This window comes from Malania oleifera, chromosome 6 (assembly GCF_029873635.1).
Source record: "Malania oleifera isolate guangnan ecotype guangnan chromosome 6, ASM2987363v1, whole genome shotgun sequence".
Lineage (NCBI taxonomy): Eukaryota > Viridiplantae > Streptophyta > Magnoliopsida > Santalales > Ximeniaceae > Malania > Malania oleifera.
The window spans coordinates 26,981,267-27,125,445 of NC_080422.1; the positions used below are offsets into that span (position 1 = coordinate 26,981,267).

General features: G+C 36.3%; 3 protein-coding genes across 3 annotated transcripts; 2 read left to right on the forward strand and 1 right to left on the reverse strand.

Annotated features, from left to right (window-relative positions):
- Positions 1 to 2,884: 2,884 nt before the first annotated feature.
- On the reverse strand, positions 2,885 to 32,072 carry LOC131157558 (WD-40 repeat-containing protein MSI1). Its single transcript, XM_058111803.1, has 6 exons — positions 31,503 to 32,072; positions 25,186 to 25,512; positions 24,591 to 24,743; positions 15,063 to 15,187; positions 14,862 to 14,957; positions 2,885 to 3,225 (listed from the first exon to the last, which is right to left on the reverse strand). Exons 1-6 carry the CDS (start codon positions 31,845 to 31,847, stop codon positions 2,997 to 2,999), a joined length of 1,275 nt encoding a protein of 424 aa, XP_057967786.1. The 5' UTR covers positions 31,848 to 32,072; the 3' UTR covers positions 2,885 to 2,996.
- Positions 32,073 to 36,005: 3,933 nt separating this feature from the next.
- Positions 36,006 to 37,160, forward strand: LOC131158518 (uncharacterized). Its single transcript, XM_058113388.1, has 2 exons — positions 36,006 to 36,690; positions 36,802 to 37,160. The coding sequence occupies exons 1-2, from the start codon at positions 36,006 to 36,008 to the stop codon at positions 37,158 to 37,160; spliced, it is 1,044 nt and encodes a 347-aa protein (XP_057969371.1).
- A 16,920-nt stretch (positions 37,161 to 54,080) lies between these two features.
- On the forward strand, positions 54,081 to 96,912 carry LOC131157559 (protein REDUCED CHLOROPLAST COVERAGE 3). Its single transcript, XM_058111804.1, has 23 exons — positions 54,081 to 54,526; positions 54,608 to 54,669; positions 54,763 to 54,855; positions 55,107 to 55,179; positions 56,343 to 56,684; positions 57,105 to 57,166; positions 62,724 to 62,855; positions 64,696 to 64,737; positions 64,839 to 65,354; positions 66,510 to 66,664; positions 72,029 to 72,536; positions 72,735 to 72,797; positions 72,904 to 73,005; positions 73,196 to 73,513; positions 73,584 to 73,676; positions 73,787 to 73,888; positions 73,967 to 74,071; positions 78,291 to 78,424; positions 78,666 to 78,849; positions 79,002 to 79,133; positions 79,976 to 80,088; positions 80,172 to 80,253; positions 95,035 to 96,912. Exons 1-23 carry the CDS (start codon positions 54,457 to 54,459, stop codon positions 96,661 to 96,663), a joined length of 5,112 nt encoding a protein of 1,703 aa, XP_057967787.1. The 5' UTR covers positions 54,081 to 54,456; the 3' UTR covers positions 96,664 to 96,912.
- Positions 96,913 to 144,179: the final 47,267 nt, after the last annotated feature.

Here is a 144,179-nt window from a genome sequence, read left to right on the forward strand (position 1 = left end):
AGTTTTATGCATTTTAGTTTTTGGTTTTATATCATTTTTGTTATTTTCAATTATGATTATGATGAATGAATTCTCTATTTTTCAGTACTTTGGAAGCAAAATATTAAAAGAGGGCTAAATTTATTTATTACAAATAAAGAATTCATATTTCTCAAGAAAGTCACTAAGTCCATTTATTATCATATCAAAGTTTTACTAGGTGGTTTGTACGCTAATTGCTTTTAATGAGGATATGTTTCAAATCTAAATCTAATCCTAAAACTTAAGATGTTTAATGTCTACTATAAAGTAGGGTTGAATACTATTTAGTATATACCAAGTTAACCTATCGAATCAATTGAATTTGGCTAAATGATTCAGTTAATTTTACATTTTTGGTCAGTTCAGGATGAATTTTCTAAAATTTTTGGTTTTAGGCTCTCAATTTGGTAGAGCCCTTAAGAAATTTGGTTAGTTGAATTAACCCAACAACCATGGCTCCTTTACTCATAATTCAATTTGGAATGAAGTACATTCAATTCAACTCAATTAATCGATTTAACCAAATTATGTTTCGATAGGTATCTAATTCGATATTTGGAAGAGTTCACTTCAACTTGGTTTTATAGAAGAACATTTTAGGTTAAAATTTTCATTTAATTTGATTAATTAAATTAAGCAAATTAGCCATATCAATGAGTGTTTTCCCCTACTATAAGGTTGCATATAGATGAGCTCGATACACACAATTTTCAATGAGATGTAGTGCTTCAAGAAAACTATATTCAAGAACAACTTGATAAAATCCTTTTCTCCAAGCCAAGTTTATTGTTTTTTTTTAAGGAATAGTAGATGCAATGGGGATGATGGGAGTTCTTTGAGATTTAAAATTAAAAATTATTTTCTTGAATTAATCATATACTTTTGGTTTCTAATATTATGATTAAATGACAACTTGTCATGTTGAGGGCATTTTAGAATAATGAATGTAATTAAAAATTATCTCATGTTCTCTTAACTTTAAATGTAAATATTTTTTCATAATATAAATTAAAAATAATTTAAGAATCATGAGAATAGAAAAGTATTTACATAGTTGACTAAATTTTAAAATAGTTTGGGTATTTTATGCAAGAGCAATAGTATTGGCATGCACTAGATGATTTTGAAAGTATATTAATTCTAAAACATTTAATTTTAAGTGATTGTTTTGTTCTAAAAAAATTATTTTTTTATTTTTAGTTTTCAAATAATTACAAAAATGCTATTCTATTTTTCTACTTTTAACATTTGAATAGGAAATTCAAAAAATATCGTATTATTTTTAAGTTCAAAAAATAGAAAAAGGTGTAAATTTTAAAAATATTTTAAAATTCAAAAAAGGAAAAATATAAATAATTTTCCACAACCAAACAATCCCAAATATTTAAATTAACATTTCAATCAAGCATCCTTAAATTTAATGGCAAGGCCAAAATGGATCAATACATTGTGTTTGTATATATATATATATATTAATTTATTTATTTATGTTCAATTGGAGGAGATCAGGTTAGAATTGAAGCTTGTGGAAGTTGATTTGTAACTTGGTTGTGTTGGTTGTAAATGTCAGGGCACCCACGTGTGCCCTAGATGACAATCAAAATATATTAATTTTAAATGTACGTCAAATTGAGCAAGATACTACTCTTGATTTACTTATCAATTTATTGGGCCAAGTGAATACATGAAATCCAACTAGTGGTCAATTTCTTGGACAAAGAGAAGTACTTAGAGCCCTTAAGATAAAGGGCGAGGGACAATATATTGCCTCATCCTACTTCTTAAAGAGTCGCTCAAGTAACAAATTCAAGATTTCTAATTAAATTTTAACGGTTCAAATTTTTTAAATACACTTTACGTTTGAGATAATATATTATTATTTAAGCGGAGAAGGGTAGAGGGGCAAATTTATTATTTCAGTGATTTAGTTGTGTGCTTGAAGAGTCTCTCAACCACTATCATTCCAAAAGAGAAAAAAAAAAAAAAAACCATATTGCATTACCCTAACTGATGACTTCAATATAGTAAAGGAGAAAGCTAGGTAAAGTTTGATCATGAAACAGATTTAGCCATGATATCAAAATATACAAGACCTAGACAAGAGTAATCTTAAGAGCATTGAGCATTTAACTTGCAATAAGCAGAAATAAGATTGGTCATAAACTCTAAAGCTCTAGTGTGACAGTGCAGTTCTATTAGGAGCATTGCAAGGATGATCTTGATTGCCTATAAATATGTTCCAAGCAAATTTGTTAAAGCTGAATCCCACCTCAAAATTTTCCCCGTGTTTTTCCCTCTCCTTGTATTCACTTGCACTTTCTCAGGGTTTCTAACTAGCCAAACAAACTAAAATTCGTCTTCTTTTTACTTTTTCTGTCATGTTCAGCAGGCAAGCCATCTCTTCCATGCCTTCAAACATCCTCCTTCAATCCCTTCTCCGAGCATATCAATCTAAAATTTCTATGATGATGTTGATGACTATGTAACTCGATAGAAATTCTCAGTTATTCCTCTCTTTTTATCTCTTTTAAATGTCAACTCTTGGATCTATTGAATAAATCATAATATCCACGTACTGCATGGTTTCTCAAATCTAGTCATGATAGACCCAAGTTTGCACTCGCCCTGTATTTTAGTAGGGATAAAAGTGCCACAGCACTCGATCTCAAGTCAGATTTGTAAGGGAGGAACTTGGCTTAAACCCAAATAATTTGATCTACACAAATTATAACACAAATTATAAGGCTAATAAGCTCTCGAGCGTTCGCTATGTTAAGATTAGATGCTAAAGAAACTAGTTACCAAAATTACGCAAGGTTCAGTTAACACTCTGCAGCCACTAAACATAGAAGCCAAAAGCAAATAAGCAATGCAGATAAAAATGATTTATAACCCATTAAAATACAGCAGTTCAGCTCAAACACAGCCATATAGATTACAGAGTGTCACATGGAAGGTATGAAGGGGAACTACGACTAAGAAGCTTTTGTGGATTCATCTCCAGGTAAATCATCTTCATCGTGGTAGATGTTCTCTGCCATCTGCCAGATTTGAAGTATGTTGTCTTCAGCTACACTAGCAATGACCCAATCTTCACAAGGGTTCCATGAAAAATCTGAAATTTTACTTGTGTGGCCACCGTGAATGAAAAGCAGCTCTGGAGGTCCATCTTCTCCGTCCTCTGGGGTCTGTTCTTCGTCAATCCTGAAAATGAAAAACAACCCAAATCAAGTCAACCAGACACTGTTCTCACCCACACATTATTGTGTATGTTGGCGAGGCCTGAACACATATATAGCACTAAATGCATGTCAAAAATTCTCATTGATGAATATTATGGAGTCATGTTTACCGTGGCCTTTTCAAAAACTTTCTTAAGAACAGCTCAGGATAAAGTTTTACTAAAAAATAATAATAAAATGATATGAAAATTATGGATACCATTTGGACACACCTAATATCTCCCTCACACTTGTCACCCATTAAAATAAAAGATGCAAGGAATCAACATAATGAGCAAGTTTCTGCCCTCAATATCAAATAGTGAACAACTCGAATGGCGTACACCATAGATGACTTTGGCATCAACTGAAGTCAACACCAAATTGAAGAACCTTCTCAACTTCAGTCCTTGGGTCTTACTTGCAAAATAAAAGGACAAGAAACAGTTCTTTTCCATTTTCAATTTTCCAAAAAGAACTACGAAAGTGCCACCTTAAGTAAAGAAAAGTTGGTTAACATCTTCTTTATTACCAAGCCCTCCATATAAATGTTGGAAAACAAAGCGACATCATTGTAATTTTTTTGGAAAATTAAAAAATGAAAAACCATCCAGTCACTTGAGGCATAAATCATACTATAACTGACACCAAAAGTTAAGCCATTAATTTCTGATTCGGCTAGACTAAGATTTGTGCAACTATCATCTTCATCTTAAGATACCTCACCCTAAAAGATAAGCTGTGCTGTCACTCAGATACAGCAATATCATTCTTTTGAGTTAACACTGTTAGGTAGGAGAATAAGAGGAAGGAAAGTTGAGCACGAAGTCCATTTTCCTTTTTTCAGTATCATGGAATGATAGACAATTTAGGAAAATGGATCCAAAGAGACTTGTCCATTAAATTGAATGGTAACTATTCCATTTTCTTTTGTTTCAAACAGATGATTCAAAGGAAATGAAAGTGCACTGTTCTTTCTTCCCCTTTCCCTTCTTTCTCCCTTCCCCTTTCCCTTATCTTCCTCCCTACCAACTACGAAGCATCAACACAAAAATAGGGCAAAGACAAGATATAATACAGAAACGGAAATACAACTCTAAAATAGGGCACGCATGGCAGAAACATGTCAATTAGTTAATGTAAAAATTGATATTGAGGCATACAAAATTACTATTTTCTTCTTTTTGATGTAATTATGTAATCAGCATGCACACATGAAAATTTATAGACATGATCTGATGCATATCCTACAAACAGATTTTCTATGGGCAAGCATTCATAATTTGATATGACATATTCACAGTTTAATTGAGTGATGCTACAGTAATATAGAGTCATGTAGATATTCAGGCTTTTTGGAGCTCTATTCGTATGCACGGACAATGAGGGAGAATAGAGAGGCATGGTATTGGGATGTCATGATTGAAGGCGTAATAGTAGTTTATGAAACACTTCCTCTCCACCTCCAAAAAAATGATGGCCAAAGGAAGGAACCCAAAATGCATCATCTTACAGGAATACACATCCCAATGTGTCTCAGGCTTGTCCTCAAGGTGGCTGACAGTGTTTAAGATGAGCAAGAAAAATGACAACTACTTTTTAAAAAAAATTTCAACATGTGCAGGCTACCAAACAAAGTGAGATTATTCTAGGCAACATTTTGTTTAGCAATTTAGAAATCAAGGATTTTATTTTAAATTTGTAATTAGATATTTTCTTTCTGTCTCTTTTGCCTGTCTGTTTCTATGGATGTCTTCCCCCCCCCCCCCCCCCCGGCGGAAGAAGAAGAAATGACAAATTCCACTGATGTTTTATCTTGTTCCAGCACTCAACATCCATCATTAAATCAGATATTAGAACTCACAATGGATTTGCAATGAAATCTGAAAATGGGTCATGCAGTAAGCCTAGTGTGCAAAAGGTAAGCATTCCAGCTCTTCCCCAATTTTGTGAACCTGACATAGAAAAAATGACAAATTCCACAATCCGCTGATGCTTTATCTTGTTCCAGCACTCAACATCCATCATTAAATCAGATCTTAGAACTCACAATGGATGTGTAATGGAATCCGTAAATGGGTCATGCAGTAAGCCTAGTGCACAAATGGTGAGCATTCCAGCTCTTCCCCAATTTTGTAGGTACATGCAAGTAAAAATTTCACACACAAGGCAAAGAAATGCCTCCCTATGCCCCTAAAAAAAAAGGAAAAGAAAAGAAAAGACAAGAAAATACCAACGGTCACAGTTTTCTCCCAAACTGCATTTGAATTTAAAAAAAGTAACTCCAGATGAGATCTGGCAGAGAACCTATAGCCTTATCTCTTCCCATCAAAGAAACCGGAATGAAGATGAAGCAAAAGACCTTTGACAACATCAAATCAAATCATTTACGAGTAAAAGCCATAGGCTCTCAGGCTCTCAGCCAACCAAAATAGCCAAACCTTTAGAACAATTCATTGCAAATTACATACTTCCACAGCAAAACATGAGAGAATCCTAAATACATAGAAAAGAAGCACTTCATATCTCCCTTGTAAGCAAGCTAAGGAAAATTAGAGAGCATCTAAGATCACAACAAAACCAGCAGAGTAGCCTACTTTACTCTTTCTTACGAAAAAGACCACTTACAAGTACAATGGTGTTGTGTGGGAATAAACCTAGTTCAGACAAATACTTATCAAACCTTGCTACTCATTCTGAAGCTACTAACTACATTTCCAATTTGTATTTAATATACCACAAATTTTGTTCAAATACCCAAATCGTTGCAGCCAACTGTGAACATACCTTCTTGGTACCAACCTAGGTAGAATGTGAAAAGGCAAAATCAAAAGGATTGACAGAAATCAGGAAAGTTGTTGGATAAAAAAACCTTTTCAACCTACATTTGTTACCTATGATGTTTAACTATAAAATTGCAACAGAACTTTTGGTAAAATAATGCACTTACCAAAAAGTCAACTAATCTCATAAATCAAAAATAGGGACAAATAAATGACAAAAGTCAGCTTAGTTTACTAATTATGGAGATGCATGTCATATTACAAGTTTCCTTAATGAAAATTGATGGTCAAGGGACGCTTTGAAACAATTTAAAAAGTTCAAGTGGGGTGCTGGAATAAATTTTAAAAATCCAAGGAGGCAATTGAAACAATTGAAAGTTAACGGACATTGAAAACTACTTAAATTTTAGGGGCAGAAAATGCATGTTGCCCCATATATTGGGTCATTGATCCCATTACACAAGTAAACCATTCATGCGAACCAAGAACTTGCCGTTACCACCCGCCAAAAAACCACACAGATTGTTCACTTCACTGTTAAAATATTATCCTGCCAAATGTGAACCATTTTTATTTATAAACAAAAGAATTTTATTAGAAGGGAGAAGAAATTATGACAAAAAAATGAAAAAAATAAAGAAAGAAAGAACGAGGACGATAAGAAATCCTCCCTTCACATCAATAGCAACTAGCCAACTAGTTGCTAAGAAACACAACATAAACCCAAAATCAACTCAATGAAACAGAGCCAAACAATCCTGCTGCAGGTCTTCCAAAGACATGTGATGAAAAAAGCCATTAGCCGACATCTACAGCAACACAAGATAAACCACTCTACTCCAAAGCAAGTTTTCAGCAGTAGCCACACCTTCAAAAATTCAAGCACTCCTGTCCAACAAAACGCACCAAATACTAGCTACAACAGTGAAACAATACAAGGCTTTCCTATCCTTTCCCTCACCAAAACCCCTAAAAGTGATAGTACAGAAGGCCTTCAGAGTAGAGGAAAACCCAGTTTTTGGCAAATATACCAAATAATTTATTCCAAACAACCAAAGTGAAAGAGCAGCGAAGAAACAGATGTAAGCAAGTCTCTCCACTCCGCAAAGGACACAAACATCAAGTGACAGGACTTGTTAAAGCTTGATATGCATTGTGGGCCAACAACCTAACAGTTTAAGCTTTTAGGTAAAGTGGTGATCTAACAGGACCTTATTAGGCTTTCTCTTCTAAAGCAAATCATTGAGGTTGATTCTTTCAAGTTTCGAAGTCTAAATAAAAGCTTTGGTTTTTGAAGGAGCTTTAGCTCTGTAGATTAAAGAGCACAAGCAAAAGGACTGCATGGATCCGCATTAAAGTCATAAGCCAAGTAGGAGAAAAAGGATTTACTAGAGAATTCCACAGAAGGATGTAACCACCAAACCCTTTTATCACTCCCCAAATGAACATGAATGAGTTGAGCAAACTGATTAAGAAGGCAACCTCATTGATCTCTCTCATATTAATATTCCTCCCAAAATGGAAGTTCCAAGAAAGACCATCCACTTGCAAACAAAGAAAAGCATAGGTTTGCCGCCCCCCCCCCCCCACCCCCACCCCCCAAATGAAGATTCGATAACTGAAAAAAGACGAGGAAAAGTAATAGCTCAAAGGCATCTCCCCCATGGTCCTCCCAAAAGCAAATTCACTCTCTGTTACCCACAAATATATTGGATTTTTGTAAGGAAAAAGTCATAAATCTGAGAAACAAACTTCCAAGGACTCTCATAAGTAATATTAACCCCCACTTTTGCATCCCATCATTTTGTAGTAGACCAAACTTACAGTGAATTACCTTATGCCAAAGAGGATGAGGTTCAACAGGAACCATTTCCCCACCAAAGAAAGGTTTTTGGACACCAAATTACAAGACCCAAGCCTCCCTCCCTTTTAGACCTACATGCAGTCTCCCAACCTATAAGATGATCTCAACTACCCCCACTCAACCACAAGAAATCCCTCATTAGTTTCTCAAGGCTCAGCCCCAATTCTAAAAAGAGAAAGATAATACAAAGAGATGGAGGACAGACACGCGTGAATAAGAGTAATATAACACCCTCAGATGAACGCTCCTTTCCACCCATCCAATCTCCTAGACACACTCAAAAACAGGATCCTAAAGAGTAAACCTTAGGATTACCACCTAGGGGGGCACCTAAATATGTAATAAGCCAAGTCAAAACAGCACAACCAGCTATCCTAACAAAAGCGTCCACATTAGTGCTCAGACCCACCAAACAACTCTTAGAGAAATTAATCTTCAACCAGGATGCTTTAAACACCTACTGGATGGTCAAAAAATTCCAACCAGGATGTTTTAAACACCTACTGGATGGTTAAAAAATTAGATTAGCAACCCATGTTTGCTGGGAGGAAGAGAATAGTATCATCTATGACCTAATAAAGATGCAATATGATACAATCCTCATACCCTACCTTGATCCCTCCACTAATCCTCTATCAACTCCTAGTCTGAATTTTTCATGGAAGCCGGCTCGAAATATTTGATCTTAGGTACATTTCCCTCTGTAATATTATTGTTAATCTCTCAATCATCCAACCAGATTAGAAGCTGCATCTAAATTAATTCCATCATCAATAAAAACAGGAACCCTTTCAAATCCACTATAGGAGCCTCAGACACATAAGAGACATCATCACTAGAAGAATTCAAATCACACCCATACTACTCTCGAATTTCATCCAATAATAATCCACCACAATACTCTAAAGTACTATCACATTCATTACCCACCTAAGATTCCTATTCCCATTTTTCATCTTTAATTACTTTAACTGAAGTACTGAACACCTGCCTTTACAGTTCTTTTCCCAGATCCACTTGTTGAATATAATTTGCACCCGATGAACAAGTGTTTTAAAAGGCTCAATTGAGGCTTGCCTCAAGGCAAGGCATGCCTAAAATGCCTTGAGGCTCAATCTAAAATACCAAATTCCAAAAAGGATAACCCATTACATGCTGAGGCTTACACATTTTTACAAAAGGCATGCCTTTGGCGCCTTTTAGTTGAGGCTTTCGCATTTTGGGTGTGTGATTTTCAAGTTAAAATTGGTTAAAAAATTTTAACATGTTTGTATAAAAGGAATGTCATAATATGAGTTGATTTCTAAAACTCTTGAATCTCAATCTTTCCAAAATAACTGAGAGATGTATCTTAGATCATGAAAATAGTTTGAACTTTGTCATGTTATAGCCATCTCTTGTCATGATTCATGTCATGTATTCAAGTAAGCAATTTTTGAATGGCCAACAAGTAGTTTGCAAAATATATCTATTTTTTCTTTTTTACATTATATTTTTAATTTTCTTAGTTTTTTTATATTTATTTTAAATATATATAATTTACTTAACATATTTTTATCTTGAAAACAAATTCTCAAAAGGCTTATGCCCCAATGCCTTAAGGCGTACGCCTCGCCTCTAAAGGGTTAAAATGCTTCACCTTTTAAAACATTGCGATGAACAAAAAACTCCCACCACTATTCCTCTTAAGAAAACTTTCTTAGCATATCATTCCCAATCAAGATCCTAATCAACCAAGTAGACAATTGTTAGTGATATGAGTCTGATATCAACATTCCATCCCAAGGCCAGGTCTCAAAATATTTCGGTCCAAGAACACTATAAGATGATATTATCAATTGTCTCAGCATCACAACAAAAAAAAAAAAAAAAGAAGTGTAAAGCTGCTGTCATTGTCCAAGGTCTACTTTGGTTCGTTAGGGATGTTTCAAAAGGGAACTTTGTAGAAGTTACCAAAGAATCCATGAGTTCTTTTTTTCACTTTTCAGCTTTTAATCTCCCAATCACCAGCATTCCTCAATAGGGGAATGTCCCAGGTAATCCCATTTGCTGAAAGTTGGAGGTGACTTCTAATTAAAGCAACTTTGGCACGGCCAAGCTGAAAATGGATGGAAAACCTTGTCACAGGAGAGAAGGGCTGCAACCAAATGTCACACCAAAAGAACACATTATTCCCATTTCTCAGGTCAAATTTAATGAAGGAGAAAAAATGTTCCGAACTCCAATGCCATGGTATTCTCTAACTTCTTTAGGAGTTCAACTGCTGTGATCAAGAGTCAAGACAATACTTAAAACAATGATTTTTCTCCAAAAAAGGTCTTTCTCCTTCATGAACCTCCAAAGCCATTTCCAATGGAGAAAATTTGTTGAAAATCAATAGGAACTTTAGCCCTAAACATTTGCTATGAACAGGTTGCTAAATAATCCCCCATTTGACAAGATCATATTGAAACCTTTTCCATCTTCCTCAAAGTTCCTTTTTTCATCCTCTAATCTTTTGGCAACTGAGCAGAATGGGGAAGAGGGACGTATAATAGACTGGAAGGTTTGAGAGAGTGCTCTTGATGAGAGTAAGTCTTCCACTTTATAAAATATAATTTCTCTTACATATAGCAAGTCTCTTCATGAATCTTGTGATATAGGATCCAAATCCTTTTATCTTTAAAGTTAGCTTTAAGAGGGACAGCAAGGTAAGTTAAAGGAAAAGCCCCAATTTGTGCACCAAAATTCTCATAAGTCATAAGGAGAGCCCCATCAGAGAGTGCTCTTGATGAGAGTAAGTCTTCCACTTTATAAAATATAATTTCTCTTACATATAGCAAGTCTCTTCATGAATCTTGTGATATAGGATCCAAATCCTTTTATCTTTAAAGTTAGCTTTAAGAGGGACAGCAAGGTAGGTTAAAGGAAAAGCCCCAATTTGTGCACCAAAATTCTCATAAGTCATAAGGAGAGCCCCATCAGTGCGGTTCCCCAGTTGGCAAAGGAAGCTAATTTGGTCTTAAAAGTAAAATGCTTTTTTGTTGTGCTTTGAGACCCAAATATTGAGACTTTGTCCCAATTCTAGAACAATATTAAAAGCGTCCATCCATTCGAACATCAACACAAAGGTCCACAATTACCTTCACTATCACTTCTTCCTAAGATCGATGCACAGCACAAAACCCTCTAGCTGCCACTCAATTCTTGCTCCTTCACCACCTATGCAACCACCACAACTTTTCAAAAGAAATTTATCATCCACTCAATTTACCCATTTCAACACAATCTTACAATTTCCACCTCGTCTCCTGATCGCCCACTTTTTGCCACCAATTTGCCTTTGCATCCCCAGGGATAAAAATTGAAAACCCCCTCCCAATAAAAAGCAATCCAACATCATCAAATTTACTGCAATAGAATGTCCTAAATCTTCTTCTATGCACCAGTCGCAGCCACCAAACAAGGATAGAGTATAGACAGCCACGTATCCATAATGTTGGAGTGGAAAAAATCTTAATCCATCTATTCAGATAAACAAAGCTTATTTGTCCTACATTTTCAGATCAAAGGATTTGCCTTCAATCTAGACAGTAGTCTTTTGAAGATTCATCTCAATCATGCAAGCCCATAGTTGTTAAAATCTTATGATTCACAATTCGATTCATACAATTCATAGTACTTCTACACCAAATCGATTCGAATCTTACTACCGAATCTAGAAACAACTGAATCATTGTGAATCTATCGATTAACTGTTGTGAATCTAACGATTAGATCTGAATCTATCGATTCACACGACTCTGAACCTATCATATTCTGACAAACCCAACTAGTTTGAAACCTCAAAAACAACATTTGTTTATTTTTTTATTGCTTTTATTTTTACACAATTACCTTCCATTCCTTGTCTAAGTCAGTTTTGTACTAAAAAAGAGGAGAAAATAAAAATTTAGGTCTAATGTCGTCTTCACAAAATCTTCTTCACTCTAGGAGCAGTATAGTGTCCTGCCATTGAGAAGAAGCAACGGCACATTGACCAGCTAAGGTGGTACTATTGTTTCGTTGTGTTGTTAAGGTTTAGAAGTTGATTTTTTCAGTAGTTTGTTCAATTATTATCATTTTTTAGGTTAATTTTTTTTTTAATTTTCAATTCGAGAAAGAATATGCATGAATTTTTTTTTTTAAACTATTCATAAACACCAAAGTCCAACTTTGTATTCTTTTTTCTTGATTCCCTCCTTTAAACAACATAAAGTTCATTTTTTTTAATACTCCCGACTTTTATCTTACTTTTCATTTGTTTAGGGAAAGAATACATATGAGATATGATATTTTATTATCAAAATTAAAATATATTTTACTATTTTGCTTGTTATTGTATATCAATATATGCATGTCATTTAGAATTGATTTTGGAAATTTATACCGACTCTTACGATTCGATTTGATTCTCAATTCTCAATTCCCAAAAGTAGAATTTCGATTCACAATTTGAATCTTGATTTGACAACTATGCACAAGCCAATAAACAATAGCTTCATAAATGAGAGAGCAACCTGTGAAAATCAGAAACAAGAGAGGGAGAGAGAAAAAGAAGCAAGAGAACCATCACAAGTATCTCGGTGTTGTCATAAGAATAAATCAAACAATAAGTGGCTTGGATGAGCAGGATCAGATATTGGTTCCACCCTAAAAAATGAGAAACAAGAAAGAGAGAGAGAGAGAGATAAGCAAGAGAATCATCATGAGTATCTCACTGTTGTCATAAGAATAAATCAAACAATAAGTGGTTTGGATGAGCAGGATTAGAGATTAATTCCACCCTCGCACACAAACTTACACTCATCAACTCATCTTTCCACCCAATCCTACCCCATGAATTATAAGTTCACAACACGATACAACTAATCTATTGAAAGACCCCATTATTAATTACAATTACCTGCCTTAATAAGATTTTCTTCCACACGGATGGATTCTCTCAAAAATGTCTTTTTTTTTTATTAGAATAAAAAAATTAAACACTATTTTTGTTGTCAAGGTATGTCTTCATTTGTATCATTTTAGGTGTTGGGCAACAAAGATGTAGGCACAATCATTCTACATATACTACGAATGATTCTCTTCGAAATAGTAACAGAGTTTTAAGTGCATCAAAAGGAAGAGGTACAATCATAAAGAGAGTTGGTGATTAGAGGAGGGCGTCCAATAAGAGTAGTAAAAAATATAACGAAAAAGACATTAGCAGTGCAGAAGTAGGGAAAAGTTTGAAAATTATGGAGATGCAAGAAAAGGGGGGAAAAAAAAAACCTATTAGTGATGCTAAACTTACCGCATACTAGACTAAGCACTTAAGATGCAGAGGAATACAAACTAGCTAGGACTCCAAGAAGAAGGAACAGAGATCTTCGTAATATCAAATGTATAAAAAAGATGATGACAACATGTTAGCTAAAGAAGAAGATATTTAAAAAAAAAACTTTAAAAATTCCTGCTTTGTGAGGTGGAGAAAGACAGCCTTTTTAGATCGGCCCTTGACTACTTTTCCTGGAAAAAAAAAACTTATTTGTCCGGCAAACAATTCTTTCAAAATAAAAGGTTGAACAGGGTTTGCCTGTCACCCTTCAAAAATGGAAGGGTGAACTTGTTTTTATTCCAGGCTGGTTCATTTGAAGAAAATGGGAAGCAATGACAAAACCCAAATATTTTAAGTCTGGGAGTATCTAGTTCAATCGTAAGGGGATCTTCTACAACTGAAACTGAACTTTCTTTGTTTCATTTGACCTTTATTGATAAGGTCAAATGCTTAACACCCTCCTTACACAAATTAGATAAGGTTTCAAGAGTCCATTGTGTTGATGAATCCTTTCTTGACAGCACAAACAACTTAATGATAACCACAGAGAAGACCTAAAATAAGAATTGATAGATGAGGAAAAGCCTCACACGTTGACATATCTAAATATAAAAACACAGAAAAATTAGAGACGATATTACCCCAAGGAAAATTTCTAGGTTAAGATGGGTAAAAGAAGAGAAATGGTAATACCTGATACGAGGTAAGAGGAATGAGTGCTCTATTAAGGAGCTAGAGCCAGGGTTGAGGAAAGTAGTTAGGGATCCTATCTTGATTGCAGATAAAATCCTCCACTTTAATAAGAGCCTCAACTCGGAAGAGGATGTTAGTTGAGTTATGCTGTTTTTGCCAGGTGCAGAGAGATGGGGGAGTGTGCTGAATGGTGTTCTATTCCTATTCCTCCTGATAGTGATGAATAAGTAAGACAGATTCTTTAGAGAGATGAGGTACAGAGCAATTTTTGAGATAGAGAAGGAAAAGGCACCTAGCTCAGATGGTTTTCTATGACCTTCTCTCAGATTTGCTGGGATATTGCAAAGGGAGATTTGGTGAAAGTGTTGAGGGATTTCTTCGCTAATATGGTGGGCAAGAGTATAAACTCAACCCTTTTTTAATCACAAAATAAATTATAGTAAGAAAGAGAATAGAGAGAATTACAAACTAGGAGAGGATAAGAAATCGTCAAGAAAAGGGCAGCCCAGTGCACACAGCTCTCACATACATGGGGTCCAGGGAAGGGGCAGACCACGATGGGTCTATAGTCCACAGCTTTACCTTGCATTTTTGCAAGAGGAAAAGATATCATCATAGCATAAAATTCAAAAGAAAACAAGAGAAAAAATATAAAAAGAAATAAAAAAACAACAGTCGTATCAGAATCACTCTGGGATGGCATCCCCTTGATGCCCCATTAATAAATTTCTTTTTACCAATAAAAAATAATAAATAAAAAAAATCTGAGATTCCTCAAATAAAACTTTTCAGCTGCATCTTTTTTTTTTTTTTTTTAAAGTTTCGTAGCCTCATATTTGAGTTCATATAATTGTTAGCAAGAAATGGGTTAGCACAATTGATTAAAAATAGTCACTTTCAAATCTCAACAAAATCAATTGAAAGTTGGTCCAAGGAAAAACCTGCTAAGATCCCACACCATCAGCCTCCTGCCAAGGCAACACGAAGCTAAGATAGTCTCATTCTTTGGATTCCATCCAACCTGGAAAACCTCCTCCCTGCCAAATGTCACAGCAGAAAATTGAGAAGAGGTATGCATACATTAATTTTCTCCTCAATATGTGTGTGTGTGTAAAATAGCACATGCAAGGATGAATTCTTACTTGTGGCAATCAAATGTGTGGAGAGCAGTGTTAATCTTGCGTAGGTCAAACAACTTAACGGTTTTATCAGTAGATCCTGTTGCTACAACCCACTCATTAAAGGGATTGAAAGCTAAGCAGTTAACCTAACAGGAAAGCACGAAAAAGGAAACATGTTATTATATTACACATATTCTAAACGTAATAATACCTCAAAAATAGAAAATGAAACATTGTACAATGTATCACTGGCATTCAAACGTAGCAAATATATTGGTAAGATTCCATGCTGAACAAATGGCATGTAAAATGAATAGAGGCATTCAAAGCCAGGCACATGGCATTAAAAATTGATGGCAGTCAGTTCAACTGTAACCATCGCTAACAGACACTGCAACCATGGATTCATTTTTGAATTATAAAATTTTTCAAAAGCATATTTATTCACATGTTTTGATCCCAGAGTCCTATATTCAATCTAAATACAACACACACACACACACACACACATATATACATATGTATGTGTGTGTATAAGTATTAGATATTATCCAGGTTTGTTCAGTTGCTGTTTCTCACTACTTTATTGATTATAAGTGATATTTAAACTAAGAAATCATTAATCAAACAATATTAAGTACAGAATGTTCATATTTCAAGCAAGAAATAAATGCATAGCAATAGAACATGTTTTTGTCCACAAATTAGGTGCAAGAAAAATACAAAAGATAAAATTGAAGAAACTTACAATATGCAAATATGAACGTTATTTTAATGAGAGAGAGATTTAAGTTTATTTGAATGCTCAAAGTAAATGAATTTTAAAATGATAAAAAAAAATAAAAAACTACAAACTAAATAAACCAACTGAAATTTGAGTTTCTAAGCTTTCGTATGGGAGCAAGAGTGGGGCAAAAAAGGGATTTAAAAAATATTTTAGTCATTCACAGCCTGTCTGATAATGTAGCAGCCTGTACTGGTCAATAGTGACCCATAACAGCTTTTAGGTACCGTAAAAAATGATAATGGCCAATACAGTTGTGAATCACAAGACCTCCAAGATAACACCTTCTGAAGCTCTTGGAAGCAACTGATGCCATTACACAATGGCCAATACAACTGTTACACAGGCAATTAACCTACCATTAAATCAGGGAAGCAAAACTACTTTATTAAGGGATCATTTGGAACCACTTATGTAGAAAAGCTTTGAAGAAAAAGTGCTTAATTTAATAAGTGCTGAAAGTTGTAAGTGGTGTTTGGTTGTGATTAAAATAAGTGGTATTTGGATACTTACTTTTATTATAGGACACTATATGATTATTTTTAAACATATTTTACATTAAAAATATTAATATTTTTTAATTAATAATTTCATTAATAATTATTGTAATTATTTATAGTTTAAATTTAAACATTTTCTATTGAAAAAATAATATAAGATTATTATTTTTAATTAACACTATCTTGTTATTAATATATATTTATAACATACTACTATCATATTAAATTATGATGAAAATAATATTACTAATTAAATTCAAAATTTTAATTTATTTAATGTTAATTTAAATTAATAAATAGTTCTTATTCAATCTAGAATTAAATTATAATAACTAATATGTCATAATACATAGCAAAATAATTTATAGAGTTACTGTTAATTATATTTTGAATAAAAATATTAATATTTTTATAATTAGAAATTTAAATGATAATCATATTAATTTTCTAATTAAAATAACAATAATAATGTAATATTATATATTAATTAACAATAATCTTGTTAATAATGTATATTTATAACATATCATTATTACATTAATTTATGTTAAAAATATAATTAATAACTAAATTAAAAATTTTACTTCATTTAATGTTAATTTAAATTTATAGATGGTTCTTTTTATTTATTCCAAAATTTTAATTATATTTCATTGATAAATTAATAGGTTATAATGCATAATAAAATAATATATGGTTAATTTTTATTAAAAATTTAATTAATAATTAGGTTAACTGTTTTTTTAATTAATATTTAAATTTTTTTATTAGTAAAAATTAATTAATATTTAAATATTTTTATTAAGTAAAAATAATATAATATTATTTTTTAATTAACAATAATCTTGTTCTTAATTCATATTTATATCATATGATTATCATATTAATTTATTTTAAAATAACATTATAAACTCAATTAATATTTTTAATTTTTAATATTATTTTAAATTAATAGATGGTTCTTCATTCCAAAATTGAATTATGTTTCATTAATAATTAATATATTATAATACATAATAAAATAGCATATGCTTATCTTCTAATGTATTTTTTTTAAATTATAAAATAGCCACTAAATATTCTTATATTTATAAAATTGACCCCGTCTATGAACAATGCCATTAATGAGTAGCCAAAAAGCTATCTTAGATTGCTTCTCAATGTTCACTTAAATACTTCTCAAATAAGTGATTTTGAAAAAGCACTTTTTGCAATAAGTGTTTGTTATAGTACAAGTCAAACACCATTTTTTTTGTAAAAGTACTTATTTTAAGTGATAAATACTATAAGCGCTTATTTTTTAAGTACTCCCAAACGGGGGCTAAGTATAACTTAGAAAACATCATTGCTTCTGGAAGCCTGAAGGGTTGGTATTGACGAATACCTGTCCCAACACGTGTCCAAAACATTTTGGAAATTAGTTATTAATTTTTACTTTTGGACATGGCTGAGACACTTCCTAACACTGTGAGGACACGTCCGGGACACTTCTTCCCCTCCTATTGCATCCAAAAAAAAACAAAGGGCGGCCTGGTGCATGAAGCTCCTGTGTGTGCAGGGCTGGGGAAGGGATGGACCACAATAGGTCTATGGTACACAGCTTTTTCCTACATTTTTGCAAGAGGCTGTTTCCATGCCTTGAACCAAATTTTCAATTTCAATGGAAATTAAAATTTTATTTTTTAATAAACCAAATACCCCTAGATTATCATTTATGACTATGGAATGAATTTCATTGAAGGCAAAATGATAAGCAAATTCATATCTAAGCTACCTAACAAAATACTCATTTACCAAATCCACTCCATTGCTCCCAACAACCCCAATTACCTGCAGATTCACTGAGCTAACACACTCAACCCAAACAAACACCTCTCTCAAGGTTTAGGACCTTGCGTCAGCAATATATACCACCTCATCTGCTCTCTAAAAGTTTTAAAGAATAAAATAATCTTAAAGAATTATTGGCAGCATTATATTTCACATTTTACCACATGCATTGAGTTTGCCCTCTTAAAAGTACATATTTTGGAAAATCATACACTATTTTGTAAAAATTATAATTACTTCCTAAATGAATGAGATCCTAATTCCTTCAAAGAAAGTAAAATCACATTTTCATAGTAGTTTTCACCCATATCAAAAAATGGGTCAGTTGGTTAATAAGAATTGACAAAAGAGACAGAAAACCATGGATGAACCTTCGCTCTCAGCCATGTGACGCAATAGGAGGAAAACGATCTTCACCAAAAGAAAATCATTCAACTTCGGGAGTTGCTGTGAGGACAGGCTGCTATTCCCTCCAGGTTGCACCATACAAAATCAAAGGAGAAAACATCGATACTTCAAATCAGGTAGAAAAATGGTCAGCAAGTTCCTAGTCCTAATGGATATCAATGCTGGTGGATGAGGGTTCTTTGCCTCCCCAGAGAGGCTCAACTTGAAGGGATGGAGCAAAATCATCAGCGCCATGGCTGATCCCTAGCAAGCCATCAAGCTCCATGATCTTGCTGAGGGTGAGGGCACCTTCAATTGAGCCGTATCAGTTGAAAAACCAAGTCAACCCCAACTGTTGCGTATTTGGGAGGACTGCCTTTGTCCTCACTGCAGCAGCTATATCAATCTCACCATCAAGTTGTGGAGGAAGGAATTGGATGAGGCAAGTGAAGACACATAATCCTTCATTAGTGTCATTCGGGAAGTACACAGAGTCTCCAAGGCTCCAATCGACTGTCATTTTGAATTTTATGGGCCTAGCTCACCTTGCCCCATATGCTTTGCCACTTTTAAAGATTTAGGGGCAGGTCTCTCTTTGAGCCCCTTCAGTTAGCAGCCCAAGCTATTTGACTTTCAGGCTCTCATCTTCTTGGGCCTTTTCTCTTCCACCACCTGAAAATCCGCTGGTTCACTCCCATCTCATCTAGCACTGGCCCATCCAGTATCATGGTCACTCAGGTCTGCTTTGGAGCTCCTGCAATACAGCAGATGTAGCTCAAACAGGTTACTATGGTTGATGGGCAACCTAATGGAGAGTCCTCGAAGCCCTCGAATGTGGAGGAGAATTCAGTGATTATTCCTGCATCAATTCCAGACCTGTTGGGCGTAGAGCACAGCACCCCCTCATATTTGAAAAATTCAATGGGCTGGATTTTGACAGCACCAGATTCAAAGTCTAGGTGTCGGATTGGGTTCTTCGCAAAATGAACTTGATCTGTAAGACCACTGGAGTTTCTTTTGAAGGCTTTGAGGACAGAGCAATATGTTTATTTGAAAAAATCAAAAAGAAGAGAAGAAAGGGAGGAGGAAGCATTGGTAAAAAAAACCTCTAGGCAGCAATTGAGAGAAAGGTACGAGTAGGTAACTAAAGAGATTGGAATGCTCTGTAAATTATGATAATTCGGGAGGGATTTCAGACAAGGGAGAAGCTGGAAGCAGTTGGGTAGGTGTACTGAACCTATGTTGAGGAAATTGATTTGATGGAATGTGAGAGGACTTAATGACAAAATCAAAAGGCCTGTAATGAAGTCATTCTTAATGATTGGAAGGGAGATGTCATCTGTTCTCACTTTTCAGGACACCAAGGCTGATTCTCTAAATAGCTGGATGGTTAGCAGTTTATCAGGAATTAAGAACTGCAAATGGATTGCTTAATTTGCTTTGGGTGTGACAGGCAATGCAGGAAGATTCTCATAATGTGGAATGATTTGTGGTGGAAATGTTGGATCATTCCATCAATGCCTTCTCGGCTTCTTACTGATTCAAGAGTTTTGAAGGCAACTTCTTATGTATTTTCACTAGGGTTTATGGTCCAAGTGAAGGCACTTCCAGGCATCTCTAGTGGAATGAGCTCATGAGGTTAGAGGCAAATGGGATGCCTCTTAGGTCATTGAGGAAGATTTTAACTTTATTTTGTACCATCATGAAAGGAGCAGGAGATCCTCAGAGTCAACTAGCATGCAAGAGTTTCATGAATTTGTGAATGGTTATGTCCTCATTGACTTTCCCCTCATTGGCAGCCCTTTCATGTGGTCAAACTCTAGGGAGATTCCCTCACGCTCGAGGATTGACAGATTCTTCATTTCTCTTCCTGGGAAGAATACTTCCCTGAAGTTACCAATCTTTGCTCCCTCAACCCATCTCAGACCATTTTCCCATCCTTGACATGGGAGGAATCAAGTTGGGGCCAACACCTTTCCACTTCAATAAAATGTCACCTAAGCACAAAAGGTTTGGTGATCAGATCAAGAAATGGAGACTCGAAATGCAGTTCGAAAGGAACGCCAGTTTTGTGATTGCCTCATACCTGAAAAAGCTTAAAGAGAAACTGAAATGGTGGAACAAAAAAAAAAAAATTGGCAACATCAACTTGAGGAAGAATGTGATTTAAATGACAATAAGGAGCTGGATGAAGAGGAGCTTAGAGAGGGCCTTAATGCCAAGAATAGGTCTAGAAGAATTGCTCTCCAAAAAGATCTTGCTGATGTCATCATTAAGGAGGAAATTGCTAGGAGGTGAAAATCCAAGGCTCTTTAGTTGAAGGAGGAGGACAGGAATACTAGTTGTTTTCCACCAAACTGCTAACACACACCATAGATTAATACGTTAACAAGAATTGAAGTGGACGGGGAGATTCTAGCCGATGCAAAAGGGGCATTTGCAATTTTTACAAAAACCTCTATACTAAGTCCTAGAGACCGACAATTTTCCTTCTTTTTTTTAAATAGCAGTACTAGAGACCAACAGTTGACAGCATTATTTCAGAAACCAGCACTTTTCCACTGCTCAGCAGCTTAAGAGGCCTTTTGAGGAAGAGGAAACTGTTCAAGCCCTCAAGAGTTGCAATAGGTACAAAGCTTCTGGCCCTAGTGGCTTCACTATTGCTTTCTTCCAAAGGAACTGGAACCTTCTCAGACTGGACATTATCCATGGTTTCGAAGTTTTCTATAGAACAAGCAAAATGTGACTAGTATAAACTCAACCTGCGTATCCTTGATCCCCAAAAAGTAAGGGGGGCTTGGAACATCAAAGATTTCAACACTATTAGCCTAGTCAGCAGCTTGTATAATCTCCTTTCCAAAGTCCTTGCAGCTTGGCTTAAATTTGCAATTTCGAAAGTTATTGGGAAACATCAGCATGCCTTCGTAATGGGTAGGCAGATCATGGATGCTGTCCTGAGTGCAAATGAAGTTATGGGTGCCTACATTAAGAAAAGGAAAAAAGGAATGGTATGCAAGCTGGACATGTATAAGGCGATTTCCAATTTGACCATGTGAACTGGAATTTTCTACAGTATATTTCAAAAGAATTGGTATGGGGGAAATTTGCTGTAGCTGGATCCATCATCCATCAATGAATCTCTAGCCCTCACTCTCAGCACTTGTTAATGGCTGCCCTACAGAAATTTTCCAATCATCTCATGTTTTGAGACAAGGAGACCCCTCTTGCCCCTTCTATTTATCATGATTATGGAAGTGTTGAGCCCTGTGATAATCAAAGCAAATGTAGGTGGCTTGCTCAAGGAGCTTAGCATCAGAAGGAACAATGAAAATATACTAATCTCCTATCTCCTTTTTGCAGATGACACTATCCTTTTTTGTGAGGATGATCCGGAGCAAATCCTTAACCTAAGTTGCATACTCCTCAGGTTCAAAGCAATCTCAGGCTTAAAAGTGAACTTGGGGAAAAGGTGATATCATTCTGATGAGGACTTGTGATTGCGGGCCTTTACTAGCAGGTATGTTGGGCTGTACACCTGGAGCTTTTCCTATTACGTATCTTAGTCTCCTTCTGGGAGCCAAGCACAAAGGCACAGGAGTTAAGGAGTTTGGGACCCATAGCAAATCTGAAAGAAACTGCTTGAATAAGGAATTACCTATCAAAAGGTGGAAGACAAGCTTATTAAAAGCACCTTATTAAATCTCTACTATATCTTATGTCTCTTTTCCCTATCCCTGGTGCCGTTGCCAAGAGATTAGAAGGTATTTTAAGAAGATTCGTTGGGGTAACACAGGCAAGGAATTTAAATATCATTTGGTTAGATGTGGGGTGGGTTAGAAGCACAGATACTAACATGAAACACAGATACGACCCAGTACTGACATGGCAGATACAATAATTTTGGAAAAAAAAAAGAGGATATGACACAGCAGGTATATACATTAGTTAATTAATAAAAATACATTGGTCCAACAACAAGAAAACAAATCAAGGGCACGGATGATGGTGCGAAATAGGCATGGATCATCAAGAAATTTATTATTGAAAAAAAGAAGGATTAATAGAGAGTCGCAAACTGCCAAACACTTTAGAGAAGAGGAATATTGGGGGTTGGAGGTCCAACAATGCTCCACAAGACTGAGATGGTGGCAACGGCACTAGGACTCCAAAGTCCAATCACTCCAATGTCAAAGAACCTCGACTCTTAGTCTCTGGACTTCTCAATTTTTCTTTTTTGTTGATAGAATTAAAAGGAGCAACAGAACTCTGCGTTTCAATGCAAGAAGCGTCTTGGAGGTGTCCTCACCATGTCAAGGTGTTGGGAAGTGCCTCAGCTATGTCCAAAAATTTCCATCATGTGTTGAATGTGAAGGGGAGTGTTCGGCAGGAGTCAATATCTAACATGTGTCAGGCTTCCAGAAGTATCAATTTTCCCTTGGGGAGGGCGCTAAACAACCCATGCAAAATGGAGGTTTAGGCCTTAAATCTCTTCCCATTTTCAATAAGGCCCTTTAAGGAAAATGGATGTGGAATTCCATGAAAGATAAGGATTATTTTGGGGGGGGAATCATTGCTGCCAAATACAGTCTACATCATAATGGTTAGGCCTTGAAAGAGTTTAATGGAGCCCATGATACATGTGTTTGGAGATCCACCAGGTGAGAATGGGATAAATTCTTCTATCTCATTTATTTCCAAGTGGGGGATGGAGAGGATGCGTTCTTTTGGCATGATATCTTTCGTGGCAAGTCCCAGCTCAGCACTAAATATCCTTCTACCTTCATTCTTCAAGCTAGAATGTGACAGAGATGCCCTTATTAGCCAGCATCTTAAGCTCACTAATCAGGGGATGTTCCGGAATATTCCCTTGACTGGGAGATTGATAATGTGAGAGATTTCTACAAGTTTTTACAAAATCCAGTGCCAGGCCACAGTCAATGAGCTGAAGTGGACCTAGGACATAGATGCAAAATTTACAGTCAAATCATACTGTAAACATCTTATAGCCCCAACAGAGAGCAGCAGCAATTTCCCTTGGCAACTCATTTGGAAAAGTGCAGCCGCCTCAAAGGTTGCTTTTTCACGTGGGAAGCAACTCTCAGGAAGATTCTTACCATTGACAACCTCTAGAAAAGGGCTTACCTCTCATTAATAAAGCTTCTTAGCTTGGAGCAGGCTGAAACTGTAAAGCAGACTCTTTTGCGCTGCTCTTAGACAAAAATCTCTAAAACTTGGCCATTTTCATGGCCAAACAGAAGTGGCTCAGGACAGGAACTGTGGAGGGCAAGCTATGGGCATGGAAAGGGATCCACTCCAACAAAGATAGACGAAAGGCTCTTTCCCTCATCCCCTTCGCTATTTTTTGGCGGTGTAGAGGGCAAGAAACAAGAGAATTTCTGAAGGACTGATTTTGCCCCTTCATGTCGTCAAGGACCACCAAGTAATTTTAATTTCTAACTGGCAAAGGGGGATGGTTGGGAGGGACATTTTGTAATCCTTGATTTCCTTGACACCTTACAGTGAGGGTTGTTTTGTTTTTTGTTGTTTCCATTGTACTTGGTTGGCATCCCCTTGATGCCCTTCCCTGGACCCCGCATAAGCGGGAGCTTTGTGCACTGGGCTGCCCTTTTATTTTTTTATTTGCTCATTAAAAAAAAAATAATTGACAAAGAAGACTTTTACAAGCACTAATTACATTTTCCCAATGACGTTCACCCGCATAAAGAAATGATCTAAGTTGGTTCACTAAAAAATTGATAAAATAAACAGTATTAAGGGTACATGCACACACCACATAATCATACAAGCATTATCAGAGAGAAAGATACATGGGTTGGTTCTCAACACCCCTAACTTCTGAAAATCTACTTAGTTCTGTAGTTTTTTGGCACTTATAAAATTAATCACTTTTTGTACCTCAATATTTCAATATTCTACCTTGGCCTTTTAGAAATTATGCTGCAGCCAATAATTTTTTCGGTGTTTATGTTACTAGTCACTCCCAGATGCCAATCACTATTGTGCATTGGTTCATGAGTTAGTACCAACCTCACTTTGGTGAGCCATAACAGACTGGACAGGCTTGCTAACTGAAGGAGTCCGGAGGTCCCATATAAGCAGGTACCGATCATCCCCCACAGAACCAAATAAGTATTCATGCCTCAAATGCCACGCTACATCTTCTACAACACCTTCATGAACCTATTTTGAGCAAATATTTTCAAATTAAAGTTAAAATATACAAAGGACAAAGCATGATAACCATAATTTATTAACTGAACTAACATATTTTTTACAGAAAGAACATTATATGCCCACAAATCAGGAGCTTTCAGCTAGCAAAATGACAAAATAGGATACGTGCAGCCAATAATTTTTTACCATTAGCATGCTTAAGTCAAATTCTTAGAATGCTTCAAGTTTGTATCACTACTGTGCATTAAACTCTGGATGAAAGTTGGTTTTCTATGTACAAGTAACAGATTAAATATTGAGATAAGATATGCACAAGTAATGATGCTGAGTCACAACTATGCCTCAACTACTTGACTACTTTAGTTTCTTAATTTGTAGCAATGTTAACTGTAACAGCAGATTCACCTCAGCCAGACTTTAACAAGTCCAACAGATATAGAAATGATACCTTAAAAATTTGCATAGCCTCAAGTGCTTTGTTTTTAGGAGTGCCGTTTATGTCCCACAAGCAGATCTGGGCATCATCAGAACCACTCAGTAGATGACCCTGCTTGAACTGACTCCATGATAGACCATAACCTTCAGTGCTGTGGCCTCTCAACCGCAAATCAGGACTGCATGCACCATCTAGAGGAGGCTTAGAGGGGTGTTTGCTGTAATCAAATACATAGACTTCTGCACTAACTGTTTTGGTGGCAATAATAAATGAATTTTGAGGCATGTATCGAGCTCGGTTAACCTCGCCATCATGATTTATTTGCTGGATTATTTGTACCTTAACAAAAAAAATTTAATAGTAAGGTACTGAAGGGAAAATGTGTAAACAACATCAAAAGACACAAGTAATAGTTTGCTTGGAACCTATCCAGGATGAAAAACCACAATAATGCACACAAGCTTCATGCAGGTCTAACCTAGTTTTAGAATCTTAAACCATAGTTACTTGACCACAAATGCTTAAGTTAACTTCATACGAGAAAAATTATTAGTTCATTACATTAAGCAAGTTTTAGAATTAAGAATAAAAAGGGGAAAAAAGGCAGGTTTTTGAGTTTAAACTGATGCAAGGCATAGAGGCCATTGCCCAGCGCAATGGTGAAAGTCCAGGACCATCAATTACAAGTGAAAAGGTAAAGTCTTTAAGAGTGGATAAGCAAAAACGTAGTCAGGGTCCTATCCAACCCCACTCCTACAGCCCTTCTTCAGAGGACCATAGCTCAGTAACGAACCAGTGGCAAGTCAGGTCACATCGCCAAATGGCTGCTATAGCATCCATTAAATAAAATCATGTGTAGCAACCGCTGCGACATGCTATGATTCTATTAAGAGTTTGTGAGAATATGTTTTCACCCAGTTTAAAGTTTTTTTCTTATTTGACCCCATTTTCCTCACAAACTATGTTCGAAACTGGATATATTGATTTCAAATTTTGAGAATTTAGATTTAAGGGCGAGCATTGACCAAACAGTAAGGGTGATTCACTGGAGCCTGAAGCTCACAATTTAAGTTACGGTAAGGTTATGTACGCCGTGCATCATGCGGTCGTGCCTCCCCATACCCCCACATGCATGGGAGCTTGAGTACTAAGTGTTGCAGATTTGAACTGATATTGGTATATCTTTTGTTATTCATTCAGGTTTGACCTTGATTTCTCATCTAGCTGTACTTATATTAAATCTGAGAAACTGGTTATTTTGAATTTTTCACGCTAAGAATGTAACAATGTGTAGGCCACAGCAGTAATTTGGTTATAATTAAATTTCTATTATTTCTCCACGTTTAAAAAATCCTTCATTTAATTTGAATTTGATTTATGAATTAATTTGAAGTTAAATATTATGCTCGGAATTAATTTGATGGTAAATGCTTGGAGTTAATTTGATGGTAAAGCCTAAAACATGAAATAGGTATGATTATGAAATTATGAATGCAATGGCAAATATGCTAATATAAGATTTTTTTTATTTAGAAAGAAAGAGAAAAAAAATACAAACTAAAGAGGACTAGAAGTCCTAAAAAATAAGACCAGAAAAAAAAAATCAAAACAACTTGTTGGGGATAATTATGGCCCCTCTTGGATATATGGATGTTGGTAAAACAACATTCCCCTCAAAATTATAATCTTTGATCCCTTTGAACCTGACCAAAATCCTCACCATAAGGTCCAGGAGTGCCTCCATCAATATTTAAAAATGAGAACCCCTTCCAAACCTACAGCAGGAGCTCTCAATACAAGAGAAGCACCCCTCCAGAGGCCAATCCAAATTATATCCATACTGAGCTTGAATTTCATCTAAGAGCAGGCCATTATACCACACCAATCACCATCAAACTCACTTTCCTCCTCTAATTCATCTCCCAAACTTTTGCTAACAGCTCCATCAGTACCTTTATTCTTTGTATCCCCGAAGCACTGGCTAAATCTGGCTCACACTCCACAAGAGAAAAACTGTCATTGTCAATTACCTTAATAATGTTTTTCTGCAATGCTCCCAATCAATACTTTCTCTGAAAAATTTGACATACCCAATTGGACGTCCCTCATTCAAGTGGCTTTCAAACCCAAACCCTCAACTTTTGAACAACCACCATTCTGCTTAATAATGCCCTAAAGAGGCATTTATCTTGAAGAATCAATAATATTCCTATAGAAATGCATTCCCGACAATATGATACCTGCCTCAAGGGAATATTTTTGTTTGATTTACATACTAAGATTCCCAAGGATGTACATATGATGCTCAGGTCAGTGTTCAGTTGAACATGAAAATCCTAACATGTATTTCAAGACCATTATACCCTTCATGTGTGCATAAAGAACATATGAAAAATAATCATATTTTCAACACAAAAACCTACTAAAAATATGTACCTAATAAATCCATGTCCTAAAAATTTTAACCATCATAATAAAAAAATTTCAACAATTAATAATCCAATTAACAAAAATAATTTGAGGCAACATGGTCTCAAATTCTCAATTATAATATTATTTTTCCTAACATAATAATATCACTTTAATTTTTTTATTGATTTCTATTTTGGTTATTATAATAGTTTTTTATTATTTTAAATATAATAATAGCATGTAATATACTATACTATGGGGGCATAAATGTCCAAGCCAAAATAGTTGGGGCAATTTGGTCCTAGAAATAGGATACCATGAAATTTACCCATGCTTCTTTCTTTCTTCCTTTTTTCTTTTTTCTTTTTCTGGTCAGCATGAAACTTACCCATGTTGGAGGGGGGGAAAGGGATTCCCATGTTTTGTGGGAATCCTTCATTCCAAAGGAATGTGAGATTATCGCCATGTCAATATCAGCCCCACCCCCAACAAAAAAAGAGCATACGATACCATGGACACAACATTAGTAGGAATGTTGAAAGATGCCATGAATCAAACGCACCCCCAGCGTTTTTTTGAATGTACCCAACAAGACCATCCAATACAACGCGATTTTCTTTATACTTCGTGAAATCACTGCAATCAAAGTCTCCCCTTGGGTGAACACGAATATCCTTTTCCCTCAAAGAAACCACTTGTTCAGATGAAGATTGTTGCCAAAACTCAAAAGCTTTTGATTCTTGTCCTCGAAGAACCCATTGCCACCATCGAACTAGCCATTGACTCTGGCCTAAGAAACTCCCCAGCACATCTTCACTCATTCTGCCACCAGCTTCAGTGTTTCTAGCAATACTCCTCGTCGTGTCTTGGTTTGTTCCACCCTCATAGATTGAACTTCATCTTCCCTTAATATAGGACAGCAGCATAGTGGCCCTTAGGCTCTTTCAACCAAACTGGATTGGCTCAAATGCTCAGGATCATGGGCTTTATTAATGACCTGGAATTTAGCAGCTTCATAGGTTGGAAAGTAACAAAAATGTAACATTAATAACCCAATGTTGAGCCCCACCACATTTAAAACAAACTGCCCAAAGAAGATCCACTCCAGAGACCACTTGTGATGCAACTAAGGGCCCAAAGCCACAATATTCCCAAATTTCTTGCCTTGATCAGGAAACTGTAGTAGCCTCACCAGACACTGTAACTTTACCACTTGCTGCTGCATGGCCTGCACCACCACACTCTTTCGATAACAACCACACTTGAATCCTTCAACCCACTCACTACATCACTCCATCCTTTACTCCCAATCAAATCCCACTCAGTCCAACTTGGAAATCAAATCTGTATGGCTCCACAAACTGCCTCCAAGAATTCCCCTTTGGACCCCTAAGAACAAAATTGAAAGACTTGTCCCATTCATATCCAACCCACGTAAACAAACTTGCCCTTACCAATAGTTCTAATTGCCAGCCAATAAGAAAATTTTGCCAAATCTAGAATTTCCCTACTGTCATCTAAGGCTCTAACAAACAGACGAACACATCCCCCCCCCCCCCCTCAAAAAAAAACCAAAGATCTTCCCTTCAAGGCTTCGATATGGACAATTTTGGGGCGATTGCTCTTTAAGGAGAGGAAGGGAGAGCAATAGAAAATGCATCTTCATTATGAAATTATTTAATTTACTTATTTAGTTTCCAAATTAGTCTTTTCCAATGATAGCTATGATCATTAAAATATTACATAGTTTCCAATTATATCTATAATCATAAAAGTCATTAAATAAATAAATTTAAAAAAAAACACACGCACACATGCATGTGTGCGTGTGCGCATTTTTTTTTTTTTCAACAAAGATAAGAGGAGTGCGAAGAAAGAGAACAAAATGCCTCCTAGAAACACACAAACAAAGAACACTAAAACAAACTACTAATGCAGCAAAAGACTTCAATCCATTTGGGCATCAATTAGCCACGAAAACAATCTAAAGATAGAGCATCAAACTCAAGCCAAAGAAGTAACTCTAGTCTATAGTAGCCAAAGTAGCACGTCTACAAAAATCTTTTCCCCCAATACCAAAATCATAATAATCCTTTCAAAGAAAAAGGGTTTCCCAAATATGAAGAACATACCCAATTTTCCCTGAATACCGCAATGAGGTTGTTCCAAATGTGCCTAGAGAAAGAAAATGCAAAAAAAATGTGGGAAAAAAAATATATCACACACATATAACATCTAGAGACAAAGCTTTATACGCTCTTATCATCTGAATCAGATCATTGGCATTAAACCTAAATTGTAAACCAAGTAGAAGTGCTGATTTTGGAAGGAGACTTATCATTCTAAATAAGAGAACGCAAAAGGGAACCAAACACCAACTGAAACACAAGTTAGATCAAAGAAATATTTGAACAAAAATGCAAAAATTTCCATGAGGCCTCCAAAATCCAAGTATCACATCATAAATAATGCACATCTACAAACCAAACAAGATTCGACACTTATTCCCCATTTGAATTCCTTTTCAAAAATAATTGAAGAGATAATACCCCTTCAAAAATAAAAATTTTAAAAATGAAAGAGTTATGACAATCCCTTTTTTCTCTTTATTGTAATTGCTATTTTTTACCACACATGGGTGGCACTCCCTTCACGGCCTCTAGTAATTTTTCTCTTTTATTGATAAAAAAAACTCACTCTCAAGACTCAAACTTCAAAATCAAACCTAGTTTCACTTTGGAAAACAAACGTAATCGTGATGAATAAATGCATACGAAATTCTTATGATAGCAAATAGAAAGCAAGATTAAGGCTTAAAAAACTAAAAACAAATGCCAATTTCAGTTTTAAAAGCAAAAAATGCATCAAAAAATTGCTAACTTAAAATGCTCTATGGTATGGCTTAGCTAGAAATTTAGAAGTACTTTCTTCCTTTGAAGATTACAAATTGATACAGTTTTCGCATTCCAAAGAAAGAAAGAATCACTCTTTCCAATGAAACAATGTCTAATAATACACTTTCTTACCTTTCTGACCCTGGGCTTTTTGGTTAGTACATCAAAAGCACATTTTTTTTTTCATTCTTTCAATAACCAAAATTCATTTAATTGCTTCTTTCAAAAGCAGCAGAGACACTTCAAGAATGCTATCCAAACAATGCCAACAAGGAAAGAACAAATCTCCTTCTATAGGGAGCTGATCATCAAACTATGATGCTGTAGCTCATATACTCAGGAATCATGATTCATATACAATTCTTGATTTTTGTGATATTGTTAAATAAATGACACTCAACTTGTCCTTTTCTTTCTCTGTAATAATTGCTGGTCCTTCTTGCCCGTACTTGGGGGGCACTCCCTTCATGCCCTCTAATGGATTTCTCTCCTTTATTGATAAAAGAAACTCACTTTCAAGACCCAAAAATCAAAGCAAGTTTCACTTAGGGAAGCAAACATATTCCAGATGAAGAAATGCCTACCAAATTCTTATGATAGCAACTAGAATGCAAGCTTAAAAAACTTAAAATGAATGCAGTTATCAATTTTCAAAAAAAAAAAAAATTCTTCAAATATTGCTAGCAAAACAATGCTTTAAGGCATTTTTCAGTTAGCAATTTAAAAGTACTTTCTTACTTTCACTCTTTCCAATGATACAATATCTAATAATGTACTTCTTTACCTTTCTGACCCTAGTACATTAGAAGCACATTTTTTTTCACTTCTTCCAAATTCACTTAATTACTTCTTTCAGAAGTAGCAGAGACACTTCCAGAATGCTATCCAAACAACGCCAACAATAAAAAGAACAAATTTCCGCTTACAGCATGAAAAAACAAAACTAAATCACTGAGCGATAAGCCAATAAAGTTTTCACTTTCAGAAACCAAGAAATGCATCCAACAGAGAACTCAAAGCTACCTTCCCATTGGCGCAGCCGAAGCCACCGACCTCGGACCGCTCATCGTCGTACTGTCGCGCATCGTTCTCGGCATCCTCCAAGGGCAGCTGTACCTGGGCAAGCATCAAGTAATTGGGCTCGTTCTCGGAGGTGTGCGTGCCGAGAATCATCTTCTGCACGGAGTAGTCCTTCCCCGGCGGCTCCTCCCGGACAGGAAGCCACTCGACGGTGAGCGAAGGCCACTCGAGGGCATGCGTGATAACCAAATCGTACAGGAACGGCGTGTTCTTCTTCCAGATTTTGTACTCCTCGTTGATCAGCCGTTCCTCGATCTCCCCTCTCATCTCCTCCTCGTCCTTCCCCATTCTTTACCGCACACTTTCAGCCGCTTGTGTAGTGGTATTTTCTCGCACTCTCTATGAACTTGTTGCTGGAGATTTGGAGGGAATGGAAGGAGGGAAAGTGGGAGCTTGACGCCTGACGGGGAGAATTGCGTGCAGGGTTTTAATCGCGGTTGGGGCTGTGAAGAAATGGACTGGGCCGCGGCCCGCAGGCTATGGGCCGGGAAGTAACACAATCCTGGCCTGGGCATAGGTCACGATAACTAAATTACAAGTTCTTAGGAGTTACAAGTAGTCACCTATGCGATATAGATCTAGTCATCGGGTGATAAAGGTTGTCAGTCATCTAAAAAGTTACATAGTCATCGCCCAAGGCGAACAAAGGAGCTACAAGTGGTCATTCTGATGATAGAGGTTGCCCAATCATTCGAAGATAGAAGATAACTCAGTCATTTAGGACGAAGATCGCCTAGTCATTGGGCAACAAGGCAGACAATCATTAAGCATGACATAAGAGGCAACTATAATTGAATCTTTAATATTTATAAATGGTTTCAATTTATGATTAGGCATTTATCGTTTAGAAATTGACCAAATTTATAATTAGCGTTAATGACCTATATTTATAATTTGTAACCATAGAAATGATGTAGGTTTGACCTCAAACGGAGCATAAATAGGTTTCATAATGCGTCATTTGTGAAATAGGATAACTATCCCTACACCTCTCATGAGGTTGGCATGATGAGTCTATGATTACACGTCAAAGTTGCGTAATTAGGTGTTTAAAAACATTAATTAATTATTACAATTTTACTTAAATGCCTAATTATGTCAAATATTTTAATATTGAGCTCAATTTATAATATTTAAATTTTTATTCTATTTTCATTCATAAATTTACGAGCAATTGTGTTTAATTTTTGTAAGGTATTTTCGAGAATTAAAAAAGAAATAAAAAATGCACATGCAAAGAGTGGAGTGGGTCATGCAAAATGATGCAAATGGAGGCGTTAAGTGCAAAACGAAGCTAATTGGGCGATTATGAACAGTTTCAACATTGATTTGTAATATGAGCATAACGCTCTCATCCAAGCTTTGATTGAAATGATTCAAAAGCTATGGAACGTCAAGAAAAAGCTATACAACTTTCGTGTTTTAAGTTTTGAAAAATACTGACTACATCAAGATCGAAATCGGGTTTGAAGTTACTGCACCTGCTACCGCAACCGTGCATTGATAAAGAAGAAAAGAAGCTGGGCTTTACAAGCATAGGTGGCCATCACGTGAGACCCATGCATAAATGAAATGGAAGGGGTCCGTGTGCATAAGAGCGAGTGTGTGCGCTAGAATAAAAAGGAACATGAGTGGGCTGTAAGCAGCTCCATACAAGAGTGAGGCTCGTGCAAATGCATGGGCCATGCATGCATTAGAAGGAGATGCAGGAGCTGCTATGTGCAAGGCTCATTCGGCAAGCTTTTGGAGGGCACCCCATGCGCTGGAAGATTGGAGGGTCGTGTCATGCATGTATTTAATGGGTTGTAGGGTTTTAATACAATAAAGGGAGCAGCAACCTTTAGAAAAGGGAAAAAATAGGGTTTTGTTTGGGGTTCTTTTTGGGGAGTATCAGTTGTGCAGAGGAAATTGAAGCAGGGAGCAGCTGAGGCCTCCTCACATTCGGCCATCTCTCTCTCTCTCTCTCTCCCTTGTATCTTTATTTAATTATTTTTTTAAAATTCAATGTCATTTTAGTGTTTGTTGGAACCTATTATTGTTGGATTGATTTTCATTTTAGCTTAAGTTAATGTGGATTTATTTTGTTTAAGCATTTGTTTGAGTTTATTTTTATTTTAGTCATTGTTGAAGTTTAGTTTATTTTTGTTTAAGCATTTGTTTGAGTTTATTTTTAATTAAGTCATTGTTAAGTTTAGTTATTTTTGTTGAAACTATTGTTGGGATCTATTTTTACTTAAGTTATTATTGTGTTAAGTTTATTTTTGGTTAAACTATTGTTGGATTTATTTTTGTTAAGTCATTGTTGAAGTTTAGTTTATTTTTGTTTAACCTTCTGTTTGATTTTTTTTGTTTAAGTTATAATTATGTTGAGAGTATTTTATCGTTGAAGGATTTTCATTAGATTAATAAAGTTCTCATTTTGGTTCACTATTTGAATATTTTAAAACTTTGGTTATTTTGTTCATTTACTTTAGTCATAGTTTATTTGATCGTTTGAATGAGTTATTGAATTGATTATATTGGGTAGGCATAGTTGTTTGGTTTGTTTAATTTCATGATAGTTATTTTACTATTTAAGCATGTTATGTTTTTAGTTTAGGTTTCGTTTTGTTTTAATTTCATTACAAACTCTCAAAAAACCCAGAAATACGAATTTAAAATGTGTTCATTAAATGTTTTTTTTCCTCCTTTTTGTTTTAACGCGAGTTTGAAGTTAATCTACGTTCCCTGAGGAGACAATCTGGCATTTAGGCTAATTGTTACGTGACAGAACTCCTATACTTGAGATAGTCTCTGCGCTGCTCATTTTAGAGTGAGTCAAGTTTTTGGCGCCGTTGCTAGGGACTTATCAGATTTAGTTTCAAACTAGCGTTTTCCCTTTATTTTGATTTTTCTTATAATCTAAACAACCACAAAATCATAAGTAGCTTTATCTCTGTTGCATTTTCGCGTGCTTTCTACTGTATTGGTGAGTGTCTGTTATTTGGATTGATGTTTAATGTCTTGGGTTAGAGACATTTCAAATAGATTATACAAAATTTCTTTCAATACTAGTAGTGACACACACAGCACAGAGTTAGGTAGTTCTTCTGTCTCCTTTACAAGTGAGGACACTGAACTTGATTTATACAATCCTTTTGTGGAAGAGAGTTTTGAAAAAATTATGGCTGCTCCTGCACCATACACTTTTAAAGATTTTTTGCAGCTTACACGAACCACTACACCATCATGCATTGTTTTACTTAATGATGCACCGAATTTTATGATTAAGCATGAGATGTTGTCAGTGATACCTCAATTCCATGAGATGGATTCTAAGAGTCCTTACCAGCACTTGACAGACTTTGAGTTGCCCTACACTACTTTTATTACTAGAGTTGGCACTAATGAGTTTATTAAACTTCGTTTATTTCATTTCTCTTTAAAGGATGAAGCAAAGATTTGGTTTAATTATTTGAGGCCTAATTCTATCTTTAGTTGGACTAATATGCAGCGTGAATTCTTACATAATTTTTTTTCCTTTTCAGAGAACCTAGTTTCTGCATGAGCATATCAGTCAATTTATGCAGAAAGGTGATGAAACTTTTCGAGCTTGTTGGGAAATGTTTAAGGATCTGATAAACATTTGTCCATAATATGGGTTTGAGTATTGGAGGCTAGTCAACTATTTTTACACAGCTCTCACTCCTGAATGCAAACAGTTTGTTCAAACCATGTGTAATAGGGAATTCTTTAACAAGGAACCGGATCAAGCAGTCTCATTTTTTTTATTACCTAGATGAAAGTGCCCAACAATGGAATACACGATTTGATCGAGCACCATTGGCAGTACAACCTCTTAGAGCAATTGGTGGTGGAGGTAAATATGAAATCAAAACGGAAATTGATGTCCTAGCTCGTATTGCTACTTTGACTATGAGGGTAGAAGTTATGGAATTAGAAAAGGCGAAAGCTACGAAACCAGTGGAGGTGTGTTCTCTATGCGTCGATTCTAGCCTTAAGACTCGGGATTGTCCGATTATACTAGTATTACAGGAGAGTGGGTCTAATAAGATGCAATCAGCGAATTGGGTTTACAAAGCACCAAATTAGCCTTTCTCTAACACTTATAGTTCGGGACGGATGAGTCATTCGAATTTTTCATAGAGGAATGATCAGTCTGGTCAATCTTCTTTGCATTTTCAGCAACCTCCTTAGTCTTATACACCACATTCTCAGCCGACATATCATCAAGCTACTCCTCAGTATCAGTATCAGCCACATCAAATTTCTTGTAACTATTTACCCCTAAGATTCCAATCTAATGCACCCGCTTCACCAAAGAAGCCTCTTTATGATAGCATGACACGAATGGCTAATACACTTCAACAATTTATGTAGATTCAGGTCACAACTAATAGTTAGAACACTCAGGCCATAAATGAATTGCGGGGCACTATTAACAAGATGAGCATGACATTGAGTACACTAGAGAAAGGAAAATTTATGGCACGACCTCAGCCTAATCCTCAAGTATACCAACAACAACAGCAACAACTACAAAATGTCTCAAGAGATTCTATTGAGATAGCAAAGGCAGTTATTACTTTGAGAAGTGGAAAAGAAGTTTCCCGACTTGAGATATCAAGTGATAGACAAACAGCTGTCCCAACACCTAAAGTTACGACTAAAACATATGAAACCAAGGAAAAATCAAATGAAGCTAGCCTAGAATTGAAGAAGTCAGTCAATATGGAGGCCGAGATGAGTAAGGAGTATCGACCTGTGGTTCCCTATCCTCAGAGGTTGACAGCTGGCCAAAAGAACAAATATCACACTAAAATTCAAGAAATCTTCAATCAAGTAAAAATTAATATTCTGCTTCTAGATGCCATACAACAAGTTCCTTCGTATGCTAAATTTTTAAAGGATTTGTGCACAGTGAAGAGGAAATTGAATGTAAAGAATAAGACTTTCTTGACAAAGCAAGTCAACGCATTGATATTGAGAGAAACTCACCAAAAGTTCAGGGATCTTGGTTCTCCTACCATTTCCATTATGATAGGTGAATGCGGCATTGGGAGAGCTCTACTTGATTTGGGGAGTAGTGTAAACTTGCTACCATTCTCAGTATATGGGCAGTTGAGGTTGGGTGAGTTGGAGAAGACCTCCATGATGCTATAGTTGGCTGACAGATCAGTCAAGGTACCACAAGGTGTTATTGAAGATGTGTTGGTTCGGGTGGACAAATTTTATTATCTAGTGGACTTTGTAGTTTGGGATATGCAACAGCCAGTCTCCACCATTTACCAGACACTTGTCATTCTTGGACGTCCATTCCTTGCTACCTCCAATGCATTGATCAATTGTCAAAGTGGAGTACTAAAGCTCACATTCAGGATTATGACATTAGAGATGAACATGTTCAATGCCTGCAATATGCCAAGTGGTTGTGATGACTCAAAGGTACATACAATTGATTTGACAGATGACTTTGACATTTTAGAGTTGTTATCGATACTTGATTCTGATAGTACATTTGAGAATGAATCTTCCGAGCAGCGTAATATTTTTTATAAGACAGTTCGTTTGTCTAGAGAGTTGACAGAATCAAAGGGGTAGTTGGTAGGCTCGCTAAGGCTTGGGTCCTTAACTACCAAAAATAATATTTATAAACCTAACTTCAACCTAAGTTTAGTAGAAAGTGGGGAAGTCAGGTATCGATCCACATGTACTAAACCGTGCAGTTATAAACTCTTTTCTCAACTAGTCTATTATCGCCTCGTGTAAAAGAAAGTGAAAAAGATTGTATTTTGCAATGAGTATGCTAACAACTACTGGAAAGCAGATAAAATCTAAGTTAACCTTACTCCTACAAAGTGATGTTTGGATATGAATCAGACTCAGGACGTCATGCCTCTAACTACGCTCGACCAGCTATACGCAGAAGTACTGACCCAAGAATCTTAGGCTAAGTGGGAGAGGGTCATTCGAGGGAATAGGGTAGCAAAGGTGCACTAACCGTCCAAAGCACGGTCAAGAACAAGAGTATGCCCCATCTCAACGATCACACGAGCACCTCTGCGATATCCGAAGCCAACGACTTCTATTTGGTGGAGACTGTATTAATTATTGACTTTTTGAGTCTAATCCCTGTTTTGATGCTGACAAAGTGTCTGTATCTCATGTGTACATTAGTGTGTGAACAGGTCTATATTTTAACATGCACATGAGGTAAAAGGAAAATGAAAGCTAGAAGGACCTCAAGATCATACATCCTTGCGTATTTCATAAGGCTTGAAGAGCAAGATAGAAGAAGAAGACATCTACTTTCAATTGTATTGCATTTTGTTTTAATTTGATTTGTAATAATTGCCTGACATGCTTGATGTGGATGTAAGCTCAAAATGACCATAGACTGGCCCTAGGGAGTAGCACTTTTCACAAAAACTCTTTTCTTAAATAACTAATTGGTTAGTGTCAAAGATTAGGGCTAAAACAAAGTTTACAAAAACTTCGGTCGACCTTTGGTTGACCCAAGCCAGATTTTTTAGTTTAATTCAAAAGCTTCAATCATAGGGAACCAAATAAGAACCATAGTTGACCTTAGAAGCAAAATTGGAATTTCACGTGCCTTGGCCGACCGACCATTGCAGGGTTATTTGACCTCTGTCGACCGAACTGAGAAAGTTGACCAAAATTAAAGCTTCGGTCGACCGAACCCTAAGCAGTACGAAAGTATCGGTCGACCAAACTGACCAGAAGTCAACATGTTGATTTCGCTCAATCGTCCGTTCTAAAATGAACGTGTCTTCCACTGTTGATCGAACTCACACGTGTCTAACCCCCAACAACTTGGTCGACTGAACTTATAGTTCAAGTGGCCACGGTCGATCGAAGCTCATGAATGGTCAACCAAACCTTAGCCTTGGTCGACCAAACCTCGAAGGGTTCGAAATTGCCCTGAGACGGTCGACCAAACCTACAGTTCAAAATTGTCACGGTCGACCGAACACAGTAATATAGTCGATCGAACCTATAATACAGTCGACCGAACCTCTCGGGTTGGTTAGATTTTTACCACAATTAAATAGGGTTATTTTTCATTAAACATGATTAAATATTTTTTAAAATACCCAGTGTGTCCCCAACGGTTATATTTTCACCTATCTCTATATATACCCCTTCATAAGTCATAATTAGTAAGATGATTAGTTAAAAAACTTTCTCAAATTGTTATATCATATTTTCATCTTCCCAAGCCTATTTTTTCATTCTCTCTTATTATTACTTTGAAAAATCAATTTCCAAAGATAGTGCTTTACATATATTAGGCATTTGTTTTTCAAATCAAAATCGTTTTTACTCTCATAGTTTATTCACATTTCACATCTTAGTCTTAAGAGTAAATCAAAGTTTTCTCCATATATATTCATTGATATATATATCCTTGGAGAAAATCTAATTCTTTGCTTGTGAATCTTACACACTCATTGCAAGATTCAATGGCTCATTTGCTTGTACTTGCAAAATATTTTTTAACCATAAACCCTAGGTTCTCCAGCACTTTATTTAGAAAAATATTTTTTTTTTTGTAGAAATTTCTTATTTGGACACAAAATCTTTGAGCACACATCATACACATATTTATTCAAAGATTACTTTTGTACACATCTGCTTGTATTAGAAACATATTTCGTTGTACAAAAAATATTCATTTGTTGTATTCCCGACCGGTTGTCGGAAGAGGGAGACTAGCCCTGTGATTAGTCTCGGACTGGTTCAGACTCGGTTAAGAAAACTAGGTGCACTATCCTAGTAAGGTGTTGTTTAGGTGTCGCTCCACCCATTAAATGAGCCATAGTGGAATCCTCTTTCTTGTGAGCTTAAGGCGGGGACGTAGGCAATATTGGCCGAACCCCAATAACATATCGTGTGTCCATTTCATTTCCGCACTTTCAATTTCTGCACATGTATGTTTTATATTTGATTTATTATATGCAGTACATGTATTTAATTGTTTGAACAATTGATTGGGTTTATGATTATGTAGAAAGACCCTAGGTTTGCGAAATACTGTTGATATCTAGTTTGACCTAGGAGAAAAGTTTTAAATACCCAATTCACCCCCTTTTGAGAATACATCAATTCCAACAGTAGTGCTTATCTTATAATGCAAAACTTCATCATAATCAAACCAGTAAATCAAAGCATGTAAATCAAAAGCATGTAAATGAAAGCAGGAAAAATGGTTTCTTATTGCAAACGGATTCGTCTGTAACTAACGATCAAAAATACAAAAGAGAACCACAACAGAAATGTAAATGAAAGCAATTAAATCTATCATAGGGTTGGTTCTCAATAGCATTTTAGGTTTGTCACTAACCTAAAATTAGCCAAAGCGGAACTCAGAGCTCATGTTTGTAGCAAATATTTATAGGCTCGAGGGTTTACAAGGTTTGATTTTCAATTTATGAAAGTTTGTAGCAAATCTCGCGCAGAAGATCATCGCTGTCGATCAAGTCGCTCCTATGCTTCCCTTGATCGCGTCCTAGTCGAGACTCGCTATTTGAATCTTCAGAATCTTCGACTAAGTCGCTCCATAGGGTCTTGCTAGTCGAGTTGATGGTTGAGACTTGTAGTATCTCGACCTTTGGGAAATCTTAGGAACTCGACATAGTTGCCCCTCATGGCATCTCTAGTCGAACACTTCGTCGATACTCTTGGTAGTTTTGGCTTCAGTATGCTTCAGTATCTCAATGTGGTCACCCTTGAGAATCACTTGGTTGAAGACTTGGTTGAACCTTGCAGCAAATCGTCTTCAGTATGAACCTTGGAATTTGCAGATGACTTGGTCGCCCCTTATGTTGTTAGTAGCACCACTTGGTCGAGCATAGCCTTCTTTCCTTTGATGATCCAAAGCTTTAGGAGCTTGATTGAACACCTGATTTGACCTTTGTGGACTTCAAATTCTCCTTTAACTTCTCATATGCCTAACTCTTTGATTTTAACCTATTTTTCCTAAAAAGACCAACAAACCTTACATAACTCCAAACAATGATAACAATGGGTAAATACATAATAAAGTAAGGATAAATAAAGGTAGATGAGAGTCTAAAATCATGCATTTTAGGGACTCATCACAACCCCCAACTTACACTTTACTAGTCCTCGAGCAAAGAAAAATCTACGAAAATTCTAAAATTCTATCTACCTTCTCATTTGTGGGAAACACAGTTACAATTACCATATGCAACAAGGCTTTAAACCCCTAAGTTGATCTTAGTGGACAAGTTTTAGTCTCGTGAGGGTTTCCAGAGCGATACCCACAAACACCAATTTCAATGAACATCAAATAAAAACACATGCAACACAGATGTACCATTTTACATACAAGAATATCACCTAATTAAGTATAAGCTCTTTCATACATAACTTTGCTATTCACGTAACTCCGAAGCAAATCACTTATGCAAGTCTCAAAATTATACAACCATCAAGAACAACATATTCACAGAGAGACAACCAGCAGTTACACTTAAGAGTTAATGTAGTCATATAAATTCGAGTATAAATAGGTGAAATCATAAGGCATGTGTAAAGTGCATGACTCGTTACACTCAGGGTATCCATGGACACCTACAGAATGGTCGTCTTGACTCAGCCTCACTGATATATTCTCAAAAACACTCAAGAAGATGGGTTTACTCGTCATATGTGAGAAGGAGTGTCATAATCAAACATCCCACATATTTTAAAGAACAAACGCTAAAGATATGGAGTGGACTACTCTGAAGACAATCTAGCCTACGTGTGAGGCGTCGGGTCCTTCACCCTAATATCTTCTCATTTACTCGTCATATCCAACCAAGACCACCCTAAATCAACTTAGTCATGGACTAGGGATAAATACATCTTAGGCATTGGACAACTGAAGAATCTTCATACTTGTAGAACATGTGTTGTGTCCTTAGCTCGACCTTTGTTGTATTCATGGAGCAGGTGTTCTATTTTTATTATTTTTTTCTTTTTTCTCATTTTCTGCTCATTTTCTTCATTGTGCATAATTACTTTTTATGGCCAGTTAGAACAATCATTACAACTTTTTCGTGTCTTCATACTACCAATTGGAATTAAACTCGAACAGGAGTCCATAAACTAAATATATCTCTAGGGGTGGCTCAGTCTTCACATCTTGAGTAGGCTACAAGACTTAGGTTTCTATCTCACCACTAGATGTCACCTCTAAGCTAGCAAGTCAAAAATAAAGGTCAGTATACAAAGAATATCTAGAAAAAAGGAAGTTGAGTCCTGTGAACTCAGAGTTTGACGTTAACCACTCAAAAAGAATGACAGGATCAACAGTACCTTACAAGGTGTCATAGTCGCCACGGGTGTTCCTTCAGTGCTCTCAAGGAACTCTAAGTGCTACGAATCATGTAGAAGTGCGTTATAGCCTTAAGAGGTACCATGTAAATACAAGAGTATATATAGCCAGCTTAATACAAATGAACCACTAGCCAACCTACATAGAGTTACAAATCCTTGATTAGCCATATAATGAGAAACTAAACATAAGTAAGCCACTACATTGTCGGTGATCATAATAGGGCCATGTTAGCGATGGGCCTAAACATGTAACTTATAGGTTATATACAAGTATGTAAAAGGTGTAAATCATTCTTAATCATGGTACAAAGAATGAATAGTGTCACTGAAAATTTTTGTTTTATTGGATTTGTTATTTTTGTGCTAAAAAGTGCCATATAGTGTCCACTACCATGCAGTGTCCTCTACCCTTCTACCCCTAACTTAAAACTTCAGTGTTTGCACTAAAGTGTGGGAAGAGAAGGACCTAGTATGAAAGGGAGGGAAACACGGCATGGTTCAAATAATATCAATCAGTGTACCTACATCAAATATATATAATCCTAAAATAGCATGCATGCAATAATACACCGTAACACAAAAGACATGTAGAGCATCCAAAAGCACCATGTATATTGCCTTGATTTAAGCATTACAAGTAGATGGACTACCAACAAAAACATGGTGACTGATTCATGGTTGGATAACATTGAGACTTATTGTAGCAATATGAGAGCCACTATGAAGAATCTTGAAATGCAAATTGGGCAACTGGCCATGAATGCCCAACAAAGAGGAACTTTTCCTAGCAACACAGAAGTGAATCCAAAGGAACAATGCAAGGTCATCACACTTAGGAGTGGAAGAGAAATTGAGAGATCACCATAAAAGGAAACCATGTCCACACCTATAGTTGAAAATAATGGCCAAAGCAAGAATAAAGTGGAAGAAGAGGAGATTGTGGATGATACACCAAGGGAGACGGACACGCCTCCAACAATTTCATTTCCTGATGAGCTAGGGTTAGATTTATTTTTGGGAAGTGACCCTAGGCTACTTTTGGTCTTTTTGTGGATGATTGTATATATATAACAGTTTTAGTAGGACTCTGGTATTGTGGTTGGTTGTATGATATGTTGTAATTTACGTTTCGTGTTGCTTAGGTATCGGAATGGTATTTTTGGTATATCCCTGGTACCCATGTGTCCAAGTTGATTACGTTATTCAGTTGTACAGGATTATTATATTGAATGTTATTATGAAAAGAAAAAAACTTAAATTGGTAAACTAGGCAGGTAGTTACAGAATATACCCCTTGTCTAGTAGCTTTTGTTGTCTTCCAACACTGCCCATAGTGCCCCTTACCACACGTAGGGCAACCACGATAGGATGTGGTGCTTTACCACTACTGTTCTTCTTCCAGTTGCCCTGCCTTGCACCAGAAGAAGAATTGGGAGGCGCTGGCCTCTTTTTCGGTACCTGAACCTCTACGCCCTCCAGCAGACTCTCCTCTGCTACAGTGGCTTTGTCTACCAGTGTAGCAAAATCCTGCAACTGCAAGATCGCTGTCTGCCTCCGGATCTCCTTCTTTAGATCCCTCAGAAACTTCCAGGTATTCATTGCCTCATCCAGTATCATGAATTGAGCAAATCGGGATAGCTCATAGAATCTAGCAGTGTACTGCTACACTGTTAGCGACTTCTGCGTCAGGCTCATGAATTCCTCCATCTTTGCATTTCTGATCGCAGCTTGAAAGTACCGTTCAAAGAATAATTCCTTGAAACGGGCCCACGTCATCATTACTGGTATCGGCCGGTGCTCCTCCATCTTCTTTACCGACGACACCTACCATTTCTCTACCTCCCCTGACAACTTGAACATTGCAAAGGTTACCTTCTGCTTCTCTATGCTGTTCATAATATCTAGGATGTTCTCGATCTCTTGGATCCAATTCTTAACTCAAATCAAATCTGCACTTCCTAGGAAATTGAAGGCTTCAGTCTAGTGAACTAATCAATGGAGTATCCTATCTCAACTGTGGGACGGTCCTGCCCCCTATTCGTTCGCAGCACCTCAGCCATAAGCTGCTATGTGAAATCTCGCAGTACACTGGTGGAGTCACTACCAACCTCATGGCCGGCTTCCTCGCTACAACTACCTCCCACATTGACAGTATTATCCTTGTACTTCATCCTAAAGAAGCAGTTTAAGAAAATCAATTAGAAGCATGACAACCTAAGTATCAGCTAGTACTACAATACTATAGAATCATTTCCTTAAATCTACATTCTTAATATTAATGTACTCCAATAATTTAACATTCTCATTCTAACTCAAGTTCCTCCCTTCCACTCGGAAACAAAATCGTTAATGGATTGCCGTGATTTTCTGAACCTTTCGATTGTTCCAAAAAAATACAGAAGTATGTCAATGGATTTTTGTCTCTAGGTACACAAAGCTATACTCAAGATCTTATTTCCATCCTCAGCTCTGGTATAGTCTAGTCTATAGAACCTAGCAACCAAAGTTCCGAGCATTTCCATAACCAAGCAGTGTGAATCATATCACACTTCCGGTTGGCTAAGGCTCTAATACCAACTGTAACGCCCCTACCTTTTATATGGCTCCGGAGTGCTACTACGCCTATATAATACACCTGTCTCTGATAAACATACATAAACCACCTGCCCTGAATAGGGATATATGAGTGTTTCATACTGATATGAAATCTCATGCACAGCGGAAAACATAAACATTCATATGGAATCTAATAGACAAAACCATAATTTTCTAACTGTATCCTCAAATACATACATCCATACTTAAACATAACCTATTCTTACAATCCCAAAAATGTTATGAACTAAGTCTGTTACATATACAAACACTTACGTAAGCTAAAAACAAAACGACCCTTCAAGTCCCTCTAGCAACTAGGACAGACGTCCTGTAGGACCTGAAACAAAGGTTATATGTTGAGATGAGACACTTCTCAGTAAGGTGGAAGATATTACATCAATGTGTGACCACATGCGTTTATTTCAATTGAAAGTAGTTACATATAAGGCATATTTTCAATACTGTAATATAGAAGATATATAGACATAATTCCTACGATAAATGGTTTAGCATCATAACAAATTAGAGTTCCTGAGGTTAGAGTAGGGTACAGGCCCATACACTGTACGATCCCTCCTCCCGATACTCAAACTTGTGACTTTACCCATTTTAGTTTTCACATAATAAATATGCATATTTAGAACACTGTCCAACTTAGATACAATAATAACAAATGCCAACACTACCCCTTGGCTTCGGGTTATGCGATTACTATAGTCTGACTGGTACTACCTGGTCCATTAATCCACCAGTGATGCACTCCAAATCCAACCAACTATCTCAATACCCACACTGAAAATCAGATGTGTTGTTGCATTATATCCATAATATAAAGCAACGGAACCGTGCTTAAGCTTTTTAAGGCTTTATATAACATTGAGTTTTTTAAGGCTCTCTTATAATGGTAAGCATTTTAGAGTTCTCATATAACGGTGAGATTTTTAAGGTTCTAATATAACGGTGAGCTTTTTAAGGCTCTGAGAGTAACAAGCTGCTGTTTCAAATATCATATATACAATTTATGCTAAAACAAATTAACTTGTTTCACATTCACAAATCACCTGTACAGTTTTAGTATTTTCACAAACTCATTCAATTGTACTGTGGTATAAACCGGCACACACCCTCCTTTTTACATACAAAGCTTGATATACAATCAACACTTGTTTTCCACATTTTCAAATAGCAAAATGGAACTCCAGTTCCCATAGTTCATGTAATAACCCTAAAAATGGTTACACAAGATAGTGGAGTGATTTCAAAAAAATAAAAATAAAAATAAAAATAAATAAATAAATTATAAAATAATAATAATAATAATAATAATAATAATAATAAAATTTAAAAATAATAATTATTTTTTATTAATTAAATATTATATTATTATTATTTTATAATTATATATATATATATAATCACTTCCTGAAGCTTCAAAAGAAGCTTCAGGCTTGGAATTGTAGAGAGGAGCTGCGCAGAGCCCCCTTCCCCTAGTCTCTCATCTCTCCTCGTTCTCTCTCCCTCTCTCCTCATTTCCTCGATGAATACTCGGCCGATCGAAAATCAGGAAATACCGCTAGACTCCATTTTTTGCTACCATCATTTTACCGGAGCGGATTGGTTGTAGGAGCGGCATAGACGTATCTCTTGTGGTAAGCTAAATTTCCACTTTTACCTCAATTTATTGTGAATTTTAAGCCCAATTGACGATCAGACACCACCACGAGAATCTAAGAATAATTCTCTATAAGTATAGCGAAGCGGATTTCTCGTGGGGTCGTCATAGGCAAAACCCCAAATTTGGGATAAGGGGGTTATTAAGGGGCTAACTGTTATTTAATTAATGTTGATTTAAAAATGCTAGAAAACCAAGTGAGGGTGTTAAATATTAGTTTAAATGTTAATTTGTGATATATGAAACCTAGGGAAGGTTATATGGGTATTATTTTGAAAAATAAGTTAATTAATCTGGAGAAAATGCGAATTGCAAGATTTGAGTTTCGGGTGTCAAGGGCGTAGGGTCTGGGTGTTAGCGAGACTCCCAGTAAGTCAGGTAAAGGGAATAAATTATAGCAGTATTTTTAGAACTATTGTTTGAATTGATACGTGAAAATGAACATATGATATTTTGTTTAGAAATTATTATGATATAAATATCAGATAAATTGTGTGGCATTTAAGTAGTATTAAATTGTGATATTTTGGAATATGAAATATGATTATAGAAATATTGTCTATAATAAATGGGGAAATATGAGAATATGATTTGTATTATTGAAAAGTGTGGAAATTCACAAAATGGGTTATATATATATATTATTATGAGAATGAAATGTGTATATTGAGATGGGGGATTATGAAATTATGAATATTGGAAATGTGAAAATTGTATTGAGAATTCTGCCAGGTAAATACTGAAATGTGAAAATGGAAAATATGAATATTGTAATGTAAATGCTGCAATATGAATAGTTGAAATATGAATATTGAAATAAGTATATTGAAATGTAAATATGGCATTGTGAGTATTGAGTTGAGAATGAGAAAATGAGAATATTGCAACGTGAATATTGTAATATGGAAATTGAAATGTGATAATTGAATTGAGTATACTGACTGTGAATACTGGGGAAATGTGAACATTGCAAAATGCGAGAGCAGCAATGGGATCATTGAAATGTGATTGATGAAATGCCAATACCGTATAATGATTGTGGGTATGTGGTAATGATAACCCTGATGGATGGTAATGGAAACCCTAATGATGGGTTGTGATATTGGGCACGGTACCATTGCTAGTGGTGTAGTGCAACCACACGGACTCTTGGAGCGTGTGGCGTGACAGACGACTGAACTGTTTAGTAGAGTTGTTGTGCCTCCTAAGTCCGAATCAAGGCTATAGGCCGACTAGTCGTACTACAAACGTGAGATATGTGATATGATATTTTGATCTAACCGGGTCGGCCAACCGTGGTTAGATCTAACCTTCAGGCCGCACAACCTTGACCATGGGGGGAAGCATGGCGTGAAAAGAAAGATCCTCAGGGTAGCCATGAGTTACAAACGCGATGTTGATACTAGATACCAAGGATACTCATGAGCCAGTTAGTGAAATAGAAACGTAAAGTGAAAGACTGATAAAATGGGCTAAAATGAGAAATAAAATAAATAATGAAAATTGAGAAATAAGAATGATAGAATTGAAAAATGGATCCGTGTGAGTTAATGACATAAATAATTGAGGCGAAGTGAAACTCTCCGCCTGAGGGCTTACTGAGTGAGGTGAATGCCCTGATAGGTATCAAATGTGGTCATACATAACTGCATAAAGTGTTAGGGTAGAGGGAAACTACCTGTATGGGCGGGTAATCTTCCCTATTCTTAGGAACTTCGCAGGTAAATATGTGTTGGAAACGATTGAATTTGAGAAATGATTTTAAAGCTTATAAAATCTTGTGTTGTATATCAATATGATTATGAGAATATGTTTATCAGTGTATTTTTCTCAGATGAAATGATGACCTGAAGTAAAGTGGGCTATAACTGAACTCATATTGCCACACATTGTAAATAATTTATTCCTTCTTACTGAAATGTGTCTCACCTAAATTATCTAAATTTTTCAGGGAAAAGGGATAGGCCAGATGATAGAGCTCCATGACCATAGGGAGCCGAGACCCTGACACACAGGGTGAGTTCTTGGACTAGGGGGGTGTAATTCCCCTAGAGTTGGGTTGTTTTTAGGTATGTGATGGTATTGTATATAGATATATGTACGTTGATACTCTGGGTATTATATTCTGGTTGTTAAATATATACTATCTTCCACTGTTAAGTTGTATAAATGAAATGATTTTTTACTCGGTACCCAATGCGGGTCGGGTCATATGAGTGGTAACAGGGTTGTTGACGTGGACGATTTGCGAATATTATTAATGATGAGTGAATATTTATTATTGTGCAAAAAAATTTGTATGAAAATCGGGGTGTCATAGTTCATATTCGTATTTAAACAGATTTACATATTCTATTTCATATCATATGTCACCGGTTCTAGAGAGAGAGACAGAGCTTTTGTGATTTCTTAACCGTTAAACAATCAAAAATGATATTTAAAGACCCCTTGAACTGGTCAAACTCATTGACGAATGGTGCCTTCGTCGATGAGCCACGGAAGGCTCTTCGTTGATGAACCTCTTCCCTTCGTCGACGAACCCTTGTCCGATATTTTTCCTATCGGCTAGGATCTCTTCATCACTGAGGCTCTGAATTTTGGCGACGAATTGCAGAAGGGCCTTCATTGACGAGAACCTTGGCTTCGTCGACGAAGCCTACTAAAATTACTTTTTTATCCTTTTTCTCATTTTACTGGTTCGGGTCTCTACACCTTCCCCTCGCGTAACCATACTCTCGGATCCGATTCTGATAATGCAGACCGATTCTACCCTCAATTGGGTAGTAATCAAGTGTTTTAACCACACTTCAAAAGGTTAGTAGCAACTTCATACACTTTGTTTTCCACGAAAATCACATTTTCAAAATCCACTTCACTTTATCATCATTTTCGTGTCATCCCAAGTTCGTGTCCGGGAACGTTGCGACATCTCGTAATCACAATTAATACAAGAGTATTGAACAAAGTTGAAATGGATTACAACAATCTTGAAGACTAATTTTCAAACTTATTGATGACAAGTGTATTGATAACAAATGAATGACATTATTGGTCGCAACCCAAAAAGGTTGGATTGTACAAGGCTTAACTTAGAAAGCATTGAATTCAAAGAGTCCTATGCATCAATAACTAATTTGGAAAGTAATTTTAAATTTGGTAATTCATATGCAAAAAGGATAATTTTAAATTAAAAGAATGAGAATATAAAGTAAACTAAGCTTATTGAATATTAAAGAAGTGATTTGAGGGATAAATTCATTAAAATGAGTGTTTGAGTCAAAATAGCAAGTTAGTCCAAATTTCAAGGTCAGGCAACTGCCCTTCACTATATAATCAGTCGACTGAACAACTATTGACTTGCGTATTTTTCAAAAATCCAAGCACTTTAGGCGACTGAACAATCAAGGTCAATTGACTTAGTGTTCTTCCACTCAGGTTTGAGCCACAAAACTTCCATTAAACCCTCATATCTTGCCTATTTTTCTCGGTTTAAGCAGATTTAATTGAACATTTTTCTTCCAAACCATGTCTAGAACAAAGCAATGGGCAAAATGAAGTAGCACCTTAGGGAATGACAATACTGAAGCAATTCAAAATTGGTTTATCTCTCCCACGGCAAAAAAATATACAGAGAGCATATTAGATCCACGAAACCTATCCTTGGTAAGGTTTTGGATATTTCATTTATGCAAGAAAACTTTCCCAACATCCTACATATGTTTAATGTCTTAGGATGGGAAAGATTCATTACATATCAACCTAGGGGTGTTTATCCAAATTTAGTTAGGATGTTTTATGTTAATATGGAAAAGGGTGAAACCATGTATATGACCACTGTTATGAATAAGGCTTTTGCACTCACTCAACAAACTATTGCCACTCGATTTAGGATCCAAGTTGGTGATTTTAAATGTCCACACTTAGGACAATCCTGGATCATGGCACAGGACTTTAACCCAGAAGAGTTCTTACCTTTAATCATGAGTGAACAACCTGTCTATTTTGATCACCCTTCGTTTTATAGGCAACTGACCCTTGAAGCTAGGATTATTCATATCCTCATTACATATAACATTCTACCTAGGGTGGGGTCTCGTGACCATCTGTCATACTTAGACTGTTTTGTAATATGGTGTCTATACAAAGGGAAATGCCTGGATTTGTGAACCCTAATCCTGAGATGGATGATCTTAAAAAAAGAAGCAAGGCGAGTAATTTTTCCATATGGAGGAATTTTGAACCTAATTTTTGATCATCTTGGGGCTACCACCTCATCTACCTTGTTTATTAAACACATACAATATGACACCTTTTCCTCTACTATGGTAAAACTCTTGGGTTTGGGCAAGGAGGACAATGATGATGATGGGGAGGAGGAGACACCTCCCGGTGGTGATGACACTAATGCTGACTAGTTGCTTGATTTGACTTGAAATTTATTCACTAAAAACACTTTGGATTGTAATATTCTGATACTTGATTTTTTTATTTGCTTATTGTAATTTTCTTATCTTTGTTGCTTCTTTCTCCTACTTATGATATTCTGTTTATTGAGACATGCATGTTGGACATGGTTCATCCTGTGTATCTTTTGTATGCTGATTAATGGATATCTTGATGGACATCTTGCTAAAAATATTTGGTTTGAGAATTGCATACTGAAAATTGGACCTTGTGTTTGTGAACCGAATACTGATAAACGGTCCTATTACGATTTCCATGTTAAATTTTTTTATTTATTTCTTTTTGTTGATGTCAAAAAAGGAAGAAGTTTTAGCAAAATGAGAAGCATGAGAAGGTTATGAGTTTTCACATATGTTATATTTCATATATGTCATAGTTGAATATGAATGTTGATGTTTATGTTGATGAGTGTATGTTGAATATAAGTTTATGCTGAATATGAAAATGATGTTGAATATGAGTTTATGCTGAATATGAAAATAAGTTTATGTTGAATACTGAATGTAGATATATCTTATGCGTGTATTGAAATCTCTTATGAATGTATAGAACATTGAATGTTCTTTAAGGAAATATTACATTTAGGGGGAGTAACATTTGCTGAAGCTTGATATATGTTATATTGAAATTCTGACATGAGCTTTGTAAGTGTTGTTATTCATGTAATGACTTGTTGAGGACATTTTTTTAAAAAGGAGAAACACAAAATCACGGTTAAAGCTTGAACACATATTTGTATAGTGACTATATTTTTGTGTTTCATACTTATTGTGAGGGGGAGCCTTATCAAGGCTATCTTATTTTGTTCCTTATTTGTCATCATCATGAAGGGGGAGATTGTTGGTCTAACAAGGTTTAATCTCATCACTTCTAATGACTTGTTGAGGACATTTTTTTAAAAAGGAGAAACACAAAATCACGGTTAAAGCTTGAACACATATTTGTATAGTAGCTATATTTTTGTGTTTCATACTTATTGTGAGAGGGAGCCTTATCAAGGCTATCTCATTTTGTTCCTTATTTGTCATCATCATAAAGGGGGAGATTGTTGGTCTAATAAGGTTTAATCTCATTTTGATGTTAACAAATTAAGGTTACTAATTTTTCTTTCAACTTAAGTTTCAGGAATCATGTATTTCACGAAGTAAAATGGTTATACTTGGAAAATATTACATGAAGACTAACTTAAAGTTACAAGTCATGAAGAATATGAGCATATTGAAGTGTTGATCAAGCTTGGATAATGTTGAAGCTATACAACATGAAAACTTTGGAATTTAATTGTATTTATCTTTTTAGAGTCTCATGTAAGTACTTCTAAATTTCAATATTGTGACTGAAGCTCCTAGGATTTAATTATGGACTTAGAGACTTGATTTAGAACATGGAAAATATTTTTGTAAGGTCCAAAATACTTTCAAAGTTAATCTAAACAAGTTTTGGAATCAAAATGAGAAAAACACTAAGTTGCATAGTGATCAGACGACTGAGGTTTATCACTCAGACGACTGATATGCTACTACCAGTGTAAATAAAAAATTAGAATAGGGTCAGGAGACTGAACTCTTGGGGTCAGGCGACTGAATTGCTACTGCCTACTCTAGAGCGATATTTTGAATTAGTTTAGGCGACTGACCTTATGGTTTAGGCGATTGAAGTATATGTTTTAAACTTCTTAACAACGTTGATTTCTTTCCAAAAACGAATGATTTGGTTTCCAAACTTCGGAAAAACGATACGAATTTTTCTAACTCTATATAAAGATGATTTTTACGCAATTAGGGCATCCAATACTCGCACATACACATTGAATTTCTTACAATGCTATTGATTCATACTCAGAAAAGATGTTGTGCGTTTTTTTCTGAAAGCCCTCGACGAATTCTGATTTTGATTTTCTAAATCTCTCTTCTTACAATCAGAATACCTTTGCAATCTTTGTGAGCTTCAATTGCTTATTGATTTCTTGAAGTATATAGTGCTTTAAATTGTACAAATTCTGCTTTGCTGTGAGAGTATTCAAATTGTACGAACAATTGATTTGCTGATTTTGCAATTGGACGATTCGGGGATATAATCGTTGCCTAGCGAGAGGGTGTTCTTGTTAAAGAGGGTCTCCACCTATCAACGAAGAGAGGCGTACTCCACGTATTGAACGGAGTGGGTAAAGGAAATCCTCACAGCAAATTGCTTAAGGCAAAGACGTAGGCGGTAAGCCGAATCTTGTAAAAAATCTGGTGTTCAATCTTCTTTCCCTATCTCTTTAAATTGTGCACTTTATAATCTGTTGTATATGTTATGAATTTATTGGGAAAACTTGCTGAACGCTGAGATTTGATTAAGTTTACGCTGAGATTTATTGTGGTTGGTTAATTATTCAAAGTATAAGTAGCTAACTTACCTGATTTATATTACTGAATTTTTGTCTTAAGAAAATACTTGGTTGTTACTGGAATTTAACTTTGAATATTGAACTTGCTGATAGCTAAACATTCAGAATCTGTTTTTTAATTTCATACATATTATAGGATTATCTATTGGTATAGTACGTTTGCTGATTAGTTAGTTGTGTTTGATATTTGTGAGAGATTGTGGTTGTTAAATTTTAAAGGTTTAAAATAAATTAAAATTCCCTACTCATTTCACCCATCTCTTGGGATTATACCGTTGCTTTCAATGAGATTCGGTGCCATCACAATACAAAATTTGGTATAAAAGCTTAGACTCCGTGACATCAAGTGGGAAAAGAATAATACGAGGAAAAAGAAAAAGCAAAAGTTACTTCTCCTTTTGTTAATAATATACAATCAATAGGTATATAATACATATGTCCTTTATATATTTTTTTTTTAGTTAAAGTTACTTTAATTACGAGGGTATCATTGAAAAAAATGTAGAAGTCGTAAAAACACATGTAAAGTTTTAAACTAAAATTATTTTATTCTATTATATTGTACTCGTGATTTTTAAACTATAAATAAGTAATAACTTGTAGGCCAATTGCATTTTAGGAATGATAAAGGAGAAAATGATATATTGAAAAGTGAATTTATATTTAATTAATAATACAAATAAAATGTGTCGAATTAACACTCCAAAAATTAAGTAGATGAACTAATTAGAAATCAACATGTGGCGAGAAAATACGAAATAAAAAAGGTGAATATTACTTCTAATAATTACACATAAAAGCGTCAATTAACAGCCTAAATATTAATGGGTGATGGAGGGGATAAATAATGAGAGAAAAAAAGACGAGAGTAAAAACACTTCAGTACAGCCTCTGCCACTCTACCAAACCGTCGTCGGCCCACCACGTGTCGCCAAATCAACGATCCCTTTCTAGACTTCCCCACTGAGTTTTGTCCGCACTGGCTCCTCTGCTCCTTTAAAACCCCATCATGTGCCCCACGAGAAACTCAAGAGTGACAGAGAGACTGAGGGAAAGGGAAAAGAAAGAGAGGCCAGGATTTCTCAAGAATCCAAGTAGGGGCGATCAAACCCATTGCCCTTATCCTATCTCCCTCTTCTGATCCTTTGCATGATTGACCAGTTCCTTTCAGTCTCCAGATCTTCTTCTTCCTCCGTATCGCTCTGTTTTCGCCATTTCTTTCCTCTGTTTCTGATATTTCTCTGAATCAAGCAGCTTTGCTCATGCATGCACAGTCCACCTCAGTTAAATTAAGCTAGGAATGATCGATTCCTGAAATGGGCCACTGCGTTTGCCATTAACTACTGTGCCTCTTCTCTTGATTTTCGAAGGTGAAAACCGAAAAGCCATAGTCGAACCAGGAGATGGCCCCCAGGTCTGGCAGAGGCAGGGGAAGTAAGGGCAGAGCAGAAAAGAAGAAAAAAGAGGACAAAGGTTGTTTACATTTCAGATTTCTATTCCGAACCATGACTTAAATGCGTTTCATTTGCTTCATATGATTTCCGTGTTTTGCAGTTGCGCCTACCGTTCTTGACATTACCGTCATTACTCCATACGACACCCGACTCATACTCAGGGTACTCTGTTTTGTGTAGATATTTTAATTTTTATTCTCATTTTCTAGCATTTACGAGATCAGATTAATCACTTACTGCGTGTTCTTATTGAAGGGCATTTCGACTGACAAGATAGTAGACGTTCGAAGACTGCTGGCCGCCAATGTAGAAACCTGCCATCTCACCAACTACTCTCTCTCCCATGAGGTCTCTTCTCGACCTTAATTATGTTCTTATTTTTCAGTTTCTCAGTGAGTGGGAAAATTGGAAAATTAAGCAGAGGGAGTTTCTCTGTTCTGAGGATTCGTACTGTGAATTACTAGAGATTAAAATACTACTAATTACGGATATAAGCACCACTAAATTTATATATTATGCATAATTTATTAGCTTTTTCACAGCTAAAATTTATTTAATGAAAATATTCGTCAGACAAATATTAAATTTTGAGGATGCAGGTTAGGGGGCAGAGGCTTCATGACAGAGTAGAGGTGGTTTCCCTGAAGCCTTGTCTGCTCAGGATGGTTGAAGGTGGGTTAATTTCATTTTAATTAATTAATTAATTGCTTGTTTAATTTTTAATTAAATAATTATAAGTATCCACTTTAATTCCATATTTTGACTTGCTTAATTATTAGTATCCACTTTAATTAAATAATTATTAGTATCATTTCTTTGGTTTGCCATTTCCACTTTTCATGTGGCAAAGTTATATTATTATTATTATTATCTTTTAAAATACTAATGGACACAAAAAAATAAAAAAAAAGCTCAATAGTATATAGTATATCCCGTGTTTTAACCATACAAATTTATATGTAAATTAATGCCCTACAAGTTGATCACTTAAAAAAATAATTATAAAACTATAAAATTCATTGATTTTCCAATTTTTCAGTTGACAAGCGAACAAAATCTTCTAATGTGATTGATGGGCTCATAAGAATACAACAATAAAATCATTTACTAATTTTTTTAAATAAATAAATAAATAAATAAATAATATAAGAGAATGAAATTTGTATTCAATTTTTTTTCATTTTATGTTATATTTAAAATAAAATTTTTGATATTTAGATTTAAAATATCATAGTGCACCCAGAGTGACTTAATTATTATGAGGGGAGTAGAAGGGATAGAGGTAGACATAAAATAACTTTAGAAAGAGATAGTGAGTAAGGATTTAATATTCTTGATCTATTAAAAAAATAGTCCATGATCGTATAAATTGACGGAAAATGATTTATATAGTGAGACTGAAGTTTAGTTTTGTTGTTGTTATTGTTTGTTTAGATTTAAAAATATGTGAACTGCAGTAAAATATAATATAAAATCATGCAAATATTATCTAATTTTTTTTTAAATTTACACATTCAAAAATTTAAGCCGAAATAAATGTTTTCTATAAGGCAAGTTGAATATTAAACTTTATATAGATATTCCAGCCTGACACTTACAAAAACAAAAAAACAAAAACCTCGATTCAACATACTTAATTAAAGCGTCACCTCATTTAACTTGACCTTACTTTAATTAAGTATTTATTTATTTCCACCATGCAACAAAACATTTCATTAGTTTTGTTTTCTAATATTTTGTTATTACTTTATTAGCCATGTTCTGCACGCGACTTACATTCACTCAAATGCCCCTCGGTTCTTTCCTTATTTACCTTTATGCCAACTCTTCCTCAGAGGACTACACGGAAGAAGCCCAGGCGGTCGCGCACGTGCGGAGACTTCTCGACATCGTCGCCTGCACCACCCGGTTCGGCAAGCCGAAGGCCGGTCGACAACCCTCCGCCGCCACCGCCGCCGCAGCCGTCAAGGATGGAGCCAAGAAGGCGCACGCCAGCCACCAACCCGCGAGGACGAGCTCGCCGCCGGCAGATGGAGGGAAACGAATTGGAACGGCTTCAAAGCCGTCCGTGTCGGCGGTATCCAACGGATACGATATGGCCGCCATTCGTCCCACGCCTAAGCTGTCGCATTTCTACGATTTCATCTCATTCTCCCACCTCACGGCTCCTATTTTACGTGGGTTTCGTTTCTTTCCTCCTCTTTTATTCTTTTTTCATTGGAAAAATTTCAGAAAAGCCTTATGTTTTCCTCTGCTGTAAAAATTTATACGAAATCTAAACCCGTTGTGTCTGTCAATAAGAAGCGTTAAAAAGATCAAAATATTCACACATTATAATTTAATAGTCTAATTTGACTAATTGATTATGTGAATATTTTGGTCTTTCTGTCATATTGTGCTAGTAAAGTTTAACTGAGTCGTGATTTTCATAGTTTTAAAAGGGTCTAGTGTCTTAAATTTTTGAGTCAAACTTGAGAAGGGTTTGTGTAATTTCCCCATTTCAATATCAACTTTGGAGTTATGGAGGATGCAAATGCAATGTAAATTCAAAGATGAAACTGTTATTTTGGGAATGTTAATATATTATGTGTGTGCAGATCTGAGGAGGTGTGAGGGTAAGCTGGAAGAGAGGCAAGATGGCGATTATTTTGAAATTCAGGTGCATTTTCTTCCCATTTGCGCCCATGTTGCTGTTATACTTGTTTCTTTTGTATTGGAGGTGGAGAACAATGCATGTGCATCCATAATGCTGATTTTGAGGACTGTTGTGTACCTGATTCCTTCAAGTCATTAAGTGCGTTAGTGCGGCAATTATATAAGAATTTATTGAAATATTAGAAGGCAATGAAACAATAGATAGAGAGAGAGAGACTTTATAGAGATACAAACCGCCCGGGGGGGGGGGGGGGTGGTGGTGGTGGTGGGAGAGAGAGAGACGTAAGAATTCAATGGTTACATCTTCATTCATTCCCCATACAATCCGCTTACAGCTTATCTTTACATTTATACACTGCCCCATAGTGAGAAACAATTCACTAATTCTAACTGATTACAGATCATTTATAACTGCCAACTATTCTACTAATCATGGGTCATAGTGATGTACATTGTAGCGTGCACGGAGGAAAGACATTGTACAATCTGTTAGATTAGAAATCTGACAAATTAGGATTAATTGCCATGATATTTTGGGCAAAGATATCCTCTTGCATGGAGATGAAGTGGTGTAGGGCATGGGAGTTGCTATCGGGTGGATCCTCAACCCACTTCCAGGAGATTCTGAACAGATTGGAATTGATAACCAAAATGGGAAGGGAAAATTCTGTACTGCATATTCATTATTTGGGCTAGCATAACTGTGCAAGTATAAGTACATAACAGCTTGCATATTAAATGTGGCTAGGGAAATGATTGCTTTTGACTACAACTGCTTCTAACATCTCTAGACTCAAAAAAATTTATTAATTAACACTGAAAGTAAAGTTGGAATTAGGAAATGATGGTCTTTGACTAGACCCTGATATGATACCTAGATGACAAAAACTAAAAAATATTATAGAAAATAACAATAGTAAGCAACACTGCATCATTCCCTCCTTGTTAGAAGAAACTTGATGCTGTGTGAATTGCCATCTTTAATGGTTCATACATTTGAGCATCACTAGTCACTACACCTCAAGCTCCTGTTTGCCTATCCAGGAATTCCAATAGTCAGGCTTTCCTTTCCATATTACTAGAATAAAAATGAGTAACATTTTTTCTTTATTTTCCTAAACCTCGATTGCCATTTTCCTCATATCTTTCTCCTTCTAGGTGGTGATTTTCCCTATTAGAAACTCATCCTTGTGACTGCAATTCATAGCTGAAGTCCTCACTTCATCAGCAAATTCTTTCTGGCTTGCGTTTACGAAATCCCTTTGTGCTCGTTGAACACCGTGCACATTTCTAGCCCTCTTGGCCTCCAAAATGTGTTTTTGTTTCTGCATAAATCTTGATTTGCCTTTGTTTCTTGCACAATATGTGATCATCAAAAGCCTTCTTGTTGTGGCAAGCAGTCATGGGAATGGGGTCAACATCATTGTCGTAGCCTGCCTTTGTTGTAACACCACTAATATATTAAGAGCAAGTAAATGCACCTAGAGCTTCATCTGCCAATAATTTCTTTTTGACCAGCAAAGAGTTTATTAAAGGGTATCAAGGGGATGCCATCCAATTACAAAGGAGACAACAAAAAATGCAAGGAACAATCTTCACTGGAGGGTGTCAGAGATCAAGGATTGCATTAAATCCCTACAACAAGCCCACCATGCTAATTTGAAATCATAGTTATCCTACGATCCTTGACGACATGAAGGGGCGAAACCAATTGTTCAAAAGCTTTACTGTTTCCTTCTATCCACAAAAAGACATTAAAATTACCAAAAACAATCTAAGGGTCTTCACCAATCTAAGGGTCTTTCCAACATGTCATTTGAAACATGTAAAAAAGGAGAACCAGCAACTTGTTTCCTTCATTAGGAATCACAAAGAAATGACCCACTTATGTTTTTTTACCTCCATTATACCCAACCCAAACTTTGCAAATATCAATATAATTTTGATAGTTATGCAAAAAAATCCAATCTTTCTGAATAATTTTCACAATTTATTAAAATTTAGAAGCCTTATTTTTGTCTCATAGATCCCAATTATACCAATACTGGTAAGGGGGATGAGGGAGAGAGCCTTCCTTCTGTCCTGACTGGAGTGGATCCCTTTCCAAGCTCAAAGTTTGCCCTCCACAGTTCCTGCGGTGACCCACTTCTGCATCTGCCATTACTTTATTCTTAGTTGAGGAAGCACTTGCCAGCTTTATTAAGCCATCCTCATTGTCAGTTACATTTTTGTTTTGCTTTGTCAAAATCGTTGGCCTGCATTTCCTCCTCCTTGTTTGTTGCGTTAACATCCTTCATGGGTTTTAAACCTAGCTTCTTCTTCTTGTCACAATTTTTGACATAGAAAGAGTAGGTATTGTCATGCTCATCATGGATAACACTTCCATCATTTTGCGAAGGACAGACAAGTAGATATGGTTTGTGTCCATTGCTGCTACGTCACACCAAACAAACTCTTCAGTGAGAGATTGAGGGGCATCCCCAGGTCACAAGGTTCCCTGCTTTGCGAGGCTGGTGGAGGATTGTCAGTGTATGCAGCCTTACCCCTGCTTTTATGCGGAGAGGCTGTTTCCTTCGACTCCAACCTGTGACCAATGGGTCATAAAGGAGCAACCACTGCCTTATTGTCAGTTTTCATTAATACTTCCTTATCTTTTTGGACAAAGAAATGTGATAAGGCTGCAGGTGTTCCACCACTTCAAGCTTCAAGTTTTGTACCAGTACTTCGGCAAGCAGATTTTTGCAACTGCCATTGTCAATTACTAAATTACAAAGCTTTCTTCCTGCTGTGCATGTTGTTCTAAAACAGGTCTTCTGCAACCAATCATCCTTCATGTGATATTTTCACAATCTGTCCTGTGCTCTTCTTTAAAGGTTGTTACTGCCGTATTACTCATTTTATCATCCAATAACTTATTTCTAGTAGCAATAACCAAGGGTTTCCTTTACATCTGGAGTAATTTGCCTTTGAAATATAAACGGGTAGCCACATTTAATGATTGTGAATATATGAAGGGCAATAGAAGTTTAACTATCCCAAATGAAGCAACAGACAGTGGGCAACACAATCCAACCCAAGGAAGGAACTGCTGTGATATCAATTTGACCCATTGTGCATGGAAGGAAGACACTATATAATCAATCAGATTAGAAATCTGACAAATGAGAGTGAATTACAGGATATTTAGTGGCAAAGCAATCCTCTCGTGACACGCAGCGGTGGAGGGTGTGGAAGGTGCCATAGGGTGAATCCTCAACCCACACTTCTATATCTCAGGAGATCCTGAATGGATCAGAATTGATAATCAACATGGAAAGAGAAAATTCTGTGCTGCCTAATCATTATTTAGGCTAACATAAATTTAAGTACATAACATAATTGCACATTAAATGTGCCCAGGAAATTATTTTTGACTGCTGCTGTTTCTAACTTCTCTAGACTCAAAAAGCCTTATTAATGAACCCTAAAAATGAAGCTGGAATTAGGAAATGACACACTTTTACTAGCCCCTAACAATGATGCCCTTAGATAATAACAACTAATAAAGATCATAGCAAATACCAATATTAACTATGCTTCACTGGTGCAGCATCACTGCATCACATAGCAAGAACATGAGATCGGTGGTCTAGATTTGGAGCTGTGTGGAACTGAAATTGTATTGAGTTTTGTTTAATTCTACACAATTCCAAATTTAACGTCCTGTTTTCATGTTCCTAAAAAGAACCTAAAAAGAGATTGTGGAGGATATTGTTTGTATTGGGTGAGTGGTTTATTTATTATTTTGCCACTTGTTCTATTTTTTTAAACCAAATCTAATTTATAAGGTGATATTTGTTGCTAATTTACTAATTTTTATAAAGGGATTGCAGAGAGACCAAATTTCATTTAGATATATAAAGGAGAGAAATAGAAAAAGCTTATAGAAGAAGATCAAACTTAAAGGTGAGAAGAATAAAAGAGTAGATAATCTCTAATATAAATTAAACAGATCCCTTTCATTCATCTTTTTCTTTTTGCTGCTCCTAATATTCGAAGAAAACCTTCAGTCTGTACAAGTTACTGTTTAATAATAAAATATTCAAAATGTAGATACATTGGTTATTTTGTCAAAATAATTTCAATTTGAGTTCCTAAAATAACTCCATAATTCCCCATCTTCTCTAAAAGTATAGGAAAGGTGGGGACCTACATGTGTGCTCCTCTCTAGTTTACAAGAAATGGGAGAGGAAAAAACACGATAGAATAGAAAGGAAGCCCTCTTCTCGTAGATCATCTAAAAGGGCAGTTTGCAAACATTATTTCATCTTGCCTGCCCTTGTTGTGTTTTTAGGTGGTTGAGAGGCGACGTTTGTAGCTTTGTCTACCCTGCCATTAGTAAAGCAACCAATGAGAGAACAATGAGAGAAGTGGAGTGGAACTTAATTTTTTTTTAGAATTTTTTAATCTTCTCTTCGCCTCTGACCAGACCAAAATAGAAGGGAGATGATGCAAGTTTGAAGTAATAGTTTTAAGTGTGCCTAATGTTTGAATCCCTAGCTTTTTATTTGGTTGGGAAGAAAAGGAAATAGTAGAAGTGATGCAAAGAGAATAACAAATGAGAATAAGAAAGATGAGGAGAGATGGGAAACAAAAACCCCATTTCTTTTCTCTTTTCTCTTTTCTTGAATCTCTCCATTTCTGTTCAATTTTGAACTTATTTCATTTTTCTTTTTTCAACCCCTAATCTCTCTTCTCTCGTGAATAAAGAAACCAAAAGAGAGGAACCTTTAAGTTTCTTATCTTTTCGTATTACAAGTATCTAAAGAGAGGAGTATAGAGAAACTTCAAAATTTCTTTTCACTTTCCTCCTCTCCAACCATATATTTGTATAGAGAAAAGCAAATTTTTCTTTCAAAATTACATATTTATCTTCATCATCTTGTTGGTTTGTGTAAGGTGAGATCGTAGCTATTATGAAAACTGTTTGTTCCCCCCCCCCCCCCCCCCAAAAAAAAAAAAGCCAAAGTCCTTCCCAACCCACCCTAATAGCTAGAGGCCTCCAATATAAAAGTTCCATACTCTAACCATGGGGATGTTGCTGAGGGAGAGGTCATAGATGACTGTTTGATAATATACAGCTTTAGGGTTCCAGCATTTTAGATGGAAAAAAAAGACACAAATTATCATAATAAAGGTTTAACCATAATGTGGCACCTTGTACTTCGAATTTATTTTAAAAGGAGCCTGAACTTTTAATTGCATAAAAGGTGGCTGAAGTTATAAAATAGACTCAGCGTGAGACAAATCCTTTACATAGCATTATTTAATGAAAAATACCCCACATAGTTGCACATCCAGTCATGTGGTTGAGCATATTTTTGCTAATTAGAATAGTATGTGGATACTTTTTCTGCTTTTCTAGTTTTTGCAAGCCATGAATAAGTTTGTAGCTTTCATGTTGTTGAACAGTATAACTAATCTGCGGGGAGGAAAAATTGAGAGGTAGAAAGAAGAAGAAAGAGTTAATGCTGGTGAATCTTTTGTGGCAGCAGAACTGAAAATTTACTTTACTCATGCAGATTAAGATTTGCAATGGGAAGCTAATACAAGTGGCTGCATCAGTGAAAGGGTTCTACTGTGGGGGAAAGCAGTATTTACAAAGCCCCTCCCTGGTGGATCTTTTGCAACAGCTAAGCCAAGCTTTTGCCAACGTGGGTACTTTGAACTTAAATTTTTTATTGTTTTACTCTGCCTAGCTCTATATTAGCATGGTTGCACTGCTTGTTTTTGAACCATTTGCAATATTCTTCCTTGTTTTTGAAAATATTTGGACTTGACTAATTGTAATTTTGAAAAAAAAAAACATATTCAAATGTTTTGGGGTATATTTGGATGGGATTTGTTAATATATTAAATGGTTCTTTTTTCTTTTGATTTTGATTTCTTTCTCATTTTTGTTTTTGTCCTCCCCTCCCCCCCAAGTGCTATGAGGATCTCTTGTCCTCTTCTTGATTGTAATTTTCTCTCTTCTCTTTCTTATTATGTATTCTTTTGCCATAAAAAAAGGATGGCATTTGAAAGCATACATTTCGTGACATTGAGACTAAAATGACCATGAAAAGCACAAAACTCACGCGTTCATTAACAATTGCCTTTTTAAGCCTTAAGGCATAAGGGGACAAATTGTTTTGAAAAGTGATAGCAAGATCTTATTGCTTGTAGAAGCAAAAATTAAGTTTTTCTGTGATCCTGTTATGACAGTTACCAATGGTTTGCTAATACTCCATGAGGAATGTCAAGCTCCATTGCAGGTTTTTTAGTCAATTGGTGAAGAAATTGTTGAAATTCCCATTGATATTTCAACTTTCTCCCTCCCTTGAAAATGGAAAGAAGGCTGATCTCTATCTTCCAAATTTTCCTTCAGAATTTTTGCTAATCATTTCAAATTTCACGACCATACAGAAATATCCTATGCAAAATATCATCGCTAAAGCTAATATCACCATACAGATTAAAGCATAATACTTAAAATACCTTCTGCTTTTTGCTGCTTGAGAACCACATTGCTACTACAATTATTGGCAATCAATGCCTCCTCATCCTCAGCTCACAACATCATCAATTGCAACTACACCAGCACATCATCATCAGGACTTCACCACATACATTCAGTTTTATCTGCAACATTGCATCAATTGGTGCTTTCCCTTACCTTTGAATTATTAATTTTGAGCTGTTTGTGGAACATGGTTTGCTTTTGCTCTGCACAAGCAGTAGAAAGAGCAAGATGTCAGATGTTCTGCTTTCATTTTTCTTTTTTATTTTGAAAAATTTCTTTGTGGTCAGTTGTCACAGATATCAGATCATTGGGTAGCGCCTTAAATACCAACTAGGACTACAGCCATGGTTGTGTCATAATCTATGTCAGTTCTTACCATCTCAATCCACCTTGTGTGGCCTTCTTGTTCTTGTCGCATCTTCAAATAAGTGACTCACTACCAGCGAATGCACTGCTCTTTGATGCACACTTCAAATAAGTGACTCACTACCAGCCATCTTAAAAGCTTTTGCTCCATAAAATATGCCACCTCTAGCTACTTAAAAAAGCTTTTATTTCTTGTTCTAGAACATTTTTGTGTTGCCATTCAATTATCTTAACGGTCATACTTTTGCCATATTCCCTGGGACTTTTTTTCCTTGATTGCATAGTATTTGGTGCCATGAAATATTAGCTAGTCTTATGGCCATACATGATCACACAATCTCCAAGGGCATTTGTCAACTTCATTTATCCTGCATCAACTTGAACAGTGCCAAACTTAAAATTACTTTAATTTCACAGATTTCCTAAATTTTATATTTTTTTAAATTGCCACTGGCAAATGTATCTGCTTTCTTTTCTATTTTGGTTATCCTGAAAATGGTTTCTGTTGGTTAAGATGGGACTGAAGTTGCAAGGTATTTGTCCAAGTTGTTGAGGAACAAACGTTCAAACTAGCTCTTAACTTAAAAGATTTCTAACTAATGACTGCAACGTGGTGCTTAATGCAGGCATATGATACCTTGATGAAAGCCTTCGTGGAACATAATAAGGTGACATTCTTTATATTTGTATAATTACATAGAAAGTTTCTGACATCATTGTGATATTATTGATGACAAGAAAATAAACTCTTGAAATAATGATGCTACAGTTTGGTAATCTTCCATGTGGTTTTCGTGCGAACTCATGGCTTGTCCCTCCAACCATTGCTGAGTTTCCATTAACCTTCCCATCTTTACCAATAGAAGATGAGAATTGGGGTGGCAATGGCGGAGGCCAGGGAAGAAATGGTGAATATGATCGTCAACCTTGGGCCACAGATTTTGCAATATTGGCAAGGCTTCCTTGCAAAACTGAGGAGGAAAGGGTCGTTCGGGACAGGAAGGCTTTTTTACTTCATAATTTATTTGTCGATGTTTCAATCTTTAGGGCTGTTTCAATCATACACCAAATTGTAGAATCCAATGCGAGTGGTTCTCCGGGGTCCATTGTGCATGAGAATCGCATAGGGGACTTGTCTATTGCCGTAAAACGTGATGCAGCAGATGCAAGCTCCAAGTCAGAAGAGAAAATTGGTTGTGATCCATCATCCAGTGTGTCTGCTGAGGAAGTTGCTGAAAGGAATTTACTAAAAGGTGTAACTGCAGATGAGAATGTAGTTGTTAATGTGAGTAATTCTCCCTTTGCTGCAAGGTTATAATTTTATGTTGATATTGAAAAGGTTCATTAGAACTAGGAACATTGTTCCATTCCTTTTTCTTAAAAAACCTAGTTAGGATTCTCTATAACCGATCAAATTCTGTCCACATTACTTTCTATAAAGAATATAAAACCTATTTTGTGCCCTCTAACTGGTTGACACGTATTTGTTTTTGCATATGAAGCTCCAGTTATGCTCTTGAATGACTCAACTAAGCAAAACCTTTTTTCAAGCACCAGGAGTCAGTGAATAGAAACTTTTTTTTTGCCACATGGATGACACATAGGGCTGTAGTCTTGTTAAATCATAAAAAAAATGTCTTTTCTGACTTTCAATCCATGCCACTTTTGAATCTTTCCTTGTCCATGTCTAATTTTTAACCTAAACCACATTGATTTTTACTGGTTAAGTCAATAGCATTTGTTGCAGTAGGGTCAGCATCTCAACCTAGTCTCTTTGTCATTACTCACAATACTTCTTATGTTTAGCAATTGCATTGCCTTTCATATGCTTTTACTTTTGGTTACATCTAGCAAGGGCGTTGACTTCCATATGCATTCATCTCTGGTTTTTCATCTTATGCCTTACAACTTATTCGATCCCTCCTTTTCCTCTTAGTGCTCTTTGTAAAGGTGTAGTTCTTGGCTGCCTGGTCTCTGGTATGATGAAGTATGGCCATTCTTCAATCTTATCGAAAAATACTGATTTATCACTGAACTATAAATTCGATATTAACACTGCCTTTTACTGTTGAGGGGATTAATAGTACTGAATTTCAGTTCATTGGAATATGTCAATCCCATTTTGAGTTTCTGATAGGTTGTGACAGACCAAGCCTGTGGCTGTGCTTTTGATGACACCAGAGATTGGTTTTCTAATATTTTTTATAGCAGCCAAAATCATTGTTGATCAAACTAGATGTTTTTTTTTTAGAGTTGATTTGCCTGTCTCAAAATCAAAATGAAATTGTGAAATTTAGAACTTGGAAGTTCTGAAATAGAAATTGAAATGTCAACAGTTCTTTCAGAATGCTAAATCTTAGAACTTGTTTTCTAGTCCCCACACTTTTTTTCCCCCTATTTCTTAGAAAGAGAATGGAAACAACCTAGTGAACTTTTGCAGGATACTTCCTCATTGGGCAGTGTCATTGTGAGACATTGTGGATACACTGCAATTGTGAAAGTTGTTGGCAATGTTGACAAAATAAGGTTAATGGATCGGGCTATTGATATTGATGATCAACCAGATGGAGGAGCTAATTCCCTCAACATTAACAGGTTTGAATACTTTATGTATCTCACGCTTACATGACATCCATTGATGATAGGCAAAATTGTAAGTAGGAATTAACTGTAAAATGTGAAAAAATAAGAATGAGCCTTGTCCATGCCCTTCACTTCATGCCTCATCATGATAAAGCACCATCTCCTGATGCGTATGTGCTCTGTTTTTGGAGTGGGGAGGCTTGCTTGCTTTTATTTCTGCATTGCTCTTATTCCTGTGGTTTTTGGAATATATTGTTTCTTTTTTTTGGGGAGCAATGGTTTTTTCTCCCTTGCAAAGTTTGTCCCATTCATTTTAGGGGTTTTGGAAGAAGGAGAGGGTACTCTTTGGAAGTGTGCTGCTTTTGCAACAATTTGATGTATTTGGTCAGAATGAAATGTGAGAGTTTTAAAGGGCTCTAATACTTCTACTAGTTTGACTTGGAGTATGATGATCATTCTTGCTTCATTTATGTGCTGTATTGTTTTTCTAGAGGAGTTCATTGACTGATTGCAGAGGGATTGAAGAGCTCTGCTTAGCTAATCTTGTGATTTTCTATTTTTTGGCGTTCCGTTGCTTTATTATTATTATTATTATTATTATTATTATTATTATTATTATTTTTTCAATTGCAGTATGCTCGTTTCTTCTCTTTGGAACTTCTATTTTTCTTCTCTTAATAATTTTCTTTGTTTATTGAAAACAAATCAGGCTTGTTTCTCAGACAGGTATATTCTGATATGATGGAAGGCTTATCAATTGGAAGGCTCCTATTGCATAATTTACTTGAAAAGTTTACAAATCTGCCTGTTTTCAGGTCCTATTTTTTGATGAGTGATTGAGTTATTAAATTTAGAATAGGAAATATTTTTCTTGAAAAGCATTGGCTATGTTCTCTGTGCCTGTTAATGGAAATTAGTCAAGTCAATGGCTGAAGCTGTCAAAGTTATTGAACATGACAGTTTTAGGCCTTTAATTCTGTTCCTCAGCATTGTCTTGTGGTATTAGAATTCAAAATTCAGAACTAATATGGTTGGCTAGAAGTTGGAAGATCACGTATACTTGAAGTGTGAGTTACCTTGATTATTGACTTAATAACATAATAGAAATAAAGAAGGAAGAAAGAACATGCAGTAGACTGTCGAGGCTCAGCAGGTGGTATCTTGTTGATGTGGGACACTTGTTCTATTGTTAAAGTGGATATAGCCTAGAAGGCTTTTTCTCACTTTCCATCTTAGTAGAAAGTGAAACTCTAGGGCCATTGGTGGGTTTCATCGATGTATGGTCCTTCTAGACCAACCCTTAGGAGCTCCTTTTGGGATGAGCTTTGCTATGTGCTTGGCTTTTTTACTTCTAATTGGATTGTGGGAGGTGATTTTAATGTGGTGAGATTTCCTCAAGAGAAGAAAGGAGGTGATACAGTTTCTGCTACTATGCTGAGTTTGACTCCTCCATTAAGGAGAGTGGTTTGAGAGACCTTCCTCTTGATAATGCTGATTTTATGCGGTTTGTGGGTGGTGCTAGAGTGGCAGCAAGTAGGTTCGATAGGTTCCTTTTATGTATGGAGAAGGAGGATGAGTTCCTTAATCTCTCTCAATCTATTTTACCTAGGTTCACTTTTGAGCACTTCCCCATCATGTTGGAATCGAGGAATGTTGCTTGGGGACCTACTCCTTTTAGGTTTGCAAATATGTGGTTGGATATTTATTCCTTTCAGCCCTTAGTCAGGAATTCTTCGAATGAGGATGCGGGGATGGGATGAGAAGGTTGTTTTAGATTCATGAAAAAACTGAAGAGGTTAAAAGAGAAGTTGAAAGATTGGAATAGGGAGGTCCTCAGAGACTTAAGGTTTAGATAGGCTAGTATTTTAGGAGAGTTTGCTGAGTTTAGATGGGAAGGAAGAAGATAATATTCTATCAAGGGAGGAAGAGATGAGAAAAGTATCTTTGAAGAATGAATTGGAGGAGGTGATTTTCAAGGAAATGAGATTTTGGAGGCAGAATATGAAGTTTAAACGAATCAGAGATGGTGATTGTAATTCTAGATTTTTTCATAGCTAGCTAATGGGAAAATGAGGAAGAATTTGATTGGGGAATTGGAAGTGGTTTGGGGGGCGGGGGCGGGGGCGGGGGCGGGTCATTATGTCTTATCAGAATCAAATTTCTTTTGAAATCATTAAGTTTTATTCTAATTTTAATTCAAGGATGATTGTAGTAGACCTATGGTTGAAGGATTAGAGTGGGACCCTTTGTCTGGTAAGGAGGCGGTTTCATTGGAGAGACGTTTTGAGGAAGAGGAAGTGAGGGCCACAATATTCGAGATGGAGAGGGACAAAGCTTCAGGACTTGACAATTTTATTATGGTTTTCTTCCAAGATTGTTGGAAGGTGGTTAAGGCTGGCTTGCTTTAGTTCTTTAATAAATTTTATGGGAATGATATTTTAGGCAAGAGTATCAATCCCACTTTGGTAACGCTAGTGCCGAAGAAGAATAAATCCATCAAGATATGGGATTTTAGACCAATTAGCTTTAGATTATGGTGTTTATAGAATCATCACTAAAGTTTTAGCTAATAGGCTAAGTACAGTGCTTGATAGGACTCTTTATAAGGCTCAGAGTGCATTTTTTTTTTGTGGGGGGGTGGGGTGGGGTGCAGCGGAAAATTGTGGATGCCATTCTAGTTGCTAATGAGGTTGTTGAGGATATTTGGAGAAGGAAGAAGAAGGAAATCATCTTTAAGTTGGATTTTAAGAAAGCTTATGATAGAGTGAATTGGAAGTTCCTGGATAAGATTTTTGATAGAAAGGGTTTTGGTGAGAGATGGAGGCATTGGATTTGAGGCTGTTTGAATAATGTGAGCTGCTTGTTTTTAGTGAATGGTGAGTCTAAATCTTGGTTTGAGGCTATGAGAGGGATTAGGCAAAGGTGATCCTTTGTCCTTGTTTTTGTTTGTTTTAGCGGATGATGCTTTGAGTAGGATGGTGGATAGTGCATTGGTTGGAGGTTCAGTGAAAGGTCTAGAGGGGGTGTGCGGTGGAAAATTGTGGATGCCATTCTAGTTGCTAATGAGGTTGTTGAGGATATTCAGAGAAGGAAGAAGAAGGAAATCATATTTAAGTTGGATTTTAAGAAAGCTTATGATAGAGTGAACTGGAAGTTCCTGGATAAGATTTTTGATAGAAAGGGTTTTGGTGAGAGATGGAGGCATTGGATTTGAGGCTGTTTGAATAATGTGAGCTACTTGTTTTTAGTGAATGGTTAGTCTAAATCTTGGTTTGAGGCTACGATAGGGATTAGGCAAAGGTGATCCTCTGTCCTTGTTTTTGTTTGTTTTAGTGGATGATACTTTGAGTAGAATGGTGGATAGTGCATTGGTTGGAGGTTCAGTGAAAGGTCTAGAGGTGTGGAGAGAGGGGGTTAGGGTGTCACACCTTCAGTTTGCTGATGATACCATCTTCTTTTTAGAGGATCATAGACCTTATTTATGAATATTTGGGGTCTCCTTCACATTTTCAAGAAGGTATCTAGGCTTAAGATTAATATGAAGAAGAGTGGTATTGCGGCCATCAATATGCCTATTGAGAGTGTTAGGGAGTTATTTGCAGAGGTGGGGTATAGTGTTTTTTGGATTGGCCCCTGTCCTATCTTGGGGTTCCTTTGGGGGGTAACCCTAGATTTGCTACCTTTTGGGATCCTGTTGTGGAAAAGGTCTCCAATAGACTGGATGGGTGGAAAGGTGCTCTTTTTCTGCTAGAATAACACTTATCCAGGCTTGTATTTCTAGTATCTCTTTATATTTTCTTTCAATTTTCAAGATTCCGGCGGGGGTTGCTAATATGATTGAGAAGGTTATGAGGGATTTCTAGTGGTTGGTGGCAGGGGTTTTTAGGGATCATTTGGTAAGTTGGGGGAGTGGGTAGAGGGTGATTGGTGTACTGCAAATTTGGTGTCTAGAAACACAGCTCCTGTCTAAATGGAAGTGGCAGTTTCCGCTACAGAATTCTTCCTTGTGGCATTTAATTGTTAAAAGTATGGATTCGATGAGAATGGGTGGGATACTAATTTGAGATTTAGATGTTCTTCGGGGAGTCCATTGAAAGCTATCTCTCAAAGTTATCCCCTCTTCATTTCCCATGTTAAATTCCTGGTGGGAAGAGGTTGTTGTAATATTTGTTTTTGGGAAGACCCTTGGTGGGGGAATGTAGTTTTGTCCACCTTTTTTCCATGCCTTTTTCGCCTGATCTCAGGGCAGGATTGTTCCATTTCTTCTTTTGTTGTTGATCCAAGTGGTCCTTTGCCTTCTTTGGATTTCCACTTTCGTAGCTCATTACATGAAAGGGAGAGGGTAGAGCTATCTTCTTTGCTAGCCTTGTTGAATAACTGTCGTTTTTCTTTAGAAAAGGATAGGCAGTCTTGGTCTTTGGATCCTTGGGAGATATACTCTTGCAAATCTTTTTGTGATTATTGAATAGATCTAATTTACCTTTTCTCATTATAACTCCATTTGGAAGGCCAAAGTCCTCTTTAAAATCAAGGCTTTTATCTGGTTGGTTGTGCTTGATAGAATTAATACCAATAACTTGCTACAGGTTAGGAGACCTTTGAAGGCTATATCTCTGGACATCTGTGTTCCTTGTCTTAGTTGTTCAGAATCTTCATCACATTTGTTCATTCATTGTGATTATGCTTGGAGGGTTTGGACTTTGGAATAAGTTATTTGGTGTTTTAGGTGAATGTTGGGTGAGTTCTGAGACAGTGGGGCGGGGGGTGGGTTTGGCAGCGTCTTTTGCTGGTTTGGCAGGAAAAAAAAGAAGGAAAAGGCAGCACTCTGGAAATGTGCTTTTTTTTTTTTTGTAGCCTTTTGGGGACTCTGGATGGAGTGTTATGCGTGTACCATTTTTTAGGAAAAAATTTGTCTCTTTTGCTGGTTTGGGGAAAGATACATTATCTGGCTTCTCTTTGGTGTGTGATGCAGGGGAATTTCATGTGGGTAAGCTTTTTGATATTCAGTGCGATTGGCATTATGGGTTTGAGTGTTAGGTCGTGTTGGTTTTTCTCTCACTTGTTTTGTAGTTTTCAGGTAATTTCTTTGTGTTTTTTATCTGGATTTTTCCAGTCTATGTTAAGGAGATGTCTTATTCTCCTAGTTGTATATTCTTATTCTATTAACGAAATTCTCCTTTTACTATCAAAAAAGAAAACATGCAGTGCATGAGACTTTTTTTATATTTTATTTTTGTTTTATCTAAATTATAGAAACTATTGTTATATTCATGTACTACTGTTGCATGAAATGTACATAGGATGGTTTATTTATTTATTCTTTTGGTTAATTTTTCTAATTTTCATATGGACTTTTTGGGTGTAATTATTTTGCAGTCTAAGGATTCTGCTTCAGAAGCCATGCAGTGGAAAATCACCGGCAATTTATCAGTCACCTCCATCCAATTTAGATGAAACAGAAGTTTTCAGATCTTTGGTTCAAGGAGTAATTAAGGAGAGCTTAACTAAGTTAGAAGAAAAAGCAGTTGTTTCTAGAAGATCTATCAGATGGGAACTTGGATCTTATTGGATGCAGCATCTACAGAAGCTGGAAACTCCAAGATATAACAGTTCTAAGGGATCAGATGATGATAACAAAAACGAACTGGCTGTCAAAGGTCTTGGAAAGCAATTTAAACCCTTGAAGAAGAGGGAAAGTAAACCTAGTGGTGAAAATAATGCAGATGGTAAGGATGAAATTTGTTCCAGATCCCACAGTCAGAATTTGAGACCTAATGAAGGTGAGATAAACAATGAGTTCTGCTGCGAGGCTGAATTAAAGAAATTTATTTCTGAAGAAGCCTTCTTGCGTTTGAAAGAAACTGGAACTGGTCTTCATCTAAAGGTCTCTTCCACAAATATGTTAAATATGTGCAATTGTCTACTACTTGATCTGATGTTACTTCTATTTTATTCACTAACCGGTTTTCTAGTTCCATGTTAGTAATGCTATATTAACTGAAAAGTGCTGTACTCTTTTGCTGCACGAGTTTTTTTTTTAACCCATTTTTATGACATTTTTTTTCTTTATTTCTTGCAACAGTCGATGGACGATCTCATCAGAATGGCACATAAGTATTATGATGAAACTGCTTTACCAAAGCTGGTAATATTTATTTGATATACTACTTATTATTATTTTGAAAAGTATGTAATAATTTTTGGCACAGCCTATGAACTAAATCTCTCTCTCTCTCTCTCTCTCTCTCCAGATAGCAGATTTTGGATCACTTGAGCTCTCACCAGTTGATGGACGCACACTAACCGACTTTATGCATCTGAGGGGACTTCAAATGCACTCTTTGGGCCGTGTGGTGAGAGAACTTCTTTCCTATCATTTTGATCTAACTGAGAATGATTTGAGTAGGCTAAGGCATTTTGAATTGTATGTAGTATTGAAATCACGATACTGGTTAACATGAGCAGTAGTATGAGAAGCACAATCTATTTTTTAATTTGTATATACAGGCATAGATGGTGTTTTAATGTTGTATAATAAATCAGGTTGAACTTGCAGAGAAGCTTCCCCATATTCAGTCAATTTGTATTCATGAGATGGTTACTCGAGCTTTCAAGCATGTGCTCAAGGCAGTTGTTGCTTCTGTTGAGAACGTTGAGGACCTACCTGCCGCAATAGCTTCTTCCCTAAATTTTTTGCTTGGGCTCTCTGCTGTGGAGGTCAATGACCAAAACTTGAGAGACGACCATGTTCTCAAATTGCGGTGGTTGCAAAAATTTTTATTTCAAAGATTTGGTTGGAAGCTTAAAGATGAGTTTCAACACCTGAGGAAGTTCTCAATTCTTAGAGGACTTTGCCATAAGGTATCATTGCTTTGAATCACATCTACTCCTCGTTTTTTTTTGGAAGAAAGACTGAGTTTCTTTTATCCAGGTTGGATTGGAGTTGATTGCAAGAGACTATGATATGGAAAGCCCAAACCCATTTAAGAAATCTGATATTATCAGCATGGTCCCTGTGTGTAAAGTACGACCCCTTTCTCTCTCTCCCCTGCGTCCCCCAATTTGATGATACAATAAATAGTACAGCTATTAATGGAAATAAAATAACTTACATATATAATATATGTACTACAGCATGCAGGCTGCTCTTCTGCAGATGGCCGGACTTTATTGGAATCATCCAAGATTGCATTGGATAAAGGAAAGATTGATGATGCTGTTAACTATGGGACAAAGGTAATGAAGCAGTTCTTTTAATAACCCTACTAATTTCCATGCCTAAATATGCTGATAGAAATTTTTGTGTCACCGAAGGCGCTGTCTAAGATGATGGCTGTGTGTGGTCCTTATCACCGAATCACGGCAAGTGCTTACAGTCTTCTAGCAGTAGTTCTTTATCATGCTGGAGATTTTAACCAGGTAGTCAATCTTTACAAGTGATAATTGATCTTTGGTTCCAGTAAATCTTGCTGAATGTTATTCATAGGTTCATGTATTCCTTGTATTGAGTTAACCATTTTGATAGTTTACACAATGCTTATTTTAAGTACTTTTTACAGTAAGTACTTATTTTTTGAGTAGTCCCAAAGGGTTCAATTATTGATTGAACACAATATAATGGTGTCAAGGGTAAAGGAGAGATATTCATGTGATTCATCTAACATATTTTTTCTTTTTTGGTATGGATATGGGAACAGACGAAGCCAAACAAGTAGGTTAGTCAACATGGAAAAAAAATCTTAAAAATAGGATACTGGCATGATTTTCACAAAGACATATGGTCATGCAGAAGCAAAATTCAATATCCTAATCTCATGCTTGTTATATTGCACTCTAGCCAATACAAATGGCTTGAGCATTCTATTATTTTACTAAAATATACTTAAAATTTTCATTAAATCTTCTTTTTTAGTGTCAGAACAAATAATTAGTGTTAAAACGTGGCCACTGCTTGTCTGACTCTTATTAGTCTCATAGTGGCCATGCAAATAATGGAAAATTATAGGACATGTTGATGTGTGTCTGGCATGTGTCCAGGAGTGTTATGATTGTGATCTGGGCATGGCCTTCCTTTAGAGCTGTTCATACTATGTAGTGTATAATTAAAATGCTAGCCCATTGTAGAATGATGGTAATGTATAGGAAATCAAAGTAAAAAGTTTTTTAATAATGCTATGTTTTACACATTTGTTGTACTCAAGTCCTTGTGATGCAGTTGACATAGGAAATTCATTTTATTTTTTTTTGTTTTTTATTGTGATATTTCTTTTCTCATCATATCTTTAAAAATTTAGGATGTTTTCATCTAAGTTGTTTTAGTTTATTTAACATTGTTTCCTTATTTCCCAACCATTGTAAGCCTCTAGGAGGCCTCCTCTCATGTACTGTTTTATTCAAAGTTGAATTACAATTATTTTGTGTTCAGTATTGGTTCTGCAGCAAGTGGGTATCAGAGTATTCTTATCCAACACAGTTGTTAGTGTTTTTTGACAAGTTCACAATTCTAACCCAAATCATTGCAATTGTGAGTGTTTGATCGAGTGGTTGTGAATTTTCCACTTAAACATGTTGGGTTTGCGATTTCAACTCAATCACCACATGCCACCTCTGCCTCCACCACCATTTTCATTGATCCATAGCACTTACCTTTCTGTTCCAGCCACCATCTGCATCTAGCAGCACCATTAGCAAAATTAGTCCTCTCTCTTGACAATGCCATCCTTGTTCATCATTGAAAAAAAAAAAAAAAAATATCATGCAGCTCAACTCTCTTCAAACCATAATCAACCCTAACCACCTCAACCCACATTAGATCTGAATCAGTCGAAGCCCTTTCAAGCAATGAAAGACCTCATCATCTTTTGTGGTTGATCACAGAAGCTTCTTATCAGCCCTTTCAAAGACTTCCACTGTTGACTAGCAATAGCTTTTCATCATTTACATCAATTTGTGTACTTGCTGGAGCCATCTTTGTTCACCATTGTCACCTGCTGCTTCATGGGAGAATCTGGATTAGAGCAGGCCATAACTTTGTGGCCATCAATGGAGCATCACTGCCACACTTGGCATCCCCAATGGGCTTCGTATAAAAAGTCAACAATTGTCACCACTCATCAGTTTTATTACTGTTTGAAGCATAAGCAAGGCAACCAAAACCCTACCCTTGCATGCAAATAAGAGTCTTCTAAAAAACTGGATCAAATGAGCTCACTTGAATTGGACCTGACTGGATTGAGCCTGGATCAGGGACAAAGGACCAGTTTGATCCCGTTGCTTACAATGTAGCTCAAAGGTATGACTGGAAGGATCAGGCCAAAACGCACATCCATGTATTAACCTTTTTGTTATCTTCTGTCAACACTCTTGCTGTTGCTTCTCAAAATCAATTTGTTTGTCCCTATGTTCAATCAATGTTCTTGAGTTAAAGATTTCCACTCTCTTAAATGTTATTGATCTGGATAGGAATAAAGAGGACTCATGGACACTGATGTTCCCTCTAGCAGCCCAAATATTGTTCATGTCCATAATAATTCAGCAGCTATTCCTGTGCAAGCTTCTAGCAAGCTGGATTAGGGTCTTTGCTTTTGTTTTTTCATTTTGTTTTTTGTTTGTTTATTTATTTATTTATTGTCTTTTTGATGCATTAAGGTTTTGCTTGGTTTCATCGGATGAGAGAGATTCAATTTTGTTATTAGATTGGTTCAATCAAATTGAGAATATTTTTGTTCACCAGAAGAAAATGTTGGTATGTCAATTATTCGTCTCAGGGCTTGTATGTACCTGGTAGCATAGTCTAGTCACTAGCACTGCCTGCGGAAGCAAGCTTCAATAACTGGGTGCAGTCTTTTGAAGCATAAGAGTGAAGGAAAATTCATTCCAATCAATTATGAGCTCGAAATGTACTTCAGATTGTACATGCTTGAGTTTCAAAAATTGTTTGCTTGATGTTCTTTTGATGAAAAATTAACAACATATTAGCTGGTATAGTGGGTACATTGTGGAACTTGGCTTTGGATTATGCATTGAACCCTATGACTTTGACTCAGTTGTAAGCTTCTTCCCTTATTTTTAAGATCTTCCTCCTAGTCCATGACACATTATGAGGAGGCTTAATTGCCCACAAATTCCTATCCTTGAGCTTGTGAATAGCATACCATCTTGCCCAAAGGGAGTTTGAGGAAGAGTGTATACTCCAACTTATCTGAAAAGCTTGTTCCAATCTAAGATAAGTGAAAAAAGAGCAAAGATAACTTATAAGAAAATGACAGTTTGCCACTTTTTGCTTCCTCCAAGCCACCTGATTCAAAGCAGGTTGAATGCTTCCTAATTGACTGCTATAATCGTGAGGAAGGGGCACTCTTATCATTGATGACTATGAGACTCGTGTCCCTGCAGTGGAGAAAGCTGAAGATCAGGAAGTTGGGTCTAAGACTGGAGAGAGTTCAACTGCTGATTAAATTGTGAATGTGCTTGAGTATTTCTAGGATGAAGCTGAGGGTAATGTTAGCTAGCCTTCATTTGTACTGCAATACTTGAAAAAATCAACACCAATAATTTGCTTTGGAAGAGAAGACCTAATAGGGCCCTGTCGCCTAATATTTGTGTCCTTCGTTTGAGGAGTGGGGAGAGTTGCTCAAATTTATTTCTTCGTTGCCCTTTCACTTTGGCTCTATGGAACAAACTATTTGGTATCCTTGGTGAAAACTGGGTTTATCCTTCCACATTGAAGCCTTTTTTTTTAACTATTATATTTAGGGGATTTGGCAAGGAAAGGATAGGAAAGCTTTGTGGCAGTGCACTGTTATGGCTATTATTGGGTTTGTTTAGTTGGAGAGAAATGCTAGGATCTTTAAAGGTGTGACTACTACTAACAATTTGCTTTGGAGTATCTCTTGTGTTGCCGTGGGTTTCGGCAAGTGGTTTCTTTAAACATGTTTCTTTGGAAGACTTACAGCGGGAATGGTTGGCTCTGCTTCGTTGAGTTGTTTTCTGTTATTCTGTGATCATGTAGCTGGTTTCTTCTAGTAAAAGGAAAATTTATTATTCTCTTTGTTTACTTTTCCTTTTTTCTTTTCTTATTGTATTATCTCTTTGTTTTTCAAAACCGAAAAAGAATAAAGGAAAAAGCTAGCTGGCCTGCTTGTCCATTTACTTGAGGTTGAGTTCTTTTCACTATTTGATGATACTAATGCAATTAGGGCGGAAGTTAATTTATTTTCATTTTTTTTTAATTTATGATATTTTTATTGGAATCATATATCTTTTAAATTTTTTAGGATATTTTTAGTTAAGAAATTAGAAATTTTACTTTATTTAGGTTGGCCTCCTATGTACTAGCCTTATTTGGAATTGAATTACAATTATTTTATGTTGAACATTGACCATGCATTATAACTTCTTTTTTTCTGAGTATAATTTGCACGGCCTTAAGGAATTACATCTTGAAACACTGATACAGCTTTGATTTTTTGTTAGTTAATTATTAATGAAAATTCAATGTTGTATGTCATCAATCTATACTCTTGCAACCACATCTAATTTCCATGCTCTGTTTTTCTCTGTCTGATACCTTTTGTAAGTCTGTGAGAGTTGTCCAGTTGCACTGATTTCTAATTTTTGATATTTCATGCTTGCTTAGGCAACTATTTATCAACAAAAGGCTTTGGATATCAATGAAAGGGAACTTGGACTTGACCATCCAGACACGATGAAAAGCTATGGGGATCTTTCAGTTTTCTACTATCGTCTTCAACACATTGAATTGGCTCTGAAGTAAGAAATAGTAGCCCATCTTTGTTCTGGTCCATGGTTCTTCAAAATGATGAGTTTTCAAATTTCATTCTTTAAACTGACCTTGTTACTGAATAACTTTATGACAACTTGACTTCTAGATGTAATTTTTCTGTTGGATCTGTTCATGTCTTTTTCCACTACTATATTTATAGGCATTTTGTATTATTTATTATATTTCCTTCCTCAGCATTTTTGATCAGTGTTTTCGCAATATTGACAGGTATGTCAGCCGTGCGTTATTTCTTCTTCACTTCACATGTGGACTGTCTCACCCCAACACAGCTGCGACATACATAAATGTGGCTATGATGGAAGAGGGAATGGGAAATGTTCATATTGCCTTGAGATATCTGCATGAGGCCCTTAAGTGCAATCAAAGACTATTAGGAGCAGATCATATACAGGTCTCTCTCTCTCTCTCTGTCTCTTCTCTTTCTCTCCACACACACACACACACACACAGACACACAGACAGACAGACACGCATACACATACAATGAGAACACATGCATATACCTATGCCTTAGATCTTTTAATTGGTTCCCTCTCTTGACAGACTGCTGCAAGCTATCATGCCATAGCCATAGCTCTTTCATTGATGGAAGCATATTCACTTAGCGTCCAACATGAGCAAACTACACTACAAATACTTCAAGAAAAACTTGGACTAGAAGATCTCCGTACTCAAGTAATTCCACACTTTCAAATTATTATCTTCTGGTTCATAATGGATTGGCTGTTTGTTATCTAATGTTAAGTTCACAAGTTTCAAGTGAGCCCCTTCTTAAAAAATTGATAATGCCTTTTTCAAACCCACTAGTCACCCTTAAAATGTTATTAGTATTGACTATAATTGATGGATTGCCCCCTGTAATCTTGTTTGTTGTCATTAGTGCTCTCATGTTTTGTTCAAATGTAAGTATTTTTGGAATTTCTATTGACACTCAGGTGGTGGTCACTAGTTGATTGTACAAAATGGCAATCATTAGGGCTGTGGGCCTCCTAGTTTACCTGCATATTGTTGATTACTAGTTGCTAAGCATTGACCTAAACTTTCATTTGCCTAAAATTAACTTGTAATCTTGCCATTGCCTTGCTGAATTTCCATAGAAGAAGTGGGTTGGTACTTGGCAGTAGTGTAGCGGCCATTTCATAAATTATTTTTTCTTGGAATATTTTATAAAGTCCTTGTGACTCATGGAGTTCTCATTTAAAAAAGGTTTGTTGCTCTTAACATCTAGGCAGACGCTTGCAGTTATTAGGTTTAATTGAAAGAAATTTCACAAATGACATAGCTATGTGAAATTTTCATTCAAAAAATAAAAAAAAACTTCCATGAGCTGAAATGCGTGCCATGAAAATGCCACTCGATCGAGTGAATTGGCAGAAGAGGATTCATATAGCCGATCCCACATAGTGGGACTTATGGCTTGTTATTGTTGTAGCTAAAATGCGTGCCAATCTATCAACTGTAAACAGTCAAGAAAATTTCAAAATTTATGTATTGATGCACCATGCACTTCCCTACAGGATGCTGCTGCGTGGCTTGAATACTTTGAATCAAAAGTTATGGAGCAACAAGAAGCAGCACGGAATGGAACTCCAAAGCCAGATGCATCAATTGCAAAGAAAGGCCACCTCAGGTAATGATGTAGAATATTCTGATTCCTTGGTTTTAATGTCTGAATTCACATGACTAATCCAAAACCTTATATATTTGTTACAGTGTCTCAGATCTCCTCGATTACATAAATCCTGATCAATATTCAAAAGGTGAAGATGCAGGGAGAAAGTTGCGGCGTGCGAAGGTAGTTACAATTCCTTACTAATTTTTTGATGGGTTAAATAATATTGAGATAAAGAAAAATAGAATGTGATGGTGGAGAATAAGAAGGAATTCCTTTTCAAAAGGGAAAAAAAGAAGGAAGAATGAAGAATCTGTTCAAGTGTAGGACTAATACTTGGGGACTTACAGAAAAAAACTATAAATACTACTTTCCAAAATTGAAAGATACTCTAAAGTTTTATGAGAGCATGAAAATTATTAAAATACAAAATTGCAACATTTCCTCAAGAAGCTCTCTCTAAAATTTAATAGTCCTCATAATTCTTGAGCTTAGAATTTTGGCCTAAACTCTCATGCTCATCATTCTCCCTTAGTTGGAAAATATTTTGGAAGATGAGGAGCCTTGATCTTCTAAGTTGTGATATCAAGTCCATATTCTTGTCAACATGCATGGAATGTACCAAATTAGGTTCATCAAAATGGAATCGAGTATGGTCATGTTTAGGTGACTTGCTCATCCTTTGGCAAGTTGTCATCTTTGGCGAGTTTGGGAAGATCCTTGGTATCAATGGTCTATCCCTTCTCTGCAACCTTGTTCTCAAATCACATAGGCAGTGATGAAAACTTTTATTATTTTGAATGTTCTCTTTTGTCTGTGTAACCCTATCCTTGGAGAGACATCTATCATTTTATGTGGGTTTTAGTGTGATGTTCTAAGTTCTAACCTTGTATCAAAACTTATCATTTCCCTTTCATGATGTTGAAGACAAAAATCTTTTTCTTTAATAGAAAAAGAAAGTTTGTTGGGGGAAGGTAGAATGTACCAGGAGGAAAATAATTCTTACCAAAAATATATATATATATACGAAAGATCAGGCCAACAGTCATCCAAACATGCTGAAAATTGGAGGGGGAAAAAAAAAAGCTAAAACAACCAGAAGAGAATGCCCACAGAAATGCAAATTAGGTGAGCCTGTCCCAAATCATGGGGTCCTGTCACAATCAAATGAATGGACAGAGTGATCATGAAAAATGTGAACATTCTTCTGCAATTAAACCACCCAGAAAATAACAAAAACTCTGCATACCACCATAACCTTCTTCCATCCTCATGCATCCCAAAACAGTAAATTAAAAAGCTCCAAAGGAACTGGAACACGCCCACACTCACCAAACAATTCTAAAACTTTATTCCATAACTTCCAAGTCTCTGAAGAATGAAAAAACATGTGAGCATGAATCTCATCCTTAGCATAAGACATCACATCACACACATTAGGAGGCAATTTTTAGATTGTTGGTGTTAAACTCTATTAAAGATGGTCATCAGCACAAAAGCCTTGCCCTTGAGGGTTCTGTAGCTTTCTTCAGGTGATTAGCAAGAGGAAAAGGCTTGAAAGGAATCAAATAAGATAAGGAGATTTACCAGAGAACTCTTGAAAGACATTCAAAATCCAATTCTGAACATCCTCCATAAGTTCAGAAAGAATTCAACGAATTACGAAACAAAGAAATCTCCTTGATCTCCCAGTCATTGAGATTTCTGGGGAAAGTGAAATTCCTAGGAAATAAAATTCCTAACAATAATCAGGGAGGAAATAAGCTCAGTATGATAAGTGATTAGGCCAACAAAAAAAGAAAAAAAGAAAAAAAGGAAAAGCTGCAGAAAAAACAACGCTCCCCCGCATAAAGATCCTTCCAAAAAATGAACTTGAGATCCATCCCTCCCTTTATATTTACTACAGTGAAAGCAAAATTGTGGAATCTGTGAGATGAATTTCCATGAACTTTCCTTAGAATTCCAACATTAGCATCCCATCAATTCTTTTGCAAGCTAAATATACTCTTGATTGCTTTGTATGAAGAGAATTAATTTCCAATGGGGAACACTATGACCACTTTCCCTTAAAGGGCAATGTTCTTCGGGACCAAATTTTTGAGACCTGCACCCCTGCCACTCTAGACCCGAAAAAATAATCTCCTGCTTTACAAGATGATCCCTCTCACTTACAGTGGTCCAAAGAGAATCTTTTATAATTATCTCTAACTTTGTTTCCCCACCAATAGGAACCCTAAGCAAAGACAAAACAAAGAGGGGATTTGAAGAAATACAAGCTGGGAACTATGTAATATGACCCCCCAAAGGAAAAAATGACCTGTCTTCCAATCATTATGATGCTTAGAAACCTTAGAAACTACTGGATCTGAAAATATCAGGGATTAGGATTACCATTAAATGGGACTCCTAGATGAGTCAGACAACAGAACCCACGACTTGCCTGAGTAGTGAACCAAGAAGTCACATCTTGGGTCAGATTAATAGCATCTATACTGTGATTTATGATGTATTCCAGAGTTGGGGGGGGTGGGGGGGGGGGTGAATTGGAAGTTTTAAAAACTCTAGGTCAAGTATGTCCTATTTTTAAAACCACAATCAGTATTGCACAAACCTAGGATTTTCAAAGCAATCACAAATCCCACAAATATTAAGATATGCAAATATTTAAATCATGCACAACAAATTGAATATAACATACAAATGCAGAAAGTAAATAGTTTAAGCAAGAGAGAGCAAACACAATGATTTTTTACGAGTTTCGGCAAACCCTTAAAACCACTCCTTCCAGGATGGAGCCCTCCTCTTCATGCGATACCCCACGCTTGGTCACGGTTCACTAACCAAACCGCAGGGATACAAAAGATATGAAAAAGTTGTGCGTACGAGTAAATGCTTCTCAAAAAGCGAAGTTGTACGAATGAAATTCTAAGTGCACTCTTATATGATAGGATTTATGCTCAATAGAGTTTTAGGGTTTTCTCTCTCAAAAGAATATATTTGAAATCAATGAGAGAACTAAATGATCTTTGATTCAAAAATGAAATATGTAATATATACTTTCAAAGATCTAAAACCCCAAAGTTATTTCTCCAAAAATGATTTTCAAAAATATAGTGTAGGAGAAGTTAGGGTTTAGCTCAATATGATTTTTGCAATGACAAGATGAGCTCTTGAATCTTGCAATAGATATGCGCAAAGATTCACTAGCTACCAAATGGTTTCCCCAAAAATATTTATCAAGAAAATAAGTGAGAGAAACTCAAGATTTGCTCTCTAACAGATTTTTGAAATGAAGAGTAGAAGAGAGTAAATAAAATCTTTGTTTTTGAAAGGATGAGTGGAAATCAAAGCTCAAAATATGTATATGTATTAGGAAGATCATCAAAAGTTGATAAATGAGTTTTGAGCAAGGTATATATAGGCACTTTCAAAAACTAGCTGTTAAGTGACCGTTGGGGCATTTAAGAATGATTAAATTTGAATTTAATGACCGTTTTTGGCTTTAAAAAAATAGTTCAACTCGAGAGGTTTGGTCGACTTGGGTAGGCTCCGGTTAACTGGCCTTAGGCGATTTTCAAATCCCCAAGGTTCGGTCGACTGGGGCTCAAGATCCGGTCTGCCGGATCATCAGGTTGGTCGACTGGTGCCTTTACAAAATTGAAATTTTGGCTATGAAGTCTGACCGGTTGACTAGGCCTTTGAGGCTGGTCGACTGGGCATCTTAAGAAATTAAGTTTAAGCCCTCATTTGACCTCAGAATGTTTCAAAACCTTTTTGTATTAGTTTGGCATTTTATGAAAAAGGTTTCCATGAAAAAGTTTGGCTCCTAAGGTCATTCTATGGTCAGTATTGAGCAAAAAACCATATCATGCAAGATATGCAATTACAATACAAACTTAATGCATTACAATTGAAAATATAAAATCTTCCTTCCTTGCTCTTCACTTTTCCATGCAGCAAGCCAGGTGATATATTCTTTAAGTACCTCATGGCTTCCAATTTACCTCGACTCTTTGTGCCTTCTGAAAGATAAATTTGTTCAAACACTAGACGCACGAGTGAGATACTTAGGATTTGTCATTATCAAAATAGGATAAGACTCATAAAGTCAACATATACCACATATACCCAAATTAATCTTTAACCTTGACAAATAGCTCAAAAACATGTAAAGTGGTAATAGTATAACCAAAAAGGGGACCTAGACACAAAGTGACATCATCAATAAATTAAAAATGTAAAACAACTACATTATACCTCCTTGATGAAAGACCCTGACAATCCCTATGAACCATCCTACTTAAAAGCATGAGTGACCGAAATAAAGAGAAAAGGAGACAAAAGATCCCATGCCTCAACCCCCTGGTGGCCAAAAAGAAGTCTTTGGTTCTTTGTTGATAAGAACTGAAAGGGAAGAAGAAAAAACCTTTAATCCAACCTCTTCATCTCGAACCAGACCCCTTTATATCTAAAACAAAATCCCGAAATCTCTAATTCACCCTATCATATGCTTTCTTGAATCTAACTTGAAACATTAGGTTTTCCCTTTTAACATCTTCCAACTTCCTTAGGGTGAGTTTCACCCCCATTTTTGCCTCAACTTCTACTTTTCAAAAGTAAAAGCTGGGTACAATATTTTCAGCTTTTAAAAAGCCATCTGTTAACTGTTTTGGAGAACTTTTAAAAGCTATGGATTTGAAGCTTTTAAAAGCTATAAACTAGCTTTGTCCCAATAAATTATTCTATTCCATTGTCCTTAGTTTTTCAAATATTACAAAATTATAAGTGCCATTTTAAAAGGAGTTATTAGGGCATGCCACAATGATTTTTCTACCTAAAACAAACCAAGGTGCAATTATAAAGGCAAAAATCCCCAATGGCATGCGCCTTCTCGTGCTGGGAGTATGCTTTGACCCAAAAAGTGCACCTTTTATGCCTTTACCAGAGGTGCATATGCGTTATAGATTGTGTACCGAATGTAAATATTAGGGTTCTTGCTTGTTCATTTGTTGAGATTCTTCAAATCTTGAAGCCTCCATTAACGAACGATCCTCTCTCATGACCATCGACAACTTTTCAGATGATCAATCGACTCCAAATCTTCCTACTCTAGCAACTTTATCTTCTTGGGTGATCTCTCTCCATGTCAAGGACCTGGCAGATCCTCAACACTTGAAGTACTTCATACCTTCTCCAAATCTTCAGCGTCTTCTCTCATCTTCGTGACGTCTATCTCATTCCGTGAATATCGACGACTGTTCGAGGACCTATATTCCACTGCTTGACCTCTCTCCCTTTGCATTTGGAGATTGTTTGGCTGAAAGAGATCATGGGATCTGAGAAGCGAGAGAGAGAGAGAGAGAGAGAGAGAGGAGAAGATTTGAGAGATGCTGAGACACGAAAGTCAAGAGAGACAAAAGACTGGAGAGATGTGGGGTTGGGATCTGCTGTGGAGTTTATATATATGTATGTATGTTAGGGACACGTGGCTCTTTTTAACCAAGAAAAGCACATATGTACTGGGATCTGAACTTGAACTTCTGACTTAGCCCTACTTTAAGTTATTTAGGGTTTAAAAATATATAATAAAATTTATAGAAAAATTTAATATTTATAATTTATTTATGTATATTTTCAACAAAAAACTAAAAAGGCTTACATGTCAACTCCTTGAGGCTTACACTTCGCCTTACTAGGAGTAAAACGCCTCACCTTACGTCTTCGCCTTTTAAAACACTGTTTGCTAAAAAATACTTCTCCATTTTAGCCACTTAAAATACTTTTAGCCACCTTCCAACTTTTTTACCAAACACTCAAAAATAGCTTTTTTATTTTTAACAACTCCTTTGTCAATGGGCCCAAACAATTTTTACAAGAATCTCAATCAGCTCCTTTTCATCAGTTCCCTTTTATAAACCGCAGGGGTGGGGGGGGGAACTAAGCCTTAGTGGCCACCAGAGAAACATCAAGCAGTTTTTTTCATACTAGAGGTAGTATCATCTAAAACCTATCTGCAATGACCTTAGCAGAAATCTTATAAACATCAGTGGTCAGACTTGGAAGTCTGAAATCATTCGTCCTGATAGAACTTTCCTTTTTAGGAATTAAGATGATAAAAGTGTTCATGCGGTTAGAAATTACTCCATTAGCATAAACTTTCTGGAAAACCCTTGACAAGTCAGCTTTAATGACATCCCTGCACTGCCATAAGAAAGCAAAATTGAACCCATGAGACCTCATGGTTGACGTCATAACAAATATTCCTTTTATGTTATCCATCCTGATTGGGACTGTAGTTCTCACATTGACTATCAGGAAAAGGATGTGATTAAGACTGCAAATTTAATCTAACAATGCAACAATGTATTCAGAAACTGACTTTAAAGATCCCTGGGCGTCAATGACAATTCAACGAACTCTTGCTGCGAATTTTAAGGATGTGTGGTAACTACTTGTTTGCTTGCAAGCATTAAGCTTGTAGGGTTTGAATAAATGCAGTGCATGATATTAAGATAGTGATTACATCATGAAAAATATACCTATTTTCTAGTATTCATGGACAGTGGGAATGAATGAGGAAAGTGTACCTTATTTATTTATTTATTTTTTTCAAGCCCTTCTATATGGGCTGTGATGAATAGACTCATAGATGGGCAGGTCTCTAATGACATAAGTATCAACTTTTGCCGTGGTCTGCCCCCCCAATCACGATGAAAGCTAGTCCTGAAGCATAACTAGCTCCACTGTTGGACTGCCCAAATGCAACGGTTTGCCCTAGACCTAATGCAACAGTTTGGCAGCATAATCATAAAGAAGCTTTGTCCTAGACCTAATGCAACAGCTTAAAATGACTTCAAAACCTGTGAATTTCTCTCATATCATATACTCCCAATCACTGGAAAACTGCATTCCTCAGCAACTGCTTTGCTCCCTCAGTTTCACCAAAGCCTTAAAAGAGTAGTAAGAAACATCTAGGTAATTTGGACAAACACAATTTTGTCCGAGCAAACTGAAAATATTATTCTACAATCAACAAGCAATAGAGCAAGGTGAAAAAAGAAGAAGATGAGATTGAGATTTGCCACTTTTCGCCCAACCAAAGTACATTGCACAGTGTCACGGACCCCCAAAATGGGACTCAAGTAAGGGCCTCGTTGAGAGCTCTCCCTCGACAAGTCAGCCAAGTCTCACACGTTCAAGCCTGCAATCACGAGCACCTGATGAGTTTCAATACTCAAGAAAACCAAGGAACAATAGGATATCACACGAGCAATATATTCTTATACACCGAATAAGACTATAACAATCAGAGACACCACAATCCAAGGCAAAAAAACACCATAATAAAAAGGACCACTTGTATTATTCAATTACAAGAGAATAATCATATAAACGATAACACAGATAATCATATATTCATTCCAAAACCTTGGAGAATACAATTATAGCAGTATCTCACTCCCCCTTTTTCCCATTACATTGTCACTCCCTAACATCCTCCCCCACTCATTTTATCGACGTCCTCGTCGATGTGTTGTAGAAGGGCTTTGCACTCGGCTGATGTCGAAGTAGATGTCGTTGACTACGAATTTTTGAAAGCTTCAATCTTCTGTATGGCATGTTGAAGGTTTTCTGCCTTTTCCCAGCTATTCTCTTCTTCCCCCAGCCCCAGCCATTGAACCAGAAATTGTTGTTGTTGACGACCTTCTGCATTGACGACTCTGTCTGCAATGATCTCCTGGACTTCCTTGTTGACAGGCTGCCTTCTGGAAATTGTTGATCTCCTTGACTTTTGTTGGTGCGGATCTGCTGCATCGGTGTGGAATGGCTTTAAATTGCTTACATGAAACACGGAATGGACTGGACGTCTGTGGCTTTTCATCCACTCGGGTTGCTCAAGCTGATAAGATGCATGTCCCACCTTCTCGATCACTCTGATTGGACCTTCGTAACGGCGTAACAACCTTTTATCCTTGCCGCGAAGAAATCGAAATGTCTCCGGCGGCACTTTTACAAGAACCAGATTTCCAGCTTCAAATTGTTGTGGGCGTCTCCCTTTGTCAGCCCATTTCTTCATGCGCTTCGACGCTTTTTCTAACTGAGCTCAAGTGACTTCGATGTTTTGCAACCAATTTTTCGTGAATTGGTATGCTTTTGGGCAATTTCTTTTGTATGGACCATCTAGAGTGTGCGGGAGAGTCGGTTGTTAACCCGTCAAAATCTCAAAAGGGCTTTTATTAGTCGCAGAAGATTTCATAGAGTTAAAACAGAATTGTGCCGTGTCCAGTAAAGTAACCCAGTTCTTCTGATTGGAGTGAACAAAATGTCGCAAGTATTCTTCCAGCATCCCATTAAAATGTTCGGTCTGGCCATTTGTCTGTGGGTAATAGCTGGTGGACAGATTAAGATTTGAACCCATCAAACGAAAGAGTTCACCCCAAAATCCCCCTGTGAATCTAACATCCCTATCACTGATTAGGCTTTCTGGAACACCCCAATATTTCACCACATGCTTGAAGAATAGCTGAGCTGTCTTCTCTGCTGAACATGGCTTCGAGACTGGTACGAAAGTAGCATACTTAGAGAATCGGTCAATCACCACCAAAATTGTGTCATACTCCTCTACTTTTGGCAACGAGGAAATGAAGTCCAAAGAGACACTCTCCCATGGCCTGGCAGGCACTAGCAATGGCTCCAATAAACCTGAGGTCTTCTTTCTTTCTACCTTGTCTTGTTGACAGATCAAGCAAATTTTGGTATAACTCATCACATCATCTTGCATATTCGGCCAATAGTACCCCTGTGTAATCAATGCCTGAGTTCTTCGCCATCTTGGATGACCAGCCCATAACGTATCATGGCACTTTTTTAGTAAGGTTTTCCTCAAGTTTCCAGCTTTGGGCACATAGACTCTCCTGCCTTTAGTCATTATTAGTCCATCTTCTACCCAGAATTGTCGTGTCTTCCCTTCTTCTATTAGTTTGCTCAGTGACTGCGCCTGTTGGTCTGTACTTAAATGTTTCTTGATAAGATTCTTCAAAGGTAACGCCACCCTACTAGTTGATAGATGACTGATGAGTTTCAATGCTGCCAATTTGGTTTTTCTACTTAAAGCATCAGCCACTTCATTCGTCTTCCCTACTTTATATTCAAAATCAAAATTAAATTCAACTAGTTTCTCCTGCCAATGGGCTTGTTTTGACGTTAGTCTAGGTTGTGACAAAAAGTGAGTAACTGCCACATTATCGGTTTTTACCACAAATTTGAACCCCAAGAGATAGTGCCTCCACACCCGAAGACAGTGTACCACTGCGAGAAGCTCCTTTTCTAGTGCTGTGTAATTCCGTTCGGCACTCGATAATTTTCTACTTTCAAAAGCAACTGGATGCCCTTCCTACAAGAGAACTCCCCCTAATGCAAAGTCTAAGGCATCTACTTGCACTTCAAACGGTTTTGTCACATCAGGAAGGATTAGCACAGGATCTCCTACAATCTTTTCTTTTAATTCAACGAATGCTGATTGGCTCTCTTTTGACCACCCCCATGGTTACCCCTTCCTCAGTAAATTTGTTAACAATACAACTCTTCTGGAGTACCCCTCTATAAACTTTCGATAGTAGTTGGCTAGACCCAAGAAAGTTCGCAGTTCTCTAACGGATGTAGGTGCTCGCCACTCCTTGATAGCTTTTACTTTAGCTGAATCCATCTGTATCTGGCCCTCCTCAATGATATGCCCCAAGAATTTAATACGCTTTTGAGCAAAAGCACACTTCTCCCCTTTTACATATAACTAATTTTCTTTGAGTTTTTGAAAAACCTTCCGAAGATGATCTTTATGTTCTTCTAAGGATGCACTGAAAACCATTATGTCATCAAGGTAAACAACTACAAACTGATCAAGGTAGTCCTGAAAAACCTGATTCATTAGAGAACAAAAGGTAGCGGGTGCTTTTGTTAGCCCAAAAGGCACGACAAGGAATTCAAATGCTCCATACCGGGTGACACAAGTGGTCTTTGGTTCATCTCCCTCAACAATGCACACTTGATGATATCCCAACCTCAAGTCCAGTTTCGTGAAATATGTAGCTGTACTTAACTGGTCAAAAATATCAGCAATCAGTGGAATGGGATACTTGTTGCGCACCGTCACCTTATTAAGAGCCTGATAATCTACACACAAGCGCAAACTACCATCTTGTTTCTTCTGAAATAACACTGGGGCCCCAAAAGGTGCTTTTGAAGGACGGATGAACCCTGCTGCAATAAGATCATTCAGTTGCCTTTTAAGTTCAGCTAACTCTGGCAGCGCCATTTGATAAGGGGCACGTGCTGGCGGTTTTACTCTTGGCAAAAGTTCAATTTTGTGGTCAATCTGTCGTCGAGGTGGTAAAACCCTCGGTAGCTGTTCTGGGATCACCTCCTTGAACTCTTCTAAAACTTTCTTAATCTCAAGTGGATATTTCCCTACCTCTACATCTTCTGAGACTACTGGTAGAACCACGAAAGAAAATTCTCCCCTTTTTACTCCCTTTTTGAATTGGAGGGCCAAAAACAACTTCCTCTCATCGAAATTGTTGTAGGCTACAGGGCTGCACAAGGTGCACTTCCCATTATCACAAGACAATCCGCAGCTGGGATCAACATTGAGTGTGTCACTTTAAGAAAATCCATCCCCAATACCACATCAAAGTCGTCAAGGGGTGCCACAGTGAAATCAATTGTTCCAGACCATGATCCCATTTGGCATGCCACTTTAGGTGCCGCCCCCACCGTGGTTAACGCTTGAGAATTCACTGCTTTTAACTTACCCACATCCTTATCTACTTGCAATTCTAACCGTTGAGCTTCAGAATTAGCAATGAAATTATGGGTGACCCCTGTATCAATCATGGCCTTGATTTTCTTTCCATTCAAAAGTAGATCAACGTACATTAGTCCCTTCTCCTGAGACTTGTTGTTAATTACTTGACGCTCTAATGCCCCCAAAAATCTCAATGCTCCCACCATATTCGGTTGTTCTTCTGGGATTGCTGTTGGGGTTTTGGTTTCCCCTCGAAGGGCCTTTATAGCATTCAAAGCCTTACGTTCAGGACACTCCGCCACTCGATGTGGTCCCATGCAAAGAAAACAAGAGATCGGTCGACGCTCTCCACCCCCTGTTCGTCCGCCCCTCCCCTCCTTAACCATGGGTGCTCTTTTATCTTTCTAAGAACTATTTGTTTCCCTATCCCTTCCCCCATTTGTGGGCTTATACACTTTACTGGGCCTGAAATCATTATTGGCTGATGTAGGGAAATTTCGCTTCCCAGAATTATCTGAAAAATCATCGAACCGTTCGGTAGCAGCGAGGGCAGAAGAGAGATCACCAGTACCCTGCCAACGCAATTCATTCCTTGGCCATGTCTTCAAACCCCGAAGAAAATGAATTAGTTTGTCTGATTCGGTCATGTCTATAATGTCCAACATCAAGGCTTGGTATTCTCGTACATAGCTCCTTATTGAGCTGGTTTGTTGCAATTCCATTACTTTGCACTTTGCTATGTACTCCACATTTTCGGGATAGAATTGAGTCTTCAACGCCTGTTTCAACCCCTCCCATGTGTTGATAACACATCTATTGTGCTGAATATCATTCCATTTAGTTCTCCACCACACTTTTGCATCCCCTGCCAGGTATACCATTGCCAGATTTACCCGGTCCACTTCTAGATCCACTCGTGAGCACGTGAAGTAGTGCTCCATATCAAAGAAGAAATTATCCAGCTCCTTGGCATCTCGCGTACCCCCAAAACTTTTAGATACCGGTACCTTCAATCGAAAACTCTCAATTGGATCTGCAATCGGCCTTCGGGCTATCTGTGCCATTGCATTCACTTTCACAGTGATCTCTTGTAAATCCCTCTGGACTTGGACCACCGCACTTTGGACATTGCCCATCTCCTTCAAATCTTCCTTCAAAGCAGTAATGGATTCCTTAACATCTTCTGTAAGGAAATCAAAATTATCCGTTAGCTCCCGTAAGGAGGCCTCAAGCTCTATTGGCTCTCCCCGTTGGGACGAAAGAGATGGCAATATGCCCTCAATATGTTCCAGCCTACTCTCAAAGGCTTCCAACTGCTCGATACTCTTCTGGAAGGCCTCAAGTTCTCTTGGCCGTTTCTCTAGGGATTTCACACGTGGAATGAATTTTACAAGTTCCTCAAGTCTCTCTACAACTTTTGATACCTCATAGAGATTTTCTCTAGGGTTTTCTTCAGCGGCCTCAAGCTCTGTTGGCATGCTCTTCTCTTTTATCAATGTTGCCACCAACCCTTGGAGTTCACCGCACGTTCTCTCCAGGGTTACAAGTTTCGTCTCAAGCGCCTCAATGCGCTCCATTTTTCTTGACTTGTTTCTCCTATTACCACTCATGGTGCTCGCACACACTGTGCTTTGATACCAACTGTCACGGACCCCCAAAATGGGACTCAAGTAAGGGTTGTGTGGCACTCGTTGAGAGCTCTCCCTCAACAAGTCAGCCAAGTCTCACACGTTCAAGCCTGCAATCACGAGCACCTGGTGAGTCTCAATACTCAAGAAAACCAAGGAACAATAGGATATCACACGAGCAATATATTCTTATACACCGAATAAGACTATAACAATCAGAGACATCACAATCCAAGGCAACAAAACACCACAATGAAAATGACTACTTGTATTATTCAACTACAAGAGAATAATCATACAAACGATAACACAGATAATCATATATTCATTCAAAATCCTTGGAGAATACAATTATAGCAGTATCTCACTCCCCCTTTTCCCCATTACATTGTCACTCCTTAACACACAGCATGAGCTAGATGTTGTGGAAAAAACGCTACAATATTCCATTGTCATTTATGGTATTATAAAAAGAGTGCTTTGCATGGATAGGGGGAGGGTAGTCACTGTATATGCAACCTTATCCCTGCTTTTATGCAGAGAGATTGTTTCCTTGAGTCGAACCCGTGATCAACCAGTCACGAATGAGAAACCTTACTATTGATCCAAGGCGCACCCTCTGTCATTTATGGTACTATCTTGAACAATATTTCAAAATCACATTGCTTAACTCTTCAAACTGAAAGCTTACGTAATCCTACACAGAGGTGTAAGCCACTCTAACAAGGGTATCAGAGATCGGACAGGAGAGCCTGCCATGGTCCCACATTGAATGTGTACTAGGGAGATCTTGGGTTTATAAGAATAGTTTGGACTCCAACTATGTGAGGCGCCTTTTTTAGGACAAATCCATGAGCTAGTGGGCCAAAGTGGACAATACCTCACCGGAGTTGGGTTTAGGACAACCTGATTATTGAATGTCTCTCTTTCAATTGACTGCCTCAAAATCTTCCATAGCCTCCACCATCTTCTTCCAGCCTCTCCCCGTTTGGAATCATAATTACTTGTGGAATACCTTGCTTTGGAATTTTCTCCATAGAGAAGAGCCAGCCATTTACAATAACAGAAAAAGGGCAAAAGAGGTCGGCTGTTCTTGCTTCCGAGTTCTAAAGGTCCTCAGCCATGGTATTTCCCCTTACATCCTCATTCCTCCACCAAGCAGGCCACCGATATCTTTGAACCTAGTTAAAGGGATACCCCTAAAAGCACTTGGAGCCAAAACCTGAATAGAGACAAGAAAAACAATCTCATCCCAAAGTAAATGTGCCAACACAAACTGCTTGCGAAAAAGCTGGTCATTCCTTTTCTTCCCCAGCACCCAGTTAATAGGAAACCAAGCACATGCCAAATCAACCAATAACCTTACTATCTTTCGTTTAGATACTCTGAATGACTCAAATGTTTGAGAGACTAATCTCCTTTTAAAATGTTTCGGTTGTCTTTAGCTTTGCAGGAGTTTACTTTTGGGTAACCTCAGAAAATGTCATCTCAGGTGTTGCTGGAAGCTAACCTCCGAAATAAGATCAGAAATGTTAATTTGAACTACTTAAAATTTATTAACTGTCAAGTTGAATAGTGTCAGAATACAGTGAAGTCATAAATATTTATTAACAGTGCAATAATATGTAAACTCTGAGTAGAAAATCAGCCCAAATACTTGTAATTGAAGTTTAAAGTAGCCGAGCCTTTTCATTAAAGCTAACAGATTTTGCTGCAATTTGGATATTTTCCCATAATTTCATCTGTTATTTTGACGGTGGAAGAAACACAACACTCTTCCTATGGTTTAGTGCTGCCTAAATATGACTTGAAATCACTCAATATTTTTTCCCCAACAGTTCCAGAGTACTAAGATAGTCTTAGGTTTTGATACAACTAGATGTCATATGTCTCAACATGTGTTTAGTACAAAGCAATGAAAGCATGCTATTTTTATGATATATTTGTACCCAACAGAGTTGAAACCTATTTGATCACTGTTTGGTTGCTGAATGGAATATGACTCAACACTAAGTACCCATTTTTTCTCCAACAGTTACCACAGAGAATACTTGGACATTCGATTGGATGTCATAGGCCTTAAGCAGATGTTTACATGGTATTCCAGGCCCTTTTGTACAAAGCATGCTTCTTCTTTGATATGTTCATATCCAACAGATGCACATTTTACATCCTATTTGATCACTGTAGAGGGAACTTGCATGAATCAACTAAAGGTGATTGAACTGTATCAGCTTGGCAGTGGTGGAATGAGATCATAATCCCAATTGTCTTGTTGGATATCTAGTCAGCTTTCGAAGTTCTATAGCCCTGGACGAACTGGTTCCCTTCCAGATTTTTTAAACAAACTGATTTATGATAGATTTATCCACCAACATTCAACACAGATCTCCTCACTTTATATCGTTGTTGCCTTAGTGAAAATGAGATGGGTGAAACTTACAATGCCTGGCAGGCCTCCTTTCTGAACCTGTGACACTTAACATGCAATTTTTTAGTTTTTTTTAATTTTAATTTTTGCTCATCATATTTTAGGTGGTGCAAACTAGCAGCAAGTCCCATCAAATGCAGAATTATGCCACCACTGATGATGCCATGCTCCATGATGGTTCAAAAGACACTATGACTATAGCAGAGGTTAATACGGGAGTGAATCTGTGCACAGCCCATCCCAAAGAAGAAGAAACTGATAGTATCACCAGACTTGAGCGGACAATTGAAAGTGAAGCTGATCAAACAAATTCAGATGATGGGTGGCAAGAGGCCAGTTCCAAAGGGCGCTCTGGTAACATTGCTGGTAGAAAATTTAGCCGGAAAAGATCAGGCTTTGCAAGTTCAAAGATAAAGAGCCCTGAGTGCATGAATTTTAAAGAAAATAACAGTTGGGAGGATGTCATTTCACCAGCACAAGAGATGTTGATAAAGACCATTTCAATCAATCCATCGTTAAGAAAGCGATCGGAGGCACCTAAATTGATTGCAGGAGAGGATCCAATCAAATCCCAGGCAGAAACTTTGGCATCCAAATATTCCTCGACCCCATCAACTCTCTCTGACGTGGGTTCAAAATCTGCATCTTACAAAGAAGTGGCTGTGGCACCCCCAGGTACAATTTTAAAGCCCATAGTGGAGAAAGCAGAAACAGTTGAGGGGAAAACTGAAACTGACTCTGCACTGGAAGCAAGAAGGGAGGAACAAACAAACAACATTACTATGAATGAGACAATACTGGATCATGAAGAAACAAAAGACATTCATGAAAGTGTTGATTTATCAGGGATGCCTGCTCCAGAACTTGAAGATGTTTCCTGTTCAGAGGATCTGGAAAAGCCATCAGAAAATGGGAGTAAGCTTTCAGCTGCAGCTCAACCATTCAATCCTGGTGCCCTTTGTATGGCTCACCCAATAAGTAGTGTTTATGATTTAAGGACTAGCCAAGGCATTCCTGCAGTGCCTGTGGGTCTTCCTCAACCCTCAGTAGCCGTGAGAATTCCTTATGGGCCTAGATCACCGTTATATTATAGGACCAGTCATGCATTCCATGTGAATCATGGTTTTGTGAAGCACCAACACCCCATTATGGAAAGAAGTGGAGGGTTTGGGCCCCACAAAATTATGAATCCTCATGCACCCAAGTTTGTACCAAGGAGAGCTTGGCAATTAATTTCAGCAAATGGAGATTCTAAGGGCTCAACTGATTCAAATTCTTCAGGCAATATGAATGAAGAGTTCTCTGCAGAAGAAAAACTTGATACGACTGCTGCAGAAATTGAAGATGATAGATTGAAAGAGAGCAGCTCTGATAAAGAGAAATCGGAGCTTGCAAGGAATATACTGCTTAATTTTTTTGTGACCTCAGTCCAGCAGAATTTGGATCCTGCAAGCGAGGCTGCTGCTTGTGAAAATAACTCTGACATTTCTTCTTCAGAAGCAGTTGCAAATGACAGAGCAATTATAGAAATTGGAAGTAAGAACAAGGGATATATAGGCTTGGGTTCTCAATCCAGTGATTGTCAACATCAGAAGCCATTAGATGTAAATAAGAATAAGAACAGTGATGGTGGAGGCTTTATAGTGGTAAAAAAATGGAGAAGAAATAAGCAACAAATCACAGATGCCGGGACTGGGTTGCACAACCAGTCCATTTGTGCTTCAGTCCACTGAAGAGGTGAGAGATGAAAACTTGTGGGGGTGCACTGTTCCATCTGCTGGTTGTGCTTGGACAGTTACCTTGCATCACATTGTAGTGGCTCTATAGAAATGTTGGAAAAAACTGATAAGCAAGGAACTTCTAGTCACAATAAGTTTTATTTCTTTTGGTCAGTGCGCAGCTCACTTCGGTTGTTTTCATGGTCTCTGTTGTAATAAAGAGTTTTTATTGAGTTAATAAAAGGCTAGTTTGCTTGTTCTATAGTTGCTGTGTGCCTGTGTGTTTGTGTGCGGGTGTGCGCCTGCATTTGTGTTTTCAGATTTTGTTTATTTTGGTAGAAGAAACTGATGGATAGAGGAATTAGGCGTAGCCTCTATTTTCAATCTGCAGCAGCAGAAGTGAAAAAAATACTAATTAGTTGCCTTCATAGAAAACATGTTTTGCTCTTGATTGTAGATTGTGTGATGGTGGGAAAATTGTTTACAAGCAAATTGCTTTTCTTACTGTTTAAATGTTCCCGTCTCCTGCTCATCTTTCTGTTTTTAAATTTTTTTATTTTTTAACTTTTTGGGAGGGAAATGTGCCCTTTTTGGTAGTGTCTTCTTGCGTGTGGTTTTAAAAGCAGGATTCTCCATCTCTAGTAGCTAGGTTTTGGAATGTGGTGTACTATATATGCCAATACGTCACTACTTTCCAAAAGTAGCTTAGGCTTTTGGAGTAGAATTTTTATTTTTTTTATACTTGTGTTCCTACAACCTGCTAGAAAGATGGCTCAACATGATAAATTTCAATGCATAACATGAATATTTAGACTACCAATATGACAAGATGTTTAACACTTCAATCCAATAGTAGAAGTATGCTTGTATGGTATTGTACATGCTTTTGCATACTCGGGCTCTTCTTAATACCCACTCCATCACATCTGTTTTTCTGCCATTGTCGACTTCTTTCTCTTGTTTCCTTTGTGCAATCGAGCTTTTCATTGTTGCAGTCTCTGTTAGAAAAGCTACAATTTTGAACTCAATTCAAAAATAGATTTTTAGAGTTTTAACAAACTTTGGCAATTACAATCTGCGAATTGCCAATCACTTCTAAACAGATATCCTCTAATTCTCGTCACCACTAATTCAATGTTTGCTATGCAAGAAGATAATGGACCTAAGTTTCATATTTTTACACATTTATCATATAATTTTTCATTTCACTTTTCACTTTGAATCAATTCTATTCCAGTATAGCAAACAAGCCATCAAGATTATCAAACATCTAAAGTGCTAAAACTTCAACTTACAGAAAAAAAGAAAGACCTCAAATATTAGAACAAACTTATGTATACTTTTTGGTAGTTTAGTCCCCATTGGAACTGCCAACACTCATTCTTGGACAAATACACACTCAAGGTTGAAGATGACTTAAGAGAGAGACTTTCGTGATTTACTGCCTTTAAACAAAAAAGAAATGGGTTGGTGCTCATAAGGGGATATGCAGCTAGAAGAGTTTACTGGAACTAACAAGAGATTTCTTCACCCAATCACCAATCAGGCGTGGGCAAAAGGAAGCACAAATAGCTCGAATGTTAAAGAAAGGAGTCTTGCAGCATCATTTGTAGCCACGAATGGAAAAAGATGAGGTTGATTATGAATCTTCTATAAAAAAAGACATACTCTGAAAATCTTTTAGAAAGTCCATTTTCTTGTGAGCTGCTTCCTCCAGCTCTACAAAATTAAAGGAGTGCTTAGACCAAAAAATGTTAATGTTGAAATGAGTTGATCTAGGCGAAACTTTAAGAGAATGAAATAAGGGTTTAAGCCTCTACTCCTTGAGTTCGTCTAAAAAAGGCAATCCAATTTCCAAACAATAAGAAACTAGCATAGGTTAGTAGTGTAGAGTTATGCGTACGCTAAAAACACCTGATTCAAAGATCTTGGACCTTGTAGCTACGATTCTGGAGTCCTACAAAAAGCATGAACCCCAAATTAATGCGAGCACATATGGAATAGAAAGCACCTTGAATCACTATATGAATAAAGGGGCAAGGTTGGATTTCATGTAGTTGGAACCAAAGAATTAGGCAGCGTAGAAACTAGAAGGGGAAGCTTGGAAGAGTCTCTTTTTAGGAAGGTGAGTATAAATATGCCCAAATACTTTCGTTATTTGAAAAGTATTTTTCGGATGGATATGTGGGGTCCTTGTTTTCCGTTCGTCATTAGTTCAATTCTAAAGTTTTGTTTGGTGAATTTTGATTTGTTTTTGGTTGTGTTTATGCTTTTATTTTCTTTATCAGTTATGTTAGTTATGTTTAGTTTTGTTGTCCTAATTTGGTTGGTTGCTGGTATTGTTTTTGTAAAGATTTTTCTGTAATCTCCCTTTTGCTTATCTTGTAACCACGGTATTCTTCCGTCAAAAGTTAGGGTATATTAATAAATAAATGGAGGTGTCGTCCACTTTTTTTTCTTTTTCTTTTTAAAAAAACTACTTTTTTGGTTTTCAAGAAATTAAAAAAGCCAAACTTTATTTAATGTACAGATAGCTAATCGAAAGCAGAAAAATATATTAACGTAATAGGGCTTATAGTGTCATAATACATAATTTCTAGTAAGACAGAAATTTTAAAAAAACCCACGCATATTCATTTTTATTTAAGAATATTAACAAATCTATTCAAAATTAATAAAGCTATGTTTTATCATTTTTAAGGGTGTCAACAAAGACACTGTTTTTTTAGAAATGGGAGGGAGGGGATTTGGAAGATCTTTAGGCCCACTGTTTTTGTTCAACTTCATTTGATCTTTAAAATAAGAATTTTAAAAAATAGAGTCCTAAACTAGTGATAGCTTTGAATTTCAACTATATCCCCACGAGGGCATTTGTGGGGATATTAAAAAAATTTCACTTATGAAGATAGAAGGATGAAAAGTTTCTATTAAAAAAAAAAATAATAAAAAAAATAAAAAATGAGGAGAAATCATCGGTGCTCTTTATGAGTCGAGCACTTATATAATGAAAAAGTTATAAAACATAAAAGTTGAGAAATGCTTTGGAATGAAGTATTAAAAGAAGTAGAGATCAGACGACAAAAAAGATGATCCTCACTCCACAAACATGAAATCATATAAATTAAGTTTATTAGTTAGATTGTAGAAGAAAATTTTTTGAAACTAGCAACTAATTCAAGATTGAATTTGAACACAATCTTGTTGTGATTTGTGTTACAGCCACTCATTTTGTGCACCTTGAAATTGTTTCTCAGAAAAAAAAAAAAAAAAAATAGAGAGAAAGAAGAAAGCCTTATAAGATAGAAATTTCAAGGTGGTAATTTTTCTTTTCCTTATGTGAGGGGAAAAAATAAAAATAAAAGAGAAATAAAAAGGACTGGTTTAGTTATGATTCCAACATGGTGCCAGCAATCATTATCTCCACAACTCTTTTGTATGATTTCATTTGAAGTTTTTCTTTTTATATTTTGTTTTGTTTTGTCTTTTCTCAAGTAGTTAAAGAAAAAAGAATACATCTTTCAAATAGCAATAACTAAAATTGTATTAGGAGAATAAATAAAAAAGAGATATGTGATAAGAGTTGGTATTTAGTTAAGGGGGTGTTTGGTAAAATTAAGTTTTTAAGTGCTAAACACTGAATTTAAATATGATTTTGTAAATTAGTTCTAAATTACTGAATCTAAAATATGAATCATTTTAATTTGGTATCTAACATCTAAATATGTGTTGTTTTTTAGTTTTAACCTTCTTAATAATTAAAAGTATAAATACTTGATAAAATTATTGAGCAATTACATAAGTTAAAATTTTTAATTTAGCATAAATAATATTTTCTTGTCATATATTTAATTAATAATTATAAAAATAATATAATTTATATTGCACAAAATAATACTTAGTATTTTAATTTTAATAACTTGGGTATTGAGTTTTTTGTCATTTTTTATTTTTTTATAAGTGATATAATTGGAAAATAGACCTCTGAATCAGAATCAAACATGTTTCATATTTGATTTACCAAAGAAATCTTAAGAAAATTCAGACCTTCCACCAAATGCTCTGATGCCAAACTAGTTCACTAATTTAGTGAACCAGTTTAGACGTATCTTTTGTTTAGAGATCATTTAGATTAAACAAACTGTTGAGTTGCGCACAAAATGTGGAGATGGTAGCCACCGCCCCAACAACTTATGTTGATTTTTTAGAAGAGACCAGCAGCCCTTCACCAACCTTGCCTGCCATGGCTGACATTAAGCCATTGTGTTTGAATTTTTGCTAACCACTCCACCTTCCCATGGCTATATATAGTAGTGTGTCGTGAATTGCATTGTGTGTTGAGTAAAGCAGTGTGTGTAGAACAGAGAGTTGTGGAGAGAGAGAGAGAGAGAGAGAGAGAGAGAGAGAGAGAGAGAGAGAGAGAGAGAGAGAGAGAGAGAGAGAGAGAGTTGAGTTGAGCAATGCGGCTCCTCCTTCTTGTATTATTCTCCTGGTTAAAGTGAAGTTGTGTGTGCTTTGTGGACGTAGGTCGATTCCGCCGAACCACGTAAATCCAGTGTGTGACGCCTCGATTTTTGTACAATTTTTTTTAATAAACTATAATAAATAAATATTCACTCGTCATCAACAATATTCATAAATCAGCCACGTCAACCATCCTATTACCATTCACATGACCCGACTCGCATTGGGTACTAGGTTAAAAGTTATTTCATTATACAACCTGATAGCGGAAAACGGTATATACATAACAGTCAGAATACAATGCCCAGAGTATCAACATATATACATATATACATCTCCATCGCATACCCAAAAAAACACAATCCTAGGGAAATTACACCTCCCTAGTCCAATAACTCACCCTGTGTGTCAGGGTCCTAGCTCCTTATGGTCTCGGAGCTCTATCACCTTGCCTATCCCCATTCCCTGAAAAATTTAGATAATTTGGGTGAGACACATCTCAGTAAGATGGAATAAATTATTTATAGTGTGTCGCCATATGAGTTTAGTTATAATACACTTTACTTTTCAAATCAACATTTCATCTGAGAAAAATACACTGATAAATATATTCTCATAATCATATAGATATATAACACAAGATTTTACAAGCTTTAAAATCATTTCTCATATTCAATCATTCCAATACATATTTACCTGCAAAGTTCATGAGAATAGGGAAGATTACCCGCCTATACAGGTAGCTTCCCTCTGCCCTAACACGTTATACAATCAAGTACGACCACATCTGATACCTATCAGGGCACTCAACTTACTCAGTAAGCCCTCAGGCGGAGAGTTTGACTTCGTCTCAATTATTTATATTATTAACTCACACGGTTCCATTTCTTAAATTTACCATTCTCTATTTCTCAGTTTCTATTATTTCTTTCATTTCTCATATTAGCCAATTTTATCATTCTTTCACTTTCCATTTCCATTTCACTATCCTGCTCATGAGTATCATTGGTACCTAGTACCAGCACCGCATCTGTAACTCATGGCTACCCTAAGGATCTTTCTTTCCAAGCCATGCTTCCCCCCCATGGTCAAGGTTGTGCGACCTAAAGGCTGGATCTAACCGCGGTTGGCTGACCCAGTTAGATCAAAATATCATATCACATATCGCGTTTGTAGTACGACTGACCGACCTATAGCCTTGATTCAGATTCAGGGGGCCCAACAACTCTACAAAATGGTTTAGTTGACTGTTATGTTACACGCTCCAAGAGTCCGTGTGGTTGCACTACACCACTAGTAATGGTATCGTACTCAATGTCACAACTCATCATTAGGATTTCCATAACCATCCATCAGGGTTCACTTCCACATACCCACAATCATTATGCGGTATTGACATTTCTTCAATCATATTTCAATTCCATATTGCAGCATTCATATTTCCCATTTTCACATTTCAGTATTTCCATATCAATATACATCATTATTCTCATATCAGTATTTCTTAATTCATCTCAAAATAAATATTCTCATTGTTTTCTATGCACATTTCATCATCTCATAATAGTATATATCGTGTTTCACGTATTTTAACATTTCTCAAAATACCCATTTCAGTAATTCGCAAAATCTCATTTTTCATGTAAATAATTTTTACTCACATATAAATACCATATTTCATTATTTTCCACTAATCACAACAATAATTCTCATTTCAATATTTTCTTAAAAATTACTCATTGTTATATTTTACATTTTTCAATACACGTCATATGTCACACAGTTCTCATCTAATATTCATAACATATTATTCTCCCGGTTAAAGTGAAGTTGTGTGTGCTTCGTGGACGTAGGTCGATTCCGCCGAACCACGTAAATCTAGTGTGTGACGCCTCGATTTTTGTTCAATTTTTTTTAATAATCTATAATAAATAAATATTCACTCGTCATCAACAACATCCATAAATCGGCCACGTTAACCACCCTATTACCATTCACATGACTCGACCCGCATTGGGTATCAGGTTAAAAGTTATTTCATTATACAACCTAACAATGGACAACGATATATACATAACAGTCAGAATACAATACCCAGAGTATTAACATACATACATATATACATCTCCATCACATACCCAAAACAACACAATCCTAGGGAAATTACACCTCCCTAGTCCAATAACTCACCCTATATGTCAGGGTCCTAGCTCCCTATGGTCTCGGAGCTCTATCACCTGGTCTATCCTTGTTCCTTAAAAAATTTAGATAATTTGGGTGAGACACATCTCAGTAAGAAGGAATAAATTATTTATAGTGTGTGGCCATATGAGTTCCGTTATAATACACTCTACTTTTCAAATCAACATTTCATCTGAGAAAAATATACTGATAAATATATTCTCATAATCATATAGATATACAACACAAGCTTTTACAACCTTTAAAATCATTTCTCAAATTCAATCATTCCAATGCATATTTACCTGCGAAGTTCCTGAGAATAGGGAAGATTACCCGCCCATACAGGTAGGTTCCCTCTGCCCTAACACGTTATGCAACCAGGTACGACCACATCTGATACCTATCAGGGCACTCATCTTACTCAGTAAGCCCTCAGGCGGAGAGTTTCACTTCGCCTCAATTATTTATATTATTAACTCACACGGTTCCATTTCTTAAATTTACCATTCTCTATTTCTCAGTTTCTATTATTTATTTCATTTCTCATTTTAGCCAATATTATTATTCTTTCACTTTCCACTTCCATTTCACTATCCAGCTCATGAGTATCCTTGGTACCTAGTACCAACATCGTGTCTGTAACTTGTGGCTACCCCGATGATCTTTCTTTCCATGCTATGCTTCCCCCCATGGTCAAGGTTGTGCGGCCCGAAGGCTAGATCTAATCGCGGTTGGTCGACTCGGTTAAATCAAAATATCATATCACATATCGCGTCTGTAGTACGATTGGCCGACCTATAGCCCTGATCCGGACTCAGGGGGCCCAACAACTCTACAAAATGGCTCAGTCAACTGTCACACCATACGCTCCAAGAGTCCGTGTTGTTGCACTACACCACTAGCAATGGTACCGTGCTCAATATCACAACCCATCATTAGGGTTTCCATAACCATCCATTAGGGTTCACTACCGCATACCCACAATCATTATGTGGTATTGGCATTTCATCAATCACATTTCAATTCCATATTATAGTATTCATATTTCCCATTTTCACATTTCAGTATTTTCATATCAATATACATCATTATTCTCATATCAGTATTTCTCAATTCATCTCAAAATAAATATTCTCATTGTTTTCTGTGCACATTTCATCATCTCATAATAGTATATATCGTGTTTCACGTATTTCAATATTTCTCAAAATACCCATTTCAATAATTCGCAAAATCTCAATTTTCATGTAAATAATTTTTACTCACATATAAATACCATATTTCATTATTTTCCACTAATCATAACAATAATTCTCATTTCAATATTTTCTCAGAAATTTCTCATCGTTATATTTCACATTTTTCAGTACACGTCATATGTCACACAGTTCTCATATAGTATTCATAACATATTAATTTCACACACCAAAATATTACAATTTCAGATTACTCAAATGCCGCACAATTTATCTGATATTTATATCATAATAATTTTAAGAAAAAATACCATATACTCATTTTCACATATTAATTTAAACAGTAATTCTAAAAATACTACTATAATTTATTCCGCTTACCTGACTTACTGAGAGTTTCGTTAGAACCCAAAAACTCAAATCCTGTAATTTACATTTTTTCCAGATTAATTAACTTATTTTCCCAAAATAATATCCATCTAACCTTCCTTAGGTTGCATATACCTCAAATTAATATTTAAACTAACATTTAACACTCCAACCTAATTTTCTAAATTATGCATGCAGGTCCCAAAATTACACTCACGGTGCTCACCCAGGCCTTAAATTTTGAAAATCTTACTTCAACCCAAAATGCTTAATATTCTAGCATTTCTAAATCAATACCAATTAAATAATAATAAGCCCCTTAATAACCCCCTTATCCTAAATTTGGGGTTATGCCTACGATGACCTCACGAGAATTCCGCTCCGCTAGACTTATAGAGAATTATCCCTAGATTCTCGTGGTGGTGTCCGATCGTCGATTGTGCTTATAAATTTCAAGAAATTGAGAAAAAAAAGGAGAAATTAGCTTACCCGAGGCGATACGCCTACGCCGCTCCTACAACCAATCCGCTCCAGTAGAAATGACGGCAGCGTAAATTGGAGCCCAACGGTATCTTCTGATTTTCGATCGGGTGAGAATCCGTCACGAAATTGAGGAGAGAGGGAGAGAGAGAGAACTTCAGAGGGGGGTTCTTCAGCAATGTCGCCTAAAGCTTCTCTAAAGCTTCAGACAACTTACATATATATAATAATAATAATAATAATAATAATATTAATTAATTAATTAATATTAATAATAATATATTTTATTAATAAAAATAAAAATAAATTTTAATTATTAGTATTATTATTTTTTATAAATTCAATTAATTAAGTAATTAATTAATTTTTTCTTTTTGGGAATCAACCCACTAATCTTGTATAATCATTTTTGAGGTTATTATACGATGTTCAATTTTTGTTATTTCTTTTTACCCGTGTGTGATTGTTGCTCCTAGATCCACCCTAAGAATTGGTATCAAAGCAAGGTTGGAGCAAAATCACCAAATCGACGAAAAAAATTCCCAAATTGGAGTCTCTGTCTAGTAGCTCAAAACTCAGTTTTTGAGGCCACTATCGCATTCCTCTCGTTAAGACGACGCCAACGGTGGTAACTGGAGCTCAAACGGAGTTTAGACGACAATGCACGCGCCTACACACACCACCAACAGTCGGATGACGTTTCCACGTGCCCTCATGCGCCGAAAAGTGATCGGCATGTGGCCTCACGCGTTCCCACTCACCGACGATCGGCCGGTGAAGAAGCGAAAGGTTGAAGATTGTTCGCATTAACGCCACGTCATCGGACACCTCAACCGCCGCATCAGTGCATCGTCAACGCCATGTCAGCGCATGGTCACCGAGCCCCCTGACACGTTGTATACTCAGCGCACCACGTGGCACCGAGTAAGCGATCCAGTCAGCGGCCATGTCATTCGAGTCCCGCAACACGTCAATGGCCGAGTTAGCAGTCCACGTTATCCTCTATGTCATTTGGGCCACCCCACGTTAGCTGCTTGGACCCACAATGGGCCCCATAGTGATACTCCAATAGGTGGGCCCCATAGTGCAACGTCAGCGCCACATCAGTAGTGGTCCCCACCATGCCACGTCAACAAATGACGTCATTTTACGGTATCACTAACGCCGTCAGGAATATTCTGTCAGTTAGAGGAATATTCCGTTAAGTTTGACCATAAGTTTGACTAGGCTTTTCGAACCATTTCGGATCCTTTTTTCGAACAAATTGAACCATTTCTAAGGTCTTTGACTGTTTTGGATCCAATCGTATTGTTCGTTTGAGCTAATTCCATCTCCAAATTAGTGAATTGAGATTTCAAATGAAAAGAGCTCATAGATCAAGATGTTTGATGGCACGAACTTCGGTTTCTAGAAAATACATATTAAGGACTACTTGTTTGGTAAGGAATTGTACTTACTATTGAAGGAGAAGTCAAAATCCATGAAGGAGAGTGAGTGAGAGTTTCTTAACCAAAAAGCTCTCGAAGCTATCAGAATGATGTTGGTAAAGTTTGTTGCCTTCAACATCGAGCACTTAACAACCACCAAATTCCTTATGGATGCGCTATCCAATATGTAAGAGCAGCCATCAGCCACGAATAAGGTACACTTGATGAAAAGATTGTGTACTATGAGCATGTTTACAAGTGAAAGTTTTAGAAGACACTTGAATAATTTCAACGAGTTGTCGAATCAACTTGCCTCGGTTGGAATTATATTTGACAATGAGATCCGTGCCCTAATAATTTTTAGTCAACTGCTTGAGAGTTGGAAAGGTATTGTTACTACGATTAGTAGCTCCGCAAGAAAATTGAAGCTGAAGTATGATGAGGTCATCAGCATGATTTTGACAGAAGAGATCATAATGCAGTCGAACAATGCCTCCACTTCAAGTTCAACCTTGAATGTGGAAAGCCGAGGAAAAGGAAGTGGACATGGATGATCAAAAAATCGCGATAGATCTAGGACCGGGCGGTCTAGATCTAGAAATCCCTGAGGTTCCCAAGGCACAAAGAACGTTGAGTGCTGGAACTGTGGAAAGGGCGGACATTTCAGAAACCAGTGCAAAAGTCTGAGAAAGGAATTTGAGGCAAATACAGAAGCAAATCTCGCCTCTTCCTCAGGAGAAAAAAGATGCATTGATATGTTCTCAGGAGATCAAGTAGGAGTTTTGGGTCTTAGACTCCGAAGCCTCATTTCATGCCACTTGCAGTAGAGATTGCCTAGAGGAGTACACACCAGGTAATTTTGGTAAAGTGTACCTTAGTAACGATCATCCTTGTGACATAGCCGGAAAGGGAGTTGTGAAGATCAAGATAAAGGGGTCCGTATGGAAGCTGAAGGATGTCAGATATATTCCAGACCTGAGAAAGAATTTGATCTCGGTTGGTCAATTGGTAGATAAGGGATACACGACGACATTCATTGGTGATGAATGAAAGGTTTCAAAGGGTGTACTGACAATTGCACGAGATAAGAAAAGCAGAAACTTTATCTAACCTCCAATGCCTCCATGTCTACTTCACTTGCTGCAGGAAATGATGACAGCAACATTTGGCACCAACGACTCGGTCACATGAGTGAGAAAGGACTCAGAGTGATGCACTCAAAGGGAAAATTGAGTGGGCTACAGTTAGTGCAGATTGACATGTGTGAGGATTGCATATTTTGGAAACAGAAGAGGGTCAGTTTCCAGACAACACCCGTGCCCCAAAGAAGGAGAGACTAGAACTAGTCCATATAGATGTATAGGGACCGACGCCTGCCTCATCCATAGGCGGAAGGAATTATTTCGTCACATTCATTGATGATCATTCTCGGAGGGTATGAGTTTACTTTTTGAAGTATAAGTCAGAAGTCTTTGATGCTTTCAGGGTATGGAAAGCCATGGTTGAAAATGAATCTGGTTTGAGAATCAAGAAGCTGAGAATAGACAATGGTGGTGAGTATGAGGACACTGGGTTTAAGAAATTTTGCTATAAGCACGATATCAGGATGGAAAGAATTGTGTTAGGTACGTCTCAGCACAACGGCGTAGCCGAGCAGATGAACCGAACATTGACTGAAAGAGTCAGAAGCATGCGTATATAGTCAGACTTACTATTGCAGTTCTGGGCAGAAGCTAGGGGTGGCAAAATGGGCGGGTGGGTCGGGTTTGGCCGGGTCACCAACGGGCCGGATCATAAACAGGCCGAGTTATAAACGGGTCGATGTTTAACGGATCACACACATGCCAACCCTAACCCGCCCGTTTAATAAACGTGTGGGTAACGGGTCACCCGTTTAAAAAATATAATTTATTTATTTATTTATTTTTAAAAATTCCATATGAAATAACATTTAAAAAAAATAAAAAATAATGCAGTAGCAGACTGATTGAATAAGATTGACAAAATAGTTAAGGCGGACAACCCACCACTTCCATCTCTTATTTACCAATTTGGGGTTCACCAAATGCAGACACTGTTTTAATACTACATAAAATAAAAGCAACAAAAGATTGTAATGTTCCCTCTTAGGTTTTAATTAATGTGGTCTATTTCTTGAATAATGTACCAAGTCATAAACTTGGAGTTGTAGTATTTATTTTATTTTATCATATTTTTCTTCACTAACATACAGTAAGTCAAAGAAATGATTAATGAAGTGGGATTAGATTTTTAATTTCAAAAATTCAAATTTATTTTTTATTTTCATAAATAAAAAATAAATTTGAATTTTTAATTTGCAAAAATTTATATTTCCTCAGAGGAGCAATATTGACTATTTGTTGCCATCAATTCATCATGCATTCATGAGAAAATGAGAGGCTCGTTCATGAATCATGATCAAGTTGGGATGATAAAAACAAGAAGTTGATTAGAAGCAGAGATGTGATTTTCAACAAAAAATGTGATGTACAAAGACAGGCACGTAGAAGAATCTACCGAACCAGTTCACAAAGAGTCAACCTATGTAGATATGGATGATGTCCCAGAAGGTGTTAAATTGCAATAGCAGAATGCTGAGAATCTTTAGGTGGAGGAACTAGTGGAGCAGATCGTCACACCTCCGCCTCCTACTCTAGCTCCGGAGCTTAGGTGATCTTCTTGACCCTATGTACCAAATAGAAGGTATATAAATTATTTACTTCTTACGAATGGAGGAGACCCCGAATGCTATGATAAAGCATGTCAAGTGGCAGATACGAGCAAGTGGGAGCTTGTGATGAAGGACGAGATGAAGTCCCTCACCTCCAATTGAACATGGGAACTAGTTGAGTTGCTCAAAGGTAAGAAGGCCCTTCACAAAAAGTGGGTGTATAAGGATCAAAGAGGAGTAGGATGACTCCAGAAGGTACAAGTCTCGGTTGGTAGTCAAAGGCTTCAAACAAAAGGAAGGGATTGACTACACCAATATTTTTGCACCAGTTGTGAAACTGACAACCATCAGATTAGTCCGCAGGAATCGAGCAGATAGGAACGTGGTGATTACTGAGAAGTTGAAGTTGTACTCAATTTCAGTTAGTCTTTATGCTTGAAGGCAGATATGAGCACATCATTTGCCTATACACTGGTTGAGATGGTATCTCCATCTCTAAGTGGGAGATTGTTGAGCTGCACACAATATGTGGAGACGGTAGCCACTGCCTCAGCAGCTTATGTTAATTTTCTAGAAAAGACCAGTAGCCCTTTACCAACCTTGCCTGCCTTGGCTGACATTAAGCCACTGTGTTTGAATTTTTGCTAACCACTCCACCTGTCGTGAGTTACGTTGTGTGTTGAGTAGAGCTGTGTGTGCAGAATAGAGAGTTGTGGAGAGAGAGAGAGAGAGAGAGAGAGAGAGTTGAGTTGAGCAGCGTGGCTCCTCCTTGTATTATTCTCCTGGTTATAGTGAAGTTGTGTGTGCTCTGTGGACTTAGGTCGATTCGGCTGAACCACGTGAATCCAATGTTCTATTTTTGTTATTTATTTTTGCCCGTGTGTGATTGTTGCTCCTAGATCCACCGCAGCACAAACTCCCCTTAAATTCAATATATCCAAAAATGAATTTTAAAATTTCTTTCTTTGCACTTCATTTGGAGGGAAAAAAAAATAAAGAAAAACAAAAAAAAGCTCATTTTTTTTTTTACTAAATTTTGATCTATCTATACAAATAATATTAAAAAAATAAAAATTTGTTCTTTTATGACTAAAAATTAAGAAAAAATAAAATGTATGTGTGAAATTAAAATTTTCTCATTGATTGAGCGTATATTTTTTTACTTTCTTTATCATTTCTCTTGAGAATTAAATATGAAAAAGTAAATTTTTTTGAGTTTTTCTTTTCTTTAATATTTTTCAACTTTCAACATAACTTAGTGTCACTTTAGGTTAAGTATTTTGTTCAGAAAAAAAAAAAAAAAATAAAATAAAATTCAATTTCCATAAAATTTTATCCCTAATACATATTAAGAACGAAAAATTATTTTAAAATGATCAAAATTTAAAAATTAAATGTTAATGATGTGTAATTAAAATTAAAATTAAAATTTTGTCATTAGTTTGATATTTTTGTTTTATTTTTTTCACTTTCCTTGATAATTGAATATGAAAAATTAAATTCTTTTATATTTTTTATTATTTTTCTTAACCTTTTTTCAAGTTACATTTGAAAAACATTACGAATAGGAAAAAGTAATCGATAAAACATCTAGTTAAAAGTAATTGGTAAAGCATATAGTTTTTCATATTTGATTATTAAGAAAAATGAAAAGAAAATAAAAATATCATTGATTAATTAAAAAAATTATTTTATATATCATTTGTATTTAATTTTTTATATTTTATTAAAATAAATTTAGATTCTTAATATTATTTAATGTACTGAGAAAATATAATCAGAAACAAAATTTCCTTTTATTGTTTTTTTTCTCCAAACGAAATCTGAAGGAGGATTGACCTAGAGGCCTCATGTTTTCTTCAGCTCATTTAGTGAGTTGGGTTGACATGTTGACTCCTAATTGCTTTATTTATTTATTTATTTTTTTGAAACCGTGTTGTACAGGAAGCTTCTAAATTGAAACACATGCTGCCGGCCAACCTAACCCAATTAAATATAAAAACTAAGTCATCTAATTACTCGTTCAGTGGATGAGTCAATCACAAGATTAATACTTAATTAAAAAATTTATAATATTATAAAAATATTTATATTTTTAAAAACATACACTTAAAAAATAAAATTACATATTGTAAAGTTAATACATATTCAAAGTCGTGTTCATATTCAACAATAAAAATCTAGAATTAAGTCTCAAACTTTAATGAAAACTCAATTTAATTTTAATGCACCAGAGAAAAAATAACTACAAGCAAAATATGTCATTGGCCGGTGGAAACAAAACTTATGTTTATTGAACATAAACAATCACAATATCGGCAATCAAAATCGAAACCAAATGATAAATATTACAAAGGAAAATATAAAAAAAGATAAAAATAAAATTATGAACCCAACTCAAGTCATCTAAACTCAACTGGGTTAGTTCAACTCTCACTAAGTTTGGCTAGATCAAAATATGTAGATATCTCATTTTGTTTGAGGCTTCATATAATAAAGTTTAATTTTTTTTTTGATAATAAATATCTCTTAATTTTAGAGTATAAAAAAAAAAAAACTGGGTCTTAAATCTTGAATGCGCAGTGAAAACACGCACAACTCGAATCTAGAACAAGTAATGCAAGGACTCAATGATGAATATACGAAAATTAACAATCAACCACAAAAAGAATAAAATCAAGCAATAAGAAGAAATTACGTGATTCGACAATGTGTCTATGTCCACGGGGGCAATCGGTTGATTTTCACTATCAATCCGTCAAGCTAGTCATGCTTATATTAAGGGTTACAAAATATGGTTTATATTCTAACCCTATGCGTACAAAAGACTTAGACTATATCTAAAACACTCTTGTAGCAATCCTCAGAGGAAAATCCTCTGAAATCTCCTAATCTACTGATCTCTCGATTCAAAATTCGTGATCTGTGCCGAACAAAATTGTTGACGGTTTCAGCAAACGATCGACGGTTATCTACCAAGAGCTATTCCTTTTGCAGACTGAAATCGTCAACCAAACCGTCGACCCAATTGTCGACGGTTTCTTCCTGCAGCTTAGTTACCTTGTTCCTTGTTTCACCATACTTTCCCAGTGCATGCATTCCACTCAATATGAATCACATCTCCAACAATCTTCATCTTGACAATATTCACCACTTAGGAGAAATATAAAAACATATCCCATTGCTCCACCGAGGCCAATAGATTGGGACCGCAAACTAAGTCCAAACGATGCTTGAACTTGTCCGCGGTAGCAAGAACTCCACCTAACTAAATACCCAACTCCTTGACCAATCCTATAAACCACAATGCTTCTTTGGCAGCCTCAGCCAATACCATGTACTCCGACTCAGTTGTTGAAAATGCAACTAGATACTGTACCCTGAACTTCCAACAAATAGGCACTCCTTCAACAGTAAACACATACCTTGTTGTAAACCCCCCTTATCATTTAAGTCCCCTGCGTACTCTGCATTCACGATTCTTACAACTGACAGATCACTCTTTTTCCTACCAAAGTACCCCACTGCACTGGCTTAGGAGACCTTTGATATGTCTTGAACATCACTTTCTATCCTTGGGTACTGAGCGATAGAAAGTTTTCATTGATTCACCAACGATGTATCTGTAACGACCCCAAAAATATTTATATATGATTAGTGAAGTAATCTTAAAAATAATAATAATTAATTCATTAATTAATAATAATTATTAATATAATAATATATCCTTATAATGATTTATATATATATATGTATGTATGTATGTATATATGTATGTATGTATGTATATATAAATCATCAGAAGGATGGATTTCTCCATCCTTTTAGAGAACACCCCCCCCAAATTCATTTCCTCCACGTCTCTCTCTCTCTCTCTCTCTCTCTCTCTCTCTCTCTCTCTCTCTCTTTCTCTCTCTCTTAATTTTTCGTGCATTTCGTTGTCGAATTGAAAAACGAACATCATTCCCGGGTCCCAACTCCGCTATCTAATTACGGTCTTAAATTGCGTAATTAGGTGTTTTAATTAATGCATTAAGAATTATATTTTTAATTAAATGCCTAATTATTTTTGATATTTTAACATTGTGTTATATTTATAATATTTGTGTTTTATTGAGTAGTTTATGAATTTTTGGTATTTTTTATTGCAAGACAATTATTGGAAGCTAAAACCGATACTACTTTGTAATATGGGTGTAACTTTCTCTTTTGAATCCCAATAGAAACGATTCAAAATGTCGTGGAAAGCCAAAAAAGTGCTCTACAACTTTTTTGTTTTGAGTTTTGAAAGATACGGGCTTTAGAATGGTCAAAATTGGGCTTGCTTTCTAGGAAATAGAAAAAAGAAAAAATAAAAAGAAAAAAAAAATTAAATTACCTTGATTTGACCCGACCATGTAGTTGGGTCCTTCATCCTTGTGCGCTGGGTAGGTCTTGGGGGGGGGGGGGGGTTATATATTTCTTTTTTTTTTTTGCCTCTCTTCCCAGCCGGCCTCTCGTCTCATCTCTTTCAACCTCACTCTCCCTTCCCCTCCTTTCTTTCTCTTGGCTTGCTGCCATACCCGAAGCTCTCTTCTCTCCTCTCTTCTCTCTTACTTCTCTCTTTCCTTTCCTCTTTCTCCCTTACTTCTCTCTTTTTCTCTTATCTTAGTAACCTGAGAACTCCAACCGAGACCCTGCTCCCAGTTGCTGCTGTTGCTGCCATACCCAACAAACTGAGAAGCCCTGGGTGCTGCTGCTACTTTGCCCATTGCTGTGTGCTGCTCCCCTGCTGCTCCACATGGCCTCTCCTGCTGCTCCAAAAAAGGCCAACACCTTCTTTTTCTCTCTTTCTCTTTCTTTCTCTTTTTCTTTCTTTATTTTGTTTCTTTAGTTCTTTTTGTCATTACTTTTAAAGATTTGAATAATTGTTATTTTTTTGGTAGAATTTTATTTGACGTTTTAATTTTTAAATCTTGTTTGGGTGTTATTATTGAGGTTTATTTAATTTCTTTCTTTCTTAATTAATATTAGTATTAATTTAATTTTTGCTTGAGTTAATTTTTATTTGATTAAAGTTCGGTTTGGTTTCTTGAAAAAAAAAAAAAAAAGAATAAAGTACAAAAAGAAAAAGAAAAAAAATATTGTTTTTTTTAGGATTTAATTTGGTTGTCTTCTTTAAAATTTAATTTTTGATGGGTTCTCTTTAAATTAAGTGTAGTTTAATTAAAGTCTGAATTTTTATCGTGTTTCCGTTTATCATTAGTTGTTAAAGAGTTAAATTTTCGTTCTTGATTGCGCACAATTTGGTTTTTGTTCGAGTTTGTGTTTGATTAAGTTTTTTAACTGCACGCTTAAGCTACATAGGAAAGTCATTGTCTTTAGGTTTTCCTTGTTTGAAATTCAACGTAGGATTTAATTCTTATCTGGTTAATTAAATATAGGGTCGTTTCTCGTTATAATTTAATTTAGTGTATGTTAGGATTTAGAATTTAAATTGCACGTTCTTTTAATTCATTAAAAGAAAATCTCAAACATCCTAAAAAATACGAATCTAAACTGTGTTCAGTAACCTTTTTATTTCTTATTTTCTTTGGGATTACATAAAATTTGGAATTGAACTGCATTCCCTAAGGAGACGATCTAGCCTTTGGGCTAATTATTATACGATTGAATTCCTATACTTAGGATAGCTTTCGAGCTGCTCATTTTTCCAGTGAGTCAAGTTTTTGGTGCTGTTGCCGGGGAGCGCCCGATTTAATTTCAAAATTTGTGTTTTTCTAATTATTTTTGATTTTTATTAGACAAAAAATAAAAAAATTAAAATTTAAAAAATTAAAAAATTAAAAAATTAAAAATTTAAAAAATAAAAATATGAAAAATTTGATCATGCTTGTTTGCCGCTGTGTTGGTGAATTTTTGCTGTCTGAATTGATGTTTAATGCCTTGGGTCCGAGATCTTTCGAATAAACTGTCCAAAATTTCACTTAACACTAGTAGTGACACACAAAGCACAGAATCTAACTGTTCTCCTATTACTTTTATGAGTGATTCTGAAATTGATTTGAATAATCTGTTTAAAGAAATTTTTAAGGAAGTTATGGCTGCCCCATGTACACTTTAGGATTTTCTGCAGCCTACATGCACTTCTACACCTTCATGTATTGTTACCACAAGATGTACCGAATTTCACAATTAAGCATGGTATGTTATCTGTGATACCCTAGTTTCACGGGATGGATTCCGAGAGTCCATACTAGCATTTGACAGATTTTGAGTTGGTCTGTACCACTTTCATTTATAGGGCTGGAACCGATGAGTATGTCAAACTTCACTTGTTTCCTTTTTCTTTGAAAGATAAGGAAAAAATATGGTTTAATTCTCTAAGACCTAACTTTATTACTAGTTAGGGTGAAATGCAACATAAGTTCTTACATAAGTTATTTCCTTTTCAGAGAACCTAGTATCTGCAGGAGCAGATCAGTCAGTTCATGCAGAAAGGCGACGAGACCTTCCAAGCTTGTTAGGAAAGATTCAAGGACCTGATGAATATATGTCCACATCACGGATTCGAATCTTGGAGGTTAGTGAATTATTTTTATATTGCTCTTACCCCTGAATGTAAATAGTTTGTCCAAACTACGTGCAACGGGGAGTTCTTCAGCAAAGAACCAGATGAGGCTCTATCATTCTTTGATTATTTAGCTAAAAGTGTCTAACAATGGAACACACGATATGATCGGGCACTAATTGTAACAACCTACTAAATTAACTAAGTTTTTTTTTCCCTCTTTATAATAATAATAATTATTGTGAAATTCCATTTCTCTGATACCTTCCTATATAAAATTAGTTATCCACCTAAGCAGCAAGAAGCTAAAGTCACACAACCACCACCTTATATAAATATGTACAATACCAGAGAGCTACAATGTTCCCAAACTATACATATATGACTGTTTTCCAAAATACCCTCAACTGGGCTAGGGCTATACAGAAATACTTCCAAAAATATTCACTTTACTGACAGGGCGGTACTGAAACCCCTCTACCTGCGAGCCTGATCTGTTCGCCTGGCTAGATCACCTGAAAAATATTAATTTAATAGGATGAGATGACGCTCAGTAAGATGAAATATGCTATTGCTAGTGTGTGGCAAATGAGTTACAATACTATGAAAATCTGTTTCTATATAATCATGTATAACTGAATCTTTAAATAGAGTACAAGTAATATAAATCACCACCTTTTTCATGTTACTTAACAAATCTATATTTTAGGTTTCTATACATAATACTTTTAATATATATACACGTATATTCTCTGTTTCTGTGAAACTGTACATACATAATAACTGAAAATTTTCTTGGATGGATAACTGTATGTCATGATTTAACCTCTCATGATAAGGTTGTGCGGCCCGTTGGTGGGATCTATCACTGACTGGCCTACTAGGATAAACCACTATACTCCGTCAGTCCGATCAGCCCTCCTCAACCTATATCTAATAGGGAGCCTGTCCACACGTGGGCACGATCGACTTATCTACCACGTATTATCTAAATAGGTGGTTGCACTCTATTCTGTATATAGCAATGGTACCGTGCTCTGTAAACTGTATTTGTAATGGTCCATCAGGGTCTGATACTATATAATACCTCTCTATATACAACTATTTGTTTTACCATGATTCTGTAATAACTGTATTAACCATGACGCTGCAGTAAACTGTATCTATATAACTGTGTTTCTGAGATTAACTGTAAATCTGTATGTTATGGTACTGTAAAATTGTATAATCATGGTATTCTGAAAATTTTGTAAAACATATTCACTGTCTATATATTTTGTATAACATAACTCTAAAAAATACTGTAAAACATGTTTCTGAACTATATCTATATTCCCAAGACGCACAGTAATTTAAAACATATTAAACATACTTGATACACTATATAAATTTCTACTGTGAATAATAATCTGGTAATAACGTATAATTTATACTGACAACATATTAGAATTGCCTAGCATAGCATATTTCCCTTACTTGATTCCTGCTAAAATCCCCTACTATGACGAGTCTTACACTCGTAGCGTTCTCCATTTAACACCCTAAAAATCATATATCTCAGAACAAAATATTACTATTTCTACGTCTACAGCATTTCCTACAAATGTTGGAAAGTCAAATTTCAACAAAAATGCCTTATCCTGAATCTGGGATGAAATCCAACTTCGTCCCATCGACGATCCGCTCCAGCAAACTTAGGAAGAACTTCCCCAGGAGTGTCGTGGTGGTGTTAGATTGTCGATCTGGAGGTTGACGGGAGCGAAATCGAAGAAAGAAGGAGGAGGAACCATAGGAGAGAAGAGAGAGAGAGTGTCGGTGAATTTTCTGAGTAAAAACCTTTATTTAACACTATTTATACTGCGAGCTTCGTCGATGAGCCACGTCACCTCGTCGACGAGGCCAAGAAGAAGGTTTGTCGACGAACACCATCATCTCGTCGAAGAAATTCAGAACTTGAACACAGTTTCTCGGTATCTTCTCGTTAACGAAACTTGTCTTTGTAGACGAGGCTCTCTTGTACCCTCGTCGACGAATCCCCTCTGTTCGTCGACGAGGACTTGATAAATACCATTATTATTCGGGTGCCTCCTTTGTTACTATTTCCATTTCCCTCTCTCTTTATTATTTAAATACTATTATTATTCGGGTCATTACACTAATGACAGTACAATCTCTCTAAGTGATTGGTGGTGGAGGTAGATACGAGGTCAAAGAGGAAACTAGTCTACAGGCTCTTGTCGCTACATTGTTTAAGAAACTAGAGGTTATGGAATCAAAGAAAGTGAAAGCTACGAAATTAGTGGAGGAATGTTATATTTGAGAGACCCCGGACCATAGAATTCAGGATTGTCCAATGCTACCAGTATGGCAGGAGAGTAGATCTAATCGGGTGCAATCAGCAAATTGGGTCAACAAATCTCAAAATCAGCCATTCTTGAACATTTATAATTCAGGATGGATGAATCACCCGAACTTCTCATGGAGGAATGATCAGTCTGATCCATCTTCCTTATAGTATCCGCAACTTCCTCAATCTCATGCACCACCTTCGCAGCCACTATACCATCTAGTTGCAGCCCCTCAATAGCAGTTGCAGTATCAACCGTAACAAATCTCTCAGAGCTATGCATCACCAGGCTTTCAACCTAATTTAGCTCCTATTCCATCAAAGAAACCTTCTGATGATGGCGTGGAACAGATAGAGAACACTCTTCAACAATTCATATAGAACAATAATCAGACCATGAATGAGCTACGAGGCACTATTAATAAGTTGAGTATATAGGTGAATGCTTTAGAAAAAGGAAAATTTTCAGTACAACCTTAGCCTAATCCCCAGGTATATCGACAACAACAACAACCAGTGCATAATGTTTTAGGGGATTCTTTTGAGTCAGCATAGGCAGTCATTACCTTGAGGAGCGGAAAAGAAGTTTTCCGTCTTGAAATGCCCATTGATCAACAAACAGTTGCCCCAACACTTGAGGTTGCAACTGAGACAGATGCGGAAAAAGAAAAATCAAATGAAACAAGCTCAAATTCAAAGAAGTCAGATAATAAGGAAAATGAGATTGTTAAGGAGTATCAACTTGTGGTACCCTATCCTCAAAGGTTGACAACTGGTCAGAAGAATAAGTATCACACTGAGATTCAAGAAATCTTCAAGCAGGTGAAGATCAATATCCCGCTTTTGGATGCCATACAACAAGTTCCTACATATGCAAAATTTCTAAAGGACCTATGCACAATGAAAAGAAAACTGAACGTGTAGAAGAAGACTTTCTTGACTTAGCAAGTTGGTGTATTGATATTGAGTCAGACTCCTCAGAAACTTAGAGATCGTGGTTCTCCCACTATTTCTATCATGATTGGTGAATCTCGTATCGAGAGAGCTTTACTTGATTTGGGGTAGGTGAGCTGAAGAAAACATCCATGATGCTACAGTTGGCCGACAGATAAGTGAAAGTTCCACGAGGCATTGTTGAGGATGTATTGGTTCAAGTTGACAAATTTTACTACACGGTGGACTTTGTTGTTTTGGACATGTAGCAGCTTGTCTCCATTATATATCAAGCCCTTGTTATTCTTGGGTGACCATTCCTTACTACTTCTAATGGCTTAATTAATTGTTGAAGCGGAGTACTTAAGCTCACGTTCGGAAAGATGACATTGAAAATAAACATGTTCAATGCTCACAAGATGTCAAGTGGGTGTGATGACGCAGAAACACATGCAGTTGATGTAATAGATGAATTAGCTATTTAAGAGCTGTTGTTAGTACTTGATGTTGATGGTGTGTTTGAGAATGAATCTTATGAATAGCTTGAGGTATTTGATGAAAAATTTTCAGAATCATAGGGGCAGTTCCTAGAGATAGATGGTTCCCCCACCTGTTGGATGCGAATTACACGAGTAGTTGGTGTAAGCCAACGTTTGAAACTATTGACCTGCCAAAAGTTATGAAGTCATCAGAAGAGCTGAAGTATGTTTTCCAAGGTCCAGCAGAGGGCACATTCCCTGTGGTAATCTCTTCTCACCTTACTCTTAAACAAGAAACTGAGTTATTGCAGGTACTAAGGAAGCATCGAGGAGTGATAGGATGGACCATTGCAGACATCAAGGGTATCGACCCTTCAATCTGTACTCACAACATCTTCCTAGAAAGGGACACTAAACCAGTTCGTGATGCACAGCAGAGACAAAATCTAACCATGAAGGAGGTGGTAAAGAACAAAGTGCAGAAATTATTAACTGCCGACATCATCTATCCGATCTTTGACAGAAAATGGGTAAGCCTGACACAGGTAGTTCCAAAAAAAATCTAGTTTGACTGTCATTGAAAATGGTAATGAAGAGTTGATCTCATCTAGGAAAGTAACGGGTTGGAGAACGTTCATTGATTATCATAAATTGAATTTGACTAGTCGAAACGATCACTTCCCGTTACCTTTCATAGATTAGATACTCGAAAAAGTAGCTAGTAATTCCTTTTACCGTTTCTTGGATGGATTTTATGGTTATTATCAGATTGCTGTAGCACCTGAGGATCAAGAGAAGACTACCTTCACTTGTCCCTTCAGTACTTTCGTCTTTCGTAGAATGCCATTCGGTCTATGCAATGCACCTACTACTTTCTAGCACTGTATGATGAGTATTTTTTCAGATATGTTAGATGATATGTGTGAAATTTTCATGGATGATTTTTCTGTGTTTGGTAAGTCCTTTGATACTTTTTTGAAAAATTTGACGTCTATTCTGAAAAGATGTGAGGAAAAGAATTTGCTTTTGAATTGGGAAAAATGTTAATTTATGGTAAGTAGTGGTTTAGTACTTGATCATTTGGTTTCTGAGCGAGGCATAGAGGTTGACAGGGCCAAGGTATAGTTGATTTTCCAGTTACCTGTCCCTAAGACAGTTAGGGATGTATGTTCTTTCCTTGGTTATGTTGGCTTCTATAGGCGTTTCATTCAGGGCTTTAGTAGTATTGCTAAACCATTATGTACTCTATTGCAAAATGAGATTGAATTTTTGTGGATTGATGAATGTTAACAGGCTTTTGAAACATTAAAGAAACATTTGACTATTGCACCTAGTATGCAACCTCCTTGGTGGGACTTGCCATTTGAAATCATGACTGACGCTAGTGACTTCGCTCTTGGTGCCATTTGGGTCAGAGAGTTAATAACAAGCCGTCTGTCATGTATTATGCGAGTCATACTTTGAATGATGCTTAAAAAAATTATATCACCACTGAGAAGGAATTGTTAACTATTGTATTTGCTTTAGAAAATTTTCATTCTTATGTCATTAGATCACCTGTAATCAGTTTTACTGATTACTCTGCTTTGAAATATTTGTTGGCAAAGAAGGATGCTAAACCTAGGTTGATTAGATGGATTCTACTTCTTCAGGAATTTGACATCACCATTCGAGATAAAAAAGAAGTAGAAAATGTTGTAGCTGACCATCTCTCTCGTTTGCAGCTACCTGATGTGTTTGTATCTCTTTCTCCCTTAAATGATGATTTTCCTGATGAACGTATTTTTACAGTGTTATGCGCTCTGTGGTTTGCTGATATTGTGAACTATCTTGTCACCGACCGAATGCCAGATTGGTTAACCCAAGATAAGCGTAAGTTCCTTGCAGAGGTACGACACTATTACTTTGACAACCCATATCTATTTAAATACTGCTCTGATTAGTTGGTTCGTCGATGTATGCCTGGTGATGAATTCACTTCTGTGAAGCATTTTTGCCATAGTGGAGAGTGTGGAGGCCACTTTACTGCAAAGAAAGCTGTTTCAAAAATTTTGCAAAGTGGACTTTACTGGCCTACTATATTCAAAGATGTTGAGAATTTTTGTAAAACTTGTGAGGCATGTCAGAAACTTGGGAAAATCACAGTAAAGAATGAAAGGCCTATGTCTTCTATTTTGACTCTTGAAATCTTTGACTATTGGGGAATCAATTTTGTGGGACCTTTCCCAAACTTTTTTGGAAATTCTTATATTCTAGTTTCTGTGGATTAAGTTTCAAAATGGGTGGAAGCTATACATTGTAGGACAAATGACCATAGGGTTGTCATTTGATTTCTCAAGGAGTTATTTGCACTTTTTGGCATGCCCGAAGCGATTATTAGTGATGGCAGGTTGCACTTTTGTAACAAACCGTTTGAAAAATTAAGGCAAAAATATAAAGTTACCTATAAGATCTCTGCTCCATACTGTTAACCTTATAGGTCACGCCCAGGTTTTGATAATTACAAATACTATTATATTTAATGAATATCTAGTTCATGTGCAGGTCCATATTAGCAGATCATTAATGGTACGTGAAAGATCAAAGCTTGAAGACAAATTCATACTTTTGATTGTAATATTTTTGTAGTGAAATTTGTCTGTAATAGTAATTAGGGTATTCGGTTTGTAATAAGCACACACATCATATGTATGGTTTATTTTGTAAGCTCAAACCAAATCATAATGCAAAATGACCTTAGGGTGTCTTCAAATTGGACCCCAAGTGACCCTAGGACACACACATTTACACATATGTTTGTTAGGCACTTGAATAGGGCTTGTTTGTTTCGAAGCGAGACCGAAATGCACACATGGTGCACTTTCAGTTGACCAGCCAAGCCAGTTCATTTTGGCCTGGTCGACCGAAACCTCCCTTGGTCAACCGAACCAGGTAGTTCAAAAGTCCCTGGTCAATCGAAACCCCTGAGGTCAAAAGTTTGACCATCTGGTCGACCGATCCTTTTTGTACTCCAACTACTTAGTCGATCGGAGGGTCCTCAGGAGAAATCCCAGCGGTCTGGTCGACCGAACCAAGTAGTTCAAAATGTACTGGTCGACCGAACCTCGAAAAATTGAGAAATCGCCCTCTCCTGGTCGACCGAAGCATATGAGACTTGGTCAACCGAACTTGTTCTGGTCGACCGGACCTCTCGGGTTGCCCTAATTTTTTTACCGCAGTTAATATTTTTAAATAGGGTTAAAATGCTTTAAACATCATTAAACTTTCCTAATAAAACCCAATAGGTCCCCAATGGTCATATTTTCTCCCATGTCTATATATATGAGTTCATTTGAGAAAATTAAAAATGATTAGCCACTTTGATTAGGGAAGAATTCTATGAAAAATAAAAACCCTATACTACTCATTTTCTTACTCAAATCACTCATACTTGCCTTCTATTGTTGCCTACATCATTTGTAAGTTGATTGAGTGTTTTGCTTAAATAGGTTTGCTCTCCTTGTGCTACTTGTTTGACACAATTTTCTTGAGAGCCAAAGCTAAGGATTCTTAGGGGGCTTTTGCTAATAAGCCTATCCTAAGAAGACTTTGTTTGATCTTCTAAGCTTGTACCTTTATTGCAAGATCTTGAGAAGATTGTGTCTTTGGTTGCAAAAACTTTTCAAACACTTCCAAATATCTATTGCACATTTATTTTGTAAAATATTTGAAGAGATATTTGTTTGTGTGATAGTGGTATTTGTTGCAATATTCTTTAACTCATATATTATTTGTTGAATACAAAATTACACATCTTTTGCAAACCAAGCATATACATCATTTAATACCAACATGCTTGAGATATCTTGCTGATTGAAATACTGGAGACTTGACATCTTTGTGTGAACTTATTTGTTGAATATCTTGTGATACAAAGATTGCTTGTTTGACACTCTCACGTATGCATTACACTGATAGAAAATACCTTTGAGAGTTGAACCATTTAGACCACATTGAGCTTACATATTGAATCATATTGTGGTGCATGTTATTGCGCACATTTGGGTACATATCTGCTTTATACGAAAGCACAATCACTGTACCATATGATTATATACACATTTGTTGTATATCCAGGCACGGGCCTAAAGATGGAGACTAGCCCTGGAATAGTCCCGGATTGGCTTAGACCCGGTTAGGAAAGCTAGGTGCGTCGTCCTGTTAAGGCGTGTAGGTTGAGGTCAGCCTCGCTAATTGACCTGGTTAAGGTTGAGGTCAGCCCTGTGTTAATTTGACTTGATTGTAAACGGTGCCGCTCTACCCTTAGGCGAGCTATTAGTGGAATGCTCTGACTTGCGAGCTAGAGGCGAGGACATAGACACTGTTGGCCGAACCCCGATAACATATCGTGTGTTCATTTACATTTCCGCACTTTATATTTACCGCACGTATATATTATTGTGTGAATGATGTATTTGATTTAATTTCCACATCATTTTTATCTTGCATTTGGAATCGCATAAAAAGATCCTAGGTTTGTGTAATACTGATTGTAGGATTAGTTGAACCTAGGAAGAAAGTTTAAAATTCCAATTCACCCCCCTCTGGGGAATACACCTTTTCTAACACATACCATCCTCAAACTAATGGTTAAGCCAAGCTAGCCAATAAAGAGATCAAGATCATACTTGAAAAAATAGTTCCTTCTAATCGTAAAGATTGGTCAGAAAAGCTAGTGGATGCACTCTGGGCATACCGAACTGCTTTCAAGAAAAATTTAGGAATGTCACCCTACAGGTTAGTTTATGGTAAAACATGTCATTTATCCGTTGAGATTCAATATCGTGCATTATGAGCTATTAAACAAATTAACTTGTCACTTGACGATGCCAAATGTTTGAGAAAGTTGCAGGTGTCTGACCTTGAAGAATCTAGGAGGAAAGCCTATGACAATGCTCTCTTAGCAAAGGAACAAATAAAGCTGTTGCATGACCGAAAAATCAAGGACAAACACCTCTTCTCGAATCAGCAAGTTCTCCTCTACGACTCCAGGTTACACTTGTTTCTTGGAAAGCTGAAGTCCTGATGGGGTGGCCCGTACATCGTTAAATATGTTCGTCCTCATGGCGTAGTGGACATTGTGGATCCAAATAATGGCAAAAGTTTCATGGTCAATGGACAATAACTCAAACCTTTCATGACTCCCTTCGATCCAATTGAAGAGGTCTTGCTTTTGCAAGACCCTAGGGGAGTTTTCTGACCCTTCTCTCTTACTACTTTTCATTTTCTTTTTGTTTTATTTGTTTCTTTATTTTCATTTTTCTTTTCTTTTTCTGTTGCATTAGTTGGTAGTAATTTTCTGTGTTTTTCTATTAGCTTGTTTCACCCATGCACAGTTTTTCTATTTCCCTTATGTTTTCATATTGAGGACAATGTTCCACTTTAGTTGGGGGGGGGGGGGGGGCGGGTGTGAGAATTTGCATGTGACACTGTGCACGTCCACTTGTTGAGTTTTGTATTAATTTATAAAAGAAATAAAAAAACGAAGAAAGAAAGAAAGAAAGAAAGTAAGGGTATTGAGGATAGATGATTATGCCATGATTAACACTGACGTATACCCTTCACATATTTGCATATAACCTAAGAATTATACACTCGAGTCATTAATGTGTAGTTTCTCTTTATATGACTTTGTAACTCCATGAAGGTTGAGTGGTAGTTCATTCATGTTAATTTGGTTATATAAACTCTTGTATTTACATGGTATCTCATGAGGCTGAATAGATACATTCATGTGATTCATTACACTTAGGGTTCCTTGTGAGCACTGAGAGAACACCTGTGGTGACCATGACACCTTGTGAGGTATCCTTGATTTATTTACCATTCTTTTGAGTTTTTGATGTCAGCTCAGAGTTCATGAAACTCAATTTTCCTTTTTTTTTTCTTCTAGATACTCTTTGTACACTAGTCTCTGTTTTTGACTTGCTAGCTTAGATATGACATCTAGTGGGAAGATAGAAACCTAGGTCTTGTAGCCTACTTAAGATGTGAAGGCTAAGCCACCCCTAGAGATAGAATTTGTTCATAGACTACTGTCCGAGCTTAATTCCCATTGGTGGTATAAAGACAATAAAAGAAATGTAATGATTGTCCTAATTGACAATGAAAAGATAAAAATTGAAGAATAAGCAGCAAAAAGAATAAGAAAAATAGAAATGCACATAAAATGAAAGGTTAGTACCTGCTCCATACAAATACCACAAAAAGTCAGGGACATGACACATATTCTCCACGTATAAAGACTCTTCAACCGCTTAATGCTTCAGATGTATTCACGCCTGATTTGTGAATAAGTTGATCTAAGGTGGCCTTGGTTGGATATGACGAGTAGGTAAGAAGATGCTAGGGTGAAGGACCCGACACCTCACAAATAGGCTGGATCCTTTTTAGACCAGTTCACTCCATACATTTAGCGTTTGTTCCTTGCAATATGTGGGATGTTTGATTGCGACACTCCTCCTCACATATGACGAGCGAACCCATTCTTTTTGAGTGTTTTTGAGGGTATACTAGTTAGGCCAAGTCAAAACGACCATTTTGTAGGTATCCATTGGTATCTTGGGTGTAACGAGTTATACACATTACACATACCTCAAGATTTCGCTTGTTCATACTCAGATTTATATGACTACATTAACTTTGAATTGTATTGCTGGTTAACTTCAGGTGAGTATACTATTCTTAACAGCTATATAATGATGAGACTCGCATGAATGACTTACTTCGGAGTTGCGTGCTTTGTATATGATGAGTTTGTGTGAAATTTGGTTATATTCTTGTATGTGATATGATATGGTTGGGTCGTGTGTGCATTCATTTCATGTTTGTTGGAATTGGTATTTGTGGGTACCACCTTGAAATTCATTCACATTATTTGTTAGAGACTAGAAAAAAGTTAGTTGGGGGGGTGTGATTACGCGTTTAAATTGTGTAATTAGGTGTTTTAATTCATGCATTAAGAATTACATTTTTAATTAAATGCCTAATTATTCTTGATATTTTAACATTGTGTTCTATTTATAATATTTTGGTTTTAAAGAGTAATTTATGAATTTTTGGTATTTTTTATTGCAGGACAACTATTGGAAGTTAAAACCGGCACTACTTTGCAATATGGGCGTACTTTCTTGTTCGAATCCTGATCGAAACGATTCAAAATGCTGTGGAAATCCGAGAAAGTGCTCTACAACTTTTTTATTTTGAGCTTTGAAAGATACAGGCTTTAGGATGGTCAAAATTGAGTTTGTTCGCTGGAAAATAGAAAAAAGAAAAAACAAGAAAAAAAAATTAAATTACCTTGATTTGACCCGGCCATGCAGTCGGGTCCTTCATCCTTGTACACTGGGTAGGTCTTGGGGGGGGGGGCGTTATATATTTCTTTTTTTTTTTACCTCTCTTCCCAGCCGGCCTCTCCCCCCATCTCTTTTAACCTCATTCTCCCTTCCTTTCCTTTCTTTCTCTTGGCCTGCTGCCATACCCGAAGCTCTTTTCTCTCCTCTCTTCTCTCTTACTTCTCTCTTTCCTTTCCTCTCTCTCCCTTACTTCTCTCCTTTTCTCTTGTCTCAGCATCCCGAGAACGCCAACCGTGACCTTGCTCCCAGCTGCTACTGCTGCTGCCATACCCAACAAATCGAGAAGCCCCTAGGTGCTGCTGCTGCTTTGCCCATTGCTGTGTGCTGCTCCTTCTGCTACTCCACACAGCCTCTCCTGCTGTTCCAAACACGACCAACACCTTCTTTTTCTCTCTTTCTCTTTTTCTTTCTTTGTTTTGTTTCTTTAGTTCTTTTTGTCATTACTTTTAAAGATTTGAATAAATATTATTTTTTTCGTATAATTTTATTTAATGTTTTAATTTTTAAATCTTGTTTGGGTGTTATTATTAAGGTTAATTTAATTTCTTTCTCTCTTAATTAATATTAGTATTAGATTTAATTTTTGCTTGAATTAATTTTTATTTGATTAAAGTTTAGTTTGGTTTCTTGAAAAAAAAAGAAGAAGAATAAATTACAAAAAAAAAAAAATCAATTTTTTTTAGGATTTAATTTGGTTGTCTTCTTTAAAATTTAATTTTTGATGGGTTCTCTTTAAATTAAGTGTAGTTTAATTAAAATCCAAATTTTTATCGTGTTTCTGTTTATCGTTAATTGTTAAAGAGTTAAATTTTCATTCTTGATTGCTTACAATTTGGTTTTCGTTCGAGTTTGTGTTTGATTGAGTTTTTTAATTGCATGCTTAAACTACGTTGGAAAGTCATCATCTTTAGGTTTTCCTCGTCCGAAGTTCAACGTAAGATTTAATTCTTGTCTGGTTAATTAAATATAGAGTTGTTTCTCGTTATAATTTAATTTAGTGTGTGTTAGGGTTTAGAATTTAAATTTCACGTTCTTTTAATTTATCAAAAGAAAATCTCAAACATCCTAGAAAATCCGAATATGAACTGTGTTTAGTAACCTTTTTGTTTCTTATTTTTTTTGGGATCACATAAAATTTGGAATTAAACTGCATTCCCTGAGAAGACGATCTAGTCCTTGGGCTAATTATTATACGACTGAACTCCTATACTTGGGATAGCTTCCGAGCTGTTCATTTTTCGATTAAGTCACTCTCCAAGGATTTAACCGGAGATATTTCATCATCCGCACGCTGTAGGCACCACTTCATTGTTAGGGAAGTGAACTAGATTATGTCAGGATTTATTTTAAATATATTTCTGATTTAAATTGATTATGTTAATTAAATTATTTCCATATGTTTGGGCTAAATTATACTACGAGGATTTGATTATGTCGGGTTTTATGATTATATTGGTATTAAATTAAGTAGGTGGATTATTATACATTTTCTATGGTAATTTGTTAAAATTATAATTATTAGCCAAATCGTGTGACCCGAGTTAATTTTATATTTTTGCATAATTGAGCAAGTTTGAGATCTTTACGATATTATATTTATTATGTGTTTATTGTCAATTCTAGAGGGTTATATTTATTACATGTGTGATTGGGAATAATGATGAGATTTGGTTACAAATTATATGTTGGGGATCTTTCACTGTTAAAATTGTTTGTAGGTTCGGGTCGTCAAAGTTGGTATCAAAGCTTAGGTCATAAATTCTATAGACTTTAGGAATGATTTTTTCAGAGTATAGGTATGAATTAGGATAAGGGTAGGAATGGGTAGGTTAGGATAGTTTTAAACCAAGGGTTACGTTAGATTTCAATTAGAGTTATATCTACCAAAATTTTGAGAACGAAATTTTTACAAGAATGGGAGAATGTAATGACCCCAAAAATATTTATATATGATTAGTGAAGTAATCTTTTTTTTTAAATTAATTAATTAATAATAATTAAATAATATAATATAATATAATATAATATAATAATAATATAATATAATATTATATATATATATATATATATGTATATATATAAATCATCAGAAGGATGGATTTCTCCATCCTTCTAGAGAACATTCCCCCCTCAATTCATTTCCTCTTCTCTCTCTCTCTCTCTCTCTCTCTCCCTCTTAATTTTTCTTGCATTTTGTGGCCGAATTGAAAAATGAACATCATTCCTGGGTCCGAGCTTCGCTCTCCAAGGATTTAACCAGAGAGATTTCATCATTTGCACGTCGTAGGCATCACTTCAAGATAGGGTAAGTGGACTAGATTATGTCAAGGTTTATTTTAAATATAATTCTGATTTAAATTGATTATGTTAATTCAACTATTTCCATATGCTTGGGCTGAATTATACTTTGGGGATTTGATTATATCGGGTTTTGTGATTATATTTGTAGAGACCTAAAAAAAAAAAAAAAAAAAAAATAATAATAATAAAAAGGAAAAAATTGGTTTGGTGCAGACTAAACCGTCGATGATTTGGTGGAGCTGAGGAAAACCATTGACGGTTTTGAGTTACCGATGGCTGGTAAATGTAAAATAGTAAGAATCAGTTTGGTTAAAAACCAAACCGTCAACGGTTTCGTTTGGGTAGTAGCCTATAAATTGGACTTAAGCTCATTTTTGTTAAAAAAATTCTCTCTCTAGGACTTCAGATTCTCTCTCTCTCTCTCTCTCTCTCTCTCTCTCTCTCTCTCTTCAGTTTCTCTCTAGATCTCAGCCAAATTGAAGGATAAACACCATTTCTAAGTCCTAACTTTGTTCCTCAACATTTTAACCAGAGCGAATTCGTTGTTTAGGCATCGTAGGCACCATTCCAGGGAACAGGTAAGGGGAATAGATTTTGTCAATTATTTTTGAAATTTAACCGATTAAAATGGAGTATGTGATTACATGAATATTATATATATGGTTTTTCTGAATATGTAGGCATATGGATATGGAGATTTGGATTATTATATATGTGTTTGGGAAAAACTAAAGTAAGTAGGGTAATCCTCTCATTTTTCATATAAAACATATATTTTGGGTTATATAAGATTATGGGGATGGTTATACCCTTATTTTCAGCAAAATGTATGTAGACACCCCAATTTTAACTAGTCCCTGCTGACCTTATAGGTCACTCCCGATTTAGATAATAACAAATACTTAGTGTATTTGATGCATGTTTGAGGATATGTGCAGGTATACTGTTGGCAAGACAAAATGATGGCACAAGGAGTAAAAGTTGAAGGTCTTGAAGATCCTATTGATGATGTATTTAAATGCTTTATTCATTACGAGTTTGTAATAGTAAATAGGGTCTGGACTGTAATAATCATATGCATCACCTGCATGATTTGATAAGTAAGCTCAAAATGAAAAAAGACCTAGAATGATCCTAGGACACTCATACATGCACATATATGTATGACTAAATGAATAGGGTGATCACATAAGTGAGAAGAACTGAAATGCATTAAATATGCATGTTCGGTCGACCGTACTACTCAAGTACAACTCCACTCGGTCGATCGAATTGGGACCGAGTTAGTAGTTTGACCATAGCCCGATCGACCGAGCCATGACCAGTATATTCCTCTCGGTCGACCGAACTTCCTATAAGTCAACACTTTGACCACCCAGTCGACCGAACTCAAATTGTAAACCAACTACCTGGTTGACCAAGTTCCCACGTGTGGAACTCAACGATCTAGTCGACCGAGTTCCCACATGTGGAATTCAATGGTTTGGTCTACTGAACTAGTTAGTTTAAAAGCTCCCGGTCAATCGAATCGCACTAAAATGGAAAATCAACCTAGAACCTCTTTAACTGGTCGACCGAACTGTTAGTTCACTTCTTACCCGGTCGACCGAACTTAGCACAGCTCGGTCAATTGAACTTCCTTAGATCGATCGTTGCTCTTGGGTTGCCCCATTATTTTTACCATGATTAAAATATTGAAAAGGGGTTAATTGTATTAAAATGTATTACAACTTTCCTAATAATTCAATATGTGTCTTGAACGGTTATATTTTTGGGAAAGTCTATATATACCCCCTCATTTGGAATTGTTAGCATTGAATTAGCAATCTTAATTAGGAAAAATCCTTTGAAATTCGAAAATCTATTATACTCATTTTTGAGCCTTCAACACTCATTCTTACCATATTTTATTGCTCAAATATCTTTGTAAGTGTAATTGAGTGTTCTTCTTATTAGGCTTAAGCTCTTTCTTGTTCTTGTTGATTGAGATTATTTTATTAGAGAGCTAAACTTGAAGGTTGCCTAGGAGACTTTATTAATAAAGTCCTTCCTAGGAATATTTCATTGAGTCTTTGATTTTTGCATTGTCATTGCAATACTCAAGGAGTTCACTTTGGATTTTGATTGCTAAAATATTTTGCAAATCATTTTCAAAATATCTTTTGTGCTTATATTTGATAAATATATATTTTGAGATATTTTCTTGAGTGCCAAAAGATCTTTGTTGCTATACTCTTGATTGAGATCATTATTTTAATATTAAGATAAAAAAACTATTTTTACAAACCATTGTTGAATATCTCTCGTGAGTTACTTTGGTAAAAACTTTTGTTGAGATATTTGGAGTATATTTGTGATCTTTGCTAGTACACTGTGATTGAGAATATTATTTTGACACAAAGATCTTGTCACTTACACTCTCACATACTGATTGCAATATTTGCACAAATCTTTGAGAGTAGACACTAAGACTACATTGAGTTTGTCATATCTTATCATTTGGTAGTGTATGTGATTGATTATATTGATACATATAGGCTTATGTAAGAAAAATTTTCTTGTACACAAGAAATTGTATTTCAAATCTGTTGTATTCTAGGCACGAGCCTGAATAGGGAGACTAGCCTTGGTAAATAGTCCCGGATTGGCTTAGACCCGGTTAGGAAAGTTAGGTGCGTCATCCTGGTAAGACGTGCTGGTTGAGGTCAGCCCCTTGAATTGACCTAGTTGTAATCAGTGCCGCTCCACCTGTTAAGTGAGCCTTTAGTGGAATCCTCGGGCTTGCAAGCTGGAGGTGGGGACGTAGGCATAGTTGGCCAAATCCCGATAAGATTCCGTGTGTGTTCTTTACATTTCCGCAATTTACATTTTTGCACGTGTATGTTATAGTTTGAATGAAGCGCATGATTTAATTTACGTTTCTTATATCTATCTGCGCATTTGGGATTGTATAGAAAGACCCTAGGTTGCCAAATCATATTGACTTTTGACTTAACCTAGGAGAAAAATTTTAAATTCCAATTCACCCCACTCTTGGAAATACACCAATTTTAATAGACCCCCCATAAAAAGACCTGGCATAATAAAACTAACTTTAAGTCCGATCAAGCACTGATTGTTCTTTGTCGAATTAGAGTCCTATTTATTTTTTAATGAGTCTTTTTCAAATTTGAGTTTTGGTATTCTAGGAGAAATGTTGAATCCATTTAATTTTTATTTTTAGTTTTAATTGACGTCCCGCAATTGCAAAAATTAATCTTTTTTTAGGCTAGGTTTTGTAAATCCTTGGTTTTCAAAATTGAGTTCTTTAAATTGAGTTCTTTTGATTTGAGTCCTTTATTTCCTTTCATTTTGAAAATTGAGTTCATTAATTTCTAATCCGAGTTGTAGATCTATGTTTGAGTCCTTCATAAATTTTGAATCAAGTTGTTAAATTTGAAATTAAGTCCTTCAAATTTGGGAAATTGAGTCTTTTAATTTAGTCTTTTTCAAAACCAGGTGTTGTGGTTAAGTCTTAAAGGTCATTTTATTATCAGATGATGAAAGTTTGGTCAACAAATTTTGGGGCAGAATTAAAGACGTAAAGTGAGGCCATATTTTTTTATTAATAAAGAGAAAGGAGGGTACACGTGTTTGAAGGGAGGAATGCAGTGTACAACATATGGGAGACGTGCGTGAAAAAGTAACAACAAAGGATAGAAGGAAATGAAATATAGGGAAAATGAAAGCCGGAACAAATAATGGTCGTAGTGCAAAGGGATGGGGGGTACATCAGTATGCATGAAAAGATACAGAAAATTACAAAAAATATAAAATACAGGAAAATGAAAATTCCATCAGCTCCAATCCTGGTCCGCCAACTGGAATGGCTAAGAAAGCCCTCCACTCCCTGCTTGCTAGCTGGGCCTCCTTGATTCACCTGCGCACAAAAAGCAGTGAGGCAAGCTATTAATAACAATTCAAAAAATAAAAATAAAGCAGAAATTCACATGGGAGAGTGAAATATTCCCTGCCAGGATGGTTAGAGGGGAATTCTGTTAGGAAAATTGGCACCAAATCACCCCTGAGCCTCCCTATTGATAGGGAGGATCACACTGTAGCAAGGACAGAAGTAGAGCATCAGAGAAGCTCTGTGGGATTGAGATGATGTTGACTTTTGTGTGATCCCAAGAGAGGGGGGGGGGGTGAATTGAGTTTTAAAACATTTTGGCTAATTTAAACTTTTGCCATTTCACCACATGTCATATCCCATTCAAAATGTACACGTGTATGCAAAATAATTTAAGTAGTGAAAACAAGCACACATGTTGAATTTGGTGTAATCCCGAGAGGGGGGGGGGATGAATTGGAGTTTTAAAACTTTTCCTAGGTTATGTTCAAATCAACAAGCAGTATAGCTCAACCTAGAGTCAGTCTAAACAAGTACCAATTACCTAACAAGAAATTAACTGAGCAAATAATCAAAACAAATATAGCATACTCAGTTTATCCCAATCATTCACAATATTTAAATCATGCACCCATTTATAATTAATTAAATATAAGCATACATGTGAAGGAAATTAAAGTGCAGGAATTTAAGAGCAGACACAAGATATGTTATCGGGGTTCGACCAATCCTGTCTACGTCCCCGCCTCTAGCTCGCAAGCCCAAGGATTCCACTAAAGATCACTTCATGGGTGGAGCGACACCGAATACAACACTAGATCAAATTACCATGGCTGACCTCAACCTTTACAACCAATCCTTACGGGCTGGATTAACACCCTCTTAGGCCACGCCTGGAATACAAAAGAAAATCAACACAATTTCGTGTACAATTTTAATACTTCTAGCACAAGCAGATTTATACAATATTACGATCTAGAATATATGCACTCACAATTGATAAAATCTAATGCTCAGGTTAGATTTTCTAAAACACTATTTCAACTCTCAATAACAATATATGTATGTGTGTATATGTGAGAGTGAATGCCTATGTATCAAGACAAATAAGATCAGTATATTATCAAAGGAACTTTGAATATCAAAGAGAAAATCTCAACACAATATTTTTCAAGTATAAGCACAAACGATATTTGGGTTCAAACTTGCTCAAAAGTGTTTTATCGAAAATGCAAGCAAACTTTTGAATTTGGCAATGAAGATGCCAAGACTTAGAAGCTAACAAAAGTTCTTCTCAAAAAGATATTTATCAATCAAATATATTGAGAAAGAACCCTAGCTTTACTCTCCAAGAAAAATATCAATCAACACACGAAAATAAGAGTAATGAGCTTCAAGGACAAATCTATGTACGCACACACCACTTGAAAATCAAACTCCCTTTAACTTGCAATTAGTTTGCAAGAAAGGAGTAAGCAAAAATTACTCTCTGGTTTTGAAAATATTTTTCAATCAAAAATATATGAGAGTATGAATTATAGGCTTGAAGATATGAAAAATATGCAATGTAGGCTGAGGAAAAATTAGAGAGAATTTTTTATCTAATTATGGTACTAATCCTACACTAATCTGGACAAATGGGGGGTATATATAGTATTCCCTTAATTTTAGACCGTTGGGGACACAGAGGGAATTTTTGAAAAGTTTAATTAATAACTAACCCATGTTTAAAGCCAATTACCACGGTTAAAAATATGGCAACCCGAGAGATTCGGTCGCTCAGCCCTTAGGGTTGGTTGCCCGAATAGACACAGTCTGAAAAGTTTACTTTCTGACTTTAGGTGCCCGAGTGAAGGTTCAGGTGGCTAGGCCAAGGTGATTTTCCAAACACTCGAGGTTTGGTCACCTGGTGGCTAGTTCGGTCTGTTGAACTTCATACTTCGGTCGCTCGGTGTATATTTGAACTTGGAGTTTGGGTGCCCGGGGAAGCTAAAAAGTGACACCCTTTATGTTCGGTCGACTGTGAATAGTATGTTCATTTGAGTACGGTTGCTCGGGTCACAGTCAACTTTGTTGACTGTTACCTATTCGGTCGACTGAGACTTTTTCAACGTCTTGAGTTCGGTCACCCGAAGCCCTTTCAAGGTTAAAGGAAGGTCTAAATTTTGCTTAAATTTCACCCCTACTTGCATAGATATGGCTTGTGAGTTAAAGGGGATTTTTCATGTAGTGCTTGAGGACCTAAGGTAAGTTTATGACCTAGGCTTTTAAATTGAGTCCGAAAATCTAGCGTCAGTTGACCGAAGACAGGTTTGGCTACCTACGGTCAGTCTAAGGCTTTTTGAGCATTTAAACCCTATCATGCATGCAGATGCATTATTACAGACCATATTAAATATTACAGACCCAAAAGAATAAATGCAAATACACTAAGCAAATGGTCTTCATTCATTTTGTTCTACAATCTCTTTGCTCTTCAAATGTCATATGTGATGTGATCTTTGCATTCTTTATGGCTTCCTTATGTTCCTACCCTTAGTACATGCAAAGGATGATCCTATTTCAAGAGCACGATACACAGGTAAGAACCATTGGATTTGTCATAATCAAAACGGAAAGGACTCATACAGTGAACAACACACGTTTGTAGTATCTTTTTTAAATTAAATGGATGTATGCAAATTGTTATGACAATAAATATGAACAGACATGCACATGAGGAAATTAAAGTGTAGGAATTTAAATAAGATAAAGAGAGAAACACACGATATTTGTTATCAAGGTTCGGCCAAACTAGACTATCCATGCTCACTTAGACGGGTGAAGCAGAAACAATTACAACCTCTCCTTACGGGGCAAGGTAAACCCTAGCTCAATTACCAGGTTGAGTCAAACTAGTCTCCCTTACTGGGTTGAACCAAATTGGTCTCACTTACAGGGTTGAGACTCCCCAGTTATATTATGGGCTAAACCCAACCTGTTAGCTTTATCGTGATCCCAAGAGGGGGGTGAATTGGTATTTTAAAATTAATCCCCTAGGTTAGCAACCAAACACTAGTATATTCACAACCCTATGATCAATCTATTGTAGGTAAAGTAAATCAATTATAATATGTACCAAAAATCAAATAATGCAATTTAATTAACTACGCATGTATGAGAAAGCAGTAAAAAGAAGTGACATGCATAAATGATATCGAGGTTCAGCAAATTGCTTACGTCCCCGCCTTAGCTAACAAGCACAAGGATTACCACTATAATGCTCACTTAAATGGGTGGAGTGACACCTAAACAACCAGGTCAATTAGCACAGGGTTAACCTCAACCTTTACAATCAATCCTTACCGGGCTGAATTACCGCCCCCTTAGGCCATGTCTGGAAACACAAAAGTATGTTCACAATAATGAAATTGGTACAATGATTATGCTTTCATGTAAAGCAGATATGCATCCGATATAAACAATCACATACACCACCAAATGATATAATGAAGTAAGCTTAATGTGGTCTTAGATGACTACTTTTAAGTATTTATTTAAGTGTTGCAATCAGTGCGTGAGAGTGCAAATAATATGTTCTTTGTATCATATTATATATTCAATCACAATGGTCAAACAAAGATATTAGCCACACTTCAAATATCTCAACAGATGATTTTTCTCAACGTATAAAGCTCGAGAAATATATAGATTTTGCTTGCAAAAAGGATTTGATCTTTGTGTTCAAAAGATAATATTACTCAAGGAATATTGCAACAAAATCTTTAGAACATAAACAAATATCTCTCTTTGAAATTTTCTCAAAATGAAACACATGAGATATTTGAAGATGATTTGAAAATATTTTTAGCAACCAAAGTCGAATGAGAACTTCTTAAGATATTGCAATGATAATGCAATACTCAGAAACTCAAGTGAAGTCTTCTTAGGAAATACTTATCAACAAAGTCTCCTAAGAAAACTTGAGGTCTTGCTCTCAAACAAAATAATATCAATAATCACAAATTTGAGAGAGCAAACCTATAGGACTAGAACACTCAATTCAAACTTACAAACGGATTTTTAGCAATATGACAAGGTAAGTATAAGTGTAGGATACTTGGAAGCAAGAGAGAATGATTTTGGAATTTAGCGAAAAATCACTAATCAAGTTTGCTAATCTTATTGTTAATTATTCCAAATGAGGGGGTATATATAGACTTCCCTAAAAATATAACCGTTTAGGAGACATATGAAATTATTATAAATGTTTTAATACATTTTAATACAATTAACTCTGTTTAAATATTTTAACCACGGTAAAAATATTGGGGCAACCCGACAGCACCGGTCGACCGAAGATAGGTTTGGTTGACCAAGGTGTGCAAGTTCGGTTGACCGGTCAACCAGGTTCCAGAGGTGATTTTTCTTTTTAGCGCGGTTCGGTTGACTGGGTGCTTTTGAATTGAGTAGTTCAGTCGACCGAAGCGTTGAGTTTTCACACGTGGGAACTCGGTCGACCAGGTGGTTGGAATACAATTTAGGCTTGGTCGACCGTATGGTCAAATAGTTGACTCGGAGGGAGTTTGGTTGACCGATTTGATTGACCGAGCAGTGGTTAAATTGTTGACTTGGCACCGATTCAGTCAAATAGTTGACTTAGAGGGAGTTTGGTCGACTGGGTGAAAATGAACTGGTAAGTTCGGTCGACCGGGTAGTGGTCAAACTGTTGACCCTACACCAGTTCGATCGATCGAGAGATATTGTAGTTGAGTAGTACGGTCGACCAAACATGCAACTTAAGTGCATTTCGGTTCAATTTAATTATGCAATCACCCTTTCCTTATGACCATATATATATATGCATGTGTGAGTGTCCTAGGGTCATTCTAAGCCTTTTTTCGTTTTGAGCTTACCTATCAAATCATGCAAGTGATGCATATGATTATTACAACACAAATCCTATTTACTATTACAGACTTATAATGAATATAGAAATTAAATACAACATAGGTTGGATCTTCAGGGTCTTCAACTTTTACTTCTTATGCCATCATTTTGAGTTGCCCTTTGTATATCTACACATATCTTCAAACACCCATCAAATACAACAAGTATTTGTCATTATCAAAATCGGGTGTGACCTATAAGGTCAACATTCTCTCCTTTTTTGATGATGAAAAATATACCATGCAAAAATATGGGTATAGCCATAGATGGCTCCCCCTAGCAATATGCATTAAGTGCAACCTAATTTGAACCCAATTTTTCCCCCTCTTCATCTCCCCCTTTTGGCAACAGTAAAAAGGGCCGTAAAAAAATACAATTTTAGGCAATGGGTAAAAGTCATTTTTATACAAAATAAGTCTGAAAAATTTTTAAAAAATTTCGGCAGAGTGCCATTTGAAAATAGGACATTCCAAAACAAATCCTGTATAAAAATGACCTGTTTTGAGTTTATAAGAACTAGCAATTTATTCACAACTACTTAAACAGTTCTAGTATGATTAAAATGTAAAACATAAATGCAAGCAACATTTGGCAGTAGATATGAGAATTATGCATCACAAACAATAATCAATTTTCACAAAGTCAAAGCCAATATAAGATATCAATAGTTATATTAGTTGTTAGACTTGTAAAATTATTTGAAAGCTCCCCCTAAATTTATGCAAACTATGAAATATCTAGGAAGCATCTTTACTATGCATGAGCCCTAATTCACGTCTAATTTGTATGAACCTATCTTTGGGAAGTGGTTTAGTGAAGATGTCCGCCCATTGCTCATTAGTGCATACAAAGTCAAGAGCCACATTCCCTTTCCACACATGATCACGAAGGAAGTGATATCCAATTTCAATGTGTTTAGTTCGTGAATGTGAGATAGGATTTTTAGAGATGTTGATTGCACTAGTATTATCACATTTAATCAGTACTATATCATAGTGCAACCCAAAATCTATAAGTTGTTTCATATAAAGAGTTTGAGCACAACAACTTACAGGTGCAATATATTCTGCTTTGACTGTGGACAAGGCAACTGAGTTTTGTTTCTTGGAGAACTAAGAAACGAGAGATTGTTCTAAATAGTGACAAGTGCCACTGTACTTTTTCTATCAACCTTACTATCGGCAAAGTCAACATAAATATAACTCATAATCTCAAAGGTAGTATGCTTAGGGTACCATAAGCCTAACTCTATAGTTCCACTTAGATACATAAAGATTTGTTTAATAGCTAATAGATGAGATTCCTTAGGAGCAACCTGAAACCTAACACACATACACACACTAAACATAATATCAAGCCTCGTAGCAGTGAGATATAGAAGACTCCCAATCATGCCATGATACAATTTCACGTAAATAGGGATTCCTTGCTCATCTTTATCAAGTTTAATGGAAAAACTCATAGGGGTACCTAGAATTTTACAATATTCCATATTAAATTTCTTTAACAAGTCCCTGACATATTTAGATTGACATATGAAAGTTCCATATTCAGCTTGTTTAATTTGCATCCCTAAGAAGAAACTAAGTTCACCCATCATGCTCATTTCAAATTCACTTTGCATGCATTTGGCAAACTCATTAAACAACTCATCATTAGTGGCTCCAAAAATGATATCGTCCACATAAATTTGAACAAGGAGCATATCATCATTTTTGGATTTGATGAAAGTGTAGTGTCAATCTTACCACAGTTAAGCCCATTTTCTTGTAGAAAACCACTAAACCTCTTATACCAAGCTCTAGGAGCTTGTTTTAATCCATACAAGGCCTTAGACAATTGGTAAACATGATTTGGATATTTATGATTTTCAAAACCGAGTGATTGTTCTACATATACTTCCTTGTTAATATAGCCATTTAGAAAGCACTTTTAACATTAATTTGAAACAATTTAAAATTTTTAAAAGCTGTATAAGCAAGTAGCATACGAATGGCTTCTAACCTAACAACAGGAGCATATGTTTCATCAAAGTCGATCCCCTCCTCCTGATTATAACCTTGGGTAACTAGTCTAACTTTATTTCTAGTTACTATCCCATTCTCATATTTCTTATTTCTATATACCCATTTGGTTCCAATAATTGTATGATCATTAGGCCTAGGAACTAGGGTCCACACTTTGCTTTTTTCAAATTGATTAAGTTCTTCTTGCATGGACAACACCCACGACTCATCTTCTATAGCTTCTTTAATACTTTTAGGTTCTTCTTGGGATAAGAAAGCAAAATGACTCATTAGATTTTTCAAGGAGGATCTTGTGGCTACACCATGGGATGGTTCATCTATGATTTTATTTATAAGATGGATCCTAATAAATTTCCAATCTCTAGGCAACTCCTGAATTTCATTTTCATTATCTTCAGATGATTTATCATTTACTTATGAATTTTCACTTGTGTTGTTTTCAATAGATAATTTATTTAAGCATTTTCTAATACCAATATCATCTTCATCATCTTTCTTAGATAATGGATTAGATTCATCAAACACAACATGGATAGATTCAATGATAGTCAATGTTCTTTTATTAAAACCCTATATGCTTTACTATTAAGAGCATAGCCTAGGAAAATGCCTTCATTAGATTTAGAGTCAAATTTCTCTATATGTTTATTATCCCTAAGTACAAAACATTTACAACCAAGAACATGAAAATATGAAATATTAGGTTTATGGTTGTTCCACAATTCATAAGGGGTTTTATTAATTAACGGTCTAATCAACACCCTATTCATGACATAACAAGCAGTATTTATGGTCTCAACCAAAAAATATTTAGGTAAGTTATGTTCATTCAACATAGTTCTACCTATTTCTTGTAATGACCTATTCTTTCTTTCTACCACACCGTTTTGTTGAGGGATCCTAGGTGCAGAGAAGTTATGTGATATTCCCTCTAGGTCACAATAATTTTCTATGCCTTCATTCTTAAATTCAGTGTCTCTATCACTTCTTATATGAGTTATCTTATAGCCTTTTTCATTTTGAATTCTCCTACAAAGTTTGGTAAACTGTTCACATGATTCATTTTTATGTGAAAGAAATAACACCCATGTGAATCTAGAAAAGTCATCAACAATGACAAAAGAATATGATTTCCCACCAAGAATTTGCACAGAATTAGGACAAAACAAATCCAAGTGAAGCATTTCAAGTGGTCTAGTGGTAAATATAAATTTCTTTTTTTTAAAACTAAATTTTGTGTGCTTACCCATTTGTCATGCATCACAGATTTTGTCTTTCACAAATGACATTTTAGGCAAACCTTTTACTAATTCTTTTCTTACTAGTTTTGACAATAAGTCCATGCTATCGTGTCCTAAGTGCCTATGTCATAACCAACTAACTTCATTTATTGCAGAAAAACAAGTTACTTGTTGTGAAGTTAAGTTATCAAAAGTTGTAGTATAAACATTTTCATGGCGATCTGCAATAAAAAACACTTTGCGATCTGATTTATTTTCAGCTATGCATTTATCATTTTCAAATGATACCTTATATCCTTTATCACACAATTGATTTTTGCTCAGTAAATTATGCTTCAGCCCATCAACCAACAAACATTATCAATAACAAGGGAAGGATCCTTACCAACCTTACCTACGTCGATGATATGCGCCTTTTACATTGTCGTCGAACATCACATATCCTTCATCCTTGGGAATAATTGACGCAAATTTTCCCTTGTCGCCGGTCATGTGTCGTGAGCACCAACTATTCAGGTATCACCTGTCCTTGGAGGAGGACGATCGTAAACATACCTGCAAAATAAACTAAGTAATTGATGATGGTCCCCAAATTTTGTTGGGTCCATGAGGGTTAGTAATTGGATCACCTTTAACAACCCACGCTCTTCTATTTTTCACATGGTTATTCCTAAGTGTGCAATCAAATTGAATTTGCTCAATTTGTTTGCATTTTAAACATTTCATTCTACACTTAGGATCTTGGGACTAGAGATTGTGATTCACGTGTGAAATGTCTCAAGTAAAGATTAGGTCGTTTAACATTTTCAACGCCATTAAAACCTAGACCCTCTTTACTTAGAGAATTTCTTTGAGCACCAAGTAGTTTTTCAAAATTGTGTTTGCTCTCGATGAATTTAAAAATAATTTTGGAGCTATCCTCCAATTTCCTCTCAAGCTCAGCAATGGTCACATCGTTTTCTTTTAAAATCGAAGCATAAGAGGTTTTTGCAATACCAAACAATTTTGACCAATTTTAACATTTCTTTTTCAAATCATCGTTTTCTTTGGTCATTTTACTCAATAGTTTAGATACACGAATATATTCACATTGTAATTCTCTAAACGTAGGCATGTAATCAAAATCATAATCATTAGATGAATAATATGAAGATAATGAACAAGAGGATGATACCTCATCACCGTGTGCCATCAAGCACAGATTAGCGACCTTTGAGTCACTGTGGTCTGATTCTAAGTCACCGCTGCTTAATTTATCCCATGAGGTCCCTGCCTTCATGGCTTTCTTCTTTTTCTTAGCCTCCTTTTTCAGTAGTGGGCAGTCCGGCTTGATGTGCCCAACTTTTTTGCAAATGTGGCATGTGGGAGCACTTGATTTTTCTTTTCTTTTGCTAGACTCTCCCTTCTCAGTTGCAGACTCCCTAAATCTTTTGTATGACTTTCTATTCTTCCTGAAGAATCTGTTAAATTTTCTAGTTAGCATGACTATATCATCATCAGTGTCAGGTTCATTGCATTCACTAGATATGTTAGTGGAGGTTTTCAATGCAGTCACTTTCTTCGCCCTATTGTATTCATTAATTCTCTCATTTATAGCTAATTCATAGGTGATCAGGGAACCTATCAATTCATCTAGAGTCATGGCCTTAAGGTCTCTACCCTCAGAAATGGCCATAGCCTTGGCTTCCCAAATAGGAGGCAAGCCTTTAAGGATCTTCTTAATCATCTCATATGTGGGATAGGTCTTCCTTAATGCATGCAATAAGTTTATGATGTGTGTGAATCTAGTGTACATGCTCTGAATGGACTCACCTACATTCATCCTAAAGGCCTCATATTCGCTAGTCAACATATCTATCCTACTATCTTTCACATCCCTAGTATCCTCATATGTGACTTCTAACTTATCCCAGATTTCTTTTGCAGTAGCAGATGCCATAATGATATTAAACTCATTTACATCAAGACTACAATATAAAATGTTCATAGCAGTGACATTCAAACTAACAGCTTCCATATCCTCATCATCATACTCTTCCTCAGTTTTAGGAACTCTATTTGTACCCTCTATTTTCATAGGAACATAATTTCCCTCAGAGACGATCCTTCACACCTTCCAATCAGTATTTTGGAGATAGATGCACATCCTTTGTTTCCAGAAGGTGTAATTAACACCACTGAAAATCGGAGGTCATGTGGAAGATAGTCCCTTAGGGAAAAGGGTCACGGAACTATTAGCCATATAAGATCTTTTGAAAAATAACTACTATGCTACATGGCTCTGATACCAATTGTTAGCTTTACCATGATCCCAAGAGGGGGGTGAATTGGTACTTTTAAAATTAATCCCCTAGGTCAGCAACCTAACAGTAGTATATTCACAACCCTATGGTCAATCTAGTGTAAGTAAAGTAAATAAATTATAATATGTACTAGAAATTAAATAATGCAATTTAATTAACTACGCATGCACCAGAAAGCAGTAAAGAGAAGTGACACGCATAAATGTTATCGAGGTTCGAAAAATTGCCTACATCCCCGCCTTGGCTAACAAGCACAAGGATTACCACTATAATGCTCACTTAAACGGGTGGAGCGGCACTTAAACAACCAGGTCAATTAGGACAGGGCT

Coding starts and splice junctions, on each gene's coding strand:
- LOC131157558 (XM_058111803.1), bottom strand. CDS start 31,847: ATGGGGAAGGACGAGGAGGAGATGAGAGGGGAGATCGAGGAACGGCTG. Junction 24,744..25,185: donor AGGCTATGCAAATTTTTAAG/GTATCATTTCTA, acceptor TGCTCAAAATAG/GTTCATGAAGGTGTTGTAGA. Junction 3,226..14,861: donor ATGGTGTGGGATCTTAGCAG/GTTTTTCCTTGG, acceptor TTTCATTTTCAG/GATTGACGAAGAACAGACCC.
- LOC131158518 (XM_058113388.1), top strand. CDS start 36,006: ATGAGCATGACATTGAGTACACTAGAGAAAGGAAAATTTATGGCACGA. Junction 36,691..36,801: donor ATATGGGCAGTTGAGGTTGG/GTGAGTTGGAGA, acceptor TTTATTATCTAG/TGGACTTTGTAGTTTGGGAT.
- LOC131157559 (XM_058111804.1), top strand. CDS start 54,457: ATGGCCCCCAGGTCTGGCAGAGGCAGGGGAAGTAAGGGCAGAGCAGAA. Junction 54,527..54,607: donor GAAGAAAAAAGAGGACAAAG/GTTGTTTACATT, acceptor CGTGTTTTGCAG/TTGCGCCTACCGTTCTTGAC. Junction 72,537..72,734: donor GAACTGGTCTTCATCTAAAG/GTCTCTTCCACA, acceptor TTCTTGCAACAG/TCGATGGACGATCTCATCAG.